General features: G+C 39.1%; 7 protein-coding genes and 2 long non-coding RNA genes across 14 annotated transcripts in view; 2 read left to right on the top strand and 7 right to left on the bottom strand.

Moving 5' to 3' along the window:
* The window catches only part of LOC111335919 (E3 ubiquitin-protein ligase rnf213-alpha), a 53330-nt gene extending 45161 nt beyond the window's left edge, over positions 1-8169 (bottom strand). Inside the window, 9 exon segments of the mRNA XM_022941919.2 lie at positions 163-390; positions 1420-1685; positions 2054-2334; positions 2608-2837; positions 3188-4433; positions 4774-5057; positions 5249-5304; positions 5826-6220; positions 7846-8169. Coding sequence (XP_022797654.2) covers positions 163-390; positions 1420-1685; positions 2054-2334; positions 2608-2837; positions 3188-4433; positions 4774-5057; positions 5249-5304; positions 5826-6220; positions 7846-7990 — 3131 coding nt within the window. The 5' untranslated portion in view covers positions 7991-8169.
* A 7586-nt stretch (positions 8170-15755) lies between these two features.
* LOC111335925 (E3 ubiquitin-protein ligase rnf213-alpha) lies at positions 15756-71791 on the bottom strand. Of its 2 annotated transcripts, none has more exons than XM_088757146.1 (82): positions 71514-71791; positions 68981-69372; positions 68129-68220; positions 67129-67956; positions 66829-67046; positions 66281-66573; positions 65356-65618; positions 64791-65021; positions 64248-64461; positions 63405-63466; positions 62603-62927; positions 62276-62374; positions 60945-61061; positions 60155-60368; positions 59584-59949; positions 58833-59431; positions 58119-58278; positions 57510-57727; positions 56793-57110; positions 55705-56462; positions 55215-55351; positions 54650-54724; positions 53787-53893; positions 52653-52797; positions 52075-52294; positions 51256-51529; positions 50425-50556; positions 50202-50307; positions 49462-49639; positions 48577-48748; positions 48160-48278; positions 47858-48052; positions 47288-47546; positions 46359-46591; positions 45717-45799; positions 45490-45623; positions 44510-44602; positions 43672-44169; positions 43085-43260; positions 42091-42313; positions 41241-41608; positions 40207-40365; positions 39963-40128; positions 39456-39526; positions 39055-39193; positions 38547-38654; positions 38306-38391; positions 37009-37197; positions 36512-36647; positions 35809-36024; positions 35253-35389; positions 34205-34722; positions 33342-33824; positions 32792-32961; positions 31662-31871; positions 31265-31467; positions 31077-31185; positions 30689-30789; positions 30190-30441; positions 29636-29747; positions 28906-29337; positions 28305-28424; positions 27739-27855; positions 26970-27026; positions 26418-26618; positions 26000-26078; positions 25717-25751; positions 25442-25539; positions 24842-24986; positions 23871-24048; positions 23217-23311; positions 22366-22423; positions 21611-21807; positions 21353-21494; positions 20567-20647; positions 20163-20349; positions 19279-19486; positions 18747-18818; positions 18094-18294; positions 17263-17352; positions 16349-16518; positions 15756-16169 (listed from the first exon to the last, which is right to left on the bottom strand). In XM_088757146.1, the coding sequence occupies exons 1-82, from the start codon at positions 71644-71646 to the stop codon at positions 16016-16018; spliced, it is 16509 nt and encodes a 5502-aa protein (XP_088613272.1). In that variant the 5' UTR covers positions 71647-71791; the 3' UTR covers positions 15756-16015. The 2 variants fall into 2 exon arrangements, with proteins under 2 accessions (XP_088613272.1, XP_088613273.1); XM_088757147.1 differs by having other exon boundaries at positions 49462-49636.
* Positions 71792-73491: 1700 nt separating this feature from the next.
* Positions 73492-76910, bottom strand: LOC111319273 (uncharacterized). Its single transcript, XM_022922079.2, has one exon. It carries the CDS (start codon positions 76656-76658, stop codon positions 73956-73958), a length of 2703 nt encoding a protein of 900 aa, XP_022777814.2. The 5' UTR covers positions 76659-76910; the 3' UTR covers positions 73492-73955.
* Positions 76911-82662: 5752 nt separating this feature from the next.
* Positions 82663-91406, top strand: LOC111335918 (heparan sulfate 2-O-sulfotransferase 1). Of its 3 annotated transcripts, XR_016000090.1 has the most exons (7): positions 82663-82929; positions 83990-84081; positions 85448-85867; positions 86584-86681; positions 87530-87687; positions 88088-89439; positions 90425-91406. XR_016000090.1 is itself a non-coding variant. In XM_088757253.1 (6 exons), the coding sequence occupies exons 1-6, from the start codon at positions 82788-82790 to the stop codon at positions 88315-88317; spliced, it is 1140 nt and encodes a 379-aa protein (XP_088613379.1). In that variant the 5' UTR covers positions 82663-82787; the 3' UTR covers positions 88318-89814. The 3 variants fall into 3 exon arrangements, 2 of the variants coding, with proteins under 2 accessions (XP_088613379.1, XP_022797650.2); XM_088757253.1 differs by lacking the exon at positions 90425-91406 and having other exon boundaries at positions 88088-89814; XM_022941915.2 differs by lacking the exon at positions 90425-91406 and having other exon boundaries at positions 82664-82929; positions 84014-84081; positions 88088-89814.
* On the bottom strand, positions 89592-102042 carry LOC111335913 (uncharacterized). 2 transcript variants are annotated; one of them, XM_022941910.2, is made up of 12 exons: positions 101993-102042; positions 98887-99001; positions 96694-96822; positions 95704-95908; positions 94774-94909; positions 94251-94394; positions 93530-93754; positions 92834-92978; positions 92504-92584; positions 91899-91993; positions 91307-91373; positions 89592-90787 (listed from the first exon to the last, which is right to left on the bottom strand). In XM_022941910.2, the coding sequence occupies exons 1-12, from the start codon at positions 102025-102027 to the stop codon at positions 90749-90751; spliced, it is 1416 nt and encodes a 471-aa protein (XP_022797645.2). In that variant the 5' UTR covers positions 102028-102042; the 3' UTR covers positions 89592-90748. The 2 variants fall into 2 exon arrangements, with proteins under 2 accessions (XP_022797645.2, XP_022797644.2); XM_022941909.2 differs by lacking the exon at positions 101993-102042 and adding an exon at positions 99177-99313.
* Positions 102043-102665: 623 nt separating this feature from the next.
* Positions 102666-106359, top strand: LOC148733356 (uncharacterized). The gene is made up of 3 exons (XR_016000091.1): positions 102666-103621; positions 104333-104359; positions 104945-106359. It is a non-coding gene; the product is annotated as an uncharacterized LOC148733356 (long non-coding RNA).
* A 1294-nt stretch (positions 106360-107653) lies between these two features.
* LOC148733355 (uncharacterized) lies at positions 107654-109080 on the bottom strand. Its single transcript, XR_016000092.1, has 2 exons — positions 108338-109080; positions 107654-108242 (listed from the first exon to the last, which is right to left on the bottom strand). It is a non-coding gene; the product is annotated as an uncharacterized LOC148733355 (long non-coding RNA).
* Positions 109081-110075: 995 nt separating this feature from the next.
* Positions 110076-110513, bottom strand: LOC148733354 (uncharacterized). The gene has a single exon (XM_088757989.1). The coding sequence runs from the start codon at positions 110511-110513 to the stop codon at positions 110076-110078; it is 438 nt and encodes a 145-aa protein (XP_088614115.1).
* Positions 110514-112378: 1865 nt separating this feature from the next.
* Positions 112379-120000, bottom strand: part of LOC111335911 (uncharacterized) — a 21626-nt gene continuing 14004 nt past the window's right edge. For both annotated transcript variants that reach the window (XM_088757361.1, XM_088757362.1), the window contains exons 4-13: positions 119754-119964; positions 118724-118865; positions 117844-118011; positions 116809-116986; positions 115611-115657; positions 115263-115422; positions 114833-114913; positions 114192-114286; positions 113831-113897; positions 112379-113180 (exon numbers count right to left, since the gene is read on the bottom strand). In XM_088757361.1, the coding sequence (XP_088613487.1) occupies positions 113052-113180; positions 113831-113897; positions 114192-114286; positions 114833-114913; positions 115263-115422; positions 115611-115657; positions 116809-116986; positions 117844-118011; positions 118724-118865; positions 119754-119964 (1278 nt within the window). In that variant the 3' untranslated portion in view covers positions 112379-113051. The remainder of the gene's footprint in view (positions 113181-113830; positions 113898-114191; positions 114287-114832; positions 114914-115262; positions 115423-115610; positions 115658-116808; positions 116987-117843; positions 118012-118723; positions 118866-119753; positions 119965-120000) is intronic.

The raw sequence follows: 120000 nt of genomic DNA, 5'->3' as shown, positions 1-120000 counted from the left end.
TAAAATTGTCCACCATTTTTTTTTTGTAACTTCAATGCGTGATATTTGTACTCTTCTAGGCGTTATTTGTACTCTTCGAAATGTAGTTAGATAATAAATGTCATTAATCGTGGTTTTGATAACAATAAACCGGTAATATCAATTGAATTGAAACGCTTGTACCTGAATAGAGAGGCTTGTCGCCGAACTGTCCTGAAATCCAAGCCTTGCGTTCCCCACCAGTTGTTATCCTTCGTTGAACACGGCTCTAAGGTTAACACTTCAAAAGAGAATGGCTCACTGGTATCGGTCAAGAAATGAAGCAATGGCATCACAAATAACCAATGAAATACACCTCGATGATATTCAATGGCGTCCATGCAAAGTTGTAACAAATGGTTGGCCAGAGAGCTAAGAAATAATATAAACATTACTTTGAGTGTATCGGCAAGTTTTCTAACCATTTATGAATGATGTGTATACAATTTCGTTTAAGTAGAGTAAATTTCTGGAAGGATCAGTCATTCAAAATTTGGGTTAACGCAATGCTATCTATGAGAGAACAAATCTAATAAAAAAAAACGGAATAGGAAAGTAGGAAGAGAGTGAGATGGATAAATCGAGAGTGAGTGTCCCTTACAATATGATGTGTCAACATAGGTAACCTATCTTTGTAAACTCTTATTTTTTAGCTTGCATGTCTAGATGTTCATCATCTTCTTTTGGAAAAAGTAAGTAAAACAATCTTACCATCACTATCCCAATATCACTTAGCATAACCTTAAGTGAGGATGTCGCTCCACGATTGTTTTGCGCACACTATAATGAGTTGAATTGTTGTTGTATTTTAATGTTTCTTCGGAATTGCCCAGGAATACTATCAAAGTTTATAGTTCACCACTAAATTTTCTCCGGTTCTTATTGGTTTAAATCGATCACGTGACGCGATAGTGTTCATCCGTGGAGAGACATTATCAGCCCATAGTACCCGCCTGCGGAAAATACCCGGATGGATAGTGCCCATCCGCGGAAAATACCTGGATTGATAGTACTCATCCGTGAAAAGTTTTGATGAGTTTGACGGCCGCGAAGTTAGGTAGATCGGAAAAACAGTGACTTTTCAAGTCTGACAGGTATAACGTATTATTTAGCCAATGTACGGTTGCGAATTATTGACATTTGTGACAGGCTGTAGGCGCGGAAGAAAATTTAGTGGTGAACAATAAAAACAATAGAGTGTTTACGTCTCGGAACTATCGGTCTGATAGTTGCCCCTTGGAAATTTGATGTTCTTAAAACTAGCATATTTGCCCTCGAAGCTTCGCTTCTCGGGCAAATCTTTGTTTTAAGAACATCAAATTTCCGCGGGGCAACTATCAGCCGATAGTTCCGAGACAGAAACACTCTATTGTTTAAACAGAAAAAGTTGGAAAACATTACCGTCGATAGTGCTCCTGAGGAAAGTGTCGATATAAAGCGTCAAGCCCGCTGCACTTATGTTTCTCAATATCGGCATGCAATAGAAGACACTCAAAAAGATTTCTTAATTCATCCTCTCCTGAAAAAGTTATTTGATGACCAACGGCTAGGAATACAATTATCGCTGACGTGACAAGTATCATGGCTTGAGACTCCTCATCATCGGCATGAACTTGCTGTGTCTGGATGTTACGGTTTAATTGCAAGGAAATGTATCCATGCAATACCTATCATAAAATAATACGTCAAAACATCAGGTACACTGGAAAGTGGGGACTGCCCGTAGTTACTTGTTTAATGCGCGTAATCGTTCAGTACATGATGCGTTCTTCACCTTTGCACATTTCTATCCAATGACCGTTCCGTCTCTTTAAGTTAAATCTGCATTTGTGCCAGTGATGGCAAACAAAAGCGTGTTCTTTTCCTCGACAGATACACCGCAAAAAAGAGAGGTTCTGATCAATGTTATGAAAGCTTTGGTAAAACGTTTCAATCGTCGTATGTCTTTTCGGAGTGGTTTAACAAAGACGAAAGATTGATATCAACTATCTTTTTCTCTTTCCGAGTGAAATAACAAAACTCCAAACGTACGAACCTCGATGGCATTAAATCCATATGGAACGCGTGTATAAAAGTTACCGCCGTTCTCAAACTCGGCCTTTGACATGCAGTGGAGCACATTCTTGATTTTAGTCAGTGTAGCGTGGCCATGGGCTCCTTTCTCTTCAGAGATTTCTGCCAAATCGGGGAGCATAGCCGTCATCGCCAATCGGCGGCCTTCTGCGGGGTCGTTTTTCCATTGAGGGAAGAGGCTGCGAAAAGCATCAAAAAAGCCAGGTTGACTGAAGATTGCATCGTCATACTGGTGCCATGTGGCTGTAGAAATTTAAAAGGAAACAATTCAGTACTCTTCGAATAAACGAAGGAAGGGTGAAGTGAAGGATGGAAAGATGGAAGAAGAAGGGTAGGAATGAGCCGATAGATGGAAGCATGGATGGATAATGAAAATTAAATCTAGCTAGAAGCGACTGTAGCACAAACACGACATAAAATCAGATGCAAATATCAAATTTCCCGTAGATTTCCGACTCTTTTACGGAGGCTTTCACATAACTTTGTATTACCGAGAGGGTTTTGTTTTAGTCCTACCGTTGGCTTTTAAAGAACTTTCAGGGATGCGTAGGCATCGGTTTACATGTCTCCCAGGAGTTACCGGCTTGAACCCAAGAAGGCACTCCCAAAGATCTTTATTAATCTTTTCTTTGGCATTTCCTTGACTGCTTTTCACCACAACATACTTATAAGCAATCGTTCGAGAGGCCTCGCGGAAAGTTAACACGGTTTTCCCCTCAAGCAGGTAATTGGAGCCATTCAGTTTCCTGGGAAAAAAAAAAAAAACAAGTAAGAAACAATCTCGTATTGCCTCGGGCCAGACAATAACAATTTCTCTCTAACCAAATATGCTTATCCATTTATTTATTCACTTTCTATAGGAAAACGGAGAAGGTTGCAGTTTGTTAAAATTATCCAATTGGAAACAGTATTGACATTCGAAGTTCTGGTGAAGGATGAAGGACCCATGAGGCTCTTCACAGCAATAATTAATGGTATGAATCTTCTTCTAACTCTGATTCTACAAAAAAAAAAAAAAAAAAAAAGGTGACGCAATAATACCCAAAAAAGGGAGTGAAGCAAGGTTCGATTCAGAGCTTTGTTGAATTTAAAATACCTTTGGGGTCGCATCTCGAGCGGCCTAATTCCAGACTTCCAAGAGAGAGGGTGGTCTCCACGCAAAAACACTTTGTCACCTTGCTCAAAGTTCACGTTAAAAGTTGGCGTCAGAAAAGCGTGAAAAATAACTGTAATGGATGCGTCTTGGTTCGCCTTTGCTGCCCCATTTAAATGTTGATCAGCCCTGGGTGGTTCGTTTACATTAGCTGTCTTCTGAGAGTTGGAAGCTGTAGCCATGTTGCCATTATTTCCTGACTGTAGAATTTCACTCTTACTTATTCCAAGATTTGAATTAGTTACTTCATCGGGGTTATTGGGGTTTTCTGTCGCTTTCTTACATTCCTCATTGTTTAAAAATTGTACACCATTGGGAGGCAGTGCTGTAGCTGCACCAACATCAGTAACCAACGACTGGTTAGCATGTTCATCGTCATTTCCTGTTGGTATATCATTATCTCTGGAGTCTAAGGGCGCACGGGGGTCGATGCTGTCTTCATGTGCGCCTGCATCATATTCTGTGTTTTCGGTTGGTTTATCTTTGTTTAAAATAGAACTTGGGTTATGTGGCAGTTTGTCAACATTGGAACCCTCAGCAGCATCCATCTGAAGGCTTTGCTCATTATTACCAGTCGTCCCTTGCATGTCTCTCCTTTCCATAACATTTTCAATTTGCGTGCGGTCATCTCGGCCAAAACTCACAAGGCTCTCTTTATTGTTTCTACCCGAAGAATTGTCGTCTCTTTCGCCTTTCAGTGTCTCTACGTCATTTCCTTGCTCTATGGGCTTTGGATGTTCATCCGAGAGGGCTTCCCTCTCAGAATCCTCAAGCGTCATTGGGTTTTTCTCATTATCGAAACAAATTGCTCCAGTGTTGCTTGTCTTTCCAACATCACGATTTCCGCTACAGTTTAAATCATCAGACTCATCAACACCTTTCTTTTTCTCGTAGAGATGACATGAACTTTTTTCTTTACCTCCGGGTTTTTCAACGTCTGGCTTCTTTTGAAGCGGATTGATCCCCTTAAGAAGATGTTGTGCATCACTCTCCTTGCTAACGACAGACGTCCCAGAGTCCCCTTTTGCTTCACCATAAAAAGATGCCATTTGTTTTCCACTTTCACTTTCACCGACGTCTTGGTTTCTTTCCTTAACAACGTCCCTGTTTTCCAAATCAAGAACAAGAGTACGACCACATGGTAATTTTCCTTCGTTTTCGTTGTTATTTCCAGATTGTTTTTGAAAATCTGACAAAGAAATTAAAAGAAAGAATTTATCTCAAACAGGTAAAAAAAAAAAAAAAAATTAAAATCCCACAAACAAGAGAGATGCAATTTTCCAAAGGTAGCTATATAACTTTAAAATCAGCCTTACAAACTTACAGAGCAAAGTTCGAGTCTAATCACTTGTAAATAGTCATGTACAAAATGTAAAACTCCTGACGACGAACCCTGTTAACCGAGGGGGTGGGGTCGAGCAAAATCGTTATTTTGATGCAAGGACAAAAAATTTAGTTGCGGTGGAGAAATGCAAGTTGAATGACATCATTTGTGATTCACCGATCTGCTCGATCATCGTGTTAGCTACCTATGGGGTTCTCTGCTGTCTCCTCCACACCACCAGATTTTCTCCTCTTTTTTTCCATTTCTTGAGATTTTAGGCTTTCTTCGGTACCTCGATCAGCTTCGCAAGGAGCATCGATATTCCTTTCACCCAAGGTATCGTCATCGTCTTTCTTTTCCTTTGGGCACTGAACTTTAGCTTGGTCCTCCCCTTGCTTGTGATCGTTTACTTTCTCCCCATCACTGAGTGGGATAAGTATCTCTTTACCGTTTCGACCTCGCTCTTCCACATAATCTTCAAAGAATCCACTGCAGGAAAGACCAAAGAATCCTAACTTATCAACTATTTTATTTCAGGCTTTCAAGGTTTGACAAAGCTTTGCCGGGTAGAAAGATATATGGCTCCGGAAATACGTTACTAAATTTGAGAAGTTCTACAGCAGTAAGATATATCAAGATAACAAAACGTAAATCAGGGCAGGAATAATTTTTTAACTCACTTCCTGTGTTGTGTTTTAACTTCATTTTGATCTTTAGTCTGAGTGCTTGTCATTACCTGAAAAAAACACAAGAAACCAATCGAGGCAATAAATGCAGATACTCACACAGAAATTATGCACACGCTATAACAGCCTTTCCTATATACCTATGTAACAGATTTCCACGATGACTGGGCATTTTTAAAGCTATGAAAAACCATTGGTTAGATGTGTAATATACTCTGATGTTGTTACCGACAGAGAGATCCAATTTGTATTTTTGCCACTTGTTAAGACTGTCACTATGTAACAGAAATGTTGTTCTGTACACCTTTAAGTGTCCCCAATTGTATATCATTAAAAATTGGCTTACGATACTTTCCTTGGTTCCTTTGACTTAAATTCTAGGAGAGCCATCATTGTTTAGAAAGGCTGTCAACTCGAGCTCACACTCAGGTTTCAAAAGGTGATTTTCATAGATCCAATTACCGGTAAATGTAGCTACACAGGTTTTATCTGTTCATGTCGAGAAACGTTTGACAAAAAAAAAATTAATCTATACAGCCTAAATCCCAGTTCTGTAGACGTTAGCTCTTACCTTGGTATCCGTTGCACTTTCACCACCAGACTTTTCTGGTTGCAGAATCTTTTCGGTAGCTTCCCGCTCTATAGCTTCCCCAGTGTTTGCGTAATTTGATGTGCCGGGAAAATGTTTTACGATTTCATTGGCTGCACTGTTTGAGTCAGACACCAGAAATTTTCCTGGCTCAGCTGGAAAGTCAACAGGAGCAGCTCCTTGTTCTTGATGGGCTTGAATCTCATTCAGATTTGATGGACCGTTAACATTGTTCGGGCCTGACAAACCCTCTTTGGTAATTTCATTATTGCTGCTTTTTTCGCCTCCAATGACTGATTCCGTGACGGCAGGTGGTTGGCTAGAGCCAGGAGGAGGATCAATCCTGTTCTCAGATGCCTCTGGTGAGTTCTGGAAATCTACTCAAAGAAAATTTTACATCTTACGACGTAATCAAACTGCCGATTAAATATCATGCATTCTTGTAAGTAGTATGAAAGACGACGATGGCCTTAATGCAATGTCAACCTTGTTAGTTGATTGATATTGAAATTTCTCAGAGTTAGATGCTGTTCTAAATTGCCGTTGACTAGGGGAGTAACGAACTTGCAATTATGGTCAAGGGTTTATTTTGTCAAATAATTTAATCAAGTTTAGATTTTTAAGCAGAGTGCGAAGTCAGTACGCAGAGCCTCGTGATTTGTTTTCAATGGCTTCTGACTCATGATCAGTAAGCCATAATTTAGCGAAAAGATAACGCAATCCAATGGTTCGAATACATGTCACTGTATTCCATTGATCCATCTTCTGAGAATTTGATGTTTAAAATTAAATTTAAACGACTGCATCAACATCTTTAAAGAATAAAACCTATCTCCTATCTTTACTATGTAATCGTCTTCACACTGTCTTTTGTTTTAGGAAATTCAACTACGAGTCATCTGAATCTAAACTGTTTGCAGTCCAATGCAAATTTGGTATTTATTTTCATTATCTAATTTGCATTGGCACCGCCTATATCCAAACGAAAGAGCTGGTTGTATGTGAGAAAATCAGAGGAGAAAATCGCCTAAGAACAAACTCACCCTATATCCAAATCTCTCTATTATATTCGACATGTGAAACAGCAAAGTACAAATAAAAATTTAAAACTATTGAAAAAGATAATTTCATTCATTTGTTCTTTTGTCCTAATGTTGTTCAATAGTTATCCTACACAAAAAATGACCCAAGCAAACGTTGCCATCCAACAGTATTCGAAAATAGTTATATCTTGTTGAATTCGTCGAAATAAAGTACCCACACCATAAAATCTCTCGATCTGAAACAGCTACGACCCCGACTTCAAGCATGCAGAAAGCTGAAACTCAGCCGGAACTAAGTGAACCAGTTTGATATGGAGGAAGTAATCATCGCCTCTTCATATTCCTCGTCAAACGAGTTCAGTACTTCGTCTAAAACAATCGATGGCATCCTTAGGTTCACACTCTAGTAAAAACGAGTCGAAATATAATCTTTTCCCGAGGTTAGCCGAGTCGCAATGACTCATCAATTTGTGAACCCAGTGTCGTCCAAACAAAGAGATAGAATGTCTCTCCTTTCGCTTCGTGTTCGAATGACAGCGTCGCTAAAAATTTTCTTGTTGTATCCTTAAGTCCAACTTTTCGAAATTAAAGCACCGGCTTTTTCTTCTTATCGTTTTATCCTACGCAAAGTACCCAGAACAGACAATCGCGTCATCGCGTGTAAAGTCCTTAGTTTTGATAACTCCGTTCTCCCCCCCTCCCCTCGTCCCCTTTCATTGCGAGGAGTCAAAACACAAGTTTCAAACATTAAGAGCGTTAAGAAAATTAATGTATTTAATGGGTGAGCTTTAAGTAATGGTTAATGTCCTTTTTTTTATTTCTCACTCGAATTGCTGTCGAATATCAAGAAGATATTCCTGTCGCTTGTCACTGATCGTAAATTCTCGTGACCTAGCTGTTGCGTTGCATCTCGCTCCTCCACCTTAGAGAGTTTCGCAAAGAAAAACTCTGCGACTTACCTGAAGTAGTTGTAAACTTCGCAGGGCTGGTATTCGTCAGTGTTCGAGTTTCTGATGATATTGCAGCAGCAAGATTAAAGCCGCAATTGCAGCAGAAGTGATGATGTTCTTGCAGTTCGGTGTTCCCACAAGATGGACACTTCATCGTGACACGAAATGCTTCTAAAAACTACATATCTCACTTTGAGAAAATGTGCTTCTGCCAAATTCAGTTTTCCGCAAAAAAACTACTTTCGATGTCGATTTGGAGTAGGAATCGTTGTGCGATCAATTGCAACGTTTCCCACTAAATGTTAAATCGTTTCCGCGAAATGCTATTAATAGTTTCGTCTGCCTATGAGAATTTAATAATTCCCAGAGATCCCTCTGCAAGCGGAAGTCGATTTCACTTGTCGCCGAACTCTTGGAAATTTTTCAAGCTCCCTAAGAATAGCCGATCAAAGATCTACATTTTACAGGTGAATTGACCGTTTGAGCAATATTCAAGGTTGATTCAATTTGTTTTTTGAGAAAAAATTGTCTATTAGTCGAAAAGATTTCCACGAAATGTCTCGATTACTAATTAAAGCCATCCGGGTTTCTAAGAAATCAGCCGGAAGTCGGTTTTCCAAATTGACCAACCGTCATTTCGTAGTAAAACACGGTAAACATCAAATTATGATGTTGGTTTTTATCTTCGAATTCAAGATAAAAACCAATGAGTTTTAAAAAGATAAACACTGACGAATAGTTTTTAATTTTACGACGCGCATTCTAACGACAACACACAGGTCAATTACTTGAGTGTTTTACAAATTTATCATTCCAATAAATAGATCAACAAAACAAGCTATTTACATTTCTCTGTCTCTGTCTAGATCTTATCATCGATCTGACAGCGGTTGCCTCTTTAAATTACAGCTCGTCTGGTGGAAGAGCTCAGGTGGATCTTGGGGTGATAAAGAACTATTAAAAGGTTTTTCCCTGTTAGGTCCCCTTCACTTTAGCGAAACCGCTTCCAAAGCAGGGACCTATTCGAAACGTGGCATCCTGGGGGATTTATTTTTCGCTTTCATCTCATTAGTAAACCTCTGCGCTTCCGATTTTATATTCAAGGTGGCGTTATATTTTCATATTGTTACGAAACCTATAGGTTCCTATACAGTTCCCCCAAGCATAAAATCTGAACATTGAAACAAGCAAGGTACAGAATATGAATACCGATTGTTTCTTTCGGTTGTTAATTAATTGATAAGTTTGATGATAACTTATTACAGGACTGAAACAAAAAGAGTTAGAAAAACCAACGTCAATATTATTACTATTACTAATATTATATCAATTTCTCGCTGCGTATACAGATAACGTTACTATCTCAATTTTATGAATGATATGCAACAATCAAGCAAACGTCAAGAGAAGACAGTATCGATTACGTAAAATCCCCATCTTACTGTTCCAATTATAATATCATGTACAAATTGCAATTATAAAAGACTAATGCCGCATTAGATAGACGATTGGAGTAAACATTCTCTAGTACTGTTTCATAAAGAAGACCTAAACATTGAGTGGGGTGTAGGAGCTCTTACGCTAGAACGATCAAAAGTAACAAGGAAAAAACACTTTTTTTATGTCTTACCAGATCTCAGTTTTCTGTGTTCTTTTAGAACTGTTTTGGAGAATATGCAAGTAAACTCCTACATTATGTGCTTGCCGTGTGCTGAGTGGAAGCCATTGCATCCTTTCTCGATCTTAGAAAGTTTTCTTTCAGAAGCTTGAGCATTCGGGCCTTGCAGATGAAGGCAACAAATATGTACACTCCTTGAGTGGTCGTGAGCAAAACAAAAGGGTAGAGGAGTGCCTCGTGGATGAACTCAGAGCTGAAGCTGAAAAACCATGTGAAACCCATAAGGGAGGCCAGGCGAATATATATTTTAAAAACTGCCCTTTGATCCTGGCGAGATGATTTCACTCATTTAAGTTAAATGAAAGAAAGTGGTGCTCATACCCTTAACAAGGTTATGATCAGTGATTGGTGTTTTAGATCACAGCTCCTAAGACTACCATGTATTGAGGCATTTAAAGTGAAAGTAAAACAGCTTACAAGCCAGAGTCCTTTCTGCCAGAGTTCGTACCGTTTTCTGCACCATGAAGTGAGAAGTCAATCCAACTGGATAAGTTGCTAGTCTAGCACAGGTTACCTCTTCTCCGCCTCCCTTTCCTCCCCCCCCCCCCCCCCCCACTCCCATTTTATATTGGATTTCCAAGAAAGAAAGCTGAACAGGAATTCTTATCTATCACGAAGATAGCATCAAGGATGTTCACCCATGCATACCGGAAACTTGACAACCTATCCCCATTTCGGACGCCACACAGGGTCCAGTATTAGGTAGGCCTACCCTTTCTCCGTGCCCTTAGGATGGTAACTAATGGAAAATGAGAGGTTCAGATCTTTATTTTATCTTTTATCAGTCTGTTAAACTCGGCTGATAAGGTTACAGATCAGTTTCCTTTATTGAGCTAGACCATGAAAAAATAATGGTACCATTATTTTCTCTTGGTTGGGGAAAACTATTTATACTTGCAACTCATTTTTCCAAGATAACACTGATTACCTGAGTTTTGAGGAAGATTGTTATCCTGTAGTATCTGTCTGTTCAAATTATCAGACAGGTGATCAAATTTCATTTATATCTGCTTTTGTCTATGAGGAAAATACGTTAATGATTAGATACAGGTTACCGCTATGTATACAAATTTGCATTTCTCCCTCAGTGTAAGATTCATCTTGTTTATCAAATTTCATTACCTAACCTGAGGCATGAAGCCATTGTCTCTATTCGATTCAATCGAAAATTTAGCTATAAAATTTTACTTGTTACCAAAAACTTACACCGCTATTCAGGTGCCTAGAAGGGGAGGGTAACTTCCTGCTGAAATGAGAGGGGTAAGCTAGGGAAGTAATGATAAGGTATTAAAAAACAATTGAGGCATTATTCTCGCTCTTATTTGTCAAACATCTGTCGTAAAATCTACATATAGCTATGTTTGTAAAGTTAAAATATGACACTTTCTATCAACTCGCGGGTGTCGTGTTCTCCTAACATCCCAAGAAGTCATTTCCCCAATAAGCTGCTGGTAGAAAGTGCAGTCGGTCTACGACTTGAATGATTTGTGTTTTGGTATCATATAGGGTGTTTTAAGCCAAAGTGTAAACCTGCATGAAAGCTTTTACTCCGGGATGTGCTGGGACACTAGTTAAGGAAAATTTCCGTTTCGCAAATCTAGCTACCCAAGTGTTTTGATAGAATCTATACTTTTTACTTCCGTTAGCAAATCTTCCACAAGCGATAATTTCTGCATGGTTTTTGAAACCCATGTGTAAACTTCGGTCTTATCATCATTCTTTCAGAAAAAAATTAGTTAAATCTAGAATACTTCAATCTATAAACATCCGTACTAGAGGTGAGACTATGAAGGGTAAATTTACCCTAAAGGCTTGCTTGATTTTCAAATTTGGGGCAGAAAAGTTTAAAATACTATTGAATAAAGGCTGATAGTTTCGAAAGAAACTGTTTGGGGCTGCGTCGTGGGAGTAACGAAATAATTTGGATATATCAACAAGGTTGAAATGGTAAATTGGCCACCGTAACGATTACAAAAGCTGACGTTTCGAGCGTTAGCCCTTCGTCGGAGCGAATAGAGGAATTGTGGGTTGAGTGTGCTTTTAAAGGCAGAGAATGGAGCTACGTTATTCGTGGGAACATAGCAACGAGAAAAAGAAGAATAAATTAGTGGAATGAAAAGCGTTCGTTGATCCCTGTGGGATTTAGACTGCCGGTTTGAAAGATGAGCTTTTGTTCAAGATTTTTACGGCTTTCCGGGCTACCTAAGTAAAAGGAAAGACCGCAGATTGCCATATGTTGCTTAGAATGATTAGGTAAATTAAAATGTCTAGCGACTGGTTTCGATGTGTCCTTGTCATTCCTTTCCGAGTCTCGAAGGTGTTCTCGGAATCGGTCAGCTAGTCTTCTGCCTGTTTCGCCGATGTATATCTTTTTGCAATAAGTGCAAGTTATGCAATAGATTACGTTGGCGGAGGTGCACGTGAAGTGATCGGTGATTTTAATGGATCGTTTAGGTCCCGATATTTTATCAGTGTTGTGAATGAAAGGACACGTTTTGCATCGCTCCGACGAAGGGCTAATGCTCGAAACGTCAGCTTTTGTAATCGTTGCGGTGGCCAATTTACCACTTCAACTTTGTTGATATATCTAATTTATTCAAATTAGTCTAACAAGCATGCGTGCATTATCCATGCCTATCTAGATCAATGCCAAGTTTATATTGATAGACTCCGGAATGAGACTCACCCCTTGCATTTTATGCTCCCCAAACAGGAAGAGTTTGTGCATAATTATAATCTTAGATCTGGCATTAGCCGCTCCACGCGTCCTACTTGTAGGACCAAGCGCACGCAAGAGTTTGTCACGCAAGAGTTTGTCAGTACACCTACTGGCTTGTATAATTATCCATTTTTTAGTATTATTGGATTTATTGTATTACATTTTAGTGTTATATGTTTTGTAAATAGCTTTGTAATTCAGCCATTTTCTATATTGCTGCAATGAGTCTAAATAAACAGTCTTTAGCCTTTAGCTAAATCATACTTAACGAGACGGACCAAATTTCTCATCAAGAATATATTTTTTACAAACATTTGAAGGCGAAATTTAAACAGCTTACAGAATAGACCCAGAATTAGTCTTTAAATACCTATTTGGAGGGGGCATAAAGAGTTCAGTCATTTCTTCGACGTTGAAAACCCACGTGTTCTTGGTCAGGAGAGCGACGTTAAATTGAACCAAAGCAAAACAACACCAAATCTTGTTCGCCAGCATACCTCTAAACGTCTAATGCGAACATGATATGTCGAAGTGATTCAAAACATCTCCATTGTGCATTTGGCGAGGTTTCAATTACAGTACAACTGCTGTAAAACGACTTTCGGGCATGTTGTTATTTATATGTAATTACAGACCGTTGTGAGGTGATGAAAAATTACGAATAAATTAATATTTATGTTGTGTCTGAAATTCAAACGAAGAAAGCTCTCGATATGTTTCAGAACGGAACAAGGGGGCGTCGGTTATTTGAATTAACCAGGAGAATAAGGGAAACGTAAAGTTTGAATTGCAAGTCACAAGAACTCAGTCCGGTCATGAGAAAAATAGCTTTAAAATTCTTCGGATTTAAAAACACGGCCAAAGGGAATTCCCTTACTTCACACTACACAAAGGTTATTAACAGCTACAATCTTGGCTAAGGGAAGCAGTGAAAGGTTAATAGAACCGATTAAGAAATTGTTAAAATCTACGGCCTATATCAAAGGAAAGCCTTCTTTTTTATCATCTTGAACAGCAATTAATGAACTGCAAACAATTTTTTTTTCGCACGATTTAACATCGTCAAAGAGTTTTAATTTTAATCTGCTCTCGAATCTTCAATAAAATTATAGTGCCTAATATAGGCTTAACACTTCAACGGCCGACGTGATGTCAAAAGGCGACGAAACGAATGCATTACCATACAGCAAGTCATAAACAAATCGAAATTTTGTTTCGCAACAAGAGCTCGGCTCTTACTGTGGCCAACGTGAAAGAGAGTGGATTTGTCTTGTTTATCGAATGGTTGGAGTGAAGATATCGGTTACGAAATGAAAAAAAATATCTCAGGCGACGAGGAGTCCGTGAAGAAATCCTGTTTTACGAGAATTGTTAACGAGGATATTTGTTAAAATCCATTGAAAACAGCGAAGATGGACGATATCGACGATCTAGTCAAGTCCATGAGTTTACCCGGGGTACCTTAGTATGTGTGAAGAGTTGGTGTTAGAAGACTATGGGGAGGACCCAATGAGAGAGATTTGACTAGGTTCCAGGTTGACCGCTCATTAACGGTCTCTCAGCTGCACAAGAAGTTCCCTCCACGCATTAGAAGAATTCCGAACGGCCGTTGATTTGAAATTCTTGCTGGATTGGTTGCTCGACAAACCGACTTTTGTGGGATTTTTTTCGGTGAACTTAAAGGGCAACTATTTGGCTTTCGTGCTGCCGAGTTTTGATTCGAGGGAAAGTATCTAAGTGTTGTTTTCGAGCGATTTTGGCGAGCATGTGTCAACAGAAGTTTCCGACCTTCCCGTATTTTATGCGCGGTAATTTAGGGCGTCAAGCTAAAACACATCAAAACGGCCTCAAATCGCAAGGAGAACAACACAGACTACTCTACGAAGGTAAGACCTTATTTCTTTGATTATTTCACACAACTTTACATTTACGGAGCTCAAAAGCAAGTCCAACTAAACCACTATACAAACTCTTGAATTATTCACTGTGAAAGAGCCTGTGACAGAGCTTGGGCCACCCGTGTCTCAAATGGACTAAATGCCCGGCAGTTAGAAATTTTCTTCAAAATGGCACTGAAAGGTTCCTTGAAACTTCTAAAGAGTATCAGCTGTTTGTTTAGAAATGTCATGCGATTCCAAAAACCAGTTTGGTTTTTCATTGTGCATACTTTACCTTTAATTTAATAATATTAATGGCTCAACTGGTTAAAATGAAATGCGTTTTAGAATGGTACGTTTAAGCTTGACCACACTGAGAAAAATCAACATTTGTACGCAAACTTCAAATATTATCAAGAGGTTTGTTACTTTTTCAGTGCCATTTTTGTGGAATTTTTCAACTGCCGGGCATTTAGTCCATTTGAGACCGTGCCCGGCAGTCTGATCACAAGCGTAAAATTTCCAATGTCGAAAACCGAGCAATATTAATTATGGTACGCACAACCTCGGATAGTTTATCCACTGAAAAAACTTATTAATTTTCGAATCGCTTCACATCTCTTTTTGAATCAAACATCTGATATTCCTAGGAAGTTTAAAAGAACCTTTGGGTGTAATTTTTTTGAAAATTTGCCGCTGCCGGGCTTTGAGTTTATTTGAGACCGTACCGGGCTTCTGGGCATCTAGTCACAGCTATAATATTATAGGTGATAAGTTACTCCTTAATTTCGGCGCGACATTTCAGCGTTAATTTTTAATTACACATGTGAAATTATAAAATTGCAGTGGTAACATCTCTTGTATCTCGATCAGAGCCAAGATTGCGTCGAGATTTAAGACCGTGACCCTTGAAGAAGTTACGAAAGTAAAAGAAGCGGCAGAAAACTCAAATAAGCGAAAGAGCACAATTAACTGAGTGCGAGTTTTTGAGAAGTGGTGTGACGAAAATAGCCTTGAGAAAAACCTGGAGATGATTCTTCCCGAGCAGTTGGATAAAGTACTCGAGCGATTTTACGCCTCCGTGAGCAAACAAGAACAATTACGGTTGTGAACGTAATTTGTCACCCACGATATTAAAAGGTAGTCAAATGGTTTTCTCGTGAAATTAGGAAATAGTTTCGTAATTTCACTCGTCGCTATTTGATTACACATACTAATTTCATGTGCATCTGCGATGAGCACAATACCTATTGAAGGTATTGTTGGAGTTGCTTTTCTTGTAGATGGCTATTTTGGGCCTTAAATTTACGGTCATTTCATTGCATGTTGTGAGTGGATTGCAGCCAACATAGCGAATATACAGCTTGATAAAGCGTGGACGATTTCCTTCAATGGCTGGACAGGATCCGAAAAGAACTTTGCGAGCAAGATCATCGCCGAACACATCTTCTAGAGGGGATTGGAGAGTGATTATGTTCATAAGATAACAATTACCCATGAATTCCCTCATCAGTCCGATGTTGAATTTTACAAGTGCCAGCTGTGCAATCGAGTCGTAGGACCGTATCAAAGTGCTCCAGATCGCTGTTTATTATCGACGAAATGGACAAAAAGAAGAGCAGTAGGAGGAAAGGAATGAAGCTAATTTCATAACGACTTGTTACCCTTTATTGCTAATGGTTGAATAACTGTTATTGAAAATTAAGTTTTCGCGGTAATATGTAAGTTTATATTCGTCTATTCTAACCTGGTAGTTCCTCATTTCAGTTTCATTTTGAGTTCATGCATATTGTTCAATGAACAATACATCAATTGATTATAAATCATGGAAACAGTCAGTTGGAAAGTCCTTGAAATAACAATGAAGCCTAGAAACGTAAATCTGAAAACTCTAAAAATTATGTCCTAGGACATCATGGACCTTCTGCGTCCTTGGTCTCTGTCTCGCATTTCTACTGCAAGCTGGAACGCATGAATCACGTGCTTTACGCAGACTTCATCGGGAATCTCGTCCAGGTCGGAGCTGTCGTCAAAACTCATCGATAAGTACTCACTGAGCCTGAAAAAGAAATGCGTACGGTGGAGCAGTTTTGAAGAACAATATTGAGTAAAGGGTTGTATGTTAAAAGGTTGCGGTTATAAATAGCTTATACTTCATAACAAGGTTATAAGCTTTTGGTTGAAAGCACCTTTAGCTTTTAACTTTGTAGGTTCATCTATGTTTCAAGTAAGAATTACCTCAGTTCACCGGTTACGTCTTCTTCATGAGTAAGCATCAAACTGATGACTTCGATGATTCTACTCAAAAACAAATCAACGTTTACTTTTTTCAATGCTGCACTGAAACGTGTGATTGCGGGTCGCTGCATTTCTTGTTTAAAAATTTCTGAGATCTTCTCAAATGGATCCTAAAGGAATTGAAAAAAAATAAAATCGGCTTAAAAGAAACAGACAAATAAATTCACGGTCGAACCTGAGACCACAATTGCATAGACCACCCCGGAAACGGGGAGACGTGGTTGTTATAGACGGGTGGTCATTAAAGGATGGCTGACATAGCTAGGGGCTCTATGTGCGTTAGAGGATCTTGAGCGATGGGTGTCAATGATGCGAGAGGGAAGGGACTTCTTTGTTCGTCGCTCAGTGCATATAAAACATTAAATCGCACACAAAGCTGCCAGCCACTCAGATTATTATTGGAAGGTAGAACGGTGCAACATGATTTCTTCTATTTAGAAGGTTAAAGAATTGATTACAAGAGAGGTTACACCAGTAGAAACCAGAAGGATGAATGAGGGAAGACAATTTAGTCAGTCATTCGATTTAGCCGGGAGTACAACTAACAGGAGCCGTCTGCTTAAGTGCGCTACCACCCATTTTGCGGTATTTGTAAGTTTGTGATTAAGAGGCCGTTGTTAGCGTTAATTATGGCTGATGAAATGCACTCCGTTGTGGTGGCCTGTAAGGCAGGAGGAGCCCCATAGTGTGGCCGCTGTGACAAAACAGTGGCCATTGCAAGGAGGTATGCTTAAACCGTTAAGAGGGGAAGCAGCCTCTTAGAATCCCCCAAAAGAATTGTCTTTGTGATGATGATGTAAAAATTCAAGACGAGAACTCATGGGATTCGATTCAATTATTCCATGAAAACATACCTGTCCATGTTCAAATAAGGATTTCGCACGCGCCACGGCGAGTGTGGACCACAGATCCAACACATGAACCAGACAGCAAAACTGTTGAGCCTGAAAGATAATGATGTACCAGTTAAGGTTTTTCTGCAGGGAAAATTTAGAGATCCCTGGAGCATAAATCACTGGTTCCCTCTGCTGTTACCGAAGTTTTAAGTTGTATCCTGTGCAGATTCGCAGAAGATTTCGTTAGTTTCGCAGCAACCCATTAAAGGGCACGATGAAGTAGCAACTATAGCTGGCTTAAATTCAGTAAACGTGATGTCAGGCTGAGCACAGTCATGGTAATGGATGTTCATAAAGCATTCTAGACAAAAGATTTGTGAGCCCGGTGGCTACCCCAGTGTTCATATGAATCTGGCGTTCAACTGAAGTCCTGCGTTTGATCAAGAAAATAAGGAACCGTTTTTCAAAACATGTTTAAAAAAAACATCAGGTTGTTGTATTTTAATCCCTCCTGTATTATATCTTATTAACCAAGCGCGAGGGCCGTACTGGGAGAATATCGGCCCGAGGTCTTGACAGTACGGACCGAGCGCAGCGAGGTCCGTACAAAAAAGACCGAGGGCCGATATTCTTCCAGTACGGTCCCGAGCAAGCTTGGTTAATAAGAGATTTATCATACGACTGAAGTTCAAAGGGAAAAAGGTGCGGTATCATTCGGGACCATTCGGGACAGCGCCCGGTCCAATACTTAGAGAATATTGGACCAGCAATAGAGCATTTTGATTGGTTGATTTTAGTTATTGGCCCTCTGACTGCCCGAGTCATGTAATAAGAAGAAATATTACCCACCTTCTTACTCTTTAAGCTCGACTTTCCATCACTGAGACGAAGAACACGCTTGAGATAATCGCAGATTTTTGTTTCTGGATTTCCACCTGCCTTGGACAAGAAACCAACCGCCATTTCCAGGGTTGAGAGCAAATCACTCACGTCCCTGAGGTCTTTCAAATCCGCAAGAATCTGGGTACGGCTACGACTATCAATTGGCTCCTTTAAAAAAACACAAAAGACGACAATTTTGTTTAGGCACTGAAAAAAAAGGATCGAAGAGAAATTTCAAATTGCGAAAGGGGCTTAATTTTGCGGTTTTTCGAAATTAAATTTCCAAATCTGCAGAATCAGTTAAGATTTTTCGTACAATCGCAGCTAGATTTCAGTCCATTGATCGTGTATGCAACCGCTCTGTGACGTTCTTTATGGTCTTTGAGCTGATTACTATCTACCTTTTTTATACTATTACATGTTAAAGAAGAGAAGTAACTTTTCTTCAGTCGTTTGTCCAGAGCTGGCATTGGAATCTGGGCAGTGTAATGTCAAACATTACGACTATCTCTAGCCTCTAACTGTAATTTCTGGTGATTTCTATCCGATATCTTTGACAAATTAATTCATTTTTCTTGAAGAGAGAAGGCACCAAAAATGGTGAATATCACAGCTCTAACCTGTGGAATTTTTTCCCTCAAGTTGTCGAAGGACACATCGCGGTCATCTTCACGAAACACGAAATCATCCAGCTAAAAGAGAGTTGTAAGTATTGTCTGAATTTACTTCATGAGAGTTATTTTACATCGCATTTTTTGTTCACAATTATTCGCTGGATAGCGATATATCCATGGAATAGCATTGTCTGCCCACTGGACATCTTAGCCCTGGTCTACAGAGTGTGAGATTCCTCTAATCTTTTATACGCTCGATATAAGATCTACGTCACGAAAACTAGCGGAATCCATAAAGAACCTTCAACCAAACTGGTTGAACAGTAAAAACGACCAAGGAAAATACCGCCGACTTCAAGTTAACAGAAAAGCTACAGAGGATTAAAATACCGAATTTCCATTTATGGCTTTTAAAACTTCTTTTAGTTTAACATATCTACTTTTCGTTTTGTGCAAATTTAGTAAACCTTCCAGGAAGCTATGATTTTGTCTCTAGGACCGTAAATTTTTCTTACCACGGAATAGAGGAAATATTTACCTTCAATTCCACGATAGGCCTTCCCCGTAAGTACCTATCAACTATCTGCTTCTGGAGGGCTTCCCAGTTGTACTGCAATGATGTTTCCTTTCCTACCTCTAGTGAGTAGGTGCAGTTAGCTAGCATCACAGGTAGCAAGTCCTTTTCCGAGTCATACGCTACCAACTGCGACATCGAAACTTCCGAAAGGGGAATCTTAGCAGTGGAACTATCAATCAGATAAAATGAATTATGCACGGGTAAGTAAAAGAAACAAAAAAAAAAGAAAAGGAAGCAATTCTGTAGTTGAGGGATTAGGAGAGTACGGGGTTCCTCGCATGCTGGTTCGCCCCCCTTGACCAACAAAATAAAATTTTTTTGACAATAATAAAGCATTCTGATACACCCTCCAATGACAGTAAGATGCCGGAGAATCATAATCAAGTATGTCGTCAATGGCAAAGTGAATCTAAAGAGTCATTACGGTGCGTCTGTGTCAGACCTCACACCCTTGAGCAACGCGCCTACAACCATTGGAGGAAACTAACAAAACATCGATAAGATGTCAATTTTTATCGATTTATCGAGTACATATTAACCTCTTAAAAGAGATACTGTAGAAGCCACAAATTTGGATGTAAAATTAGAAAACGAGGATTAAGCTCACAATGGTCTCTTAAAGATAAGACCTCAAGGCAAACGATATGAGATCGTTGCTTTGATTGGTTGGAGATTTTTAATGTTAATGACTGGCTCTGCTTACGAAATTGTTCGGCGATATTATTAGTGATATAAGTTTCAACTTCTTAATAATCGTGCGGTAGTAATGACGTCATAAACATTCAATGAAGTATGACTGGCCGTATACTCGAACGTGAATTTGGAAATGAACAAATTCAACATACCGTGCGCTTTCGTGAGAGCCAACAGCACCGTGATATGCTTCTACCATATCATTATTTGCATTGACCAAATAGAACAGCAAAGCTTTGCAACAAACACCTGAGCCATCGTTTGTTGGTAGTAACAAGGATACGGTGGAGGCCATTTCTATTGGCTCAGAGCATTGTTCTCGAGAAAGCGTAAAACGACCTGCCGAAGAGAAATATTAACGTGCAAGAATTAGTGAGAAATAGTTAATGAATCTAAGGACTAATTGCCCTTCTGTTCTTGTTCTGACACACACACACACACACACACACACGCGCGCACACACACACGCACACACACACGCGCACACACGCACGCGCACACACACACACACACACACACGTTCGTTTTTCAAGCCTTTCGATGCTCAATTTCTCACCTGGTGAACACAGCTGATGGCGAACCTGATCCCAAGCGGCGCAAAAGCTTTGGAATAACTTTTTGAACTTGTCTCTCTGGTCTGAAAAATGAAATAAACGTTAGTTTAAACCTAACTCGCATTCTGTGAGCGTAGCTATATGGAGTTAAAGAACCGAAAAAGGGACATCTTTTTAAAGCTGAAGCACCACCCATTTATTACTCCCTGTAGGATGGAAGTGAGAGGGACGGTGCTTGATGCATTTAACCATGCATCCTCGCTGTCGCTCAACGAGTGCTGTGGCCGTGTTAGGTCCGGTCCAAACCGAATAACATGTTCTTTTCCGGTGAGAATAAGCTTGGAATTTCGCATCACGAGGATATCACTGTTATAGCAGCTGTCGTAAAAGTGGCAGAAAAGACGAAAAAAAGCTGCTTCGTCGTCGTTGTCATCGTTCTATTGGTGGATTATTCTACTTCGTCATCCGGAAGCACGGGTAAGACTGTAAGGCTGGGAAATCAGTCAGTCGTGTAAGTATTGAGTTATCTGTGAGAAGGCAGTCCCGAGAAGAAGTCTCGTTAGCGACTAGACGTGCGAATGATACTTCGGTTACTTGATGGAAGATATCATCAGAGTCAAAAATGGAACCGTTTGGTTTTTGGCAGTCGAGTACACGGAGACAGCTCCTTGAAAATCATCCTTCCGAATAGTTTTCTTGTGATTTTATGCACTGCATGCGTAAGGCACTGTCAGGCCTACTTCATCCATAAAGCAAGATTGTACAGCCTAGTCTACTACATGGTTTACCTTTGGACAATTTTTGCAAAAACTCTCGTATGGTGAGCTTATTGGCATCTTCTCTGTCGATTCGTCGATAAAACCGGTCAGTTAGTACTCTTAGCAAAGTCAGTATGTCCGGCAGGTGACGAACTGCTCGAAGTCTGTGTTCCTGCGACAAAGAAAAATATTCCTTTTCATTTGCATATCGCTATTCATATAAATTCAATGTATTCGTCAACATCAGTGTCTGCCCCTTGCTAAACAGTTTGCTTAAATTGAAATTACCTCCTCCAAGAACTTTCCTAGGACTTTACATGAGGCCATGTTTGATTTAACGTCTTGGAACTGACGAATCACGTGCTCAACAGTCAAACGTGTCCTATATTTCCAGAAGGCTGCGTGGCCAGGATGGATGTCTGCTGCCGAGCGAGGAAGTGAAAGGTCGTCCACCTCGTAAACCTCTCGCATCAGTGGATCGTTCCCTGCATTATGAAGCAGAAAATGCAGAGTTTCCCTTGAAAAGTCTAACTCCTTGTTCGGAGACTGGTACGTAGGTGTTTGGATGAGGGAACTTCTTTAGAAAATAGGATTTTGCACAAGTGGTGACACATTTTAGCTAACTTTTGCAACAGACGTCCGACGTAAACTATCTAGATAACATTACTACAAATCATTGTTAGATTGCCTGCATTTTGGTGTCTTCACATGGTCTGATGAGGAGAGGGAGAGATCTAAAAAGGCATGATTTAGAGTCTTGCTTGTTGCGAGTACTACAAAATTCAAAGTTTGATTTCGTCTCACGCTTTCTACCTGATTTCATATTATAAGACGCGTCACTCGGTTGCGCCTCGTGCGGCACGTTTTTGCTTTTACTACATTTTGACTTCATCTGTGATCTATTATTGAAGAGACGCACGGCAAAGGAGTAGTTGGACTACTAGGTATATCATAGTTGTCATTGTAATATTTTCTGTGACTGTTTATCTTTTGAAAAGAGTCAGTTTCAAGAGTGAATTGTTTGAAATTAAAGTCGTCATTACCTAGTCTTCTGTCGTTTACAGACAGGGCATAGAATTTTTTCAAATGTTCGTCAAGGTTCTGTGAAAGTTAAAATAAAAATGTACCAAAATGGTTAATACATGCACAAGTAGTCTATCTTCAGGGTGGATGAATAAAGGGATACGTTTCTAAAGAAACTGTGGTGCTGCGTCGGTGGGGTAACGAGGTAATTTGGTTTTATCAACTAAGCTGAAATAGTAAATTGGCCACCGTAAAGAGTTAAAGTCGAAACGTAAGCTTTTTAAAATAAAATAATAAATAAAATAATTTAGCAATGGACATTCCACTGGGTGGCTCTTCTTGTCCAGATCGAATTGGAATTTGGAATGTTGGTGTTTGCGGAGGGAGGAAAACCGGAGGACCCGGAGAAAAACCCTTGGAGTAAGGACGAGAACCAACAACAAACTCAACCCACATGTGACGCCAGGTCAGAGAATCGAACCCGGGCCACAGTGGTGGAAGGCGAGCGCTCTTTACGCTCTTTACACTTTAAACTTAGTTGATGAAACCAAATTATCTTTAGGGTGATCTATCAATGGAGCGCGCAGTTCTTCGAAATCTGTTTTTTTTCCATTTGCCGATGACAAACCCATTAGTTGTTGAACCACAAGCAAAGCTTTATTGAGAACATTGTCCAAATGTAATAATGGGACTTTTAACAACACGTCTTTCTGAAAAATGCAGTGAACTTTAGACCTTAAGACCAAAAACAATCACAAAACGATAAAAATATTTCGAAGAGACACTTCGCAAAAAATAAAAGAAAAAAGAAAAAGTAGACTAAAATAATCGAAATAATGAGTATCCTAGAAAGAGGAGGAAGACCTCCTACCGTGAAGAGAGGTCTTGCAAATACGGCCGAAAACTCGTTCTCCCACTGTCTTCTCTTTTCTTTAGTTGACCACTTTTCAGCACCATCAGTTTCTCCTTAAAATGGATATCAAAACAATGATACAAGTTAACTATAAAGAGTATCAGTTGCTCAGATATCATATGACTCTGATTTGGAAGTCTATCGATACACCTGTCTTTTCGATAAAAACAACTTTACCTCTTAAAAAAGAGTTAATTTGTAATAATGAGAATAGAAGCCGTTTTTAAGCGTGGATTTTAACAAATGTAGAAGGGGATTAAGAAAAAGATCAAGTTCAGAATGGCTGTGAGGGAGCTCCATATAGATGATTCCAGGAGGACCTTGAGATAGAAAAATTATCCTATGATGCATTTTTTGGATCAATATCAGTATGTAAAAAACCACGTACCCACCCCTCCCCTAACCCAACGTTGATCCTAACTTGTTATCAGTTGATTGTTGCTGCGATAGGGGAGAGGAAGGCGCACAGTTGCTCGGGTAATCATATGAGGCCAATAGTCAATCAAAATGTACATGTATTAACGTTTCAGAAAACCAGTTTAGCAACTTACATTACTCTTACATTACTCCTCTCTTGGCCTATTTGAAGTTATCAAAACTAACTGGACTTACTGGCTGTTGAACGGTCCACAATCGTCGCTAAAAGGTGATGAACTATCAGCAACACTTCATCCACGTTTCTTTCCAGGCTGGCCGATACATTCTCTAAATCATTCACAAGATGGTCCCAGAGGAAGCCAGTTACATTACCTGGCTCAACATCTAGCCCACGTATAAGCTGACTAATGGCCTAGAGGAATGTGCAGATCGATCTTATAAGAGTGGTACTCTATAGTCGGAACAGTGCTCAGAACTTAAAGTCCCTATTCACCACCAGAGGTTTATATATATTTCGATTCTTTGCGTTATCAAGATTAATCTCCAAAACCAATTTTTGCGATTGATTAATTATTTCCCGAGATATGCCGCCTCAAAGTTAATCTTTTCGCCACGCCCTTTTGACTTGGCTGGGAGAGAGTTACTGAGTCGAGTCTCGTGCCTACTACCTCTCCAACATTCAGTGACGTCCCAGCAAGAACGAATGTTAACTTCTTGTATAAGAACATGTGTCTATTGCTGTAAAATGATGTGAAAATGCCGACTCGTTGCGTGGTCGCTGGTTGCTCAAATACACCAGATTCGTCTTAAGACATATTCCTCCATGAAATACCTTGAATGTAGGCACATCGATCGAAAGACGTTCTGGCTGTGACGTCATGGGGGACTTTTAGTTACCAGAGTATTAACTTCGCCCTGCCAAATTAAAAGGGCGTGGCCAAAGGACGAACTTTGAGGCTACATATCTCGGGGAATATTTAATTAATTAAGAAAAAATATTTTTTGAGATTAATCCTAATAACGCAAAGAATGGAAATATATATAAACCTCTAGGGGTGAATAGGGACTTTAATTTGAGAAATTGAGGCTTGCTTTAAAAAACCTCACGATTACTGAACAAATTAGTTAAGAAAAATACCTCTAAGATACTAACCCTTTTACTTGGCTTAGAACTAGGAAACCTCACAAACCATTATATAATTTACCTCAGGATATTCTTGGGCTCCGGTCATCATGGCTGAATGGAGAATGATCCTCAGGAAGCTTACCATAGAAGGAGAAAGATCTCTTTCAGTGACTGTAAAACGTCGAGGTGCTCCCAAGATATGCCCTTTGTTAGAACGGTCGATCCTGAAAATAACACGTACGATAATCCATCAAATGTTCCCGCGAACGCCCGATTGATTAAAGGTGGCTACAATTGGTTTCGTTATTTCAATTCTTTGACGGATCTCAGCACCCGCATGTTTTTGTTTCCTTGGCAAAAGTATCAAAATAAATTCCTAGCCACTTCTCAATAACTTAATATCAACCCAACAAACAATTTCATGTTCCCTCTACCGGAGATGGTAAACTACCTTCCTTCGTCTCGACGAATTGCAAGGATCCACTGTTTTCCACTCAGAAGCGAACGGGAAAATCACAGCAAACCCTCAGGACCTGACTTGCCTCGCTTTCGTGTAATTTTCCCCAAGTAGATGAATTTTCGATTAAAAATTTGCTGTACACCACAACTATTCCTAAAAAGCTCCTCTACTTATAAAGGTAAACCAAATGTTGCATTGTCTTGAAACAATATCACTTGCCTGCATGCCTCCCTGTTGTTGGCAACCAGTTCATGTTTAAGTCCTCCAATTGGCGACTCGCAAGTGGGGCAAAAGCTCTCCTCGTCTGGTCTTCCACACTATCAGGAATAATGGATACAATCTACTTTAGGGGCAATTTTATAAGAGAACCTCCCTTTCAGAGCAGTCAGTAAATTGGAAAAAATAACGATCTATTAATCAGTCGATCGGTCAATCAATAACTGAATCATTCAGTCAGTCAGTCCACAGTTACATGATCGATAGACAGTACTTACGTCACCAATAAAGTAACGATGACCATTTGGACACTCTGAAAAACAAAGAAGTAATTTTTGACCCTAGGAGGCACGATAGAATTTTTAATATTCATTTGTGTAATACCTAAAACTTCCATCAGTAACATGCAAAGCATTTAAAACATAATTGACGAGATAACAATGGTAGACATCTACCTATAGGAAGACTCTGAGATCTACGACGACGATCGCACGATATCAGCAGGAAAAAACGGAGTACATTAATCCCATCAGGGAAATAAATATGAGATGCAATACTTACGATACCATTTTCCACCTTCTGTCATGGCTGAAAGAGTCTCATGAAAATTGTCTTCTGGCATTGTTGGAAGAAAAGAGTCCTGCAAGGTAAGTGGTAAAAGACGTGGCAACAGTTACAAAAAGAGAAAATCGGGTCTTGTACAAACTTATAAGCCACTTTTTGAATTGAGCACCATCTAAGTATCCTTTTTCTTGCGTGTGATATCTTGGCTTGAAATTTATGTGTCGCTGCGAGAGACTTTTCCCATCATTATACCGGATTTAAACAGGTCGCTGACAGCTCTTAGACATATTTTGAAAACCAATGCCGTTTAGACGCACTTGACAACTGAGCACGTTCTCAAGAGACGTTCGTTATCATCGATACCCAACCACACAGGTTTCAGCCGATCTAAGAACTGACGACCATTTGGACTCACCAGCATTTCACGCGGAGCGAGAAAAATTTCCTTTAAAGGGTTCAGCAACTCGTCAAAATCTATGCACCGAAGGACGGAAGTCACGTGAAACAAGATATCAGGCAAAGCCTTCTCCGCTTCTCTGCGGGTCTCTTGGACGGTAAGCACCGGAAATCCCAGGCCGAAAGGATTCCTCAAAAGACCAGTGACCAAATGTTGCGCCTGTTCGTTAAAAAAAAAGGAAAATTAAATGATATGACTTAATAATTTCTGTCCTAAAATCTGTTATAATCGTAGTATAAGTAGTAATGGTGATGTCAGCAACATATTGTAAGTGATGTCAGCAATATGTTTTTGGTAATTGGGATCTTATAAAAGCCAAAATGTATCTTGATCAATTTCAACAACACTACCACCTGCATGTTGTATGATGGGCCATAATACAAACAATATCAATAATCTTTCAGTAGTTGATCATTCAAAAGACATGCATGAGGAATATAGCTACGAGCTAGACTTCCTTAAACCCTGCGTTGTGCAAAAGTACTGAGAAATATAGATATTTTGACTTACAGTGATAGAAAGAAATCTGACCCTTGACAGGATAACGTCAGTAATTACAGCACATTTCTAAAGATGATATAACATTACGTTGTTAGTGGGTACAATATACGGCACAATTATAGGTAGTAAACAAATCATAATCTTGTTGCAACTAACATTCCATCGCTCGCAGCGACCGTGGGAAAGATGAAGCGAATCCTGTGTTCTGATTGGCTACCCGAGCGGGCAAGATGGGCCCATCTTGCCCGCTCGGGATTGCCTGCATTGATCCCGCGCATGAAAAAAAAAAAAACAAAAACAAAACAAAAAAGAATTAGAACCACGTTCGTAATTCTTGGACAATTTCGGCGATGGAAACGCAAAAAGTTGGCAGGAGATAGTCAAAACAAAGAAAACAGAAACGACTCTTGTGAGTTTTTGTGCTACAATCACATTTGGCTTTCTTTCTAGGCTCTCGAAGTAAACAAGTCATTCCTAATTCTTAATAAAGCGAAATCTTTTTGCAATGTAATAAATCCTTTATCAACCAAGCTTGTTTGGTAAAGATGGCTGGATATTAGCCGCGTTCTTTTTTCGCATTCAATTTTGTGCACCTCGATTTCGTCTCGGTCCATAAAAATGCAAAAAAAAGACCTCGGCCACTATCCAGCCATCTTGACCTCACGCTTGGTTAATAACCCATATATATATAAAATATATTGATCTTTTTGTCATGTTTGGTCTGAAATGACGAAACAAATGAGGAAATATAATGGAAGGAAACAACTTTATCACTCACTTCAGGCTGAAACTGCAAGTTTTGGGCCCACATTCCTTGCGGCACTGCGATCTCTCGATACAAAGCCAGAAGAAGAATGATATCTTTAGCGTGTTGCCTCGGTACCTCGCGCAACTTCTGAAACACAACAGATGGTATAGGGAAGTGAGTAAGTTCCTTTTTTACATTTTATCGTTTGTCAGTAATGGTATGCAAGTAATAGACCACAATTTCACCTCGCGATCGGGTAATTTATGAGTTTTTTGTGCTCTCTTAACATCCCACTAGGGTTATTGAACTAGTAAACCAAGAGCAGGTGCGATCTGGTGTTCCTAAAAAGTAACTACGAGTTTAACAATACAATGAACGATTAGCTTTTGACAAATCAGGTCGTACATTGTATAGTTAGCTATTGTCGCGGTACGAGTAACATTTAATAAGTGATACCAAACACGCTTAAATACTTCAAAATTTATTCATAGCGGTTCTTACACCTTTTTTTTTCTTGCAGTTTCATATGGACAGAAGGTGAAGAACATTTGAGTACCAAGTTCTTTCTTAAGTGCTGAAAAAGGTTTATTAGTTACCTCTAATGACGCAACTAGTTCATCCGTGTCGTTGCTTAACATTGCTCTGGCTATCGAGTCTCTTAATTCCTGATATAACTCTCCATACACAAGAAACCGATCCAGATTCATCTCAGCGTCCTGTTGACAGTTTTTAGTAAATATATAAACCTTTTTTTGTAGTATCTTCTCGAAAACATACTGCAAAAGTAATGATAGACACCCTTTCACTGTTGCACTGTTTGCTTGTAAAAATGGTTTGCACTGTTGCACTGTTTGCTTGTAAAAACGGTTTGCAAAAAGCTATGCAGAATTTGATCGAACAAAGGGAGAATGCAGGCACGGTGACGACCGTTACGAGACTTGAAGTGCGCATGCTGATTAAAAGAACATAACGGATTACAACAGTTCATTTCGCTGTGCACCAAGGGTATGTATCTGAAGCTAGTTCGATAGGGGACATCTCCTGAGCTTTTAAGAAGACCTACCTGTAGAGGAGTAAAATAATGTATAGCTATATGCGCCAACGAGGGTAAACAGTACTTCGTGGTTACTCTTTTACATTAATTAAAATGCATAAGATTAAGTTCAATCTGAAATATAATTTTGTTAACCGCCCCACCTCACTTCGTTGAAATTCAGCGGGAACGATCCACGCAAGATCCGGCTTTTCAGACACGGTAACAATGGCATGTCCCCCGTAACGTTTCACTAGCTGTTTGAGTAGAAAGAGAGCAGGAGATTTGGAACCTGGCGGACCCAACGAGCAAAGGGCCTGAACGGTATTGAAGAAGTATGCCATTGTATCTCGCGTATCCCTTTGAAGCCACTTTTCATCGTCGTTAACACAGCTTAGGTATAGGTAGTACGCCGCTATCCTTAAGCAGCAGCGTGCTTTAGCCACTGCTTCCAATGAATCTACCTGGATTTCATCAAAACTTGTGAAGTCTTCCTGCAACGTGCTTAGTGCATCTTGGCAAATCTTGTTAACGCTACCAATTTGCAGTGGAAGATCGAGGCTAGCGCACATGGCCAATGTACCATCGTGGTAGTTCTGCAGATTAAAAGGAATATGAAGTGAACAGTCAGTAAAATGCAATTCCATTAAATAAATAGTGCTTTTCAGCAACCGAATTTGAGGTATTTTTGTTTTTCATTAGGTTTGAAGTTTTAAATTGGAAGACACGAAATAGCTCGCTTACAAGCCTTGATTAATTTCTATTGCTCATAGCCATAGATTATAAGCCCTTCCTCCTGTGCTAACATATTTTGGTAGGTTTTTTTCTTCTGTCTCAGATCGCTATCTTCTACTATAACTGCTTTGTTCCAAATTAGAATAAATCCATATGTACCTCCATACACTGCACGGCAAGTAGACAAACATTGAGGATATGAGGCACCTCTGAAGACAGGCCTTGAGCTTGGAAGAGGAAGCGCTCTAGGTGTTGCTTGGCTTTTTTGTCACTATTAGGAGATCATTAAACGAAGAAGAAAGGTTAATTGATATGAAATTGTTTTTTACGAGAAAAACTGCCTGGAGAATAATAGTCATGGCGATCAATAACACTCCGTGTGAAAGAGTAAATGTGCGGGTTTTATAAGAAGTATCCAATCTTTAAACAAGTTTAAGAAAGCTATTAATACTTTTATTTGCAAAAGATTTTGAATTCTTTCTATGTAATTTTTATATTTCTACATCCTCTTAGTGTACATTTTTAGTTTTTAGTACCTTTGTAGAGTTGAATTTTTAACATTTAATTTTAATGTACAGTTGAAAATTTTTATATTGATAATTGCACAATATAAGTCAATAAAGTATTATTATTATTATTACTTTATCAAGATATCTTCAAAAAGTTTATCAGATAAAGTCGTTAAACGCGTTAAAATATATGGAGAGACGCACCTTGAATTGATGAGCTGCTGCAAGAGGAATGATCTCACAACAGGACTACTGTCTGTTCCAGATTCAGGAAAAGGTGAGAATTCCCTCGTTGCACCAGCAGAGTATGTTCCCGTAACATATTTCATGAGCATTTCAAATACGTCTGGATCCAAATTACGCACGTCGTCTCCAAAGCAAAACAGTGAAATAATCTCCATGAAGAATGCGTTGCAACGATGGATAAATTTAGCCTGTATTTCAGAGTCTTCATTTCTAGTAGAAACAATATTAACAAAACTGCATGAGCACGTAAGGAAGTATTAGATGAAATAATAAAACTGGGCTAACTACACTGGTCACATGGTTTGTACGCTGTAATTACGATTGCACATTTTCATTATGATGACCTCTCGTGCCTTATCCTTGGCGTTTCGTTTTATACTTCTCACTAAATAAAAGCAGAATTTCTATTAGATATTAATTGGAAAGTGAACTCAATGCAACTTCAGGTGTTACTTACTCTTGAAATCGTGGAAGAGAATCCTTCGCACAGCTTATCAAAAAGCGTTCAACAGTGTGCAGGGACTCTGCCTTTGTAAAATCTGTTTTTTCACCAAGGGCCTGAGACCAATCAATCAATCAATCAATCAACTTTATTTAACGAGGGTAACACGGGACAGTGCTTCAACTGAGTAACTAGTGGCCCAACTTATTAATCAGCAAATCATGAAAAAGTTGAATACACATGTGCGAAATAATAAAAAGTATTATTTATTTTTATATCATTTTGTGTTCCGTTCGTTTGCGTAAGAGTCATCTCCAAAGAGGTTTTCAATTGGCTTTCACTGTTCTGTTAGACTCTGCTAATTATGTCTTGCTTAAAAACCTAGTTTCAATGTGACAGCTACCTTCCAAAGGTTTAAAATGCTCTGCAAATCTCCACAATCTGTTGAGTCTTGGGATGGATACGCGTGCTCGATAAATAGTCTCACGGCACTAAGGCGTTGCCACATTGATCTGAAATTAAAGCCAAAGTAGCAGAATAAACGGATTGAATAGAAAGCACAAGAACGGTATTAAAACTAAAAAAAGGTACCTGCAGTGTATTAGCATGGACTCAGTCTTTTCTCCAACACGCATCTTGTCTTCGGTCGTCCTTTTGCCGATCATTTCTTCCACTGGAATCTTCACTGACAAAACTGAGTCACACCAAGCCTGTCTCTGTGAGGTGGTCTTTAGTTCCTCAGCATAAGGTTCCATACGTTCCAGGCACATTTGCAGAGCAATAGCATCAACAGTCTGAGAAAGTAATGTTTATTCACTTGTAAATGAGAGAATTATTATGTGGATACGTGCTCGACTGTGTAGAAGGCCAATATAATTCTCCACATATGAGCTCAGTACCGCATGAACAAATTATTTTGTTAGCATTAAAGAGTTTCCGATCGCACGTTCAATGGCTGTAATAAATTTTTAAATAAACCGATACGTACCATTTCGTTTTCTTCCCAAGAAAATATGTTACAAAGGTGCTCTGCAAGGTCAGGCTTGGCTTGAAGAAACAAGGCTAAGCAGTTGAGTCGCTGCTGAATACGAGAATGTGCCACATGAATCAGTGCAAAATCCATGGCGAACCTATCATCTGGTGAACGTCCACGGATCTGAAGCTCTTTTGCAGCGGCTGTAATCGCTCTTTGAACAATCTATAGAAGACAAAGGATCTCATAGCTCATCAAATGGTTTAGATATGGACATAGAATCCGCCGTAATTCACTTTTTCAACTTAATTAATCAATGGTTTAAAACGAGGTAACCCACCTAATGAAACCCCCCTAGGAAGAGTATTAACTGTGGGTATACTAATAGTAAATCAATTAGTCAATCAAAGTGCTCTGTGAGCAAACTCGTGAATTGACAGATGACTTAACTTCGCTATCGTACGGAATCGAGCCCGCTGTGTTATCAGCGGTTTAGTTAAAGTTATTGCTTTATATTGGTTATTCTATGTGCTGTTGTCTTGACACAGCGAGGAGTGGATGAGTTTGCTGTTCTAAGGGCCCGCGATGGACTCCGGGTGAAACTAAGTTGCCTTTTTTTCTTCCTTTCTTTTTTTCGTTGTTATTAACGATACAATAGATAAATTATTTGTGTTTTTATCGTTTCGCTCGGTACATGCCCATTTACCGTACCTCAAGGTACTTCAACAACTACCGTTTGAGTAAAATCACTACAAAGTCTGCATGAGGTGAGAACTTGTGCTGCTCGTCGATTTTTAATAGGATTCTTGATGTTCTTATTTTCGGTGGCCGAGTCTTCTTTAACCTTATATCTTCTAATTTAGACCTTTAAATACTTTATTTTAGTTAAGGATGGACAGCAATTTAAAATTAAGTAGCGAGCGTACCTCATTTGCATTTCAATTGTATTTTGCATGCCCAATTCATGAGTTAAAAATGAAGATAAAACGATGTTATGATTGAAACTTCAATGGCCTAGTATTCTCCACAAAGAGCCACATAAGCGTGTTAGTACCGTCATCCATGACAGGTACGTAGATACAGTTTTGCGGATAGTAAACTGCTCTTTGAAGTGATGAGACATAACACTCCTCTTACACAATTACCTCAGTCTCAGCTTCATCTTGAGGTTTGTGCACCATCTGTGTAAAGTCATGCAAATAACGAGCCACTGAATCATCGCCGCCTTTTGAGGTGGCCTCGGAAACAATCTGCCTCACGCTTGAAGCGTCCAACAACCTCCGTAAGCATTCAATGAGGGTTTCGTGAGAATTTTCTATCAATAAATACAGATTTGATGATTACCCAAAACTAAAATGGGCTGTCGAATGAATGTTTATTTTTAATTTTGCCCAAATGAACAAACTCTTATCATTTATAGAGAAGTTTCTAAGCAAAACACTTTATGAGGTTGTTTTTTTTAGTTGGTAGGTAAGAGAAGGATTGAGAGAAGGAACTTATCAAAAACTTTAAGCTTCATACAGGCGAAAGGTCTTCAGAAAGAAGGGGGCTTAATACAGCGCATACGGAAAATAGAGATGAGTCGTGATCGTAGGAACTATTAAAGAATAGAAAGATGTTTAGACCGAGGCCGAGACATATCTTCGATCATTCGAGTGCTAGAAAAGAGTTTAGCTCCAATTCAGTCAATCTAACCTGCAATACTTCTGGCCTCTTGAAACATCTCATCTATCTGTTCTTTGAGGAGCCACGAAAATGGAAACCTGCATTGAAAGGCATGCGATCGATAACCTGATTTTACAACTGGAACTTTGCTTCTGACTTTCTCCACATCTTCCTCTCGAGACATAAACATTCCATAACTGAGATCCGAAAAAGACGCGTCTTCAAAGATGTTCAACCAGAGACGTGATACCCAAGGGTCTTCACTGGCAGCCAGTTCAAGGTTTCCGTCGCGATCGATGTATGCTATAACTTCTGCCAGAATAGGGGCCACGACAGACTGGAAACGGCGCCAAAGTGCTTTTTTGAATGTTCCAGTTTCCTTCACAGTGCACGATTTGGCCTCGTCCTCGAGCCACTCCTTTCCCTCTTTTGGTGCTCGCTGATCTCTTTCTACTAGCAAGACATGGAGTCGTTTTGCCACCACCAGCTCGAAACGGTTGTCATCCTGTTGCCCTAAAAAGAAAAATATCAAAATATTGGGTAACTTTGACTATGAAGCTATGGACGACCTTGTAATTAACAGCTAAATTTCCCAAAAAGCCATTTTGTATAAAATGTATCGATAAGCTGTTCACGTTGTCCCTCAGCAGCATTGTTAAAGAAACAAGCAAAGAATATGGCTGGGATTGATTTTCTTATGCTTTCAGATAACAGTACGTGAACAGTGTTCTTGGGAATGTATTTTCATAGTCTACAAGGCCCCAAAGTAAAAGGGGGGGAGGTTGAATTCATTATGAGCGTTTGGTAAAATTGACCAAGTCCTTGAACAATGGCCCGCCCTATTCATGGACCTTAGGAGTAAATTTGAACTGAGAATATTTCAAGGATCTTACCAGTGCTCGAAAGTAAGTTAAGCAGCAATTCAATCCTTCTAGTTGCCCTTTCAAGCGTTGATTCATCATCCTCGATCTTGCTGGCCGCCATTTGCACGCAACTTGTTAGAACTTGGCTGATAGTAGGATGATTTTCTTTCTTTTCTGTTTCGTTAAGGGCACCCTCGAAAATTTCACTGACTGAACGTTCCGTCAGTGCTTCAATCGGTGGTATTTCCTCACTTGGAGGGCACAACTCGTCGATGTGGACAGACAACCATCCTTCACCTTGCACACCAACGAACTCTTTACAGCCCCCTGTCACTCTAGGCAACTGTATGATCATGAGAATGTGACTGCAACCAGTAAAATCCTCGTCCGAATCTTCGGCCATTTCCTCCAACTCCTTCTCCATTTCCCGAAACTCTTCTATGAGCAGATGACGAGAGCATGCCACCAAATTCAGGTTTTGGTGAGCCGAATCGCACTGAACGATTAACAGGCTCTCCCTTCCTCCCTGCTTGGCCCAAAAGTCTCTCCTGATTGACATATAATTAAGACTCGAATTGTAAAATGAATTGACGACTTCGAAAGACGTTGCTTCGTTTCAACAGTAAATAGATAATTCGTGGTAGAGTTTTCCAAAAAAAAAAAATTAAAGTACATTAACGACCAGTACATAAGAAAAATTCAGTTCCTTTAGTTTAGAGCATTTTCTCAAATAAGTGTCCAAGGTTGCGTTCCTTTCCCTTAACTACGCTTTGAGATTGGCTTAGTAGCCTGGCGCTTGACATGACAATACACAGATACGAGTTTGTTAATAATCTTATTTATGCATCCCTATTGCAATCATCACTTATCTAATCAGTCACGTTTCAATTTTGAGTATTACAGATTTATCCTCTTTCGTCGAAAGTATTTGCATTGCCGGATTTTGTAATAGAGCATGAAATGAATTTAGGTATAGTTGTCGTGACTCTATCGAGACAATTTCTTCCACCATCGTTGTTTCTCTTTGAAGCTACATGCCTAAACTTTATGAAAAAGATATTTAAAGCCTGGTTGTTACCCTATTCGGTTGCAGAAATCCTGTTCAGTTTGGAACTCCTTCAGTGAGACACACTTTACTGAACTTGGATGAAGGTTAACAGCACCGGCAATGGAAGAAATGTCTCGTTCTGTCAGAAGACGAGAGTGTGTCGAAATCTGAGGGAAAAATAACGAGAACGTAGTTCTTAATAGAGTGATACCATATTCCTCTCATTCGCGAAATTCAAGATCGATTTAGTTACAGAGTTGTGCAAAAGATTTTAAACCAAACTTGGAAAAATCTGCCACAGCTTAAATTTTTTTCAGAGATAATCTCCTAAATAAGAAATTCTCGCGAACTGATTGATGAGAATTTGGGGAAAAATTGTAGCTGGCATTATGCGAGAGAAATTCAGTGGCCGGACATTTGCTTTTTATGCTCGAGTATATAGATCTTCAACAGTAATTTTTAATCCTCACCCATGTTCTTCCCTCAGACAGTCATGTCGAAACAAAGGACAATTTTTATAGATTAAACCAACACTTAAAGGTAAGCCAACGGCGGAAACATTTTTTAAGAAAGCTGATGTTCTTACTTGGGCACGAAATGATGCATTAGACATCCCATCGGCACCAAACTTGGCAGCCCCGACTACTTTTTCTAAAAAGTTGGCCAGGCTTGAGTGTTCTTGCTTGTGAAAGTACTTCGTCCATAATTCGTCTGCGTTTGGGCTCAGACGTGAGAAACGGAGACGAGTAACAGAGTCGGGAGTCGCACACTGTAGCAAACGCTCCTTACATATGCTAAGCACCTGAAGGAAAATAAAACTTTATGTACACACAAACACGGTATCCCTGCCTCCACCCTGCTATATATTCGTCATCAATCTGAAAGAGTCGTTGTCAGTTTTAGAAGACAACAGCAGCATAGTAAACAACTATGACGAGAACATCTGGGATACCAATCTTTGACACCAACCCTCTGCTTTCAATTCATTTCCTGAAATTGTGTTGGCTTCAAAGAAGAAAGAGGAATAGGAAGATTTATACGCAGCTTCGCTGAACAGAATACAGAAATTATATTCCCCAGCCCATGCTTACAAATATCCCAGAGGCGAATGAACCATTTCAGCTGAACTGTTGGTATTTCCCTATAAAGAGTAGGTACCCCAATAGGATGTACTTAGAGGCCTAGAAGAGATGCACACCACGTTCTCTTCGCTGAGACTGTTCATTTTGCGAGCTTAACCTTATGGCTAATCAAATGTATTACTTCTTTTCTATCACAGCACAACTTACTTCTTCCACCCAATACTTTCTATCTTGGTCTGTGAGGGAGGTTCCGTCGCTGTGAAGCTCAGCACAAACTTGCAAAACCACGGCCGGAACAGTGTCCTCGTCGTAACCAATGAAAGCATCTCCCTTTGTGAATTTTCTTGATGGAAAAACGGGGTTAGCTCTTTAGTAAGGCGAATATGTCACCTACAGAGTAGGTCAAGTAGAACCGCGATATATCCTTTCAATCGGAATATAAATTCAATTACAAACTGCCACAATGACACGCTTCAGTCTTACAACTCTACAAACCACACAGTCTTAATTCAAATCATTCAGGCATTGGTAACTAACAAGTACTTAGATGAATTTCACCAACAAATAGCAGGCCTTTTGCAATATTTTAGGAAAATGAGAAGATGAAGATAGCTTTATGAGCAATAACGACAATATTAACCCTATAAAAGAAAATAACTTGAAGGGAGGCGCAAACTGGCTTAGAGTGATCTTATTTTTAAAACCTCTGTCTTTCGTGGGTGCGATGCAGTATAGACGCAAAACCTTCAACCCAGTCTTCCAGTTCGTTAGACAGTTCTTTCTGAGGCTCAGTGAGTCCAGATGACATAACAAGGAAGTGTTTCTCCAAGCGGTTAATCAGAGGAATGGGAAACTTGTTGTAGACCACGTCCTTTTCGGCAATGACAATAAGCCTGTTGAAAAGAATGATTGCAACAGTTGTTTGTTTGAAATAAGTACTTTTGCGAATGAGTGCAACCTGTTGTACCGATTACGTTCTTCACTGCTGCCCGCGAAAGGATATCTGTTTCTTGACGCTAACCCTCATGAACAGACAGCATTTTGTTTCGAGTTTGATGAACTTTGACGTAAAACAAACTGCGTTATTCAAAGATTGTTGTCATAGTGTCTTTCATTTTGATGAAATGAACTTATCTAGCTGTGTTCAGGAAAAAATTTGTGGGGTAATTAGTAAAACTCCTTGAGTGGAGCTTTGCGACTAATAAACAATTATTGGATGAGGTTTTTGTGATATCCAGAATAATCAAGGTCGAGGTAAGTGTTATCAGCCGAAGCCGAAGGCTTCGGCTGATAACACTAACCGAGACCTTGATTATTCCAGACATCACAAAAACCTCATCCTATAATTATTTTATTATACATTGTTTTAAAGAAAATAATGCCAAATGCATTATCGCAGCGAACACAGTTTATTTTCGAACACTTAAAAATGCACAACTGAGTGGTATTAAAATTTTTCACTTGGGCTAATTCCTTTTTGTCGTGTGGCTCCTGGATATTTTTCTCTTCAAGGTATTCGTAGAACAGTTCTTTCGCCACTTTTCTCGATCTTTTAGTGTTTTCCGAATCTTTATCTTCAAGTAATTTCTCAATTTCTCGCTGGGTCGATGAAGCGAATCGAGAAGCCATTCTTACTTCACTGTCCGTGAACTTGACATTGCTCCACCGGAAATCATGCATTGCGCGCGCAACCTACAGATTATTCACTAATCTGTAGGTTGTGCTGTTTCCCAGAATTAACTGTGGGCGTTTAGCCGATGAGAAGACAGATGGTGACTACAACGGATAATAATCTCAATAATTTAATCTTTAATGATTTAATAGTAGGTTAACTAGGAGAGTTAATTAGATACGCGACCCCACAATCATGTAATGCTTATAATCTGATCGTGTTTTAAATAAAGGATTTTACTTTACTTTAGTCAAAAGTGCATGATAGCCAGCTCAATTGAAATATTGCTATTTTCAACTCCTCATGAAACTACAGACTTATGTCATTACCTGAAATCTTTGTGAACTCGGCATTTGACTCGGTTATTCCCGAGTCCAAGGTCGACATATTTCTCTCCTCCAAAAGAGACGTAATACTGAAAAGAAAATTTATAAACAACTTCAAGATAAAGGCTGATGACAAGGAAGATGTAGCTGTATAATTGTATAGTGCGCCACCGATCAAGTAACTTCCGCATGATAAAGTACAGAAAATTCACATGTTGCGTTCTATTGTGCGATTGCGACTGACCTGATTTAAGGCGTCGTAGAGGCTTTCATACAGGTTTTCGAGATTCAGCAAAATCACCGTTCTGCCCGTCTCCATACACATTTTGACACGGTTAATATTGCGGCAAACCTGCAGAAAGTACGTTTAAACAATCTTTGGTTATGGCATAGATCTTAAAATGATGTCATTGAATATGTTTAAGTCATTAATAAGCGAACCGCTGTAAGATTAATGAAATAACAAGGAAGGGTGGGAAGAATGGCTGTGACAAAAAAAAAAAAAAAAGAAAAAAGAAAAAAAAGCTGGAGCAACCGAAACAGTTTTATGAGAGTCAAACAAACGGTTAGCGAGACAAAGATACTAAAAAAGAAGGCAGATATACAAGGAGACAGGGATACAGAAAACAGGCAAAGAGCCTTAAGGATATCTAGTTAGTGATCTAGTGGCATAGTGATCTAAACAGTGACAAAGATAGTAAACACATATACTGACTGAAAGAGGAAAACGACATTTAGCACAGAGTTTTCACCTGAGTGAATAACTGGTCCTTAGGAAAACCACTTCCAAAGATAACGTATGGTTCTTCCTCATCTTGTTCTAACAAGAGCTGTTTTATTCTCGGCAAAGCTGCAAAGTTCTCAGTCATGATGAGCAGATACCGTCCATCTCTATAAAGCAAAGAAACAGCAAACTTTTTTGCGCGAAAAAAGGATACCATCTTTGAAATTCTCATAAGTAATCAGTCTAGAAAGAACAGAGAAACGAGCACTGACTGGCCATGTGCGGCAGCACAAGCATGTCAAATAATTTTAAAATCATTTTCATCATTACAACAGGTCAGACGATCACATCATACAAAACTCCAGGAAGTACATATCTAAAGACCCATTTTCTACCAAAGAATTGTAGACAATTCGGTATCAGACTTACCCCATCACGCTTTCCCGATTCAGGCTTGCCCTAATAAGATCCAGAGAGTCCACTTTTCTACGTTCTTCATCCTGTAAGTTATGCGAGATTTACGGAATTTTAAAGGCTAGAGTAAAGTATACAATAACCTAAAGAATGTAACAGCTGGAAACAATTATCATCTTGGTGGTTACGAATATGAAGTAAATTACATTTTTTAAACTGTGCGATCGTCGGATGCCTGTTAGAAGTATCATTGGAATATCCTCTCGAACAGATTATTAACTGAACTACCACCGGAGAATGCCCCTAATGAATTTTCTCTGGAGGTATTCTTAGTCGGTCCGTCAATTAAATTAAAAGGGTTTAATCCTTACTACGAAGTCATCGTACGTGTGTAATCTAAGAAATCAAGAGATATAAATCAATATGTATTTGATTTATCCCAAATTTTAGTAGAACTAACGGTCTTAAAGATAGCTTTTTTTAACCGTAACTCCAGGTGATAAAGAAAAAAAGTGTTTTTACCTGAACGTATTCCTCGGGAAAATCAATATGGTCCATAAGTATTTTCACAGGGTTAAAGGCCTCTTCCAGTAAGCCACTGAAGTTTCTCTTGATGATCCGTTCGAGCTCTTCCCAGTTTGGTCGGCGTTCCTGCTCTTTTGCGATGCAGACGATCATCTTAATGAGACTGTTTTAAAACAAAAGAAATGACAGATATATATATAATTTTTCATAACATAATCAGATCAGGTCAACGCAACCAAACCTGTAGAAGTCTCGTAGTCCAAAAAATTCATCTTTCTTTCCCTCGATCAGTTTCTTCAGGGTTTTCTGTTTGGTGTAGAGGTCTCTGTAGCCACGGACCAACGGGGTTATAAGGTGTTCTATGTGTGTCATTATGTCCTCATCACCTCCACAAATACCCCTGAAATATTCAAAATATAACTTACATCAAAGATGAAGAACGATCGTATTTCAGACATTTTGACAACATTGTTTGATTTCCAGTTTGCTTTCTTGACAACAATCGTAGAATCTAAAAAGCCTAATCGGTAGATGAACCTTAGGTCTCACTCGAACTTTAACAGTATTTAGTAAGATTACATGTTGATTACGGAATAAGTTGGAGACGGTGAATGGTTATTGCCTGAAAGAAAGATATCCTATTCTCTGCACGTTATTTACAAAATCACCTTGAAAAAATGACTGATTTGAAATAGAACGCGCCTTCCCTAAATGAGTCGGGTATGAGCTTTCTTTTTCTTTACCAACACCTCAGAGATCCTGATGATATTGTTCGAAAACATATTGTTTGATTACACAAAGAAAATTTAGAGGATAAAATGACAATGGGAAGTAAACTATTACTTTCCCTGGTGCTTGTTACAAATCTCTTCAGCAGCACTTCTATTCAAGAAATCCAGAAACGAAAAATTAACGCTTTGATTCAGTTGCATTTGGTTTACGCTCGTACTCAAGCCTAAAAATTCTTTCCTAAACTTTCTCTATGTCCTTCTTTATCATGCAAACAATATATTATCGAATATAGGTCACCAAAGGTTTGTTAGAAAAGCTGAAATTCCGCGCGTTGGCCCTTCGTCGTAGCAAGATGTTGATTTTAATCGTTAATTCATTGTTTCCCTTCCGTTCCGACGCAACACAATAAACCCGTTTGCCTTCACAATGAGCACCTCATTACATCACTGCAATAGCCCAACTTAAGGTCATTTTCAAATTCTAGATATCAAGTACATAGCTGAAATCTAAATCAGAAATTAAATGGAATCACTACAACATTACCTGGCAGTTGCCTCCAGTTCGTCACCGTCAGGTTCATTGCGGCAAAGCATTATTCCACGGTTCATCTTGGCTGGGTCCAGCGCCCAGTTGGACAAACCAATGAAAGCAACGTGTGTAAATCTCTTTCCAGACTGGATCACAAACTCGTCGTCTTGGTCATCATCTTCCAGCAGGGGATGTAGAGTTTTTAAGGGCATTTTTGGCGAGTCCTCTGCCAGTCCGACTTCATCTAGCACTACCACAGAAGCAAATGTGTCTGGAGTTCCTTGTTTGTTCTTGCTCTCCTGAAGTTTACTACATTGTTTAAATGTTGCTAGTATCCCGTCAGGGGTGGACTGAGGGCTACATTGGTACGAAACCAACTGAATCTGTTATAAAAAATTGAAGCAACTGATTCCGTTTCTAAGTATTTACAGCTCACTGTAAAACCTTACTTGTGATAAAATTTATTTGAAGGGAGAGAAAAATACCAGAACCCTTGTAAGCTACAGATAGCTTCCCAAAATGTTATTTGTGTGGTGTATATACCTCAACTCTTCCCTTCAATGAAATGTTTACATTGGAACCGCCCCGTACACCACGAAAAGCTATTAAATAAAGAGATTCTTAAACGCGCCTCTCAAAGAAAATCACCACAGCACTGAATTAACACAGTTGGAACATAAACAGAACAGAAAACAAGTCTAAAAGAGTTCACAGGTTTTTATTTTTCAATTAACGTTACTATTATCATAGCTATTATCATAGCTATTATCATTATCATTACCATTACCATTCTTCTTCTTTTTTTTTTTTCATTATTATTTTATTATTCTCATGGTGTCATAAGCACTCTGTTATTCGGTCTTACCTGCTTAAACTTTTTGAAAAGTTTAGATTTTGATCTTGCTCCCTGCATGTTATCGGCTACAACAGTCTTGGCCAGGGATTTGGAGCTGCCTGGTTTACCAACCACAAATAATGGAATCCTCAGCTCAATGCACACCACCATCATAAACACATTTTCACTAAGGGCTTCGTTGCAGGCAATGTTGGGTCCAAGTTCTAGCTCCCCCATCAAAGCTTCTTGACATCTTCATAAGGAAACGTAGAAACCAATATTTACCATCATGAGATAAAATGAAATATATGAAGTTCATATATTTTGTACTGCGGTATTAGATACATATGCACGATCCTCGCAGTAGATAGCGCTATTAAAGCAATAGCAAAAATCAGGCCTGATTTTTTTCAGGTCTGATTTTCGCTATTGCTTAAATAGCGCTATCTACTGCGAGGATCGTGCATATGTATTTACCATCATCTTCATATGAACTTCATATATTTCATTGTATCTCATTTATCACTTTCACGGGTTTATTACGAATCAACTTAACGGCCTGCTCCCAGTTGGCTTGTTAGCTCAATTGGTAGAGCGCTGCACTAGTATCGCAGAGGTCAGTGGTTCGAATCCCGTACAGGCCTGATTTTTTTCAGGTCTGATTTTCGCTATAGCTTAAATAGCGCTATCTACTGCGAGGATCGTGCATATGTATTTACCATCATCTTCATAACAAAGAACTGACCCACATAAAAAATTTTAACTTTCCTCTATATTTGTCTCCTCAAATGGCAAAACAACAATAACGAAAAAATTCCCCCTTTCCAGCAAGCTGGAAAAATGTCTTTGTCGTTCAGTCGAATGACCATTACGTCTTATCGATATTTTACAGGAAAATTAGTAAGAATCCTGAAAAAGGAATATTGCCAGAACTGAAAAAAGGCGTTGAAAGGAAATTTGAACGATATTCCTCTCAGCCAACATTTACACTTGTAAGTACATCGTTAACAAATAGCAAAGTTACCGAGAAATTTCTCTTTCAATCCTTTCAGCTCCACCAGGAAGCCTGCATGGGGGTCGGAATGATTTTTCCACTGCCTCGCGATATTCCTTCCTTTCTGTTAACCGTGCTTGGTAACAAACGCCAAGAGCAAGAATTAAAGACCAGGTTACAGGGTCAATCTTGTCGCTGACATCTTCCTAACATTAATAAAAAATAGTGGAATTAATGTAAGTTCCAAAAACGAAAATGCGTTGGACATTGATGAAATTACCATTCAGACCACCATTTTCTTGCTTTCAAAAATACAAGGTAATGCTAAGCTTTGTATTCTGAGGTCTAAAACAACCATATAATCAATGCATTTGGTGAATGGCAGCATGGTGTCGAGCTGTCATAAAGTCAAGGAGTGATGATGCTTTCACTTGACCTAATCACCGCCTAAAATTACTCACTAGTCGATTGTGAAGTTCGTAAAGAATATGTTTTTCGCATGAGATAAAAATTATTCATAGGAGTAAAACGGAGTGGGCGCAATTGGTAATTATTACAATTGAAACAGCAAGTGTCTTCGCCAGTATTGAATAAATTTTAACTAAAACTATACTTACGTTTTCTTCTTGGAACGGTCCTGCGACAGATTCTTCAAGGTCGAGTGTATTTGAAGGATCGAATCGAGGAGCCACATGCAGAGGCTTTAAATCTTCTGAGGTTTCTTCTAGAAGAGCAACCCGTCCTTTTCCGTGAGTTAAAGTGTGTAACATCTCAAGCAGGCGTGATCGCTCGTCTTTTTCTCTTTTGACAGCAATATCTTCTTTGAGAGGATTAAACCAGCTTGAGTGATCGATAAGCGTTCGCCTTTCCCCTTTCAAAGGAGCATGTTCTTCCTTTTTAAGAACGGATCGCTCGTCATCAGAAGCATAAGGTGCTTCTTTCAGATTTGGTTGCATTGTATAAAATTCGATGTCGCCTTCATTCTCGCTATCGTCTTCATTTTCACTTTCCTCTTCTTGCATCAAAGAAAAAAAGTGCTGGTACTGCTTGTGAAACCACAGCATGACCTCCATGGCTCGTTTAACGTCACGTAAGCTAACAAAGCTGCATTCATCCTGCAAGTGTAAATTTAAAACCAGTTTTTGAAAAACTATGGCGATCGTTTCGTATTCAAGGATGACGATTAAGTACCAATTATTAGAGAACCTTGAGAATAACCTTTTTAAAATACGATAACGTCAACTGTGTTAAATTTTTCATTATGGTTCACCAATTTCCTATTGGAACGAGTTTAGGTTTAAAAGAGTTCGCAGAAAAACAGACATGATATGTAGTTACCAACAATTGACAGCAGGATCATAAAACGTAATGACGAAACTAAAAGATCAAGTCATTAAAATACTCATTTTCATCAAACAAAGGTAATAACCCGCTGTTGCTCAACAAGCAAAACACCTTTTTCTGTCTCATGAATCTCTGGGAGGCTGCTAAAACACTTGCTATGGCAATGACTAGGTTTTCATCTCCTGGAAGGCGACCTTGATGAACCTAAAAATAGAGAATGATTTTGTACAAAATTGAAGTGTGGATACCAGAGATTAGCAAGGGCTTTATCGATTCAAGTGCCAACCGGCAGTTTATGAATTTCCTCCTGTATTCTCGCTGAAAAATGTTTCCTCAAAATTTCAAATTTGCTCTCAAAGCTTAGCTTCTCGACCAAATATTAATTTTTTGGGACAATCTTTCAGTGGCGGACATTATCAGCCGACTTACCAGCTGTCAAAAATAGCTTTTTTAATTAATATTCTCTAATTTTTGCGTATTTGGTTTTAAAATAATCTAATGATCAAGTATGTAACGCGAGGGGTCAAATTGAGCAGCGACGTCTCGACTCCGGCCTTTACAAACTTTGCTGAATGACCTTGGTCGTTCCGCTGTTTGGGGTAATGGCCTCTGCAAGATTTGTTGTAGTAAGCGATGAAGACGAAAATGGTTTTTCCGAACAAAAAGAGAAAGAGAACACCAAAAGGAAAACGCTGTATGAACTAAAGATTTTCAAGGAAGTTTTCGAAAGTTGCGACGAGACGAGAAACAGAGGATATCACTCCCGTGGAACTATAAGCAATCATCAAAAACTTCGTTCCCCGAGCAACGAATTTTTTGACGAATTTTTTGGCACTGCGAGAAGGAAAAACGGCGACAAGTATGAGCCCTCATCTATGAAGTCAGAGTTAGTAATATAATTTTTATTTAGCTAATTCAAAACCAGTTTACATGTATCTTCTCCTAACTTACGGTTTACCTTTTTCTGATTTGGGCACCGGGTATTTTGTATTTATTTAACGAAGGAAACGATAAGTTGATCGGAGAGTGTGTTTTTGCATTTCAAAGTTGCTCGGATGCAACGATTTTCCCGCTTTACAATATGTACTTACATATCTCCTCACAATCTGTTGGGTGTAAAGCTCTTCTACTTCCGGATTCAACTGCCCAAAATCCCAAACAATACTACGCATGCTCTCTGGTATTGCATGAACACGATAAACAAGATGACGCAATGGGATTTTACCTATATGATAGCAAAGTAACCATAATTAATAATGAAGAAAATCAGACCAGATTATTTTGGTAGGGTTTTTCACATAGAATCTCTCACTCTTACCGAGGCGTTCAGCAGTTTCTTCAGCTGTTACATGGTAGCCCAATCCCGCAGATTCTAGTTTCTGTATCATTTCATCTGTGTGCCTGCAAATAGGGTTTCCTAATTAGGCTTTGGTGTTGGTCAAATGAGGAAATCCGTAACTAACTTACGTCACGTGACTTGGTCATCGTGTTTTGTTGCTGGTTTGGAAGGTTACTATTACGGCCGGACTTGACAATAAATACGCCGGATATTGGTGTAAAAGGCATAACTGCACATCAAAAGTTACAACTGCGGATCCAAAGTGATCACTACGGATCACTACAAAGTTATAGCTGAGGATTTAAAGTTCATAATGATGACAACATTTAACTTAAATCAGAATGCCACTTGTAAGACACCGTAAGCGCCAAACTTGAAATAAATTACATGTCCGTAATAACCCTCTCAGAAAATTCGGGGTTTTTCCCTCCTTTTAGAGAATGGCGCAGTGAGAGTGCGGCGTGGGCCCCAGAACACAACGCAATCCAGACTGACCGCTAGTGACTGTTTCATCTCCCCCGTTCCCCCCCCCCCCTCCCCCACAACGTTCTTTCTTTAAAAAAAAAGCATTTATTTTTCATTTCATAATTACCACTTTCACGCTATGAACACAAGACTTACTTTCGATACGGATTGCAAGCTACAATGAATTTCAAACTGTCATTCAGGGGACGACCGTTACATCTTCGGTCCACCATAATTTCCTTTATCATCCCCAATGCTTCGGTAGTATTCGCCTCATCAAAAAACAAAACGGTGTCGATATCTTTGCCCTCCAGTCTATTATTAATGGCCATTGCCTCGGCTTGAAGGACATTTCTTTCTATGTCTTTATAAGTGGTGCCGCCATGGATCTAAAGAAGGCGACATAATAACAAACATTGGGTTAGGTAGTGATGACATTGCAATTTTCCAAGTTCATTATTACATTTTTCAAGGAAGCTCTGTAATTGTTACTGCTGGATTTCTCCTCATCATTCTAATAGTGAACTTCTTTGCAGTGGAATTTCTATCTTAAATGAACAACAGCAACAAAATTTTTATTTATACTCCTACTCGCTCAACCTACAAATAACATATCCACTGAAAAATATTATCATAGCACTGCGTGCTTGCATCACCACTGGGGCCAGCGGAGGCATGAAGCCAACAACAACCAGGGCAAAAGAAGAAGATTTCCTCCCTCGTTACAGATCTCATCGTCTGAATATCCAGTCCCCTGTCACCCGCTTCAACTACACCCACTAAAACTTAGAATAAGGTAACTCTGAACAAATTTCTTTCTCTACATATCTTGTCGCCGTAAAATTTGGTATTCTAGGTTTACTCCTTCAGGAGGTTTCTGCGAAGAATACTTTTTTATTTATTGTTTCATTTTCCCAAAGAGAGTACAGTGCCACAAACAGAAACATAAATTCAAATACAGTGCTACTAACAGTATACTTTACTTAAGAATTCCGAGACGGGCAGTAAAATCAACATTGATGTCTAAACGTCGCTCACTAACCATACTGAAAAAAAAAGAATCGAGAATAGAGCTTTGGTTTCACCTTCATTAACAGCATGTTTCTTTGTTTAACTCCCTCTGTCTGTAGGCCGCAAAAATATCGAATGAGCTTTGTTTTTCCGCATCCTGTTTCCCCCATGATTACAACTGGGATGTTACATCTGAACCTCATATAGATGGCAAGAATTTTCTTGACATTATCACCCGTCAGCTCGTACGAGTCATCCGGATCGTACGAGTCATCCGGATCATGTCCGAAGTCGATACCCATGACAGCGCACAGCAACTGAATTTTTTGAACCCTGGAAAAGCAATTTAGAAAACAAGCAAAAATTCAAGGGAATACCAGTCTATGCTAAGAAGCGTCCTTTCACTTACTTTTTGACTTCTGCAAATTCTTTGGTACTTTTGTGTTTTTCAGGATAGAGAAGGGCTGGGACCGGGACCTCTTAACTCCTACTCCAACACGCTAATCACAAAGCAAAAGAGTCCTTCCCATCCACCCTCCTTCCCATGCCTTGGTGGAGGTTAGTCACGAACGTTAGTTACGAGACATGAGACTCCAAATAACTGATTCATCTATTTTATTCAGCAGTCGCCACTTGATACCTACTTCGAATAGGACTCAAAGCTGTTTTCTAAATCCACTTTCTGCACAGAAAGTCCCGTGCGAAGATGTCTTGTCATGATCCCTTCTTGAATGATTTTTTGAGTCTGCGGATCCAGAAGATTTCCTTCTTGATCAACTTGGAATCCGAGGAAAGTCATGGTATCATGATCCGGATGAAAAAAGATATATGGATGAGGCCTAAATTAAAAAAGGGAAGAAATATTTGTCTTCTTGTGTCAAATGTAAACGTTACAAAGTTAAGCTCATTCGAAATGGCGAGATCAAAACGTATTAGCAAGTATTACCTCTTCTCCCAACGTCTCCGGAGTCGGAAGGGAACAATATCTTGCTCTTCCTCTGAACCAGCTGATGCTCCGTGAATCTGATTGGTATCTTTGTCTGTTAAAGATCGCATCGAGAAATCCTGACAGAGAGCAACAAAGTTTCAGTACCAATAACATGGAATTTTGTTGCATCATTTAGAAGAGTCACAGCAATATTACCACCCTTTCATTTGTGACAGGTCAAACGGTCTTCTTATCGAAAGCGACCTCGTACAAAAAGTTTTCCAAGTGAAAAAAATACAATAATTGTAGAGGGACCAAGATAACCACCGAAAGAGATGATTGAAACGGATTGCCAATGACGAGTGATCGATGTTTAAGACTTCTGAAATCTTGGAAATTAATCGCTGATATTTCTGCTCATTTTTTATAACTAACCTTTGACATAATTATCATAAAATTAACCACAAATGTCCGGAATCCTTCCAAGGTGTCCTCTACTAAAGAGGTGTTACAGAACGTACTTTTCTCGCAATCCCTAAGCTGGTAGTTCAAAAAGTTCACAAAATAACGAAGCTCAGACCATGACGGGTTCTTAACTCCACAGTTCCTGACAAAAGTAAACAAAGTATGAGTATTTACACAAAGAGCTAGGTCCAATAATTAAAGGGTAACAATCTACAAAGTGCAAACATAAAGATCCAGAGAAAAGAGCCCTTACAGAACTAAATAAATATTTGGTTTTGTTATGAGATGTCTCCAGATTGGTCTCCCAAGCACTTCTGTCGAACAGCGAGTTCCTTTGTGGAGAGTTAACACTGGGTGCACTCTATTCAAGGATATGTTGCGAGTAGCGTATTACCATGAGAAACATTTCCTCGCGTATTATAATTAAGTTACCTCACACATTTGAGATTCATTATTCCACTATTGTGGCCTATCGAAGCGTCCGGCCACTTTTTTGCTTTAATTTCCGTCCGTACTTTTGTTTGTACTAAAGTGTATAGTCACACCACTGTTAAGTGGTCCCCCCATAAAAAAAACAAAAAAAAACAACAACAACAAAAACAGATGACGGCTTGGTTAACCGTCTGGTGCGTAATTTGACAAACGTGTACCAATCATTGTTCTCAATCGATACGAAACAAATGAACTATTTCACAGTCATAACGACTGTGAATAAGGGAAGCCAACCACGAGAATCTCAAGAATACCCGCCTGACTGTACCAAGATAGAAAAACAAGGACGTAGATAATTTGAGGCTTGAACGCTTGCTTTTCTCTGAGACAACTGCTGTCTCTCCCGTGGAACAGGTTACAAACCTGATTAATGTTTTAAGACATTCGGTTGGACTCGTGCGTTTATTGCTTGGATTATAGTAAAACTGCTGGATAAGTTCAGGTTCCTCCTTGATCAGCTGAAGATACTGCCACACACGCTGAACTTCGTCGCTCTCTAATTCTCCCTCATCAAATGATGGGCGATTACTTTCTTTTACTGCTAAAAAAAACATACATTTTGATGATGCCATGACGTGTAGAAATAGTAAGGACTGTACATCAAGTGAGTAAGTCGAAGATTAGTCTAAGGTGAATAGAGAAGTTCCTATCATTGCATTTCAGCAGGAAATCAATAAGTTGATTTTCTTTTACTCTTTCCAGGTCGACTTATGTTTTAGATGGTCTGTTTTTGTTGAGGTAAAAAAATCGGAGGTCCTAGAGAAAAAGTGCCGAAGAAAGGATTACAACCAAGAAACATGATTCCATCTCCAAGTTCGAGTCCAGGCCACAGTGGTGGTGAGGAACTAGCGCTCTCGCGACTTTAACAACCCTACTGACCAATGCAAAGCCGTGAGAACTTCATTCCTATAAAGTCCTTGCCTAAGGACAAAGGATAAAAATGTTCTAACTTTGGCTATGTTCCAGTTAGCACTACAATTGTAATACTACAGATTTTATATCATAATTAAACAGTCAAAATGCATGATAGCTTTTTTACTAGCAACGAGAAAGCAGTAACACGATGATTTTTTATGCAACGTCAAACTTGAGTCAAATCATACCTGCGCCTTTTCTTCTCAAGGAGAAAAGAGTGTCTCTTGGAAGAGAGCATCTGATTTGAGGGAGAAGATCATCGAACTTGCAAGCCTCAGGTGACTCCTTAGGTCCCTAATTATATATGATGAGATTAAAAAAAAAAAAACAGTCATGAAGTGATATTCGTTAAAAGCATATTGGCAGATATATTAAAGTAACCTTTAGTCGTGTTTGGCAAATAATTCTTACCATTGAGGTGGGGTTGGTGACTTCTAGGATATACAAGTCGTGGGAGTTCCTTCTCCAAACGCGTCCACACTCATCAGTCAGCTCACCCAAGATCAGTAAATTAAACAGCAACGTTTCGAACTCTGGCGTTACCTGTCAAGGAAGTGTGCATTAGAACATAATTCATGTTGCTTGTTTTCTTGCTCAATTTTTGTTTAGGTTCTTTTTCGCAAGCTTGTTCAGCCTTCAACTTTCTATTTAAAAGCTGATTCACTTTCCAGTCTAGATACAAGTTGTTTTTTTGTTTCCATTCTTCAAACATAAATCATGGCTAATTTCCTTTCAGTTGACGGTTTCGATAGCTGTCAGCCATTTTTGTCAAACTAAAACTATCGCTCTCGGGGGGCGAGTGACCTAAGCAAGGGTGACTTTCCAATTTATGACTTGAAATCGAACTTGAACATTATAATCAATACCTTCACACGACATCTTTGGTTGTAAAGGAAATGCCTTATATCTATCAAAACTTTCTACTTTGAGCTAAGTTGGAGTGAAAAAAATCTCTGTTGAAATTTTGTACTTAAATGTGGCGAATTTCTTCAAGACTTTTCAGCCATTTATTGTGGATGTCTCTTGATTTTTCTTACTAACCCTTTCTTAGTGACCTATTCCTACGAAATTGGTTTACTGATAATAAAATTTTTCCTGGTTGATAGTTTTCCTTATTCCCATCACCATTTTGTTTGAATAATTAAGTAAGGTGATGATGATTATCATGTTTTTAGATAATTCAGTTGATCAATTAATCATAAAAAATAATTAATAAAAAATAAATATATAGCAAAAACTCACCTCACAGGAACAATCAAGATGAAAAATTCTGGACAAAGGTATATCCGATGGTATAGCATGAGGAAGAAAAAAACCAACAGCATCTGCTACATGCGCATTTTTGTCGTGGAAAGGAATTGTTACACACAAACGAAGTGTTTCTTCACCCTCTTGGAGCATTGCCTCCACGACAAGCTGATTGTTGGGAAGCTTTTCCAATTCTTCTGCCAGCCTACGAACGACCAAGGTTTTTCCAACTCCAGGGTGGTCAGAGGATACCACGAGAACGTTTAAGCTTCAACAAAACAAACACTTTTTCGTTTAGAGTGCTTGGATAAAGCACGGTTTATGTTGGAGAAATGCTGTGTCAGGTAAATTGCTGGCGTAATTTTGAATGACATCGACCTTTAGAGGTCCCTATTTCGACTCTCATTTACTCCGAAAAGGAATAATGGGACAAATATTTCATCCATTTTGGAAATCTATGTACAGGGATTAAGTGTTGGCTTGTGTCTTCAATTGTCTAATACACCAAGAGGTAATTTAATATTTAAAAAGGCGAAAAAACAAAGAGCCTTTCCTGTTGTTACAATAACCATCGTAATCTGGTGAGACATGCTACATGTTTTCTAATGATAACACACTTTAAAGCACAAGATGTTTCTCATCTTCCCAGATCATCTGAGTAAGAGACCTTTGATTCGTTCTCAAAACAATCAACAATTCTTAGTGATGCTTAAGCCTAAGAGAAATGCAACGTTTCTCTCTAAAACTGTTCTCGCGGCTATACAAAAAAAAATTTCCTTGCGTGATTTAAAGAGCAATCAGTGATAAACCTACTTCTCCGCTCGACCAACTTCTGCAGCTGAATTCCAAATCACGTGCCGCTCACGATACACACCAGGCCTCTGCCCTGGCACTCTAAACTGTTTTGCGAGGAATCGTCGCAGCTCGTCTGGTCGAGGATATCTCGGCATTGATACTTTGAACTGCTCCAAACAGGTGATAATATGAGCTCGTTCTTCATTTTCGCTACTGCATAGAACAACAAGGGCCAAGTCTAATAAAAGCCAAAATCGAAGAAAACAAAATATTAAAAGGCAAACTATTGACTTAACGGAATCTACTTTTCTGAGACTTGGAAAATTTTCACTGAACAGTTCCTTTCTCGATGAGCAGCTACATGCTCCCCATTTCCGTTTCAATTCATGAAACGGTGTTACTTTTAAAGGAAAAGGAAACGAAATTAAATTACGTGCTTTGTGTAGAAGTAAGAGTTCTTAAATCTTCTTCATTTTTACATAATATTGTGCGTTGCGTAGAAGAACGAATGAACAAAGTTCCTATTTTAACACATATCTTCGCTCACCACAGACCAGAATATGGGACCAAGAGGTATGATATAAAACAGCACTTACCTTCAGGGTTGGAATAATCTTGCAGCAATGTGAATAAACAGTCCACAACCTTTTGACTGACATCATAGTCTAACAGGTCACCATTGACTAAACAGTAAAGTTTTTTTCCATTGCTTGCCAGGGCTCGACGCCATAACAACTCGACCTAGAAAACGGAGAGCAGTAGACCATCGCGATACGTTCAACTTGCTAGGTGTTTTTCACACCGCAATAAGTATAGGTAATCACATTATTTCGAGTGTAACTTGGTGCATATAAGCACGAGAGAACATTTCTAAGACAAAAATATTACACGAGCTCGTAGGGCAAGAATAATTTGTTTAAAGAAATTGTGCACTCATGGGAACATAATAGTTGAGACACTGAGACGAAGACTTCTGTTTTTCTCATGAGGCTTTGAGCGGGCAATTAAAGGAAGATGAACAATAGTTGATCTCAATGTACATGTACTCTAACAGTGCGATTATTGAAAGAAAAAAAAGGCGCGTTCACCGGAATAGGGGTGCTTACTGGTATAGGAGCGCTTATTGGAATGAGGGTGCTTATTCAACAGGGGCACTAGTTAACAAAAATTAATTCGAAGGGAGGGACGCTTACTAGAGAGTGGGCGCTTTCTGGAACGAGGGCGCGAAATCGAATCATTATGGTACACGAAGAGAGCATCACAGAAAGTCAAGACAGACGAACTTTTTACAGTGCACACACTATTTACTTTTTGCACTCGAATTACAATTTTGTACTCGTGTTATAACTTTGCACTCGTGTTACATGAAAAATCAACTCGTTTTCAGCCAGTCAGAAGTTTAATATTAATCCACTTACATAACTAGAACGAATACGTAAGCAAGATTATCGATGTGTAGGTGTGACTAAGTCAGGAGTTTTTCTTTTTGCATATGGTTGAAACTAACACCAGTGACAGATTAACTTAAAGTTCTTAGCACACAGTAGTTTTGTGGGTTGCACCAAAAGTGAGTGGCAGCCGTTTAAAGGTGGTGGAAGGGGAAGGTCATGCCAGCGCCAACCATACTTTGCGATCGTGCAGATAAGCCTCGTTTCCCCCGCCTCTTCCCCACCCTCCCCACGCCAGACTGCTCTTGTAATTGTGTACAAGCGCGCCACGCTAGTAATTACCTCCTCAGATGTCGTTTCAGATGTGCAAACGAGGACTTCGTCGCTAGTTGGCAAACTATGCATTCCCTCGTCCTTATAAAGTTCAAGAACAGCGGAAAAGATATTCTCTGAAAAGAGTTAGTACACAAATTATTGAATCAAGAAAGGGACCAGATGTGGATTAGCAGACAAACGGATGTAGAAGTAAACGGTTGAATAGTGAGTAAAAAAATTTAGCTGAGTTGGAAGCTGCTGTCGTAACGCTTTTACCATGAGGTCATTATAGGTACTCATTCACTTAGTGGGAGGGCCGGAAAGGAAAACATTTGGCTCGAGGTCACGCGCGAGGTCCGTTCCCCATGACCAAGAGCCAAATATTTTCCCGTCCGGCCCGACTAAACTCAGTCAATAAGTATTTTATCCTATGACTACTGAGTGTTGAAAATTTCAACTTAAATAGGACACGAACGCAGAAAAAACTTTTCCTTCATTTTCTCAGGTCAGAACATGAAACTCCCAATTTATTGAAAAACGTGACTTTTTTTTTCTCATTTCTGTTTTCCTTTAAGTTTTTGAAAAAAGCTACACGAGGGAAGGCCTTTTCTGGACCGGCTCAAGTCAACCCGTCCGGAACTGTACACGTCAGCTTTACTATGGTTTTCTATCGGATTGCGCGAGCGGGGCTGACTGGTCATATGATAAAGAAGAATATGAAAAAGTCATCAAAACAGTACAGAACCACAAAAAGTCTCCTTTCGTTACAATGCTCGAAGCACAGATAAATCAATTCGGAACCCTTAGGATATGCTTACTTCTAAGGTGGGAAAATTATGTTGTATTCACATTCACCAACTAACCGAGGACGTTATCAGTCGCAACCGTACCTTTGTCTGCAAGCATGAGATTCGGCTGTCCTTTTTTCAAGTAAGTTTGGATTTCTCTCTTTGCAACTCTTCCCTCTACGACAAGAAATGTTCATTACTAAGGGTTGGTTCATATAAATGATTCATTAAAACCATACTTCTTAACGCACAGCAAAGAATAAGAAGCAAGTATCCCTAAGATGTTGATTCTCGCTGTACATAAATCTCAGCTGGTAAAATAATTTTTTTATGACGACAGGAGATCAGACTTCTATTAGGGTAGAGTCTATGACAACAATTCTTTACATAAAGGCTGTGTCATAAAGACTTTTAAAGTTAACACGTGATGCTGAGGTAGGATTAAGCTAGGTTTCTGAAACTTCGGTTAATGTCGATACTATAATTCTGGTTTAAAAAACATCAAAAAATTATACGTGCATACTAATTATGATACGAAAAACTCTTTTCAGCACGTTAACTCCTTGAACTGACAATCTACACAGTGAAAAACAAGAAATACATAAAAAGAAAACTACAAGGCCATGTAGCATTTAAAATTTAAATTATTTATTGTTTCTTCAATTACCATTTCCGGCAACCAAGCAGGACAGAAATACGCCAATTTCGTCCAGACTCAAAAAGGTGCCCCCTAATGTTTCGTCCAGATCGAAGTTTACCTCTTCAGGTAGACTTGAATGTGAAAACTCATCGTCACCGTGTAAACTAAAAGAGATAAATGAGAGAGGGCTTGAAGTTTCCATTGTCGTACTTAATCATCAAAATCCTTGGCTAAGAATTATCCCCCTATCTTTTGGTTAATTGCGCTCAGGTTCCTGGAAATATCGAAAAGGTTCTCCTGTATACTTTTGTTGAGTCTGTTCTGACAGGAGAGGGCTGGTGCTCCACTAATATCCATGTATTCCAGGGCTAACTCTTGAAATGACTCAGGTTTTTCGAAACTGTCAACACAACTTTATTCTATCTAACCGGCGCACATAAGGTCATAGAATAAACTTTTGATAAAATCTATTTTTCTTGTAGTTACTTTTGGTATGGTTTACAATATATTTTCTTACCTTATCTGATCATCAGAATGTTGAGAGGATTGTGATGACTCTTCGTCTGAATTAAGATCCTCACCTATGATGCCTCGAAATCTGGTGTCTTCCAAAGCTTTCTCGTAGAGTTCATCAATAAGGTCGCTTTTGTCTTTGTTTTGCACACACCAAAGAACAAGCTCGGCAACGGAGCCCTCTGTATCGTTGCAGAGAGATGCCACAGCGAGGCGTTCAGGCTCTGAAGGATTAAACTTCTCCACATTATCACGAAGGCTCTCGTACTTTTCACTTATCTGTTTGATGTCTCTAGCAGGGTCATCTTGACTGGACTGGGATGTTGTGCTACGTGCATCTTCGCCGCCGTAAAATTCCAGATCAAAACCTGCTTCCCAGATACCTGCCTCACCAAGAGCTTCCTTCAGTAATTTTCGGTGAAGGCCTGGAAGAACTTTTTCCAGAAGACTATAAACTTGGAGATTAAGAGATTCCAATTTCGAGCCCTGTTTCAAACTGGCGAGTTCCTTGCGCAAGAACAACAGTTGCCGTATGGTAAAAAAATTTAACTCGCGGTATTTCATCCTCATCTCGTTGATATGTTCTCTGCATGCGTCGTACAGTTCTTCAAATTCCTCGCTCTTTAAACGGATTTCATCGATGATCCTTTTTCCCATAGAGCTCTTACATTTGTATTCTTCATTCCAATGGAGGCGTGACACGTCTCCAATTTCACAGAGATTAACATACGCCTGGCCAAGTTGAACGGCACCTTGTAGCAACTAGAATAAAAATGAAAATTTCTCATCCTTTTTTAGCGTATTCCAAATAAACAAGGAAAGAAAGAAAAACCATCACGTAATAAAGATGTAGTAAGCTTCACCAGAACTAAAACGTTTAACCCTTTCTGACATTTTTCCAGCCTATTCTTTTAGTAATCGCTCGTTATCTTTGCTGCTTTATTGCACTCTTCTCTTTCCCTGCCGCATTCTGTTAGTTTGAAAGGTGTCTGGCCTATCAACTTCTTTTGAATAAATTTGCATGGTTCTCGAGTTAAAGTTATGTAAAAAATTTGGGGGGCCAAAAGTATCATTCAGCTTTAAATTCTTTACCTCTCCAAACTTGTTTATATCCTCTTGACCTCGTTGTGAATCCTTTCCCGAAATTAGCGCAAGTTTACTTTGTAGATCCTGAAGTTTCTCCAAACTGAATTCCTTTGGCTTACCACTTAGGTCAGTTGAAGGTAACAGCAAACTGATGACGGAGTCGACACTTTTCTTGTCATAGAGCTGAGTTGATGCTGGACTGTCCTGCAACTTGCCAATGGAGTAGACTCCTTTTTCGTTGATAGCTTGAGCCAATTTGAGAGACGACATGGCATGCTCATCCTTTACGCCCTTAAGCCAATCAAGATGGCGGCTGATGCTTTTCTGTTAGAGCAACATTATCATCAAGCAGATTAGTTTTAAGGAAACCGCATTACCTAGATAATTCGTATGATCAAAGTTCGGCATTGTAAGGAAGGTTAGAAGCATTGCTTTCAAATCAATATCTTAAAAAAAAAGAAAAAAAAACTGTCAGCGGTAGACGTAGTTTGCTTCAATCATCGCCATAAGTGAAATAATTTTAATACTGTTCGTCACGGAAATCAACAAAATATTCAAATTGGAATTTTAAAGGGTTACTCATTATCAAACAATTGTCAATTATTTGATACCTCCCAAAATAAAGATAGCTTTCTACATTCTTTGCCGCCATGAAACTTAGACCGCATGAAACTATCATGATAATCAATACTTTCAAATGAAAAACGTTTGGAAGACTTTTACCAGCTTTTCGAGCAAAGATGTATCTTTTTCGATCTCCTTCCACACGCTTTCACATGTCCTGATAAGTTCCCCAAAGCTGGTGTCTTTGTCCAAATCAAAAATGAAGGGAGCAAAGCCAAGAGCAGTGGTGTGCACACAGGAAACACGATCGGTTTCAATGTCAGTCTCACCAGCCGACATCATCGCTAGGTCCACCAGAGTTTTCACCTCGTCCCTTCCTAGTGAACAATATTAGACAGGATTCAAAGCTAAACAAGAAAGAAAACAAGTGAGGGGGCAATTGGGCACTTTGGCATCATTAACATGAATGGGGTGCTGGAAATATAACGGTGAGTAGAGAATTCTTTAAAAAAGACTGAAAATAAAATCTATCTTTCGTGATAGTTTCAGGAGACTGAAATTAGAAAAATTTTAAATTCGGCGACTCCGATTATTGTTTTCTTATGCTTTTCAAAGAAAATATTAACCAGTTTTACAAAAATACCACAGGTTACCACTGATGTGAAATATTTCAAACAATTCTTTATTCAGTCAGTCTGTTAGTTGGTCACTATAAGTCAGTACCTGAAAGTTAGTCAACTCTCAGAGAAATTCTTAGGGAAAACGCACCTTTTACTTCCTCGCGAAGCCAGTAGATATAGTCTTTGCAAGCAGCGACAGTCTCCAAGCATTTGATCATAGCTGGTGATACATGTTCAAGATCTTTTCCCATTTCTAAAACATCATCACCAATAGTTGAGAGAGGGCGTCCGCGAAAATCATCGCTCATCTTGTAAAAATAATCATAAAATCATACCAGTCAAAAGCAAAATATGTCTGTACAGTTTAAAATCAAATGGTTGCATCTTCCCATCAAACAACTATACTCTCTGATCTGTGAGAGTATTCTAAAATGCATCATAGATAGTTCTTCTTTGGATCATTACGCCTTGAACAGCCCCAGTTTACATCATCCATGCCAAAGCAAAGTCGATTTTCCTCAGTGAGCCTCCATAGTAAGATAGGTTTCCTAACGATACCAACTAAAATTAAATGACATTGTGGCAAAGTGCAATTCAGTTTGTAACATGTTTGTATCCCCGCGACCTTTAATCGATTTTAGGAAACTCGCGTCAACTTAACAATTAAGAAGAGAAATTAAAGTAACCATGTTTTGATCATTTGCTAAACCCAATAAAGTTAGCATTTATCGTAAGTTCCTCTTGAAATATTGCAATATTTACCCTGGCTTGTTATCTATCCACTCGCCATCTTGTGATATTCAGTCAAGAGGCACTCTATAAATTTCAATGAGAGGACCCAAGTTCTATCCCAAATAACTACCTGATTGCGAAAGTCATCCAGTACTTGGAAGTCTCCTTCAAGCTGCATGGCGTTTTGAAACTCCAAGATAGCCGCAGCAGCTTCCTCGCATCCCCTCAGCTTCTGGTACTGTTTGATCTGATCAACCCGCTGATTGATGGCGGCTTCACTATCTTGTTCATCGGGAAGGAGCTTCAGTGCTATTCCAATTTCAATATCGAAACGCTCAGATTCATTTCTAAATTTGTCGAATCTTTCATCCACTTCTCTCAGACTTATTTGCCCGCTACATACTCGATCCCACAGAGTTTGCCATCTTTCGAAAGACTGGGTCCACAAAAGCTCGTTTACTGCGTCTAATGTCAGTATTCCAGCTAGTCGGGGATCATCTCGGCAAATGGGAGCAACCTTTTCCTCGCACTTATGCCAGATGGTACGGAAAAGATAACTGGATTGGAGTTGGTGAAGATACTTGGTCATTCTCTTATTCTTCGACGTGAGTTCAAAATATCTTACCAGAGGCTCTTCAGTGTTTCCGCGCTTGTGGCAAAGATCAAGCACACGACAAGATGTTATGTCCTTCTTCAGCTTTTCTTTGATTTCATCCAAGTTCACTTTAACTAAAAAAGTGAAAACGGTATAACTGTATCAGACGCATCTTAATAACTATATAGGTTTTGCGTTCAATCCAGCTTTTGGGATTGGTTACGTTGCTTCTTTTTCCTTCGATCCTTGTAGTTTTAAACTTAGTATCGAAGTGTTCGGGTCTCACCTGATTTTAAAGCAGAACAAAACTCCACGAACGATGATACTGCTGCTTTCTCGCTTTCAAACGCTTTAAGCTCATCACAACGCATTTCAAGAAACAGCTCCATAGGATCTGTCTCTTTTTGGTTTTCCTTGACTCTATCTATCTTGATCGCCTCATGAGGGACTTTTGATTGATTTTCCCCAGAGCTGGATCGCAAATAGTTCAACTTTAGGAACTTTTGTTGATTTTTCTGAACAAGTCGTAGAGTTTTCACGTCAATCTCAGCATTCCTGAGGCCTGTGCTGACTTCTTCCAAAAGTGAAGATGCCTGATGAAGAAGCCCCAAGCCTTCAGGAGGTAGACTTAATCCATCTTGACGTTGGCCGTCTATAAACAAAATAACTGTCAATTTTTTAATTTAAATAAAAAGGCGAAATTTTATTTCAAAAATCGCCATTGAGTGAAACAATCAATATTCAGAGTTTGATAAGTGTGTAGCGAGCTGTAACGATTGTTAAAAAAATTATCTATTTAGCCTCATTTTCAAATTGTCCTTGTGGTGATCTACAAAAATGAAAACCACTTTACGTACTAAAGTACTTCAAGTATTCTTCCATCGGTTTCCAGGAAAACAAATGACGCAAAAGCTCATCGCGCGAAGGATCTCCTCCATCTCTTCCCTCTGGCCATTGCTTCTTTAGAAAACGACCAAACAGTTTGCCGACCCCAGATGCCTGCCGGTCAGTTAGCTTTGATGATTCTAGACTCCAACTCAACTTTTCCAATTGGTCGTCCCTGATGTCGCCCTATAACGAAAAAAATTGGAACAAAACAAAGAAGTTATTGATTGAGAAAGAAAAAACAATTTCAGCACAACTTAACTGGTCGATCAGAACACGCGATCAGTAATTATAACATAACCAAAGTAAAGCGCGCGCTCTGATTGGTCAATTTAGCGTCCCCCATTTGCCCATGGGTGTACGCTGCTGACGTGAGCAAATGCAAAGACTATTTTTCCGCGCGCGCTTGTTTTTTCTGGTCACGTAAGATTTGTTAAATAAAAGGGAACTCTTTAGCTACAATGTATCAATGTTATGTTATAAAACAAATGGTAAACACCACACCGTACACTATTGAGTTATGGATGCACTTGGGAGGTTTGCTAAGCACTCAAGAAGCTAGAGTCGCTCTCGGCTATCGCCTCGAGCGACTCTTACGCTTCTTTCGTGCTTAGCAACCTCCCGCGTACATCCATAACTCAATAGTGTATGCTGTGCTGTTTACCATTTGTTAATTAGTTATTCCTGTAAATGTAAACTATTTTCTTCAGTTATGCAAAAAACGGTGAGTTGAATATACGGTGGTGTAGGTTAATAACCTACCTGTCGAGAACGGTCTATAGCCTTGAATGCAGCGGACATGAGGCAGTCGTCAACTTCTTGATGGTAAATGCTGAGATCAAGGGTGCAATATAATTCTATGACACGTTGGTAGTCGATCTATTTATTCAAAACAAAGAAGAACACATGAAAAATAGGACTAGTGGGATTTACCCAGTTTTACAAGAGAAAGATGACTCAAGAATATAGTGACTAGCTCACACTCACCAACAGTTAAATGGTATGAAATAATCATATTAACGAAAAACTTTAATAATGATAATGATAATAACAACAACGATAATAACAACAACGATAATAATAGTAATAATAATAATAATAATAATAATAATAATCACAATAGTAATAGTAATGATTTCTTGTGGGGGCTAGCTCAAGAACCTCACCTATCTTCTATCAGTCTATCCTCTAAGCTCCAATAATGATTAAACTAGGTTTCTTTTCACTTTAATTTCAATTTTGCTTGTGAATTATATATCATTTTCTCATTTTACTGTAACTCCAATTTTGTGAGACATCCGTTTCACACAACAAGGCATTCCGCGTTGTGGGATATTCTACCATTCCTCCATTACACCGTTCCATCGTTCCATCATTCCATCGAGTAGGGTCACCGTGTTAACTCGAGGTAAGGTAAGGTCTTTCGGACCTTACTCGCTTCGAAAATTTAGCTGCTCTTTTGAGCATTTGTCGGTGATTGAAATAGCAAAATGGTCACTTTTCGAATGCATGCAATTTTTCTTCAGAGCCACGATTCACATCAAACCTTTTAGATATTTCAGCAAGGAAAAGTCTTTTTTCAACTACTTGCCGGTGAAGTCACCGTGAAATTATTTGAGATGTTTATCATCTTTTGTGGTGTCCCGGCAGGACCTGGGCATAATTCCCTGATCAAAAGAGTAAAGTTCTCTCTCTTCCAAGAAAAGAAAATTCCTTTATTTTTCATAATGCACCGATCACACCTTTTAAGACTTTTCTGAGGGGTGAAGCTTTGTTTTTTCGCACGCCATCCTAAAATGATTGTGAGATGTTTATCGTTTTCTGTTGTACTCCATATCAAACAACAAATACACCGGGAAACAGTGTAATCACTGGCTAATTCCGAGTAACATTCGAAGCGATCCGAAGATGTTCCGAAACAAGCAAAAGCCAAGAGCGAGGAAAATTGGGTAAAACTCGGCAGACTTCGTCGTACTCAACAGGAGAACATTGTTGCTTGCCCTCCATAAGAGGCAGTAGCCATACTGGAACTATATACGAAGTAATAAACGTTTGGCTGGTGACAAAGTATACAGGTAATACTTGAGACCCACTTCACAAATCCGACTTTCAAGTACTCCTTTCACACAGCTTTCCAGGCTTTGTTGCATTTCATCGTCATCCAGCTTTAACGATAGAAGGTTCGACCAAAACTAGTGGGCAATCAAAATAAACCTTAGTATCTCAAAAAATCTTTTTCACAATTTACGTAAGATGAGATGAGTTAGTGTTCTCCGTAACGGGTTCTATAAGACTAAAACAGGATTACTTTGTACTCTAGATATGTAACATGAACTCCTGATATAAGTCCAACTCAAATTGACCTAACCTCACTGACTTTTACAAATTTAGCAGTTCAAAGTTTTTCCATCTAATAATACCTGGAATTCTTCTTCGCAGTACTTTTCTGATGCGTTCTGTAACCTTCCTGAAGCCCGATGCAGCGTTTCCAAAGATTTCCGTAAACTTTCAAACGATTGTTTGAAGTTATGTTCATGCATAGTGCCTTCCTTTCCGTCAAACTGCATAGCAGAAGAGTCTTGTTTAGCCAGGACAAGACTTTTGCTTAGGAGTTTCAGAAGGCCACAGAGTATTTGACTTTTCTTCTGGATTGCTAGTTGGTGCTCTGTTAGCAGGTGCTGCAAAAGCTGTGATACTGCTTGGGCTAGTGACGTCATTTCCTCCCACTGAGTGAAGTGTCCCGCCCTAGCGAAAGGAAGAGAAACCAGAATTGTACTGGAAACCATAGACCTGACCATAACAAATCATTGCAGAAAAGGAATCAGCAAAACCTTCTTTTGAGTTTGATTTAAGATAGTTTTTTTAACCTAGTCCTACTCATATTTTATTACACGACTCGGGCAGTCAGAGGGCCAATAACTAAAATCAACCACTCAAAATGCTCTATTGCCGGTCCAATATTCTCTAAGTATTGGACCGGGCACTGTCCCGAATGGTCCCGAATGATACCGCACTCTTGTCCCTTTGAACTTCAGTCGTATAATAAATCTCTTATTAACCAAGCTTGCTCGGGACCGTACTGGAAGAATATAAGAATATCAGCCCTCGGTCTTTTTTGTACGGACCTCGCTACGATCGGTCCGTACTGTCAAGACCTAAGGCCAATATTCTCCCAGTACGGCCCTCGCGCTTGGTTAATAAGATATATATAGAGGCTTCTACCTCTCAAACCTTTCAGCAACTGCGACGTTCATGTCCTGAATGCATTCTTCAAGAGAATTCCACTGTGAAAATAAGACACTATCATGAGGGAAACACTAATTGCTTTTCGTTTGTTTCTTTGTTTTACTTTATTTTAGACATTTGTCATCATAAATAACTTACAATATCAACGTTGACTTTCTAACGATACCTACATGCATTTCACACAATATCAAAATAGCAAAACTGCTTGCAACACTAACGTTAGTAACCACTCTAACATAATTTACAATACTGACTAAAAAAATATATCAATGTTAATTTTAATAGACACATTTTACCGACAGTAAACACAATAAAAAACAAAACAAAACAATCACATTAACAGTGAAAAGGAAAATAACACAACAGAAACAAGCCGCACTCCTTTCGTTGCTAACTATAACTCAATATAACAGTATCAATATAACATACATCGTATTCCCACTGTATAAGTCCTTATTCGAAGATTGTAGCTATATAAAAATGCACTAGATACTTCCTAAGACTACTTCAGAATGAGTAATCTCGTTAAGTGATGAATAAAATTAGTGATTGCCGATCCCGCCAAACATTCGTTTGTTTATTTTACGATGACGATGAAACCTTGCCAGAGCAGTGGAATGAATGAATTAAGGCAAATTGTTATTCTTAAGAAACAGATTTGCAATTAAGCGAGCATAATTGTAGGAGAATTTTGTGATGAAGCCTCTTGCTACGTCTTTACCAGTCCCTGAAAATAAAGTAAGTCTAGATTCTTTAACAATAAAAAGATGTAAAAAGTCATTTTACTTGTCATAGGAATATAGCAACTATAAAATTTACCTCTTCCTCCGTGAGAAATAGGGGCCTATCTCTCTCCTTTACGATCCGAAGAAGTGTCCAACAAACTTCATACAAAGAGAACTTTCCCCTCTTTAACACCTTGCTCATGTCACAGATTGAAAGTACCAACAAAAATGTTCTTTTGAACAATGGGTCAAGCTCAAACATGGGAGAAAGTTGGTTTTGCAAAAGTGCTGGAGTGTTGGCCCTCTCACTATGACACAAAAAAAAAACAATACAAACTATGAGTTTTCTTCACGGTTTAGAGGTGATAGTCAGAACATAAAATGATTTCAAAAATACGGTTTCGACGTAATGCGTCGATGAAAAGATTAAGTGTTACTGTTACTTAGAAAAATGAGGGCCATGGCTATGGAAGATGACGTATTAGGCTTTTTCTTGACTGACAATTGCAAGTTTTTACAACACTCAGACATGTCTTGCGTGCCGGTCACCTTGTCTTGTCTACAGATCACATGCATACTATTATTCGCACTCCAAACATGTCCGCTATAAAAAGTATTAGTATCAAAAGACTCCAACCTTGCATTGAACGCTTGCCGTCGAACTCGAACAAAGTCGAAGTAGTCATCTGCTCCCCACCAATTGTTGTCATTAAGTGAACTTGGTGCTGCTGGTAGCTGTCCGCCCGAGAATGGTGCTACTGATTTCGATAAGAAATGAAGCAAGGGGACCGCGAACAACCAATGAAATACGCAGTCCTTTTCCTCAATTACGTATTTACACAGTCGTTTCAAGTTCTCCACCAGTGTCCTTAAAAGTAGAAATAAGAAGTCATTTACCAACACATATCGAGAAAGAATAAAATAATTTTCGCCAAATTACTGAAAACTGATGTGTAACTAGCATAATTGTTTTGGAGGTACTTTCGGCAAAGTTATTCATCATTATCTGCAATTTCTAAACGATATTAAACAAGAGAACACGAGCTAACTTTACATTAATGATCAGGAGTAGGTGCATTCATGCTCCGAGGTCATTTTAAGATAGGTTGCACGTAAATATCCCTAATTGGCCTTTTAAAACCGTCAGTACGGATCATGAGATCCCATATAATATGCGTTAACGTCGAAAGAAAATGTCAAACCTCTGCACTTTATCTGGAAAATACGACGAAAGTTCCTCGAGCTCGATGCATTTCTTCTGAATAGTGTTTCCATGCAACGCAAGATTTTCTAAAATTTCCTTCAACACATTATCCTCGATGAATATCAGGCGATGACGAACAGCGAGGGACGCGATCATAATAGAAGTAACCAGTCGTTTAACTTGAACTTCATAATCTTTGGCTTGGGTTTGCTGCACTTGAGTGTTGTATTTCAGCCGTGGAAACAGGTAGTCAAACAGCACCTTATCAAAAAAAGCACTATAGGAATCAATGTTTCATATTGATCTGGTCGTCGAGTTGCCCAATACTTGATGCAACTGTTTTTCACGGCGGAACGGCAAGGAAAGAGGTTTTATCAGTCATTTGATAAAATGACATCACCAGCTCGGCAGATAAACAAGCAAAGTTTCACAGGTCTAAAGTTAAAATACTAACCTCCACAAATTGAAAGGCTTAACTGCAAATTTAATCCAATCAGTTAAAAGTGTAATTCACCCCGGCAGAAACTACGCAATTATCGAGCTCTTCCGCAACATATCTTCAATTACTGATCCCTTAAAAAGCTCATCAATTTGCGAATATCCGGGAATCTCTTGTTCTATTCACGGCGTTCACAGCCATTTTTCCCACAGCAGCTTTGCAAGTGGTCGCAAGCGCGGGGAAAACGCACAAGCATGGGAAAAATTGCCCTTTCGTAGTTTAAGTTGGCATCTTACGTCAGATACGAGAAAGCCGCGATGCGATTTATACGATTAGTTTCGCGTCTTATTTAGGGTGCAGTGTTGAGCCCCAAAGTATAATTGTCTCATATCATCTATCAATATGATAAGTTTCGTCTTTGATTAACCTTATCAACTCTGCGATTTTATAACGGTAATGAGGTATACTCCTCTTTTACACAAACCTGCCTTTCATCAAAACCGATTAGGGGGCGATGGGAAATGTAACTTCCATTCTGCACTTCTTGTTCTCTCATGCAATACATCACATCGTTAATTTGAGTCAAGGCAGTTGACGCGTTAACTCCTCTTTCACCAAGTGAAATTCTGTCCCATTCCGGTAACATGATTAGCATGGCTCTTCTTCGACCCTCCGCTGGATCAAGAGGAACTTTTCCCAGAAAGGGTATATGGCTGCTAACGGACTCCCAAAATCGAGGTTCACTGAAGACTGCATCGTCATATTGGTGCCAAACAGCTGTATAACAATAACAATCAATGATGGTTGTCAATCTCACAATACGTAATCGGAATGAGAGGGTGAATGAGAAATCAAGGAAAGAATGACTGAAATAATGAGTGAATGGATGAATAATGCTGAATGTAAGAACGAACGGGCGAATTGGATGGGCGAACGAATGAAATTGGAGAGAGAAGGGAAAGAAGGAATGACTAAACAGATTAAAAAAAATACGTAAGACATTTGTTAGAATTCAACACCATGTCATATTACCGTTGCTTTCCCGAGAATCCTCACGTATAAGTAAGGAGCGGTTAACATGATCTCTCACGTAAGGTATAAAGCCAAGCAGATATTCCCATAATGGTTTTAGGGGCGCGTTCTTTCCTTGAGAGCGAAATACAACGTATTTGTAGGAGATTCTCCGGGATGCCTGTCGCAGAGTAATATTGGCACTTCCCTCCAAAAGAAAGTAGCCATCGGATAAATCCCTACAATTGAGGAAAATAAGTTAAATAATTAAAGAAATTGAAAACACGTTTTGCGTATTTCAGCTGCAGTGTCGAGACTTACCTGACAATGCGAACTTCAACTTGAGACTGAGGGTCTTTCCATGAAAAAGGAAAACTCCCGCAGATGAAAATTCTATCCCCTTGTCGAGGGTTGAAATGGAACGTTGGCGTTAATAACGCGTGGAAAATGACAGTCAGAAATTCGGTGTCTGAATTTGGTTCACTTTTATCACTGTGAGCACTCAGTGGTTTGTTATTTGTTAATGGTTGGTTAGTGGCTGATTGGTTAGTGCTCTGACCACCTCTACCGTTTTCACCTGATTGAAACATTCCTGGTTTGGAAGCTTCCCCTTTGATATTTTCTACTGATGCGGCATTAGATTCAGACCTTAAGACGAATTGTCGGCCATTATCTGACTTGTTGCTGTTACCATTGGCATTCGTGGATTGCTTCTCTTTATCATCAGCAGCTCTCCTATCCTTTGTAACATTTGAACTCTCAGCCATTTTACCCTTAGTATCTTGACCAGTTTCCTTTCCTTTATTGCTGTCGAATGTTGAATCATTCTTGGCACCCTCCGTATTCCCTAAAATGACCTTTGTGTTGCTCCTCTGCTCCACAGCAATATTCTCCCCACGTGGCACCTGCTGGACATCTTCTTGTCGCTCTCTAACATCATTTGTAGGCTCTCTGCTGCTATCAATGTGACTTTTCTTCATGACTTCTTCCTTCGCGTCAATGCTCGGATTTGCAGCGCTCTTATCCAGTTGTCCTGGACAAGTGGTTCTTTTTTCGTCAGTAGTGATGGGTGGAGTTATCGCCTGTTGATTGGTATCATGATCAGAGTCTCCACTCAGACCTGGGTAAACATTTTCTTTAGAACTTCCACTGCCGGTTTAAAACAAAAAGCAGTTTTAGTCATACAGAGGTGTAGAATAGACAAGGTTTTGTGATTTGAATATTTCCTTGTTTATTTCAAGGTAGAATAAGGTATAATATACATCAAATTTTCAGTGCAAAGTTTTGAGTTACTTGTCTTCAACGTTTAATTCATAATCACCTCGCTTTTGTGCCGTTTTGATCATCGCTGATGTGTACTCGGTCTTCTGCTGAAATGCATGGTACCTCTCCTGTCTGAGTTCCTCCTGGTACCTACACATTTAGAGAATGAGAAACGATACACTCACTGACAGTAATCGCATTGAATTACTTGCTTTTCTGCAACACGTTCATTCCGAAGATAATTGAGTTGTTGAATCGGTTCCATAACCTACGGCACCGACACCGAAAAAACGAGGTTAGCTGAGATATTTATCATCATGATGCCCGTAGGGCCCTGCGCACGAAATCCAAAGAAAACCATAGTGAAGGTTGACCTGTGTGGGGCCGAACTTGTTGACTTAGCCGGTTCGAAAAACGCTGTCCATCTCTACTCTCGCCAGAGTTTGTTGCAAAAGCTTGGAAGATTCACGAAAGAGAATAAAAAAAACTGCTTTTTTTTCGTTGTGACTCGAAAAAAAAAACAAAAGAAAAAGTTTTTATGGTAGAATTTTTTTTTTTGTGGTTGTCCCACGTGCACCATCTATCGCATCCTATTATGGTCGAAGCAGAATTTTCAAAAGTTTCAACACTTAGAGTTCAAATGATAAAATGCTCCTTGACTAAGCTTAGTCGGGCCGGACGGAAAAATTAGCGGCCTTCGGTCATGATGACCACGAGCCAGATAGTTTCTCGTCCGGCCCATTTTTGAATTCAAATAGAGTGGGAAGATTGTAATTTAACCAAACTTTTGAATTCAGCAATCATGGTGCACGTACGAACTGAGTTATTATAAAGACAGCTTCAAAATTTCTGTTTACGTGGATAAAGGTGTTATACCCGGTGCAGAATAATTGTACAAGGCGCTTCATACCGTGTTGGGTGTGGCTCTGACGGTGTTAACCGTTTCTGGTTCCGGTGCTGCTTCGGTGCGTTCCTGCTCTACAGTTGCCTCTGTATTGGGGGACTTTGGTGTATCAGAAGAATGGTCTCCGTTTTCACGGGTTTCGATGTTTGACTCAGTGAGAGGGATTTTTCCTTCTTTTTGTAAGGCTTCAACCTCGCTCGAATTAGGAGGACTTTTAATATCATTATTCTGATTTGCCTCTCCTTTATTTGAAGAACAGTCTCTTTCCGATTCGTCTCTCTTGCTTTTAGCTTCATCGGCTGATTCTGTTATTGAAGGGGGTTGACCAGTAACATCCGAGCCCTGATCCTGAGAAGGGTGTGGTCTGTTTTCAAAAACCTCAGTCCTGTTCAGGTGATCTGTTTAGGTATAATTTAAATCATAATCATATAACGGTAGTTTCTCAGCCGCTAGTTGAAATATCGTGCATTTTTTTCATGATGATCTTTGCGTAAATCGACAAAATAATTTAAAGTTAAACTCTTACGCAGTGAGACTGCACCACCAATCATCACTACCTCTAGTACCGAGTGCTGAGTACCAAATTTCCACTTATACCCAAGGCTTAACTATCCCCTCATTTGCACCAAAGTCAACTGATAAGCAGGCTTTGCATTGCTTCGTCAATTTGCGCCCATTCTTTCCTACATAGTGATCAGTTAGCTCAATTGATTAGAGCGCTGGACTGTTGTGCGGGAGGTCGAGGTCGATGGTTCGAGCCCCGGCCGGACCAACACTCAAGGTCTTAAAATAACTGAGGAGAATGCGCTACCTTTCTATAAAGTCAAGAAATGGATAGACATTCTAGTCTTCTCGGATAAGGACGAATAAACCGTAGGTCCCGTCTCCTGCGTCTATTAACTAGTTAATTTGGTTAGGCAGGGGACGTTAAAGAACCCACTCACGAGATTACTATGATGTGGTCTGGCCTGTTTACTGGTAACTGGGCGGAGGGGGCATCTTCAAATAAGTTTCCTTCGATTGTTTGTAAACTGCTGATGCAGTCCGGCCAAAGTCCCCCGAAAAGTGTTGTGATGCGCATTTTATCATATTCACATGTTAATTTGCGCAATATAAATATTAAAAATATTAAATATTAAATAATGTAACGAATAAATAACGCACGGTAACGAAAGATCCTGTAATTTAACCACAGTTCAAGCTCATTTAGTTTATGCTCTGGCAAGATTCTATTAAACTTTGGATTCCGGCAATCAATTGAACTGGTTTATACAAAATATCGATCGATAGCACCTTAAATCCCTCTCTAAAAGGCCGTCTGTTTTCGGGATCATTTAAGCAAAAGATACCTGGATCCAAAATAGTTTTATCCCAAAGGTCTCACAGAAAGTTGGTATTTATTTTATCACCTCCCTTTCATTGGCATTCACCGCTACCTATTTCTAAATGAAGCACTTTTATTGAAAATGCAACCTGACCAGTTTATCAAGGGAAAAAAGAATCTAGATTGTCTTCACTTGACGTCACCTTTTGTGTAACTCTCTGTCTGATAAACAAACTACATGAAAGCCAAAAGTGAGCTCAATCTAATACCGTTACAAGCGGTCGATCACTGCAATTATGTAGGCAAACCTAAGAGTTTACAACATCCAACATGTGAAACTGAAAGTTACAAATAAAAATTAATCGAAAAATCCTTTTCACTGTATATTCATGTCCTTTAGCTGCACTTCTGTTTGGTAGTCATTCACAAAATAAAAGACGCAAATGTTGTCGTCCGGGAGTAATCCGCAGGAAATCAGAACTTGTTTAATTCGTCAAAACAAAACAGCTATATTAAAAAGTTACGCTCTGAAACAGCTATAGCCTCGATTTCATGCAAAACTACTTGCCAGCATATTTGCACCCTGTAAACCATTTTAGGAGGAAGACGATCAACGCCTCTATATCTTCTTCATCAACCGACAAAAAATAATCGAATACAAAATATCATTTCAGTCGCACAGTCTAGTGAATCATGCCGAAAAAAAAAAAATGCTTTTTAAGGGATTAGTCGTGACTCTATGAATCTGACGTCGTCTAAACAAAGATATGTAATGTCTCTTATTTCACTTCGAATTCGAATGGCGTCGTGGCCATAAATATTCGTTGCGTATCCTGAAAATTTCTTCAAAGATAAAGGACCGGCCTATTTTCTTTTCTTCACTGTATCCTTCGTGATGTACTGAGAAAATGCAATCGCGTGATCGCATGATAGCTTAGTTTCGATGGTTCGGTCCCCCCACCTCTGTTTATTACAAGTCAATACACAAGTTAAAAACATTAAAAGCATTCACAAAGTGTCTGTACTAGAGAAGTTCCAAGTGATACCGAGTGTTCCTGTTTTTTCTAACCTTTCTCGAATCGGCTTCGAATATTGGGAAGATACTCTTGGCGCTTGTCACAGATTGTTAAGCCCGTGGCACTTATTTCCTAATTTCGTGTCGCGTGTCGCTCTTATTTCTTGGCAGGCTTAGCAAAGAAAAACTCTCCAACTTACCTGCAGTAGCTGTGAATTGCTCAGGGCTCGTGTTTGACACTTTTGAAGTTGCAAGAGCAAGATTAAAGCCGCAACTGCAGCAGAAGCGATGATGTTCTTGCAGTTCGGGATTCCCACAAGATGGGCACTTCATCGTTACACGAAATGCTTCTGAAACTACATGTCTTGCTTTGAGAAAATGTTCTGTCAAATTCAATTTTCCAAAAAAACCTTCTTCTCTCGATGTTGACGTGGAGTGGAAATCCTTGTGTGATCAACTGCAATGTTTTCCACTAAATGTTGAATCGCTTCCGCGAAATGCAATTATAAAGTTTCGTGGGCCTCGGGGAATTTAATAATTCCCAGAAATCCCTCTGCTTGCGGAAGTCGATTTCACTTGTCACTGTAACCTTGAAAATTTTTAAAGCTCCTTAAGAATAGAACTTTAAAAATCTGAAATCTACTAGGTGAATTGACCGTTTGTGCAGTTTTCGAGGCTGATTCAATTTGTTTTTGAAGAAAAATCTGTCTGTAACGTCGATAAAATTTCCACGAAATGTCACGATTATTAAATAAAGCTATCCGGGTTTCTGAGAAATCAAGCGGAAGTCAGTTTTCTAAATTGACCAACCGTTGCTTTCGAAGTACAACATAATCAATATCTTGTGGATGTTGGTTCTTATTTTCGAATTCAAGATTAAAGCCGAAGAATTTTAAAAATAAATACTGACGAATAGTTTATAATTTTACGACGCGCATTCTAACCACAACACACAGGTCACTTGAGTGTTTTACGGTTGCCTCTTTAAACTATAGGTCGTCTGGTGGAGGAACTCATGTGGATCTTGCGGTTACAAAAATAACTGTCATAGATGTTTTTCCCTGTTAAATCCCCTGGACTTTAGCGAAACTGCTTCTAATGCAGGAACATATTCGAGACATGGCATCCTGGGGGATTTATTTTTCGCTTTCGATTCATCTCATTAGGAAACCTCTGCGCTTTCGATTTCATTTTCAAGGTGACGTCAGGAATTTAAGAACCTTGGTTATATTTTCATACTGTTACAAAATAAACCTTAGGGTTCTTATACAGTTCTCCAAGCATAAAATCTGAACATTGAAACAAGCAGGGTGATCGTATGATACGTAACTCATACCCAAAAATTTATGAAAAAAAAAACATAACAATATGAATTTTTCTTTTCCGTCACGAGGTTAATTTTGAGAGCTAGAACACTCGGAAACTATTTTGGTCATTATTACCTTAATTCTTCATTCATTTCCATTTTAGTCAATCTGCTACGCTACGCGATCATTGCTTGACTTGCTGACTGCTATATGTTTTTTATGCTCATCCAGTTATTGACCTTGCCAGCTTTAGAGCTCTGCTTGAAGTTTTTTTCCTCGAGCTAATAAACCAGTCTTTGAAAAACTTTCAATTTAGTGTCAAAAGGGAATCAGGGTTGAATTTATTTTTGACTCTCTCACTCTGTTATAGGTTCAGAAATCCCAATTACCCTTTCAACCAACCATCTTCAGAGATAAAACCAATCGCCAATTGCTTACCTTTGATTCCTAAGCCTAAGGACGGTTATGAACATTCCCTTTTTAGTTCCCACAGGCACCAATTAAACCTTTGACCACGAAGAGTGTCTAGAATCCAACTTCTCTTATAACATTGCCCTCGAATCACACATGAAGGTCACGAGAATTTAGGAAATGATCATCCACCAGGAAAAAAGCTCTTGATTGTTGCAATAAATTGTCCTTGTGAGCATCCAAGGAATGTGTAGATAATAGAATATGCATACAGATGTTAGGGTGTAAAGGGTTCAAATTTTTATCTTTGTTTCTTTCGGCGGTTAATCAATTGATAAGTTTGGTGATAATTTATTACAAGACTAAAACAAAAAGACCTCAAAAAACCAACGTCAATATTGCGCGATGCGGTTCCAGTCGAGGCCCACAAATTGACCCTTGCTCACCATAGAGTCTCCAGTAGCTCAGTGGTTAGAGCATCCGACTAGATCACGGAGGGTCGTGGGTTCAAGTCCCATCTGGGGCTCGGATTTTTTCTATTACACTAGAAATTGTCTCATCTTTAAATATTAATACTATCACTAATATTATATCATTTTCTCGCGGCGTATCAGTGCAGATAACGTTACTACTTCAATTTTATGAATGAAACGCGACAATCAAGTAAACGGCAAGGCATAGTGGACAGTATCGATAACGTAAAATCCGTATCTTATCATTGGAATTATATTATATACAAAGTGCGATTATACGACACTAATACCGCATTAAATAGACGATTGGAGGGAATATTCTCTGGTACTGTTTCGTAAAGAAGACCTGAACACTAAGTGGGGTGTAAGAACTCTTACACTAAACCGATCAAAAGTAACAGGGAAAAAACACTTTTGTACGTATCACCAGGTCTCAGTTTTCTGTGTTCTTCTAAAAGTGAGTGTCTCTCGCTGATTGTTTTGGAGAATATGCAGGTAAACTCCTACATTCTGTGCTTGCCGTGTGCTGAGTGGAAGCCATTGCATCCTTCCTCGATCTTGGAAACCTATCTTTCAGAAGCTTGAGTACTCGGGCCTTGCAGATGAACGCAACAAATATGTATACTCCTTGAGTGGTTGTGAGCATAACAAAAGGGTAGAGGAGTGCCTCGTGGATGAACTCGGCACTGAAGCTGAAAAACCATGTGAAACCCATAAGGGAGGCCAGGCGAATATATATTTTAAAAACTGCCCCTTGATCCTGGCGAGATGATTTCACTCGGTGTGTTTGCTTCTTGGCACTTTTGATGGCCCACACAGTGTGTGTAAAGGCCCCAAAGTTGTAAAGAAGGACGCAAGCTATTGGTGTGGCAAGAGTGACAATCTTTCCATTGCTGCTGACTATCCAGCAGGCGACTTCATTACCATAGCCGATGAAGACCACTTGAAAGTGGTCAAGCAGGACACAGCCAGCCACAAAAAGCAAAGGAATACCCCATGCCAAGCACGTGTACGCCAGAAAACGAAGATTCCGGCTTTTTCCGATAGATCTTGATTGAGCTTTGGAAATCTTGCTAGAGAAAGTTCGGCGAGTGTCAAAGGCGATAACGGCTGTGCACCCAAAGGACGCCAAAATAAGGTAATGTATAACGACCGCCATAATGGTACAAAATGTTGGCTTGTCGGTGTCTCCAGATCCAAACAGCCACATAAATTGGGCCAGTAGAAGGGCAAAGCAGAGACTCATCAGATTTTTACCAGGAAGGGGGCCCCGGAGCTCAATAAAAACGCTATGCATCGTTAAGGTGAGGGAAAGAGCAAAAACTGAGATAGAAAATCCAGCGATTGTAAAGTATCGCAGAAACGTATTTTCTCGGCTTGTTGTACCCACTGGAGTCTCAGTGTGTTGGAGTTCAGTGTAATTAGTGCATATCCATGCTTTTTTAAGTTCATCCATCAAGGTGTATTTTTCAGTCAAGTATACTCTACCAGTGGTGGTATGCAGTAAGCTTTTGTTGGCCAAGATTTTAAACTCAGAACTGCTTATCAATAGGAGTTTGAAAGGGCACAAGACACTAAATGTAGACCTGCACACAATCAAGGAATCGTTGCCGTTGTCGTTGCGTTTGATAAAGAATTTTTTTGGCGGGAGCGATTCTTGAAGGTTGCCCACAGTTCTATTTAGTAAGGCTTCCCCTGTGGGCTTTATTCTGTATTCGTCATGGGAATACTCTTCTGGGTTTGCGCAAGATAACTGCCTTTGAGTGACCCTGACCACTAACCAGGTCTTGTTTGCAATTATTATAGGAAATGATTCATTGAAATCAAGAAGAGCAGCCACATCCAAAGTTTCATTATCGTCATTATCCCTCGCCGCTTGGCCAGCATACAGGTTGAATTCCATTACAATGATTTTTTTCTCTGATGAATTTGATATCACATAAATCTGCGAAGGCTCTAAGGCAAACCGTGAGCAAAAGCCGTTGATAAACTCTTGCTTTAACATGGGTCTTTCAATGTCATCCGCGGGATACATCCATTGTTTAATGCGATACGTATCGCGGACAGCGAACGAAGGATTCCGAACAGAAGTGTCCTCACAAGTCTCTAGGTGTGGATCAAACACTTTATTCTTAGAACATGATGTGGAAAAGGAGTTCAGTTTAGGTTTAGGAGTTTCTCCCGAAATAAATTCCATGACAATTTCAAATGATTTTGGATTGAAGATGTCCCCTTTCTCCTGTGGACCACATGTAACGTCGTCTAACGATTCGCCATTGCAAAGCAGACAGTCGATGTTTTTGAAGTTCTTCTTTGTTTTCTCGGAATGGACAAGTCCAGAATTTCCCTTCATGCACCCTTCCTTGTGTTTATTGTCGATTGAGCATGTGGAGACCATTGGCAAACAAGTACGTACCCTGTAGTATTTTTCTGGTTCCATGGATTTATCTCTACAGTATTTCAGATAAAAGTCTAATTTCTGCTCGGTACTGTAATAGGATGGAGCTTGGATATTACATCGAAATTGTACCTGCCAAAAATTAGAGTGGGGTGGTTGTCTGTTACAAGCAGCACAGTAAAGATTTCGATAGTTATTCCCCCAGAAATCATGCACTGGAATGTCCTCTTTGATATTTTCAGATGTAAAAGATCGATTCGAATTCTTGGAGGCCTCCATACATTTAATAAACGAATCGCCTTCGTCTTTCCAGTCTGCTGCACATGTGGAAATCATGAATACACCTTTTTCTTGATCAGTTGATATGTCCGCACAGGAATAGCCCGGGCCACTTGGGTCGCCTTTGGTCACTAGGCCAGGAGCACAGTAGTATTCGAAGTCTGCACAGCAGTCTTGATACTTGAGACAAGCCTGATCACAATGGCAGTGTTCGGCATCTCCAGAGAAATCCTCCCATTCACTTGATTCGTTAAAGCATCTAGAGCGACAAGAAAACTTCTGATCGCAATTCAAGGGGGGATCTGCCGCCTGAACTTGCGCTGATGCTGGAAGCGCAGTCGAACTGTTCCGTGTTAATGGGAGGTCAGGCACTGTAGAGACGCTAACTTCACTGGAGTTGTAAAGATTCTGTTGGTAAGCTAACTGTAACCAAAGTAAAACAACACAAAAATTCGAACCAAAATGTATCTTCCCCATACCTTCAGCTTCAACTTAATTTTTCCTCGAGTTGTCTTCCGTAGTTAGGTGTTTTGATCTTTTTTTTTTATTCCAGCTTTTCTTATACCTCTTAGATCTAATCTTGTTGCTTTGCAATAAACGATTTCCTCTTTTTGACGTTTGATCAATATCTAATCAAATGAATGACTTTTAACCAGCAGCGAGTCGTCTTCACCTCGCAAGACTTCTTTAACCGTCGTTCCCCGTCGCCTGATCGTGCTTTTCATGTGTGATCAGTAAATATGTCACCAGCCAAAGATTATTTTCCGTGAGAGCAAATGGTGTGCTGATAACAGCCAGATATACGGAAATGTCACTTTCATCAGCGAAACTGTAAACACATGGAGTCATAGTGTGTGGGCATACCAGCCTGTTTGACCTTTTGTTTCAGAATCGAATTACTTTAGGCACAAAATACACTTCTTGATCCAATTTCCTTTCATTAAGTACTCAAGGGCTCAGCTTGTATTGGTTGTGAAATCCAAAAAGCAATATTCTTGAGTAAACATGCTAGGGGATCTTCTAAAGGTTTCATTTTTGCTTCAATAGACGAAAGGCCACAATTTTTTAATATGTGGACGAAAGCCGACAAAGCCTTCACATTAGAGGAACGAGTAAGCTTAGAGACAGGACTCATCATTGCGCATTTTAATGTGGGAAACAAACACGTGGAGATCAACTCACTTTCCTTTTCCCGTTCTGCATGCGGTGATCAAAAATTAGCAGAGCACGTTCCTTAAATGCATTACTGTTGCGCTTTTGCTCTCTATCAAAGAGTAAATTAATTTCAACGTTCTTGGCTTTTCACGAAAGAGCTAATACGTAAACCTCTCAGCGACGTAAGAAGAATTGATTAAATTTCCAAGGCACGAGCTTCCACACAATTTCGTTCTAATCTGCGCCTCATTAAAAGGGGAGTAAACCGAAAAGCGATTGAACAATTCATGTACATTGGCAAGGAAATTTATTTCCTTGCCTTTCCTTTACTTAATTTGTGCTTTCATATGTACAAATAAGTATTACCCGAGGTGCACACCGGAAAATACACGATTTCGCAAATTCTGGAAACTCAGATATTACTGGCTTTTCACACGTAAGCCCTCCAGGCAGATTAGTATTTCACATGCGCAGTCTTTATCGCTAACGAAGATAACTAAAGCATTTATTGAATTACTAACATTCAGAACAGCCTCTGGCAAAACGGAAGGAAGGAAACGTGCGAGAAAACAGGATGCTCAATTTCAGGTTGCTGGGGTACAGAATACTGGCCGGTTTTTATCAGCAGTAGATAAGGGCACATCAATCGGTGCTTCAAAAGCAAAGGTTAAGGTAGATAGACAACAACGCTTATCTGAGTTGCTGATGGAAGGTAGGAAAATAGACTGATTGCAACATGAGCACTGTTCTCTGATCCATTCTCAGTTAAGTGAATCAGTTAATTATTGAGGTTTGTTAAAACAACGTATGTAGATAACAGACGGTTGGAAAGAACACGTTGAGAATAAAATATAATAAAGATTGAAGAAATAAAGGATACAGACAGTGAATAAAAGGACTAATTTTTACGTAGAAACGTCTGTGTTGAGTAATTCTCCAACACAATAAAAAAAAAAGTCCCATTCGCCTTAGGATTCTCCTCCCAAAGTGGTCATGCTTTAGAAGTGTGAACTTTTTTTACTTAAAAATTGAAACGTCCGTTGACCATTGTAATAATAGATTTGTTTGGCATCACTTTACTGCTAAAGAATAGTTCCCTCTCTAGAGCATAAATGAATAAATAGCTGGTCATTTTTCAACATAAGGAAAAAACGTGGTATCAGTATTGACAGGAGAACAGCCAAACTCAATGAAGTCATGGATGATCTCGTTCAACATTCAAGTTAATTTTCATGACAAATGCGATTTATTTCTCTATTTTTAAAAGTGCCCTTTGACGCCTCGTATGAGGGATTGCTTCATCTTCAAATGGGCTAAGCCCGTACCAAAAAGAAAAATTAAACTGTATTTATAGCTAGAGATCTTTGCGAAATAAGGTTCGTGTAATCAGACGTGTCACTACGTTTTGATTTGCTGTTGTTTTTGCATCCGATACAGGCTGTATACATTTTCGTTACACTTTTACAGGTGTTACCGTCAGCACAAACACGTTTTTATCCACCAAATCGTTGTATGGAAACCTAGTGACAGAATTGAAGCATCTCTTTCAGACTGGGTTACACATTTTAACATGTTCAAGACGATTAACGATTATCTCTAAACTTGAAGATATTCTGAAGCCATTCTTCTAAGTTCTTCTAGGATGTTATGGTGGGACGTTCTGCTCAGAAATAATGATAATAAAAAAAGCCGATCGAATTCTTGTCAAGTTTAAAGGTAGTCGCACGTATAAAACCCGTTACAGTCTTGTCTAAAAAGACAAGAGAGAAAACCGACAAGAAAAGCAAAACGCCGTCATGGAGAAGTCACAAATGACCTTATTTGTCGTGTTTCCGCCTAGTTTCTTGGTAAATAATCGCATCGATACTGAAAACTTGAAATTTTAAATTTACTCAGTTTCATCTTCGGGGAATCATCCCCTTGCGCCAAATATTTGTTCAGTTCATAGCAATGAGTATTTACGGAAGTTTCCCTTATGTTTTGTTGAAAAAAAAAATAGAACAAAAAAAAGAGTCAAGCCCATCTTTTATGTAACGAGCGCTAAGCCGTTTAGCATGTTCACTACCGCACAGGGTGCTGTAAGTTTAAAATATTTAAACTTCGAAAAACATTTCACAAATAAATTAAGCCTTCGCCAAATTGTGAAAGTTGAAAAAAAAAAAACAGCTTTGCATTATTCTAGGATAACTAAATGTTTGAAAAAGTTTTTTTCTTTTCACCTAGATCCTTTTTTCTCCTCTGTAAGCTAGATAGCACCATTAAAATTGTTCCCGTGCCGGTTGTCAGATGTAAATTTATTAGCACATACTTTGTACATTTTAGTGGGCTTTTTTCCGGAAATTGAGAATCTCGCAAGATGATGTCTAATAATGATAAAAATACTGCAAAGCTAGGTATCCAATTTCCTTGCTATATTAATACAATTAGATTTCTATGGAAATATTAACTCATCAGTGGAAATGTACTTCCTTTCACGTGCACAACTGATAAATATACTTTTATATATTTATGAAGGAAGGAGATGAGTTATTGAATTTAGGTATGACCTAACTGCAATCCAAGGTCTCCGCAAATTGCCTAAATGTATATAAAAAACCACGTAATGAAAAGACGATGCAGCTAAAAGAGGGATTTGTGATAAAACTCCAGGATAACCGACTGAGAGCCGCTCCATAAGCTTTTCTCCGGAAAACGGGTAATTTTTCGCTAAAGTACAGAACCTTTCATATGTTATTTTTTTGGAAAACAAATTGAAAAGCGGAAGTAAGTGATCACTGGCTTTAGAAACTGCAAGGATATTAAAGCGGCACAACACAAATAAACAATAAATAAACTTACTATTCGATCTATACCATGTTTACTAACGATTAAATCGGCGCTGTGTTACCACAAAAAACTGAAAAGCAGTATTGACTCTTGTGAGTTACATTGCTGCCGTCATCTGTAAATTGCTTTCTTTGATTACAATTCTATAAGAAGTAAAACAACTGTGTTTAACAACTAGCCTGGTTTGCTCGAAAGATGGACAACACTTTCCATAAGATAAATCTCCATCCGGTGAATAGTAGAGTACATTTTGTTAAATCCTATACATTGAATAGCGATTTTTCCACTGTACGGCATTTTTCGCCCCTTTTAACATCCAGGCCCTGGTTCAACAGTTGTGAAATAATTTTCCAAGTCACGCCTAATGAAAATCGAGTAAGAGTTACGTATGATGCACGATCCTCGTAGTAGAGAGCGCTATTTATGCAATAGCGAGAATCAGACGTGAAAAATTTTTTTTCAGGTCTGATTTTCGCTATTGCATAAATAGCGCTATCTACTGCGAGGATCGTGCATCATACGTATCTAATACCGCAGTTCAAAATATATGAACTTCATATATACATTTTATCAGAGTAAAAGTTGCTCGTGAAAAATGTTCCAAAGTTCAGAGGTAAAACTACGTGTACATGTTGTAGTTTGAGCCGTCAAGTAAACAGTGGTGAATTGGACTTTGAATTGCAATCTGGTCCAACAATTTTTATCCCACATAGAGCATTTGTTCCTCAGTTGAACGTGACGAGGTTAATATTCATGGCATACCCATTCTTTGAAGCTTCACAACTGGCAAATGTCGGTTAAAGAAAAAAATTCAGACCCACACAATAAGCGATTTCTGAGTTATTACTAAATTCAGTTAATGACGCAATGTCAATGGTTTCACCTTCTCTGTTTTTTATTTTTGTTTTTCATGCTGGTTCCCAAGCAAAGTTCAAACTTGAATTTTCCTATCTACGAATAACGATTTTCTGTGCGTGTTGTCTTAAAACCTGTAAAGGACCGAAATTTACAAACCTAATGTACGATTCGGGATGAGGAGTTTAGTCCTTGAACAGTTAGTTGGGCCGGTGATGCAAGGTTAGAAAGTAGTTGAGGATACAAACTACGTTGACAGCTCTTTAATACAGCCTTCGTCATCGAGAAATCGTAAGACAGTAAGCGGACGTAACAGCCATCGCTATTGAACATGTGTGCAAACACACAGATATAAAACCGTCATCTTGATTCAAGCTCTTACGTTGTCAAGTAAAACCACTTCCTTAGTAAACCTTAGTTTAACATTACTTTTAGTTGAACTTAAACACAACACATTTTGAAACAAATGATAAATCTCGAGAGAAAGAGAAGCGCCATAATGCAAATGAAAAAGAGACTTACACGATGAAAATACTCTGGATTAAATCAGAAGTCAAGCATGAAAGGAAAAAGACACAAACATGATAATGTGGACAAAACCAGTAGCGAAGCAGTGTATATCTCGATCTTTCCAAGTCGAAAGCGGACATTTCACTTCACCAATAACCTTTGATATACAAATCCTATCCATCTGCCTACTAACTAGTGACTCCACCCTTTTGTTGAAATTCTCTTTTGTCAGGCATTAAGGAGTAGTTAGAGACACCACTGCGTGATCCCCTCCCCCCCCACCAACAAAAAACAACTAATCAATTAACTAATTAATTAAGAAATACACGAATGAATAGATAACAATAATAAGTAAACCTTTAGCCCTAGCTTGATTTTAATCCATAACACTGCGTTGAATTGGCTTTTAAATAACTGAATTTTGAATGGTACAGCGTAGGTTTAAAAATGAGTGGAGCATAGAACGTTAGCACATGTTGTCTCGTCGGCCACAGGCCTCTGGACTCTCTGGTGCAAAACAGGAAAATAGTTCCCTCATGTTTGGTTGGTCTTTGGTTGGACAAATCAGTCTCAATGGAGACAAATTCCGTCAAGTGCACGGTGAAACCAGAGGGAAGGGGAGCCTTTTAGAAGTAGAAATACCACCAATTTCACTCAAAAGTAGAACAAATTTTCTTAAGCCTCAATATTGGCGCAGTGCTTTTAAGCTACCTGCCTCATTTCCCAGCTTAATATATCTTAAGCCATTCCAGAGTTTGCTCGTTGCAATAAAAAACATACACCTCAAGGCTAACAGATCTAGAACAAAGACGATCTGGAGGTTGGCAAATGCATTTAAATTTGGTTAAAAATGTCGACAGATTTGTGCCAGGCGTTCCTTTGGGGCGGTTTAGCAACGTTTCCCAAATGCTCCCTGAAATCTTACCTCTGTGCCTTCCTTTGATCTTTTAGGTTTAGATGATCACTTAGCTCGTCTAAATTAATTGTTTTCAGATTGATTTGTAGAAATTTCTTTTCCCAGGTTGAGGAAATTGTCGCAGATTTGTTTCAAGTTTCGCGCGACTGTGGGCTAAATATAAGAGAGAAAACTGGAGATGACTAGTAGTACAGCTCGCCCCAGATTCCTCCCAAATAATAAACGCTAAGTCGATGCTCTAAATTTGCATGCAGTATGCTGTTACTTCGCGTGCGATCGAAGCTATCCGTCGCTTCCTGACATAAGCTTATGTGGCCAGAATTTCCAGAATTTGTTAAGCGTGTATGGTTGTTCTGAAAATTCCCTGGTTTGTCGTTGGAAGAATGATCGTCAACAAATGGATGGTAGTGGCTTTTATTGTCGCATTCGTTATTCTTGAAATGCAAATTCTTCAAATGAGTGTTCCAAGGCATCATCGCTACAATGGTAGGAGAAATCAACTTAGTTAGAAACACAATGTCTCCTCTTGTTTTATTTATAGACCCCTTTTGTAGAAAGTCTTACGGGAAAATAATTTCATGATGCCCTGCAACTTCTGGAATCGTATTATGACTGAAAACACATGTATTCCTGTAATCTACAGTTTGACATTTTGAGTTTTCGTTTTGCTGGAACGTTTTTGTGGAATTGTTCACTCTCCTTTCTTTCCTCTCTGTATTTTGTGATTGTCAGTCATGTCGAGAGACAATGGAGTATTGTTATTTGTGTCATTAGTAAATCTCCAAACTTCCCGTATCACAGCCGTAAAATGCTTTCCTTCAAGGAAATATGCACCTCTGATTCTTTGGCGATGCCGGCTCCGACTCGAATTACTTAAAAATAATTGGTTTAGGCAGCCGTTCTATATCCTTAGCTCGTAAGAATCGACATTTGGGATTAAACGAAAGACGTACGTTTCCACTGTCAGTCATGATTACCATCTTAACAGTTTTTATGTTTTGTTTATTGATTAAACGTTCTAAACCTAAAATACATTGTACTTGTAAACGTCCAATAACTAGAAAGCAGCCAACTATGATATGATGCTATGTATCATTTTTATATTAATTGTATTATAACATTTTGTGGCTGGCAGGTTTAAAATAATCCTCTTTCCATTTTCAAAAGCCATATGCCTCCCATTTGAACCAGCTTTACTGTTAACTAATTTCAACTAGCCTTACAACTCTCCAAACAACCAAAAAAGGACTCAGAATATCCAAACCTGGGGAAAACATAGACTGCTAGAGTGACATCCATTTCCATCAGATAGATCATGCATTCTTTTTTATGTTATACTGTAAATTATTGCATAAATAACATCATCCAATCCTGATTAATGGAAAGGAAGTATAAGGGACAAGGGTAAATGACAGGTCACATGCCATTTGTGTACCACTAGTATCCAATTTGCTCTAATGACATCAATTTCTCAAGTAACTTACAATAGTTTATCACTGACCTGGTTGTAATTTCTCATGTTCTTAACATGTTTCTTTCTTTTAAGGCTTATTTTCGTTCCTATTTGTAGAGTACTCAGGGAGTTTGCAGTCTAGTGATATTTTGAGAGAGAGGCGTCAATTTGAAAACAATTATGAGGTAACATTTGTGCCCTTTCCATTGATTTGCTACAGGGCCAATATCATGGCTAACTTATTTTAATAACATTAGGGTAGTGGAAAGTGTAAAGGAGAGCATTCTCTCCATCTTTACCCTTTCACTTCCAAAATCTTAGTCATTCTCCTTACTGTCTGCCCTATAACCTTATGTTGTTGGTTTTGAGAATTTGGTATCAGATCAGCTAATAATCCTGATAGTATACAAGGAGAAATTCTTTCTTGGTCACTCATGGGAGCCAGAGGGTTAAATCCATTGGAATTTAGTGGGAGAGTCTTGTAAAGTAGGTGAAGAATTCTCCAAATTCTAACATCTAATGAACATACTGCTGAAGCTGAACAGGAAATTGTGAGGCAATCATACAAAATGTTCCTTGATTTGGAAGAGTCTTGCAAGAAACATCAAGTACCCAGTATATGCGCTGCTCCCATTAGACTGCTCTGGTGTAAGCTTATTAAGTGTAAATGTGAAACTGACATTCCCAGTGGTCAAGCTTAGGCTGGTTTGATTCTACCACATCTGGATGAGATGTATGTTGACTAGAGCTTTAACAATCTTATTCCATAGGTCTAAATATAAATCCTCTAGACTATTTGCAGTACAAAATTCTTGTATAATTTTAGATCTGAGAATTTTGTGTTTGATCACAGATTCTCCCTTGGTTATTAATTTTTCTCATCCATCATGACCCTTCTGCTTAAAAATGTATTGAAATTGAACAGCATTTTATCAGGTTCTCTAAAGAATTATTTGGTATCCTTTGTAAATTGCTGTGCTCAGTATTGTTTGTAAGTAAAGTAATGCATCTAGTATGGAAGTGTCATTGGGGAGGAAGGGTTGACTGCTCCTACGTACTCCAATGCTGCTTATGTCAGATGCATGTACCCTAAGCTGATGCTTAGAATTGAAGCTCTGGGCTAAGACAATTTGTAAGGGGTTTTAGGAAGGCTTATAAACAGGAGGGCTTGTATCCTATAATTGGATGGTGACCTCCCACTGTGCTCAGCTGTTACACTTACCAATTGACGTATCTTGCCTGAAGGGGTTACATGTACAATTGTGCATGTGATGTTGGCAAAGAGGATATTTTTTCACTTAAACCTTTTAGGAATGCAGATTGCTTAATTGCAGTAGTTGAAGAATCAAAATGATATGTCTGACCTCAATTCTGAATTCAAAGACAGTAACGAGATAGATCTATTGATTCTTGTTGATATTATACCACTGTGCGTTTTGGGTGATAATGAATTGAGTTGACACAATTTTCTCTACTGTCACTTTTATTTAGAATTGCCTTTTTCAAAACAAAATTTTTTGACTTGCTTTTTCATTCTATCTCTGTGAATAGTTTGGTGTGTCCACCAGAGGGCAGACCGGATCACAAACTGAAGATGATCGCATCATTATATTCTACAACAGAGTTCCAAAGACTGGCAGCACATCTTTCATGGGTGTCCTTTATGGTCTTTGCCGTCCAAACAAATTCCATACTCTGCACCTAAATGTTAGTCGAAACTCTCACGTGATGTCGCTTTCTGATCAGATGCGATTTGCTCGCAACATTACAACATGGAAACAGAGGATGCCAGCTGTTTATCATGGTCATCTTGCGTATATGGACTTTCAAAGACTTGGTGTCTACCAAAGTCCTCTGTTTATAAACATGATAAGGAAGCCTTTGGACAGACTAGTCTCCTACTACTATTTCTTAAGGTTTGGCGATGACTTTAGGCCATACCTTCGAAGAACAAGACAAGGAGATAAAGAGGTGTGGAAGTTGAGTCTAGTTTTGGGTTAAAAAGAAAACATAATGGAGAGTTGTCTGAATTTTTTGCATATTTCTTGATTTTTAACCAACCTCCAACCTCCAATCAATGGTAGTTAAATACATACATACAAACAAACATAGGTTAATTGACCACTCCCCATGGGGGTTTTCAGGGCCAATTCCCACCCATCCCACCCAGGGGAGGACATCCACCACACAGTAATCTCGTGTGTGGGAAATTAATGTCTCCTACCCCAAACCCTGCAGGAGACGGGGCCTACGGTTTATTCGACCTTATCCGAGAAGACTAGAATATCTATCCATTTCTTGATTGTAGAAAGGTAGCAAATTCTCCTCACTTATTTTAAGACTATGAGTAGTAGTCCAGGCGGGGCTTGAACCCTTGACCTCCCGCACAACACAGTCTGGCGCTTCAACCAATTGAGCTAACCGGGAGTGTTAGCTCAAATGGTGTATATGACTATTGAAGTTGGGAACAAGTTCAATTTCTGTATATGACATGAAATTGTTATGAATTGAAACATACTTATGGAAATAATTATGATAAATTTTTAGGGAATCCTTTTATCTTATGGTGATTTCTTTCTTACTCATTTCATAGTAAAGGTTATTTTTTATTAGAAAATCATCAAATATTTAATAAGTAGCATAGCACCATGAGGTAAACTAGCAGATATTTTCCATTTTCTTACTAGACATTTGATGAATGTGTCCAGAATGGAAATCCAGATTGTAGGGCTGAGAAGCTGTGGTTGCAAATTCCATACTTTTGTGGTCATGCACCACAGTGCTGGTGAGTTCCCCTTCTGTTTGTCCCTGTTTTTTCTTTTTTGTCATCAGTAGCCATGTTTTGTTAGTCAAAATAATTGACTTTAGGTTGTATTGCTGTATAGTACTGAAAGATGATGTATCTAGTGAATAACACAGGAATACTTGGAGAAAAAGAACTCGGAGTGCTCAGTCAATAGGAGTCAAACCTACCACCTTCCAATCAGTACTGCTGAGGTATGGGAGACCCATGGCAGGCTAGGCCCTCTAACTAGGTCCAGAGATAGGAATGTTGAAAGTGATCCTTTTGCACAACGATGAATGAAGATGGTGTGATGAAAATTTGACAGCCTGAACTATTTGTTCTTGAGATGTGGAGAACATTTTTTCATGAAGTTAAAAGAATGATTCAGTGGTGTGTATTGTAAAGAGAATTTAGATGCTGGTTACTGTTAAAAGGGTTGACTACCTGACAACTGCTTCAAACACAAAACTGCCTCCTGGTTAGCTCAATTGGTAGAGCACTGGACTGTTGTGTGGAAGGTCAAGGGTTCAGGCCCCCAGCCAGACCAACACTCAGGGTCTTAAAATAACTGAGGAGAATGTGCTACCTTTCTATAATATCAAGAAATGGATAGATATTATAGTCTTCTTGGATGAGGAGAAATAAATCGTAGGCCCCGTTTCCTGCAAGGTTAGGGGTAGGAGATGTTAATTTCCCACATGAGATTACTGTGTGGTGGAAATCCTCCCCTGGGATGGGATGGGTGAGTAAATATGCCAAGATGGGCTGTATTGCCCTTTGCAGATTAAAGCATAGATAGATAAATCTTAGATAGATAGTTGAAAAAATGTTTGTTAATATCATTTCAGGTCACCAGGAAATAAATGGGCTTTGGAGCAGGCGAAAAGAAATTTAGTTGAAAAGTACTTACTAGTAGGAATCACTGAAGAAATGGGAGACTTTGTAGCAATTTTGGAAGCAATACTGCCAAGAATATTTAAAGGAGCAACAAAAGTGTTCAATGAAGGTAAGATGGTTTGCAAAGTATACATCTACCTTTTAATGATATGTGGAGCATCCTCTCTGTTGAATATTCATTGCTGTTCCTTTGCAAAGCTTTTTAAGTGATGCCATTTTGGTTTAAAGTTGTTTAAAAAAACAGTAGTGTATATGTATCTGGAATAAACTTGTTGATGCTGAGGCCAAAAACTTTAAAATTATCTTATACAATAACTTTTTTAACTTTTGTTTCTAAAAGCAAAAAAGCCTTTCATGCAAAATGATTAAATGAAAGATTTTTGAACCAAGAAATGTTTTTTTTTTTAAGTGTTGGAAACAACATGTTTATAGAAGAGTATACATTCCACTTCTCCATCTTTGAATTTTTGTTGTTTTGAATTTTCCCTTACTTTTTTCCCCTTTTTTAGGTGGTAAATCCCATCTCAGGAAGACAGCATCTAAGAAACCATTGGAAAAATCAACAATTGAATACTTTGAACAATCAAAAATATGGAAAATGGAAAATGATTTTTACGAATTTGCTAATAAGGTTTTTCAAGATGCTAAGAAGAGGGCGCTGATAATGAGGGACGGTGTTCTAGAACCTGTGAAAAAACAGTTCTTTTACGAGAAAATAAGGCCGAAAGAAGCCAGCTAAGTACTTGAATTACTCAGATTTTTAATATATACTCTTAACTGAATGTTAATCTTTAGTAAGCAAGGAGTTGACATGGACTTCCGTTAGGGTGAAAACTCCATGGTAGCCGCCTTTGACACTACTGACTTAATACGAAGACTCTAAATAACCACGAAGTGAAGGCAGTTAGAACGTCGCTTTGACTCTGCAATTCGCACAATACTGACGTGAAATCGTCAAACTTAGGCAGACTTTTTCGGTGTGCAATGCTTCGGAGCAGCATTCAAGTCCAGAGAGAGGAAGAAAAAAATTGGGATCGACATGAGTATCTTAACTACTGCGCACCTACTCCTCCTCCCCAAAGCCAACAATAGTCAAGGGCTAGAGGGAGGGTAGGTGTGCAGTTGTTCAGTTAATGAGATTGTCGTTGAGTGTGAACTCACTTTTCAAAATGTAACATTGAAAAAAGTTCCTTCCGTAGTCGTGCAGTTGCGATGGAAAAATTAAGGGTTAAAAATTAAATATTATCATAGCGCTTTCACGATTCCGCGGCCTTTGCATTGAGGATTCGTGTAATTTTCTCGAGGTAAATACCGCCAAGAAAGAAAAAAATGTTACCAAATTCCTACAAGGGTCTTGTCAGAGTTCAGCAGTAAGACTGCCCATTAAATCTGAATAAGGTATAAGAAGAAAATTAAATCGTTGTTGCTAAAGCAACTCCTAACACTCCACCAATAGAGCGAGTGTCGAAAAACTTACGCACTAGTAATCACATGCGGCCAGTGAGAGCAAAGGTACACAACAGGAAGAGCCAATCAGAGCTTAGAGTAGACATATCTTTAAGTCCTCTCCTGTCATTGGTTGAGAAGCAGGTGGGAGTTTTCTTGACCAATCAGAGAGTGTTGTTAAACTAAACTAATGCACTGTCGACTACTTCAAGTGTTAATTGATGATTGCGGCTATGTGTGGGTTAAAGCAACTTTCAGATGTAATTGGAAAGTAATCAGCCATGACAATCAAGCGTTGTCTTTGCTTCATTCAGATCTGTGATTGATCTTGAAAACTCGCGCCATCCACGGAGCCAATCAGACGCTAATCGGGAACCAATCGTGACTTGGTCATCAGCGTTTTTCTGCGCGTTTGGTAAAGTTTGCTTTTGTTTAACTTTGAGTTTTTATTGGCTAATGATGATTTTTATCTCTGTTGTGATTGGCTTTTTGGATCACATTGGCTATGGTTTATCGACGACAATCAATTGAAGACTCCTGCTTGGTGGAATATTTCATGGATAAATTGAAAAAATATGGGTTTATTTATTTAGTCTTGAATGAAGTCTGTTAATGAATTAATTCTTACAAGCAAGTAATTTTTCTGTGAATGATTATATCAATTTTTTCCAATTTATACTTGTTTTTAGTATTTATACGTAATGTAAAATAGCTGTACTTGTTTCTCATCATGGTGCTAACTACAGTTCATCATGTTTTTAAGTACCGCGCAAATAAACCTGTCTCAGTGCTACTCTCATATTTTTTTGAAGAATATCAAGAAAAGATGAAACGAAAAATGATATTAGGGCTAAATATATGAGAATGCCAGATAAAACAATATGAGCTCGCATTTGCCGAGACACCCGGTGAAATGTTGGTTATAATGAGGGAATAGGATATTGACATGTGTGTTGCCAAGTAATCACTCAAGTATTCATCTTTTTAAACGATAATGTTTTCCTTGGAATAACAATTTTTTTTTTTTCGGCGTAGTGCGGGGCTCACCATATTTGGAAAAGAAAAATTTTGTATCGTATGAAGACTTCTTTTACCGCGGAAACTGACCTTCTTTCTTAATTACCGTTCTTGTTTTTTTTATTTGGGCGCTGTGCCGCTATAATCTTGGATGCTCTCAATAATCTATGAATAAATAATTTTCGTGCAGGTAGTTTAACATCGGTGTAAATTTTTGTTCTTTCCTAACGATCTATGCATTTCATCGTTGTTGAGCTACTGAATTGTTTGAACATTGTCTTTGGTCTTTGTCTCTACTAGCAGTCAGACATTTAACTTGAACGCTACTGTCCGTTGTTGCCTGAATACTTTGCAAACTTTGCGTTAATATCCTCTCTCCACAGCGTTTCGCAGCTAATGATATTACGACTCAACACCGGAGACGTCCTGAATTGTTTGGAAACTTTGAAACCACTCAGTCACATAATTTACAAGATGACTGAACGTATTCAATATCCTTGGTGCAAACGTGTTCATTTGTGCGATCAAGCGTGACTATTGCCAAGTACTAGATTCATAGCCGGGAGGACCACGGCACCATTGCACACGTTGCATAGTTCCATTCTTCTTCTATTCTGGGTCCTCCTCCCTGGACGGTCTACAGTGGACGTGCATACATCAGGACACAAAGTGTGCATACATCAGGACACAAAGTAAAAGCAGTCTTTCTATTCTGTCAATTCTTCGACTGTCACATCTCCGCCGACCTAATCATCGAAAAATGGTGAAAAAGTATGAGCTTTTTAACGTCGACCAAAGGATAGACCTGTCTCGTAACGGTGGCCAATTTACCATTTCAACTTTCTTGATATATTCAAATTATTACGTTACCCCCACCGACGGAGCCCCAAACAGTTTCTTTAGAAACTATCAGCCTTTATTCATTTATAAATTCCTCATGCTTAAGGCATGCAAACACAGACACGCTCTTGACAAAACTTGCCTGGTTGTGATGGCTGAATATATATGTGATAATCTTTTTTTTCTTTTTGGATTTTTATGAAGTGCAAAACAAAAACAGACCATTATACAGCCATCTTAACCGAACGAACTTGGTCAATAAACAAATGCATATGATCTCCTATCAGTAGGGGGATCTACTAAATGGCAAAAAATTACTCCATAGAATTTCCAACTAAATCAAGGCACTATGTTTATTGATTTTTATTCCTCCCTGATGATATCTTATCTCGATTTCGCTCTTTTGCTCCCTGATGATATCTCACCTCAGAGGGCTTGTACTTGAAATACGAAAGCCTTATTTCCTTGTCTGGACAACCAACTCTTCTCAATCTAAACAAATTAAAAGCAAAATGAGCAGCTGAAGCATTTAACGAGTCTTCGTTGGGATGGCATTGTTTTGTCTTCTTCACAGCCGTTCTTTGGGATGACCAGGAAGGCTCTCCTTGGGGAGATGGGGAGGGGGGGGGTTGGCAGGGGGTAAGGCTTTGTGTGACATTTTAAAGAACAGCTTTAAAGGAGACTGGGTATTGTCTGGCCATTTAAGCTGTTTCACGATAATGAAAATAAACAGGTTTTGTAAATATTTTATCCTGCGAATAAGCAACGTTAGTTTGATGCCTTTCTTCAGTGTTACTCTTCAATTCCAGGGTGTTTATTTATTTATTTATTGAAGATTAACGAAATTGGTGTCACGCAAGGAAAATGATCTCATTCGACTAAGAGTGACTGATCACCTCACCAATTTTTGGGAAGATGTATTGCAATGGTGTGGATAAGTAGCATGCTATTCGGCCAGAAGATTCAAGAAGTCAATGAAACAATCGGAAAAATCTTTCATAGATGCAAATGACTCACTTTTTCCCGGTCCACACGGGTTGATCCACTAAGCCAAATTCACAGTTCAGCAAAACGTGTGCCACTACAACCTTAAGTATTGTCAGAGTGATCTCCTGCAATTAAGTAAAAAAAAAAGCTTCCTTTCCTTAAATTTATACACAAAAGAAAAAAGATAGAAAAAAAAACAACAACAACAAACAAGCACATGTCTAAGAAGGGGATGAAAAGTAGAAAAGAATAAGCAGAGAACGAAGGACGTGATCGCAGGGGAGAGCAAGGGAAGCGAGGGAAAAAAGAGAAAACAAAAGGATTTGAAAAATATTGCGAAAAAAAAATACTTTTCTGAATTGAATTACTTTGACTTTTCCCTGCTCTGTATCTAGTCGAGATGCTACGTGATTGGTTCTGACGCTTCAACCTCCTTCCAAATCAGTCTGAGGTAAATTTGAAAGCGATAGAGACCTGGTTACCCGAGATAGCACAGATTTCATTGATTTCGTGTGATTTTTTCTTTTATTCTGAACATGGCCCCTTATGACTACTTTGGTTTTGCTTTTCCGCTCGATTTAGACTGGTTCAGTCTCATTTTCGTCAAAAGGTGTAGCTAGGACAAAGAGTATTACCTGTCCGGGACAGTGATGATTTTGAGGCGTTGCCTCCTCATTAAAGGGTCCATATCCAAAGATGATGTGATCAATTAAGGCCTACAATTAAAAAGGAACGTGGAAATTGACTTTAACAAAATAATCTACTCATCCAAATAGTAGAATGTATTTTCTTAAAATAAAATTATGCTATTAAGTTAGTACTACCTTTTGAAGTATTCCGTAAGAATTGAAATTTTTTTACCCCATATATGTGTATAGTTCATGACATATTCCACTTTTGACTCCGCCCAAACAAAATTTGGTTCTCACTATCACTCCGAATCGGAAGTACGATTACAACTTTACCTTGTTTTCAAATCGAGACGGCGAAAATATGTGTGGCTGATCAAATATTCTTTCGTCCCTGTGCACCATGTGTACATTTCCAACAAGAAGTTCATCTTTTTTAACGATGAATTTGCCGCTGTCAGAGTTAAGGATAAAATCCTCTCTGTTAAGGATATAAGAAAAAGAAAGTAAGAAACAAAACTAAGTCTAATCACTTTTACGCCTTAGACAAAGAGGCTGACGTACTCTCCACTTTGGTACAAGGGGTTGTTGGATGGTGCCTTGAAGGGTTGCAAGATTCTTAATACATTTTACAGGCAATACTTAACCAGTCATATTACGTGCAAACGAAAAGTTAATATCACTATAGATATTACGTAAGCGTCTGATGGGTTCGTACCTTCATTCAAGATGGTGCTTTAAAAAGAAAATACTTTTCGTTGCTAAAATGACCTTTTATTCTCTCCAATCCCATTTACTGCTTAGCCTCTCTTTGAAACTCTCCGTCCAAACATGTCAATGTGGCAGATTCCTCTTAGATTCTCCTTCCCCCCTATGTATCCCTTATTTAACGAATCTTACCTCAAAAGTTTTTCTCTGGTTGCAATCCCAATTCTAAGTATTTGTAGCTTGGTATCTTTTTTCTCTCATTACTTTTTTTTTTCTGAATAAAAGTTAAATGATCAAGTTCTGTACGAAAGACACCATACTGACCTTGCCCGTCCAAAGAAGACCGGTACTGGTGGGTGCATGCGCAGTAACTCCAGGATGAAGTTGTGCAAGAGCGGCATTTCTGTCAGGGCTTCCTTGGATAGTTCCTGGTTCGACAATACTGTTATCATTTCATTTTTCATTTTCTGTTTGTAATCCTGTTCAAGCATGAATAAACGGGCCATACCGGTCCTCAAAGAACCGGATACACCGCCATACGCATTGAAACTGAAAGGAAAAGACAATGTCGACGTTTTTGTCTTGAAAACGTTTAAGGATGCCAAGGATTTCAAACAATTTTTTAATTACGATTTTGATGGCTAGTTTTTATCACGGTTGCCAGCGGAGTGCTTGCTCATCAACAATAACGACAACAACACCATATTGACTTACCCTCACGCGAGTATATGATGTATGTTATTATTGATTATCTTAAACATTTATCATAATTAATAATGATCTAGTAATTAAATATGTCATAGCTAGTTAAGGGTCTTACGATCAAAAGAAAAATTTTTGTCAGCGTGGAATTGCGCTGTACAATTCTATAAAAACGAGGGTCTCCATTTTTCTTGATCTATATAAATGTGCATAATTATTGATTAAAAAAGGGGAAATGAAGATCAGAGAAATAAATGACACAGAGGTCACGTAAGGCTGAATTGATTACTTCAAAGGAGTTTATTAGACCCATAAAAGAAAACAGGTTAACAGAGAGACTTACTTGAGCATAAATAAAACGTCCATCAAGGCTTGTTCCTCTGTCACACCTGCCTCGACGGCTGTTTGAAAAATACCTGCAAGAGCTGGACTCTGTCGGAAGGCCTGCTTCAAGCATCTTGCACCATCTAATCCTTTTCTCAGTGTCCTAAGAAAGTTGAGACAAGGCTTTGATGAGGAATGAAGAAATTTTGAATAACCGATGTATGAAAAAAGAAACTACGAGTAAATGATTGACCAGGTAAATACTCTTTAGAAAAGGAAATCAACGAGGAGCAAGGCTGTACCTTTGACTGGTTTACTTCCGTATTACACTATTGATTTTTTGTTTTATGCTAGGCTTCATATCAACACACCGTTTCAATGATTAAGATAACTGTTGATGTTTACATTATCTTCAACCCTTGGCTATTGTGAAGGAGTTTCTGGTGGGATCTCTTTTTCTTTTGAGTGACGACCTCATCAATATACCAAATAATTGACCAGTGGAATAAGATACAATCTAATTCACTTGGCTGATTACACACCCTCGTTTCCCCCAGCTTCCTTTCACGCATTTAAACATGGCTTGATGGTCGACTCGGATTCCGAAGAAAGCTTCGGTGAAGATGTCGCATGTGAGGTCCATAATGCTTTGCTCCCACGTGGATTTCAACCGAGGGTCTGGAGAAATGAAGACATGGAATTGAAGCCGTTGATCTTTTCTTTACATCCATTTGTATTTTCTTACTCCGCACCAATCTTCTCTTATCTCCTTCCAGATGAAGGAAGTTTTTCACAAAATATGACTCGATAATATTTGCTGTGCTTTTTTCACCCAAGTAGTTCATGATTTCCATGCACCTTTTAACACAAAACCAATGAGGCAAGTGTCTCCTTTGATCCCTTGATTTCTTTGGGTTAATAACAATCATGATTTGAGGTAACAGGCGTAGAAGAGTGAATCGATTGCCGCGTGTAGTCTTAAAAAATAATTAGCCAAAGAGTCTTTCTAAAAGGACCAAGTGATCTTGGCTGTATCACGATAAAATATATCTTATCTCCCCTGAAGGCTCTGCAATATCCTTATGACCTTCCCTCCCCCCCCTTCCCCCCCCATCATTGGATCATTGGGAGTCAATTTTTCTATAGTCTCCCTAGCTTTTTTGCTCTGTTGGCGGCGAGTGAGCCCCCTTCTGTTTAATCTGAGAACTATGTGATCGCCCAGGCCCCCTTCTCCCTAGGAGATAAGCAATGACTGGTCCCTGATTACCTTGCGAGCAGAGATCCTTCGATATTCCTAGAAATTTCGAGAAGAGGAAGAAACCTCTGGTAGCCGGCTCGACTTTCTCTTCCTCTTCCCGACATTTCTAGGATGATCGAAAGAAGCATTGCTTTGAGGGTAGTCCCTGATGAAGGGGCGAAAACAAATCAGGCTACATCTTTGATGAGTTGAAAAAAAATGGAAAACGTCTCACCTGCGTTTTGCCATATCGTGGAATATTCTCGAACTAGTTTGACACTTGTTTCAAAAATTTTACCCTGCTGAGCTACTTTGCACAGTTGTATGAGAAATGCTTTTTGTTTTTCGTGAGAAATTCCATTTGCGAACATGGAGGGTGTGTATCCGTCCAGCAAACAGATATTATAGGTCAGTCTCCCGAACGCTGGCTCTTTGTAGATCTGTTGATAAAAAAGCGAGAAAAAATGTAGATCCTTGCATGTAACGAACAATAAAAAAAGAGATTTCACGTCTTTAATTGATTCATGACCCAGCGAAAAATTTTCCTCATGGCTTAGCGAGTACAACGGTGATCATGATATAGAATCATTCCAATGAAATAAATTATATATATAGCTATATGTATAGGTAGTCTACCAGCTTTCTACTGCCTATAACTTAACGATCTATTCCCCTAATAGCCTACACACTGCAGCCATATATGAGAAAGCTTACATTAAAACTCTCTGTGGATGTCAGCTGTTATTCGATTCCTCTACCCTCCCTCCCTTGTCTTCTGCCCGATAAAGTTGCACACTATTGGTTGAGAGCTCATTCCAGTTTTGGAGAGAAGAGAGATGGAGGAACCAAGGATCGCTTTACCACTAAAATGTCACGGGTTTGTTCAAGTCAACCAAATGCAGTCTCAATTTTTCCATCTCGTCATCTCCAGACTATTTCAATCCGCGACTGCCCTAAACATACTCGCTTCTTTTAGATTTAATCTTACCTCTTTGGATTATGTGCACGATTGGCAGACGACTGTTTCATGATTTTTATACTTTAAAAGCAACTGGCAAAACATGCATCAGAACGTTCTCAAAAGATGCATTCATTTTTCAGATTTCTCTTATTACATTATCTGTCACCCATTCACTCTCCTAGACACTCTTCCTGACCTCAAAACCTGTCATATTACCGCAATCATATTGAGTATAAGGTGCTGATGATAGCAGAGAACACTGACCTTTTCCATGTTAAAAAGGATGTTGATTCCCTTCCTATCGCATATGTGGATACCTCTGACTCCCATGTTGACCTTAAACACGGAGCACTTATACTTGTCTCTTCTCTTGTAAAAGTATCCGTGGCCATTCTACTCGATAAGAATAAAAATACGGAGATCGTATATACCTCGAGAACTTTTTAAAGACAGTCTATTCCATGTTCTATCTATTCTATTAAAAAGCAACAAAACAGAATAAACGCTGATCAACGCTTCCAAAAATGAAAAGAGAGCAAACCCCTATCACTTTTTTAAGAGTAACGATTCTTTTGCCCTTGCAATTTTTTCCTTTGTTATTGTCAAAGACCCGCTGTACTTTATCGATTAAGACGTACGGTTCTTTAAAACGTTACTAATTTGGATCTCAGAGCGGAATATTTCTGTGCAATACTCTTTAGATTTCAGCCCCCATTTTTGCAAGATTCAAGCCACTTTAACTCACGTCACCTAAAATAAATTCCTTCATGATTTGTTTTTTTGTCTTGTTTTTGTTCCATTGTTTTTGTTCCATTTTTAAAAAGCCAAAATAATAGAAACCATTGTTCTCTGAGCTGTGTTGATCTTGTGTAGCAGTTGCTATGCGAACTGTTTCTCGAAGCCTTGCGTGTGTTGTGTTTTGCAGTTCAGTTGTTTTCGTGACACGACTTAATTACTAATTCTGAAAAGAAAATAGTTTGTGGCTGGTCGGACGTAACATTTCGTCACAGTCAAAAGACCTCATACTCAAACTTTTCTGTTTTATTTTTTCTCATAGTTTTGGACGTGTGAAATATCGGTTGGATTAAAAATATCTATGTTTCCTCCTAAAAAAGGTTTAGTTTGATATAGATAGATCATTATGAATCCAAAATCTCTTTGATTAAATATGCTTCACTGCTTCTTGAGTAAATTTTACTTCAGTTTTAGGAGCATTTTGGTCGTGTTAATGTTCCTAACATTGTTTTCTTTTGCGCGTTATAGCCGAAGGTCTAAGTACTTGTGGCCTATATTGCTTGATCTAGCCGGAAAGAGAGTGACGCAAATTACTTTATACTTCAAGTGCCAGTTAACATCAACGGTGAATCAGAGCGGAATAAATTGAAACTTAGCAACACAGACATTTGTTTGGTGTCACTGCTTTCAAGTTGCACCATTATGAGCTTCGTGAGAAAAAGATAGAGTAAACAATTATGGACTCAGGTGATCGAGATTTTTATCTTTAAACAAATTGCTGCCATCCGAACGTAAATCGACTGACAATGTCAATCACAATATGCGATGTTACTATGTACAAACCTCAGATTATGGTCAGATCATTGATCTATTTGCACCATTTACGTACTCCATCGATATGATACTGCCTCGCAGACAGTCATTGCGTAATACAACGTTTGTTTCCTGGTGCAGGTATTCCAATAAAAGGCTAAAGAGACTTGCTTGGGAAAGCGTAGAAAGCGTCTGAACTGAGTCCGTTGCCTTACATCGAGTTTACGATGTGTAACGCGATTGAGCAGCAAATTAAAAGTTGCAAGACAAAAGTTTGTAAGACTATGATAAGTTACCGTCAATGGAATTCTTTAGTTTACTTTTTAACAATTACTTTGAAGAGTTCGATGCCTTGCTTTCAGTCGAGCTTCATTTATTAACTCTAGAACTCTAGAACTTTCGACCAAAATTTGAAAACTTCTTCAGAAAGTTTTTGAGAGCTAAACGTTGCAAATAGAGCGCGTAGCAGGCTTCGTAACAGTGTCACTTCTTAATAATTTTATGGCTGTAATCACTCAGTTTCTAGACAACAATTGGAAGATTTCGAAATCTGTTTGTAAAACTGACGTTACTGGTTAATTCGCGAGAACGTTCACAAGTGGAACTTCGTCAATAAACTAAAAGTTTTCTGCTTTAACTAAACCCTCTCGAGAATATTAATCGAATGTTTGAAGATTAAAACAAGTTAAATGCTCATTTCACATCTTTTTGTAAAGGTCAAATGACGAAGCTTATGCCTTGTAAACAGCAATGGGTAATTTGTAAAGAAAACGTGTCTCATTGGCACTCCATTCTAGGTTTTGTCGAAGAATGCTTCAAGATACAACTTCCTTTGCTTTATTCTAGACGAGGGTGAAAATCAATTTACTTTCTCTCGTAGTTTCCACGGGTACTTATGATTAAACTCACCATGACCAACTCGAGAACGTGGAAGAACTTCAACCCATACTTTCCGGGAACTTCCTTTTCTTGGGTTTCAGGCGACACCTGCATCGCTTTTGTCGTCGACCCTGACCCTTCGAGGCTATAGAGCGAAATCAGAACACACACATACGCTCGTTAAATGACTTCTTAAACAAATCTTTCTGTGATGGTCATTAGCTTGTAATTATGCACAATCCACCGCACATAATAAAGATACTTCACGCTAGGGACAACAAATTCCGTTTTGTTGTTTTGCATAAGAATGAAGCACGTACCTGTGACTTAAGTTAAACCGGTTTAATTTGTTGTTGATTGCAGATTGTCCGCGTTTCGATTAGAACTGTGTACCCTGAGGGTTACCTCAGCGGATGGCGCACTGTGTTTATCAGTGAGAACGTCAGTGACGCGCTGAGTGGCTGACTGCAGAAATTTGCATGATTACAGAGTGTGACGTATTAATGAAGAGATGTAGTCACAACAAAGACTGTTTACAAAATGGCATTCGTGATCCGCGTTTTGCACAAATTAGTTATCCAGAGTAATTAGTATTTACAGGGGACGTAAAATGCAAACATCGTCAACTACGGGGATGGGTGCTGGTCGCTTTCGTAACAATTTACACCCATGGTAGGTATTTGTGACTCCGTTAAGGTATTTTAAGGGCAAAACAGTGCTTATTATCTTGAGTTTGAGTAAAGTTATTTAGAGAGTATGAGTATTCTGTGAAAGACTACGTCGGAAAATTATGTTTTGCTGATGTAAATTAGTTTTTCAAGCGAAGTTATTGTTATGTCTCCACACAAAAAAGACTAACTCCCTGGCCTCTCAACTGTCCACCCTCTCTGTATCGAAAATACAAAGTGGTTCTTTTTGGAATAAATTAAAGCTACAACAACACCCGTTGATTAATTTTACTCCGGCTTTATTCTATAATTCCCGAGGGGAGTCTCTTTCCCTTTCATACTGAAAAACCCAAGAGGATTACAAGCCTCTAAAATCTTCAAAAATAAGTAAGGATAGAAATTGAAAATAGTAATATTGTTAAATGGAATTCTGTTCATTGCAATCGAGAGATTCTTAGTAATTATATTCTACTTCGCTACCCAGCTCCAACGAATATATAACATTCATCATTCATTAAGTAACCATAATTAGGGTGTGTCAACACGAGCCGTATGCGACCCTCTTTATTATGCCTTCATCAACAAAATTGATAGGAATGATACATCAAAGGAATGAAAATTCGGAAATGTAAAAAATAAAGCAAGAAAAACCACCCTACAAAACAATCTAAACTATGTTAGTGTATGCAAAAAACCACTTCTAAGAGAAACTGGCAATTCCTAGTCACTGGGTTTTTAATTTTGATGGCGTGGGAACGGTCGTAAGACGCGAATGAATATAAATGACAACAGCTCGAATATATAGCCCATGGCCAATGAAGCAATTGTAACAACATACCATGCAACACCCCAAAGAAAGGGTTACGTAGCCCATGATAAATACATTTACAATCAACTGCAATTACAGTATACCCAAATAGGTAAGTTTCTAAAGAAACTGTAGTGCTGCGTCGGAATCGCTCTGAAGAAGCGATAACGCTCGAAACGTCAGCTTTTTAACTCTTTACGGTGGCTAATTTACAATTTCACCTTACTTGATACAACCAAATTACACTGTACCCAGCCCACTCAGATGTCGGCAGCCCTTGAAGAACGAGGATCGGGTACACTGTAATTTACTTACAGTTAGCCTCGCTGATATAAATAGTACTTTGACCTCATAACACTAGTTGATATATGGAAGTCGGACGGAAAATGACAACTTTTTTACCAAATTGTCATATAAAGTGACTGATTCTACGTCAAGTATTTGTTTTATTTTCTAAACATCCAAGTACTATTTGATAGGTCTTGTTAAATCTATCAATAGCTGGCTTTTACTTCCTGTGTTAGCTCATCCTATTTCGACTAGTGTTGAAATTAAATTGAGAGAGTAACAGAAATTGAAACAGGGATGAACACCAGTATTGCTGTTCTGCGGCTTTATAGTTTATTTCTTGAGGGATTTAGTTTCAATTGACTTGCAAGAGAGACCGACTGGTCAGACTGGTCAGACTGGTCAGACGAGTTGAGCTTTTGAGCCAGAAAGGGGGCAAACCAAACAACTTATTATGGTATACCGTATTCATATTGTTGATCTCCAAGAATAATATTTTCTAAAATGACGTATTCACCCTTAAGTCGTTACTTCTGTATTTCCCCACTCATTGGACCACATCTTTAACCGCTAAAATCTCCAGGAGAATCTATCGCCCCTGGTCACATTTGCTGCCGAATAATCAGGTGATTCGTGCTGAGCATCGAAACAGATAGGTCGATAGCATGATACATCGTTTGTATACATATATACAAAGGCAGTGAAGAATTTAGCGCAAAGGAATTTGAAGCGATGAATGTCAACAATTGGGAGAATCTCTCTTCTCTTCTTCAACTAATCTGCGACTTTCATACTTACTTCCGAGCTAGAAATTAAGTTGTTCTTTCGTCCTCTTAACTAAACAAACAAATTAAACTAAAAATCTGTACCAAGGTCTCGAGAAAAGAGCAGATACCTACGCATAAATTCTTTTTATCACCAGATGAAGCTCCAAAAATGTAAGAGACGTTTTCAGAGAAGATCATTTTCGTTGTATGGTGGCAAAGAAAGTTAAACCATGGTTAATAGAGGGGAACGATGATGTAACCGTACCTTCAACACAAGTGTTGCAAATTTTCCTCAATATTTCTGAATTACTTTAGGTTCAAGATTTGACTAACGCTTAATCTCAGCTCCATTCTAGTGTGAATCGTGCATGATAGTTTAATTTATGAAATCGGGGCGTCCTTATTATTTGTCATATACCAGTTGTAACCTTCAAAATGAAGAAGGTATGGTAAAGCGTAAAATACTGGAAAAATATCAAAAGATACCTCCCAGATGAAAAGCAAACAACACGATTTAAAATACAAACGTTCTAGGCTGATTTAGACCGTTCTCGTAAAAGCTCTACCCTTACAGTAAGGCTGAACGAGTTGTCAATTACACTTACCGTTCGGTAACTTGATACCGCTGTCGTCGAATCATGACGATCTTGAGTTCTAGCTGGCCACAAACTGTTAAAGTTGATGTAATAAGTAACAGAAGTTAAATCTAGAATTTCCTCTTGCACGAAAACCCAGTGAAGCTCCAGGATGCAGGTAGATCACAAAACATTGAATGGTTTGGGAAGCAATTGCTTGGCAAATAAGAACTCAGCTATGACAATACTCAATTGTTTATTCGACTGTGCACTTAGCATAAGATAAATACGAGGAAAGTTTACTTAGACAATGAGATATATTATGGATTTGTTTCCATTCACGACTCGTTTCAGTTGTGATAACAAATCAAGATTGCTGCAGTGTTTTCAGAAAAACAAAAGTGAAGACACTAAGGTAAATGTGCGAGATGGTTTGTGCGATAACACCTGAAAGTATTTTAACTCGACTAATTGCCTATTTTGATACAAAAGAAGTGTTGCTATTGTTTTCTTTGACCTGACGTTTCCCATCGGTTACATCATATCCCTAGTTGAATTTTTAAAGTTATCTTAATTAGTCGGGCAACCGACCATCGGGTTTCTCCACAAAACTCCGTCACGTGCAATGAGGAATACCGCAGACACGTAATGATAAAGGCGCAACCTTTTTTCCACGATTTCAAAGATGGCGGATATGTTGAATGTGTTAACAGTTTGTGTCATCTTTTCTACGCTCAAACATACAGACCCACATACCGTTCGCGGTAGACCCACTCTAAAGGATGGCGTGTGTAATGAGCGTATATTTAGATCGGTCGTTTCGGGAACTTTCATGACGAGCTTTGCTCAAGAAAAAAATTCTCAGCAGGCATCGTAAACTGATGCCGAGGTTTGGGGAAGAAGGCGTTGGGTGGCTGTCATCACATTAATTACATCACAATGTAATTATACAGATTAGCGTCCACGAATCCACGAGAGATACGCGATTGCGTGCGAGTTAACGCGGGGTCATCTGTTGGCGATGAAAATCAAAATCATGAAATGAAATGAAGTTTGTTGTGCGTGTAATGGTCATAAAATACTGCGTTTTCTCTGTTTCTGCCTGTTTCCTTATAACGACATTTTTAATCACGTAGTCTTTCAAAGATCCTTCCTTTTCACAGAAGAGGCAATACCGGCGAGGCGCCGTATTCGAAAAGCCTCTCTTTCGATTATTTAGGTATGATTCTTTCGCTTGGTTTGCCATAAAACAGTAACAAAAGATATCGCAATTTTCATGTGCCGTACGACCTGAATAACAACCGTATCGAATTTCCAGTATTGCGTTACTTGGTGGATCGATCAGTGTTCACGCTTTGCGATCGTAGTACACGATGTTATTGTTTTGGAACAAAACCTGTGGCGGTCGCACGACTTGGCCTCGTATCCTGGTTAAATTCTTACCAATATTGTAATATTAAACCTCGACGAGATTTTTCATGTCGAAATGTCGAAAAGCATCATGTTTTCGATTTCGAAACCATTCGAAATGAAGTCATAGAGGCAGTCGGATTTTCGACGTGCGGCTTTCCACCGGCTAACTTAACCACGCAGAGTCTTTGCAGGATTACAAGTGCCACACTTGACCCTTGCAAGCATTGGTATCTACTTTTGAAAGAGGTATGTGACGTTCCCTTGCGTAAATATTTCATATGCGATGTATTTAAGATATTTCCCGACGAAATCCAAAGTGTGGCGACACGGGAACTTCAGCCGGCCAACTCATCGTTCGGAGTAGTGGGGTTAGCCAGGATTCCCGACCTCGTTCACGTTGTGTTCACGTTCTGTCTAATAGCTGGTCTATCTTCTTCGTAATAAACAATCCCCGACGAACTTATTAAATCTGCGAGATTTATGACTATCGTAAATCTGGTGAACTCCGCCACGCTAGACTTTGAGCCCGAAGGCGCGAAAAATTTATCTTTTGGCGCCAAACTCAGTCACGACTCCGAAGAGCTCGCTTCCTAACTTACCGAAAGATCAGCTAGAGTAAATTCCCTTGGAGTGGAACTGAAGAAGCTTCGAACACAGATTTCTCATCTCGAATCAGCATGGAGTCAATTTTACAGACCCTTTTTTCCACCTCAATGTTCGTACGTTGTCGTGGTGAGGTGTCTTGAGTGCCTCAATGACCAATTGCAATACAATGCCTTTAAAGAATTCAGCTTCAGTTAGTGGGCTGTATTTTCTGCAAGGTAGAGGCCAGACTAACACGGACTTTGTCGTTGTAGTTATTGTTATGATTATTATAATTATCATTATTATTACTGATTTTGTTATTGTTATCATTATCTTCATGATTGTGATTGAATCATTTTCAAAATGAAATAGGCTGCTCAATGAGGATGGCATGCTGAGGCAAGTAGATTTTCATTTATTTACCCCCCCCCCCTCCCCCCAAGTAGAAATTCAAGTGTTTCTGATAGTTTTTCTCTTCAATAGATTGTTAGAATGCAGAAGATTTTCTAAGACACATTGTACAGAGGGCTTGTCTTAAGTAGTTGTTTTCTGATTCAAAACCACCTGCCTAGTTCTGTTTCTCTTGGGTAGTTAGTCCATGGACTGTTGTTATCTGATGGCAGAACTAACAGGTGGATCTGTTTCTCTTGGGTGGTCAGTCCATTATGGGCTGTTGTTATCTGATGGCAGAACCACCAATCTGTTCTGTTTCTCTTGGGTGGTCAGTCTATGGACTGTTGTTATCTGATGGCAGAACCAGTCCCTATTTTTTTCAGCTCTATACAGTCAGTCTTTTATGGACAGTTATTTTTATCTGATGGCAGTTTTAGCTTGCTCTTTTTGTTTTGAAAAATGTGTTGCTTATGCTGTTTGTCACGTATCATCTGTTATTAGTCGGAGGCACTTTGGTCAATCAATGCTATCATTGTCTTCATTATTATTACAATTGTTAATTCAGCTGCTACTCTTCTCTCTTTGCCACAGGGCCCACTACAGACAGCACTAGCTTAATGAAGTCCCAAAACCTTTCACAATGAGCCAACTCAAGAATTGCAGTCCTGAACAGTTTTTGGGGTTTTCCTGGCTTTTCTTGAGATTATTTTGTCTCAGTTTCAATTACTTGGATACTCATTCAGCTAGACCAACAATAACACCATTTTGTTCATAGATAACATTGAAATAATCATAATAGTAATATAAATGATGATAATAATGATTTGTTATTGTTATCATTATCATTATCTTTATGATTGTGATCATCATTTTCAAATTGAAATAGGCTGCTCAGTGAGGATGGCATGCTGAGGCAAGTAGATTTTCATTTAATTCCTCCCCCCTCCCCCCAAATAGAAATTCAAGTGTTTCTGATAGTTTGTCTCTTCAATAGATTGTTAGAATGCAGAAGATTTTCTAAGACACATTGTACAGAGGTCTTAAATAGTTGTTTTCTGATTCAAAACCACCTGCCTAGTTCTGTTTCTATTGGGTAGTTAGTCCATGGACTGTTGTTATATGATGGCAGAACTAACAGGTGGATCTGTTTCTCTTGGGTAGTCAGTCCATTATGGGCTGTTGTTATCTGATGGCAGAACCACCGATCTGTTCTGTTTCTCTTGGGTGGTCAGTCTATGGACTGTTGTTATCTGATGGCAGAACCAGTCCCTATTTTTTTTTTTCAGCTATATGCTGTCAGTCTTTTATGGACAGTTATTTTTATCTGATGGCAATTTTAGCTTGCTCTTTTTGTTTTGAAAAGTGTGTTGCTTATGCTGTTTGTCATGTATCATCTGTTATTAGTCATGGGGTGACTTTGGTCAATCAATGCTATCATTGTCCTTAGTATTATTATTATTAATTCAGCTGCTACTCTTCTCTCTTTGACACAGGGCCCACTACAGACAGCACTAGCTTAATGAAGTCCCAAAACCTTTCACAATGAGCCAACTCAAGAATTGCAGTCCTGAACAGTTTTTGGGGTTTTTCTGTCTTTTCTTAATTTGTTTTTGCCCCAGTTTCAATCACTTGGATACTCATTCAGCTAGACTAACAATAACACTATTTTGTTCATAGATAAACATTGAAATAATCATAATAGTAATATGAATGATAATAATAATGATTAGATTAATGGAAATAATCATAGGAATTATAACCATCAGGATAATGAACATTATTTCTCTAACTATTGTAAATATTTTTATCATTAGTATTATTATTATTATCATTATTATTGTTATCATTGTTATTATTATTATTATCATTATTATCATTATTATTGTTATCAATGTTATTACTATTTCCATCATGAATTATTAGAGATGCTTGGAAAAAAATGATCTATAGTTCCCTCCAACTCATTATTCTTTCAGTTAAGTGAATTAAGACTTTGTGAACAGTTACTGCTTTATTCTGTCATTCCTGATGACCATAGAAATGGTGAAAGTCCACAGATATTATCCCTCTAAGAGTTTCTCCAGGTGTTTTTTTTTCCTCTGAATTTGGTTACAACAGAATGAAGGGCATCAGAGTATAGTGCGCCCAGCTAAACATGAATTGCATTAATATTACAGGGTCATTTTGCTGTATTCAGGGTTTAATCTTAGCCTTCTACAGACAAGTTTGTTCCTCTAAATGCAAAACACATTTTATCGTTTTTTAAAACAAACTTACAAAAACTGCCAAGAAACAGCTACTAAATTTATGGAAACATGACGAACAAGTCAACTAGACTGTGTACTACACATCATTGAAATCAAAGTATCACTTTAGGAACATAAAATCGCAAGGTCAGTTTCCCATTTTTAGTGCCTGAGAAAAGATCAGGCCACCAGATTACTTCAAATTCTCTGGTTGCTCGTCCATCTCAATTTCCAACAACCATTTTAGTTTACTGGGTGAGAATCGTGCTTGATTTCTTGCCCCATGCTCTTTAATTGGCCGCCTGTAAAGCTTGTTGAGAGTTTAACAGCTACTACTTGCAGCAACCTCCATATTCCCCCGATAGCCTTTCTTAACTCTAATGGTACAGAACTTTGATGACTAGACCAGAAATAACATCATTCACTCTACCATCCCTGTAATAAAAAACTTTGGATTTTTTTCTCCATACAGGGGGCCGCAAATGTATTTTTACCCTCGCACGTTTATAAAAGCATTCGGCATGCCTGCTAACAAAGCTTGGATGTATGTTTCAGGAACTTAGTATCTTTCAACTCGACACCATTTGCCTGAAACCAAAATAATAATTACGAAAGTTAAGAGATTATTTACTTCTGGAGTGAAATGTACTAAATGATTTGCCCTTTCAAACATAAACCTGAGTTATCAGGTTTTGTCAATCACAAAATTACACGCCGGGTTATTAGTATTCCTTGGGGACCTTCCTATATTATCATAAATATCTAAGACAAGCAGGTCATTTAGCCAGGTAATCTACGTTAAAAACCGCGCTGTACAGCACTTAGAATTATTTTCCTCATTCATTTTTCTCACACTGCAACTTCGCGTACTACACAATTATTACTACGCAGTCATATCTGGTGTCCAATTGGGAGAGCTTATTATTTTTGTTTTAGAGGTGAATTGCGATTTCTTGTATGTCCCCTATTTCGTCGAAGAAAAGCTCGATCGAATACTGAAAGTAATGAGTAAGTCACTATGAACAACTAGTGCAAAGTGACAGCACTATCGAGCCAAACTGAGAACTGTTCTTTAATGATTTTTAACATGAACCACCAATTCTTACTATTTTTAATTTCTGCGTTTTAATAGACTTTGACATGTTCTTGAGAAGATATTAAATCGGTTAGCGCTGTTGTTCCCTTCTAAATTATTTTTGTGGAAGCGCCTCAGAAGACACTGGTTTAACTAAAACCATGTTGGGCGACGTTATATTTTGACTGCACAACCCGCAATTAAATTTAATTTTAACAGCTATTCGAGTGTGTGAAGAACGGAAAAGAGCAAAATTACATATCATCGGCCTTTCGATGTACGGACGAATTAAAACTTTTTACAATTCCACTTATCCATTGCTTGTAACTGATAGACCTTGTCCTTATTCTTGCGGGAGGTCGTACGATCTGTTGTCCATTGTAGAACTTGGCAAACTTAGCGCACTTCTTCGAGCGCAACAATGTGATCTTTCGATTCTCTATCTCACTAGCGCAGTTGTTGTGTTGAACATGGACGAATAATACATCGCAGCGTGTCTTGTAGATAGCTAGAGATGCCATGCATGTTTAGGATAAGCGCTGAATATGGACGAGCGTTAAAGCCGCCACTGAAAAAGCACAATCGACCGTTTTTCATTGTAAGGATCAGGTCTTTCACACAGCTGTCAGAATTAAAGAGAGGAAGAACGTCGATCTCGCTCACCTAAGTAGCGAAGTACACCACGAGCGGCGACGATGATCAAACACCTGGAAGATCACCGTGGTGTCCCTCTACTCTTTGGTATCATAACCAAGAGCGAGCCCTTTCGACTTGTCACTAAGTTTTACGGTTTATAAAACAAAGGCCCCGCTCTACACAAAGCCTTAAAGAATGAAACACTAGAAAAGCTTACTTAGCTTGGAATTATAAAAATTTCCTTTCTTAAAAATCGAAGATTTTCATGGTTTCCGTAACTTCGTATTTTTCCAAATTTCCTCTTTTACATGTTATGCCGTTTTGCATTTTCTTCAACGTATAATTTAGTTCAGCGTCGATCATTTATCATCCTTAGAAGAAAATATTCTGATCTTTACGTTTAACTATAAAATTGCTTTGGCTTACATTGTGCGCATAAAAGGAGCGTTAAATTAAACATGAGTTGATTCCACGCGAGGATTTTACCTGGAAAAATGCCTGCACACGAGAGACACCGACATTACCGCGTGTCCCTTTCTGGAAAACATTCGTGTTATGACAAGAAAGGTCAGCTTAAGGGTTTTGGGTTACCCAAACTATGCAATTTTGACGCCGAAAAGTGCCAAAAAGTAATTACAGAAACTTCATCCGCAACACCTTGAACGTGCTGTGGGCGCGAACTGAGATCTTCTCTTACAGTTAATAATTGCCAGGCGGAACTCAGATCCGGCTTAGCCTAATTTGCATAAATTTTTTTGGTGGGCAAAGCTCGTCATGAAAAATAGCGAAAGAATCAAACGATTTAGCGAAGCTCTCTTTAGAATCAAACCAGAAATCAAATGAGTTATCAGTGAACAGAAAATGTGGACAGAGTGACAGGAGAACATTTGTGACCATTTGTTGATAAATACAAGGTGCCTCGGGATCAAACTCTGGGAAACGACAACAAAGATGCAGTGTCGGACTTTCATCAGAGTGAGGATAAACGTAATTTTTATATTTAGGTGACCTTTATCGTGATTATTAAGCTTACATTTGTTATGCTTTTGCTCAAACAGAGTGTATTATCCGCTGTTATTTTTCTGTTTGTTCCATTAGTTATGTCGCTTTTGTGCGAATACTGCAGGAATGTTTGTTGGTACCAAATAACGCGGTGTCAAATGAATGTAGTAGTAGGCGGTCGTCGGACCATGTCCATGACTAGCGAAATTGCGACAAAACACTTTCTCTCGTGGCTAAAAAGCCCAATTATAGAACGGCAGACACGGCCGCATCCACTACACACGAAGACACATACCACTGGAACACACGTTGCTTTGTTCATTGCTGCTCTTCTCTTAGCTCTTCTATCATCGGCTTCAGCTTTCAGCCTTTCCTCTCCCGCCTGGAGTGCCAGACTGCAAACAGACCTCCAATAACTCCGATCTGCAGCATGTAGCTCCCAGTTATCTGTTGGCAGGCCAGTGGCGAGCATATCTCTCTTGCATACGTCCTTGAAACGCAGCTTAGGTCTGCCAATAGGCCTCGAACGGGATTCCAACTCGCCATACAGCAGATCCTTAGGAATTCACCCATCCTCCATCCGGTACACATGACCGAGCCACCTCAATCTGTGCTGTCTTGTCAGGGTGAACATCGAGGGGATATTGGCTCTTGCAAGTACCTCATTGTTAGAGACCTTATCTGTTCATGAGATGGAGAGGATGCGACGAAGACATCTCATATGGAAGATGTTCAAGCGCTTCTCCTGACTAGCGTAGGTAGTCTAAGACCCGCTACCAAACAATAAGGTGCTCACGATGCAGGCACGATACACAGCAACTTTAGTTTGGGTAGTTAGCGTCTTGTTCTCCCAGACACGGGCAGACAGCTTAGGCATGTTGGTTGCAGCCTTGCCAATACTCTTTCCAATCTCCATTTCAAGGCAGTTGTTGTTTGAGGTGGTGGAGCCGAGATAGGTAAACTGTGTGACGGCTTCCAAGGTGTAATCTTTGATCGTTAAGGCAGGTGTGGCTGCATTGTCCTGGCACATGACTTTCGCCTTCTTTAGGCTGATTGTAAGTCTGAAGGCCTCACATGCGTCAGAAAACTGATTGAGGAGGAGTTGGAGTTTTTCAGCGCTGTGAGCAACGAGGGCAACATCATCGGCAAAGAGAAGGTCAAATGAATGTGATGATGTATAATTTGGACAAAGTAGCGCCATGCATAGGACAAAAGTGTGACGAATCAGTCGATCAAAACGGGTGTTACGAAAACGAAGACCTTCGTAAACGAAGACCTAAGACCTAAAACCCGGTCTTCGTTTTCGTACTACGAAAACGAAGACCCTTTAAATAGAAAACCGTAGAAATTACAAGTTAAAAGCACATTAAACAGTAACAACGCTTAGTAATATAATACATTACACTTCACGCGTTTCTTCCCATTTTTATTTCATTCAAACGCGACAAAAACATAGGCAATTTTTTGGTCAGAAGTTCTTTTCATACTAATGACTAACCAGGCACTTTTAAATACGCTCGTGCACGATGCAAAACGTGTCTTTTTATTCACAACACTGATAAAATATCGGGACCTAAACGATCCATTAAGATCACTGATCACTTCACGTGCACCTCCACCAATGTCATCTATTGCATAACTTGCACTTATTGCAAAAAGATATACATCGGCGAAACAGGCACAAGACTAGGTGACCGATTCCGAGAACACCTTCGCGACGTGGAGAGGAATGACAAGGACACAACGAAACCAGTCGCTAGACATTTTAATTTACATAATCATTCTAAGCAACATATGGCAATCTGCGGTCTTTCCTTACACTTAGGTAGCACGGAAAGCCGTCAAAATCTTGAACAAAAGCTCATCTTTCAAACCGGCAGTCGAAATCCCACAGGGATCAACGAACGCTTTTCATTCCACTAATTTATTCTTGTTTTTCTCGTTAATAGTAATCAAAGTTTAATGTCTTTACGTGGGGCATGGTTACCCATACTGCCCGAGCCAGAGGCTCATGTATGAAACGCAAGATAACAACCCACCCCAGGGGAGGACATCCATCACACAGTAATCTCGTGCGTGGGAACTTAACGTCTCCTACCCCTAACCCTAATCCTGCAAGAGACTTGACCTCCATTTATTCGTCCTTATCCGAGTAAACTAGAATATCTAAACCATTTCTTGATGTTATAGAAAGGCAGCATATTCTTCTCAATTATTTTAAGACCTTGAGTGTTGGTCCGGCCGGGGCTCGAACCCTCGACCTCCCGCACATCAGTCCAGCGCTCTATCCATTGAGCTAACCGGAAGGAGGGGTTAGCCATGTTCCCACCGATAACGTAGCTCCATTTTCTGCCTTTAAAAGCACACACAGCCCACAATTCCTCTATTCGCTCCGACGAAAGGCTAATGCTCGAAACGTCAGCTTTTGTAATCGTTACGGTGGCCAATTTACCATTTCAACTTTGTTGATAGATCCAAATTATTTCGTTACTCCCACCGACGCAGCCCCAAACAGTTTCTTTCGAAACTATCAGCCTTCTTCCCATTATTATACTGCCCGTATTATTGTACTGCCCATATTATTATACGGCCCGTCTTGTCAGTGTTCTGTTTCGCTATGCGAGCCAATTTGGTGTTGATATTCTTGAGGGTTTCCTCGGGTAAACTTACCACACATATTATTATTCTAGAACAGCAGGTAGAATTCCAACGCCAGCCGCCTTTGATTTATAGTTAGCATTGGGTGACAGAATAGCAGAGAACGCGTTCTGTACGGGAAAAATGACTCTTGGGTTCTGTCAATAAATTGTACGAAAACGAAGACCTAGGGTCTTCGTTTTCGTAGTACGAAGTCGCTTTGATCGACTGTTGAGATTGAGTTAGTTTTAGTTTTTACCAAATTCAACAGAAAACTGCTCTCATCTCTCTCATTAATTTTTCACAAAATACTTTCCACGAAATTCACCTGAATAAAGGATTACAAATCTAGCGACGGAAATATTTAATATTAGATTATGGTATATTGGCTCATATACCATAATGGTTAAGCCAATAAAAGGTCTTGAATTGTATTAGCTAATGATCCAGTTTTTAATAAAATATTATACTAATAATATTATATATCAAGAACATAAATTATGATAAATTTAGTAATAATGACATCAGTAAAAGGTGTAATGAAAGCTTGACAACAGATAGGACGCAGTTGAATAGTAGAAGATGATTGGATAGAAAATTACACTTGTTATAAAATTCCACACTATAAATTCACTAGTTCAAAAAGGTAGAAATCAAGACTAGAGAAATTCTCCTGTGAGGTAAAGATATAAAGATTTACGCGTTAGCGAGTCGTTTAATTACTAAATGGCACGTTGATATGATTAAATATTTTACTTTACTTGCAGAAACACTTAAATATAAAAATATGGGGGTCCTGCATGTACCACGAATATACTTAGCCAACGGTGACAACTAACTCTTAACAACTGTAATTAACGGTCTTAGTTTATCAGCGCGTGCTTTACCGCAATCTTTTCTCTAAGAAATTCCTTGAGAAGCTCTCCCTCCGAGTAATAATCTTAGAAGTTGACAAAATAGTAGTGAAAACGTGCTCTTTATCTCCCTTTCTGGAGAGAAAACAGGGATGGTTTTAATTTAACTTCCAGCTTAAATGTCCTGTGTTTTGGAAGATATCAAGATGACAACTTCCAAAGTAACACAGCACATTCTTCATGCCTTGTCAAAGCGGGCAGTTTCCTCGTGCATCAGGTTCTTCCACAGGACACTCACTGTCACCAGGCGGACCGTCGTTTACGTCTTCATCGCTGCTGCTGCTACTGTCCGGTTGATCAGGTAGCAACAGCTCTTCCTGGTAATTAACAACAGTAACAATTTTAAAAGTGGTTCCAGGATGCTTTTTAGCTATGCTCTCAACTTCACAATTATTAATTCGTACTAAAGCCATTTTCAATTGAGAGTGGAAAGTAATCTGGGATGGCTTTGGATTTACTCCTCTTCGCTTTGGAATTGGTCTTCTCAACACTTCTCAACCAATCAGATGCAAACTAAAACTAATTGTATTTCCCCACGCTTCGTAAAGTTTTCATGCCTTTACGTTGAGATCTCACTGGCTCCATATGATATTTCTGTTACACCTGCGTGCTTATCTTGGTAATGATCTAGAGACACTCGGATCAATGTCAGTCTGAACAACTACACACCCACCCCTCCGCTAACTTTTGATCGGTTAACTGTTATCGGGTTAGGGGGAGGGGGGTAGGTGCGCAATGGCTCAGATACTGACATGGAAAAGCGCTGTAATCTTCCATACCTAGCTCCCCTTGTAAAAATTTGGCATATTAGTACCTCTCGGTATTTGTTTACCCCAACAAACAATTTTCTTCCTCCTCCGACTTATTTAGAATATCTCCCATCTCCCCCACAAATTATCTTGAAATATTGCGAATCAAGTCCTGTACATATGAACTGCAAGCGCACGACGGATAGAACAGTTGATACCTTATCTCTCGTATACTTGAAGTATTTTAGGCGGATGGGCTCGTCCGGATTTCCATAACGAATTAGTCTGAAAAAAAAAGGCGAAGATGATAAAGCTACTGACAAAGCTCTGTAACTTTGATACAAATGAACCGACAAAATTTAAATGAAAAGAAGCAAATTTATTCATGCACTCGATCATTAAATCTATTGCGCTCAAATTTTTTCTTACTCTCAACAGATAATTTCTTTACTTTTCATTCAGAAACAAGATACTGACCACGGAAAGTGATCAAACCCATACAATTGTTAATTCTGTATGCCTCGAAAGACTTCTCTCATCAAACATTTCAAGATATTTTAAGATTGAAGAAATTCTTACGATTTGTCAGTCCAGAATGGTCTTTCTTCCAAACTCCAGTCACAGAACATGATCAAGTAAAGAACGAAACACTTAAGCGTGACGTATCCAACATTCTAAAAAGAGATCAAGACGTGTAATTAATGGTGCATAACAACAAGAGAACGTTCTGCATCTAAAGCAGAAATAGCATCTGATCTCTCAAGGTACACCGGACACCGGGAACTGAAGTGTAGCATTATCGAACCAACCTCGCATTTAAATAAATGTGGCTGAACTGAAATGTAATTAATCAAACACGACAGAGCGCATTTCGATTGAGTGTCGTAAAACCCTAACCAAAGTAATAAGAATCACTAATCGCAACAGGGATGGGGGGGGGGGGGGGAAGATGTCTCAAGGAACGAACCCGGTTGGAGAACCCAAACTAATCCCGGCTTGCTTTCGACACGCATTTGAAAAGTGTTTGTATGCTATCCCGAATACCTATTGGGAGGTCCTCTTGGGTTCAACACAGCGCCGATGTCAATGACAGAGAAACGTCAGTTTTCATGAAAGAAGTTCGTTAGTCCCCTTGGTCGGCAGAAAACGCAAACTACGGCTAGCTCCATGCAACTGTATACTTCCGAAAATTATCAGATAATATGAATCCCATGACTTACCGTCCCTGTACATTTGTGGTTTTCAGGGGAGGGTGGGTCAGACAATGGACCGTGCGTACAGATCAGCTTGGACTTAAGACCCTAGAAAAGAGCACATATCTATTGAAGCCCTCGGAAAAATGATGTTGATATACCTAGTCTTAATCTAATCTGAGCTGGATTGTGATGCAAAAGACGCATTTTCAATTGTTTATGCAACAACGGACGAAGGAAGATTGTCAATTAAGAGCCAAAGGCCAGTGATTTTTCCAGCATTCCAGGGGTTTTCTTTTTCCAACATCTCAAGATGTTCATTGTGGCAAGAATAAGATAGGGTCGCAAACAACTCTTCGCTTTGCTTTCACCATCCAGCGCGCCCCGTTTTACGAAGTGAAAACCCGAAACATGTTAACTACAGCCTAATCAGGTGATTATTGCTCAGCTCACCGACCTTAACATTAAACCTGCTGGGATCAAACTCGTCTACGCCCTCGCAGCCAGAGATGCCAAAAACCTTGGGATCTCTCTGAGCCAAATGACAATTCCCTACGACTTTTTGCCCCTTGTCAATTTTGTAAATTCCAGAAGAAGTCTTGACGAAGAACGCTCTCCTGCAAATAAGTGGTATTGAAATATGTAAGTTGGTATGTCAATCACAAGAGAGATTTTACAGCGTAACGATACCAATTAAAGAAAGAGTAAAATATGGATGCCGGTGAGACCGAAAATGATCGCGCGTTTTACTTGATTTAATTTGTCGGTTATTGTAGGAGTTTATAGGTGTAGAAGTGAAGCTGACCTGGCGATTCCAAAATACAACGCCACTGGTGGATACATCCTGAGAACCTAGAACAAAACAATGAAATATATAACTAAACAAAAAGCCAAGGCAACTTATTTGTTGAAAAAGTTAATAATAATAATGATATTAATAATAAATAAATAGACAACACTAAATCACAGATAAAACGACAATAAAAAGATATCGAACACTGACAGAGCTGAATAACGTATACGCATGCGCCAGGTTTTGCCGCGGAAACACGGATTTTGAGTCGTTCGCATGGTTGATTTCCTATTCTGTTGCTTCGAGGCGTCGTTTTCCTTGACTCTTTTCTTTTACAGAACAACCTCCAAACATTTGGTACACCCTCTAAAAATTTTCAAAAATTAATTTTCTCCTCTAAACTTTTGGAAATAGGAATGTGCCTTCGACGAAAACAGAGTTCCTCGGTTCTAAAGGGCAGCCCTTATTATTTTCCGCTAATTCCGCTAAATTTTAGACCTAAGACAGTTGAGCCCGCGTTGTTGACCGCATACCCGCTGACAGCTCTGTCTGGAACACTTTGAATTACACGAGGGCTGACGAGATCTTCTTTGAATAAAACGAGGGCTGACAAGATCTATCCTCCCATTGTATGAATTTTTTTCCAATTAAAAGGATTCCTCAAAGAAAACATTTTTTTTTCACACGACCACAACCTTTTTTTCGGGTAGTGGTATAACGCTCTTCTGATAATAGCCTCCTATTCACATAGCTGCGTAAGAGCCCCTTGCAAGAGTCAAGGGTAAAATGGCCGATGGTAGACGAGAATTGGAACATTGAGGGCACCAAAAGAAAATTCCTCATTACGCCCATCTTTTCCTTAATTATGAATCACCAAAACAATAGAGTAAAACCTTCTCTCCCCCTCATTATGGTTCTCTAGGAAAAGGTAAGATGCACATCATTTAAAATGCCAGTTCTTTTAGAAGATGTTGCGAAGGAGAACTACCTACAGTTGAGCGTTGTCGCCACTGCAAGCGTGCTTGGTCAAGAAAACCGAAATATTCCTTTGGCGGCGGTCGCTCTGTATATGAAAGATGAGAGCGCACGAAGTACAATTTCAAGCCGCAATTAATTACAACAGGCTTTAAAACGTAGCTCAATACTGAGAATCAGGCAAACTGCACACGTCACTTCGACTCGGTACAGTTACCATTCCAGAAACATTTACCTCACAAACTAAGTTATCTAACTTCTTCATCTTGTGGAGTGTTTTAAGATTCAGTCCTATGGGTCCCAAGCATTCTCGGATCTCGTTCTTCAGTTCATTTCGTTCCTCGCAATTCATGATGGACAAGCGTGCAGCTGCTGACCGCATGGCTGCTCCAGTACCAGGGGCGGCATTAAAACTGCAAAGGCATCGCAAACTATTTTAAAATTTATTCATGTTTTTCTCGTTGCCATGCACCCACCAATAACGTAGCTCCATTTTCTGCCTTTAAAAGCACACACAACCCACAATTCCTCTATTCGCTCCGACGAAGGGCTAACGCTCGAAACGTCAGCTTTTGTAATGATTACGGTGGCCAATTTACCATTTCAACTTTGTTGATATATCCAAATTATTTCGTTACTCCCACCGACGCAGCCCCAAACAGTTTCTTTCGAACTATCAGCCTTTATTTTAAAAGCCCTTTTCGATTTAGTGTTGTGAAAACAGAACCGAAGTAATCCCATCTTCAGCTAATCATAGCAAAGCTAAACATTACCATGAACTTATAGGGACTCAAAAGATGTACACGTGTACTAGCCGTCATAAGCGCGGGAAAACACCGGAGAGCAAGCTAAATAGGCTTAAGTCCCGCATCTGATGGATAAGGAGGAGTCGCGAGTTTTCTAGCCATTGTAATCGTGGATTACTTCCTATCATCAACCGAAAATTGCTCAAGGCAGCCAATGTTGAGCACTACGCAAACTGAAGTTGATTTGTTATAATCTAGTTTACCATGCCTAGTGGCCTTTCGCATCAATCATGTTAAAGCAAGAGAGAACTAACTTTTCTGATCGAGTAACGACGCCAAATTGGATGGGAAAGACGCAAATTATCACTTCATTCCTCAGTTCTTTTCTTTCCAACCAAAGCCATCCTCGATTAAGAGATTATAATCTGTTGCATCGATCTCACTATCCAACAGGGCAGGCTCAAAACTCGAATACTGTTGAGCGTAACATAGCGTAACGTCATTACTAAAAGATGGCATCTTACTTCAACATCCACAGAATCTCCAAGACCGCCTCTTCTTCTGTTAGACCGTGATTGGCTGCCTCCTTTAAGACTGGATCAATATCAGGAGCATTTGCTATGGCGTCTTTCAAATGGTTAAACGCGTGAAGTGCTTTCTTGTATTTCCCAGATGGTTTGCCGAAGCACGTCCTATAAACATGGCAAAATTGCAATTGACATTATTATTATTATTGTTGCTATTATTATTATTATTATTATCATTATTATTATTATTATTATCATTATTATTACTATTATCATTTTATTTTAAAAAATAAGAGTAGTCAGTCAGCTGGGTAGACCGTCTGTTCCTCAGCGAGGTCATTGGTCCTCCAGAAACTGTCGTGCTGCGTCAGCAGGAATGCGAAAAACTAGGCTGACAACCAACAATAAGCTACATTACTATAGTTACGACTAGAGAAGTCCAGTCATCATCAGTCATTTACCGCCAACAAAAATGTCGTAACAAATATGCAGTCAATGCCTTCCCACCGAGCCTCCATAATCCGAGAATGTTAAATTATTAGTTTATCATAGAAAAGGGACGGGGTGCGGGAGGAAGAAATTTCCAGAGAAGATTCTAGACTAGCACACTACTGGCATTTGAAGGCCATCCAAGGCCGCTTTTTTTCGATTTTTTCTTGATGAAGAGAATGTGGGGGAGGGGAGATCAAAGGCAAGCTACGATTCCCTTTACATGACATGAGTAATAATAGACCTGCGTTTAAAACAAAAGAGGCAAATGTTATCGAAATAGCGAACGCAGTTCGACGTCAGAAATCTCACATTCCGAAATGTGTCCTCGTAACTAAATAAAGGCGAGCATTTACTTTAAAGGGAAATTTGTTTCAAGGCTTCTTACCTCTCTTCTTTAAGAACTTCAAATCTCCACTGCAAAAAGCTGTGTCCACTCAGTCGTATTCCAAGCATACTTTCACTCAGCACGTCCATGGCGAGATGAAGAATTCTTTCCTCCCATTCCTCCTGACTTGGGTTTCCCATACCTGAGAAGAAAGCAAAATTACACACACACACACAAAATGAAAATGTAGCTTGTGCAGTGATATATTCAAACATGTTCTTCAGATTATTCTGATTAGGTAAAGTATCAAAACTGGCAGATTCAAATAGATAAGAAAAAATAAATTTGCAATTAGGTAAATATGGTATAACCTATCGTAGGTGATGTTTGGAAGCTAGCAGCGTACTGTATCTCTTGATTGAATTGCGAGTAGCCATGCACTGTGAGCAATGTAATCATGTAAGATTTTCAGACTAAATCAAGGCGGGAATGGTCATTATTCATCGCCTTCTTGAGGGAAGGGGAGGGGGGGGGGGTTGGTGGAGGATTTTGATGGATTGATTGATCCCCTCAAAAAGTTCTGTGATATTCTTATGACATTCCCCCCTCCCGTGTTGGCAGTTAATTTTACTTTTACACTCTGTCGGCGACGACTGATCTCCCCCCTGTTCCCTCTGCAATCATGTGATCCCCAAAATCCTCTACCCCGCCCCCGTCAATTAATATCGATTGGTCCCTAGGAACAAATTAAAGTAGACGTTTCAGATAACGCTCTAAAGATGTTTCGACCGAGTGTTAAAGTAACTAGATTGCATTGGTTCGCATCTCTACGTCTTATAATTGATCAACAAACCTTTTTCCACCGTGTAAATCAATTATACGATAAATGTACAACAATAGCGATTTGGTCATTCACGTTCTCAAGCGCTCGAAGCTGCGTGCACAAATTTACTAAAGGTGCTCACTGGCTCTTTGAGATTCTCAGCGTTCTTCGAATTGGCCGTCGTGATCATTCTGGTTTTTGTCTAACCTCTCTTTTCTGATTTAACCTCCTTTGCCCCGGGAATGTCAGAAATGCATTTGTTCTCACCTTCTTTGAAATTCCATTTAATCAAATGTTCCGGCATTATGTCCATGATATTAGGTATATGCCGACCCATTCGAAGCATATTTTGTGAAACTGCGATCAGAAATGCCTTCTGTTGACGGTGTCTGTCGCCGTTAGAAAACATGGAAGGTACGTGGTCCCCCAAAAGGCTTTGATTGAAACGGAAATTTCCAAATCCGGGTTCCTTTTCTACCTAGAAAAGAAAATTGATACAAAAAATTATTCTTTT

The sequence above is a fragment of the Stylophora pistillata genome, chromosome 4 (genome assembly GCF_964205215.1).
Source record: "Stylophora pistillata chromosome 4, jaStyPist1.2, whole genome shotgun sequence".
In the NCBI taxonomy this organism is placed as follows: domain Eukaryota; kingdom Metazoa; phylum Cnidaria; class Anthozoa; order Scleractinia; family Pocilloporidae; genus Stylophora; species Stylophora pistillata.
This window is presented reverse-complemented; position numbering and strand designations above follow the sequence as displayed.

Bases quoted from the DNA above. Each gene is read 5' to 3' on its own strand.
- LOC111335925 (XM_088757146.1), bottom strand. From the start codon at position 71,646: ATGAAGTGCCCATCTTGTGGGAATCCCGAACTGCAAGAACATCATCGC. The intron at 50,308-50,424 runs GTAAGAATTATT...ATATATAATTAG, and splicing joins TCACCAACCCCACCTCAATG to GGACCTAAGGAGTCACCTGA. The intron at 32,962-33,341 runs GTTAGATTGACT...ATTTATTGATAG, and splicing joins AGAGGCCAGAAGTATTGCAG to AAAATTCTCACGAAACCCTC.
- LOC111319273 (XM_022922079.2), bottom strand. From the start codon at position 76,658: ATGGGGAAGATACATTTTGGTTCGAATTTTTGTGTTGTTTTACTTTGG.
- LOC111335918 (XM_088757253.1), top strand. From the start codon at position 82,788: ATGGTTGTTCTGAAAATTCCCTGGTTTGTCGTTGGAAGAATGATCGTC. The intron at 86,682-87,529 runs GTGAGTTCCCCT...ATATCATTTCAG, and splicing joins GGTCATGCACCACAGTGCTG to GTCACCAGGAAATAAATGGG. The intron at 87,688-88,087 runs GTAAGATGGTTT...CCCCTTTTTTAG, and splicing joins AACAAAAGTGTTCAATGAAG to GTGGTAAATCCCATCTCAGG.
- LOC111335913 (XM_022941910.2), bottom strand. From the start codon at position 102,027: ATGATTCGACGACAGCGGTATCAAGTTACCGAACG. The intron at 95,909-96,693 runs GTCAGTGTTCTC...TTTTATCAACAG, and splicing joins TCCTTTTTAACATGGAAAAG to ATCTACAAAGAGCCAGCGTT. The intron at 93,755-94,250 runs GTAAGTCTCTCT...TTTTCCTTTCAG, and splicing joins GACGTTTTATTTATGCTCAA to TTTCAATGCGTATGGCGGTG.
- LOC148733354 (XM_088757989.1), bottom strand. From the start codon at position 110,513: ATGGCGCTACTTTGTCCAAATTATACATCATCACATTCATTTGACCTT.